The sequence below is a fragment of the Colias croceus genome, chromosome 12 (assembly GCF_905220415.1).
Source record: "Colias croceus chromosome 12, ilColCroc2.1".
Classification (NCBI taxonomy): Eukaryota; Metazoa; Arthropoda; class Insecta; order Lepidoptera; family Pieridae; genus Colias; species Colias croceus.
In genome coordinates this window covers 5,929,311-6,073,489 of record NC_059548.1, presented here as the reverse complement: position 1 = coordinate 6,073,489, position 144,179 = coordinate 5,929,311, and the positions used below count along the sequence as shown (strand labels likewise).

The window sequence follows — 144,179 nt, the reverse complement described above, 5'->3', positions numbered from 1 at the left end:
TGAGGTTATGTATTGCTTAAAGTAGAATCCAATGGCATTAAAAACGAAAAATCGCATTTTTGCATATACGCCCCTATGGTTTGAGACCCGCGAAATACATTAACTATCTACCTTTTTTTATCGATCTTTGTAATTTTTTACAAAATTACCCTAGACTTAGCACATTGCTTAATTAGGTCAAAGTTAATCCTTTTTTTGTTTCACCTATGTGAAAGAGTATTGTCGTTAATTTTATCTAATGTAGAGTGTTATCCACAAAAATTGAGTATTAGGTAACCATAAGACTATAACGAATTATTAAGTTAAAGAGTTACCTATGTTTATATTTTGGTAGCATTCAAATTTATGCATAGTTCTCACCATATCTATTAGCCATAATATACGCCCTTTGGTCCCAAATACCCCGACTGGCGATCAAAAGCGTATCGTCAGGGCCAAGGAGATTACAGATGACAGTCTCCATGCCACTGTGACCGGACCCACTTATTGAGAGGACCAGATCCGATTTAGTTTGAAATGCGTATTTGAGCCCCGCACGAATGTCTGCCATTGCCTGGAGTTATTATGATAAATATTACATTAAAGGGACAATGAAATTAATTGTTTTAAATTATTTTATTGGAATACCTTCCTATATAGGTACATATATGTAAAAGGGATGTAAAGATAAAATATGCGTATCAGAAATGTATTTTTGGATCGTATTGATAGAATTATTAAGTAAGGGTCAGCTTGAAAGTGACATTTGAGTTAGCACAAAGGATGATCGATTTTGTGAAAAAGTCTAAATATTATATATTTCTATATTTTGATTACATGCTAGAGATTTCACTATCAAATTATATAAAATAAAAAATCTATGTACGATTCTACTTTCTAATCTTTACTCTGTAATCCTTCAAACTATGTTCTCACTGTAAAATTTGTCAAACTTTGAAAAGGTATAGAGCTACGTCGAGACCATAGTTATTATATTAATTGAACATATACATCCTTTTATAAATACAATTATCATTTTAATAATGATCATACTTACCTCAAAATAAGCATCGCACATTGGTGACATAACGGGCTTAGTTAGAGCCTGTCTAACGGAAGGTAATAAGTTGCATGGTCCAGGCCCGCAAAACAATGGCTCATGAATTTCTCTCTCTTCTATTATAGGCGGCGAAACCAACATCTTTACCAATTAAATAATGGAATCTGTTGAAAAAATATTTCTTACAATTATTTCCTTATAGGACGTTCAGAGCGTTCGAAGTTAGGACACCTATTAAATTGTTTGTCAGTTTATCGTGACAATTGATAATTAGTAAGCTCTTCTACTTCGAGTTAAAAATAGAATCTATATCAAGCAATCAGGCATTTTCGAGGAAAGTCAATTGAAAAAAATAACGCATAATAATTAAGGAAGTGTTTTTACAATAATCCGTTTTTTCACGGAAGTTTGTATTAGCCTTATCTATTATTTTTATAGTGTTCTATAGCTAGGAAAGGTCAAACGTTGTGTAAGTTCACATCGTGTATCTTATGAGATTGAGACGTGAGGATAGGAAAAATCCGATGTTGCTTGCGTAAATTGATTCCGATCCCGTCGTGACTATGTGTATGATCCCCAGTCCCTATGGACAAACTACAAAATCGATGGCTCCGTCGTTAGATACAAGATCGTAGACGGCTGGCGACAAATGACATTTTAAATTCACAAGCGCTTCTACTCACTACTGTAATGTGTTTACCATGTGGAAAGCGATATTGGAACGTGTATTTTATGTTTGAAATGTACATTATTGCCTTAAATGATGCACGTGTTATGTTTATTTGTTATCAGTTGATGCATATGGATATGGTTGAAAAATAGGCTTCATGACCGCGAAATGCTTCACAATAAACACACAATATGAAATGTAATGTAGATCGAATGATCTTAAATAGTCGCAATACACGATTGAAACTTGAAAGTCTATTGAAGAAAACTTGTCTTTATTTTATTAACGATGAAAAATTAAAAACTGGCTATAAAGTATTGACGTAGTTTTTAATATAGCAATGCCTTGAAGGGCACAGAAAAGCTTTAAAAAATGTACATACTCGACACTAAGTCGAGTACCTCACACACATCCTCGCATAATATAAAATCACACAATAAGAAAGTAAGCAGATTGTTATGTTTAAATTAAAATATATCATTTTATTAATGGAAAGAGGGCAATGCTCCTGAAATAGATGGCTACAGTCTACTAGATTACGAGTTACTCATCATTATTAGGTACGCCAATGGTTATTGGTGAACACGTATTTTCTGTATAAACGTTGATGGAAAATTGTTTGATTTATTCTGAATAACGTAAACTATAAGTAGTGTTCTTGTAAATTACATTTAACAACTGGTAAATCTACATAAAGAGAATACTTTAAACTGACTCTATTAACAAGAAGAATATCACTTACATCAATAAACAAAAATATTCCAGTTTCACAAAAATGCGTTAGCTAATACTTGAATTAAAACACGTTGAAATATATCGATATCTACTTTAGCACTGCGGATTATATTCAATGCCATTGATAACCTTTACATAAAAGTTCAAAGTCATCTTAAATTATATAATAATAGGAAACAATATGTACAACTATTACATTTTTAGATTTGTTTTTGGAGATGAATATAACATTATTTCTCTATCATTCTATCAATGCCCGTATAAAATTTCATGAAGGATATTTTGTATGTCCTCGAAAGCAGGTTCTGTTAAGATAATATTTCATAGAAATTTAATGGACTGTTTAGTAGATAATAAATAACAGATATTGTTACCATTAATTAAATACACCCAAATAACTTGAAATTTACTGTCTTTCACAAGCTGGCGTTCGCTCATCTTTCAGGTTTCGTCGATATGCCAAAGGTCTCTTTATGTTTATCAGTTGCATTAACGCTAAAAACTATGACAAATTCTGATAAGAATATAACGTACTATATGGGCTTCTTTTTGTTGAAATCAAAATATTGTATGGGTCGGAACAGCAAACACGTTATAGCAGTGACTATTTAATAAAAATCTGTGTCTATCGTATGAAGTCTACGTGTGTGGAGCCGCGGGCAAGAATAAGGGTTTTTATAAAACAAGATTATATATTACTAGCTTCCGCCCGCGACTCCGTCCGCGCGGATGTCGGTCTTCGCGTGGATGGTTTATTTCTCCATTTTGAGTAGGTACCTCTGACAATAAAATCTTATAAATATCTATTGGACCCAATTCCCAAATACGGCTAGGCCTATAATAATACGCAACGTGTGTTCGCGGTTCTACGGAACAACGTCTATGGATAAAACTGAAAAATTAAGATTAATTTTTTTCTACGTATTTTTCCAGGATAAAAAGTATCCTATTTTACGCCCAGGATAATAAGGTATAATTATACTAAGTTTCATCGAAATCTAACCGCTAGTTTTCACGTGATGCCTTCACATACAGACAGACAGACAGACAGACAGACAGACAGACAGACAAAAATTTTTTTAATCACATATTTGGGTTTGGTATCGATCCAGTAACACCCCCTGCTATTTATTTTTTCAATATTTTCAATGTACAGAATTGACCCTTCTACAGATTTATTATATGTATAGATGAGTCATATGATAAGGGGATATGTTCGTGGTATGTGCTAATCTAAAGATGTCTGTTTAAAGGGTTAAATCCAAGTGAACTTTAAATTATAATAATTAATACATAAAATTAATAACATTGTATACACGTGGAATACAAGTTTATTATAAGCTGCAAGCGCATCGTAAAGATAATTTAACATGTCGTACACATTTAATAAATTACATTAGGTGTAATAATTATACGTATTTCAAAAATGTGACAATGAAAATGAGTATTTTATTTCAGTTTATCGTAATATTTTTGTACAAGTAAAAAGGTTTACATTACAAGGCTTTACAGAATGGAAACAAATGTCTATAAATTGTGGTCCTCGAAACTATTTCCGAGGGAAAATAAACGGAAATTTAAATTTTAGAATGCTACGAAACATTAATTTTCATACATTCTCACTCCATAAATGTGACTCCGAATAAACATAATGATTTCAGAAATAAGTATTACAACAAAAAAAAAACCGTAAAAATTCCAATTATTACGATGATTTAGCTTGTATCGACCTGCCACTTATGAGAAATATAAGGCATAATCAGCAATGAAATTAACGACAAAAAAAAAATTGTAAGAAGTAAAAAAAAGTATCATTAATTAAAAATTACAGCGTCGCTGCACGACGCCTATTAGCTAAGCTCAGTCAATTTTCAGGTCCGATTTTCCCTGCAAAATATCGCGTGCTAAAATATGGTTGAAATGACTAAGCTGTAAGTGCATTAGTCGATTTAAGACGCATGGTACTGTGACCATTATTTTTACAGTTCGTTTAATATAGAAGTTCGTCTACTGCAATTTCAGAACGTCTGGAGCGTATTTTTCTTGCGGTGTTAATGTACTTACTACATAGCGTAGAAAAAATCAAGTAACGAGACTTGCAATCATTATCGGTAAGTAGGCTCTACAGTAATGAGATTAACATGAACTAGCTTTTATACCTTCTATTGAATGAGAGTACTTATATGTTTTATCAAAATAAATAGAAATTTTAAAGAAGCGTTTTAATAGTTTATATTTAAATTAAAATATGAAGGTACTCGATCTGGAGTGTTAAAATATTCCTGAAACTAAATAAAAAAATAAAATTAGTCGTACAATTTTAAAAGACGTTATAATTTTCAAGTAGGTACATACTTAGTTAATCATTAAATTATACCTATTATTAATCTTAAACCTTCGGCACCAATAACGTGGCATTCCTTCATAACGTTATTAATTACTAAGGGCTTTGTTTGAAAGACGTGAATCGTGATTACGTTATGTTTTAATCTTTTTAATTTTCAAACAACAACACACTTACAACTCTTACAACTCTTTACTAAATACGTTTATTTAATTATATATTCATTATTTACTAAAAAGCTAAAAATTACAAGTTAATTTTTATTTTCTTCCCTTATATTTGTTAAATACCTATGATGTGGTAAATACAACGTCCACTGACCATTGACTGCATGACTACTTAATATACATAAATAATACACAGATAAAATACAAAAAGTACGTACAAATTGTTTAGACTACAGCTTCCACTTTCCTAAAGTGTTTTTAGTTACCTCAATGCCGTATGTCACACGTGATAATATAAACGTATAATGTAGCACTGGCTTTCCGTGTGCTTTATATTATGGTGCGACCGACAGATAACAATTTTCAGATAACCTCTCAACTGGACCCCCTAGTTCTATTTTCACTAAAAAAATAACCTTTAAACTCTATATTTTGCAATCAATTCATGGTTTTTAAACCAACATTCCCTTGGGCAATAAATAATATACATTGCGTAAATATAGTCGTATTCCGAGATCACAAAATATTTACTTACAAATCACAAACCAAAAACACAAACGATAATTACAGCATATTTATGACAAACAAAAAGTAATGTATTATTCCCCGCAGATTCTGATTCCGCAATTTCTTTTGAACATTAACGAGATCTCAAGTCATTAGAGCATCATCCAATTAGATACGGTTCTCTTGCAAATAATTTGCATTTAAAATACGGTGCTTAAGGATAACAAGGACTTGATTCATACGCAAACTACACTTGTATGCTTTTGTGGAATGAAGAGGGCTTGGCTGACTTCGCTGACAATTACTTTGTAAGGTACACGCTGGTTTATGGAAGTTACAATAACTTCACATTAGTTTATCACTAATTAAAAAACTCCGTAGGCTTTGCTTAGAATTAAGATAATTTATAGTTGACTAGCTTTCTGCCAGCGGCTTCAACCGTAGTCAAATGCAAATTCCCATGGGAATGATATTATGTTTCGTTCATTTTACAATGAACAATATATAAACAATATAATAACAATACAATGATAATACCTATTTAAATTAATGTAAATGTAAACTGTATAAAAACAATGTAAACTAACATAGTAATTAAGAAATTATACTCACAAGTGGACCTCTGTTGTTCTATTAATAAATAAAATAATAATAATTTATAACTATCTTTAGGCACAAAATGGTACTATCTGTTACTACACATATTAATAATATTATGATAATTGTAACCTGGATCAATCAAAGAAATAACACTGTACCTAATCTAATCTGAAACGCAATATTTCCAATAAAATATACTGCATAATTCCTACATTAATATTGTGACATATTTTGAAATAGCACTTTTTACCAGGAAAATCTATTTTATACAAACATTAGATGTTTCTCTTTCTTATATTCTCAATGGACATGCTACCTGGAATTAACGATGTACTTTTCTTTTGAGTCACATGTTTATAACTGCTGGCGTACCTCAAGGCGGCGTGTTGTCACCACTCCTTTTTAGCGTATTTATTAATTCAATAACTTGTAAATTATCTTCTCTCTACCATCTATACGCAGACGATTTACAAATTTACACCTATGCAAGTCTTGAGCATCTTGAACAAGCTGTTGAGTGTATCAATAAAGATCTGCGTGCTATTGTGACATGGGCTCATCAGTATGGACTTAAAATTAACCCAACGAAAACGCAAGTAATAGTAATAGGCAGTCCTCACTTCATATCTAGAGTTTCTTTTGAAGACCTGCCTGCAATTACTATCGATGGTGTTGATGTTGACTACAGTCCGACGGTTAAAAATCTCGGCATATGGTTTGACCAAACTCTATCGTGGACAGAACACGTACAACAGGTAAGCCGTAAGATCTTTGGGGTTGGTTCGATGTTAAGACGACTGCGCAATTTTCTACCAAAACCCACGAAAATTTTGCTCGCGCAGTCTTTGCTTCTTTCTATCCTTGACTACGCTGATGCAAGCTATTTAGACCTTACTGAGGAGCACCTTAACAAGTTGGAACGTCTTCAAAATTTTGCAATTAGATTTATCTTTGGTTTACGTAAATTTGACCATATCTCCGATTTCCGCTCACAGCTCAGATGGCTTCCTATCCGTCTTCGCCGGAATATGCATATCCTTTCCTTATTATACTCCATCCTTTTTGATCCTAGAACTCCTTCCTACTTGATAAAAAGATTTGTGTTTATGGGGTCTTCTCATGAACTCAATCTCCGTTCCTCCAACAATCTAACGCTTCGTATGCCTGTTCACACTTCCAAATTCTACGATTGCTCTTTTACCGTACAAGCCGTAAGATTGTGGAACTCTCTCCCGACAACGATCAGGCAAGCCCAATCTTTATATAGTTTTAAAACTCTTGTTAAGAACTACTATCTATCTCTTTAATGCTGTTTGTCTATGTTCTTTGCTGATTTAGTTATATTCTATTTATGTAAATTTATTTTCCTCTCTTCTAATATTTGTATTCCTATACTGCTCATTTCTCCTTTGTTTTTGTATAATATTATTTGATTCTTAAGTTATCTATCTATGTATAATTACAGTTTCTTGTATATGTATGTATTTATGCACTATCTACCTTTTTACTGATTTATTTTTCCTATATCCCAAGGTTGCCTGGAAGAAATCGCTTTTAAGCGATAAGGCCGCCAAATTGTACATTTATTATAATAATATCGTTTCTGTAAATTTTGTTTTTGTGTGCAATAAAGTGTTTTCTATCTATCTATCTATCTAACTTCGGAAAAAGGTCCTTTGTATTGTGTTCCCCGAATCTGGATTAAAACTTGGAAATTTTCTCATTAAGTCTCAAACTTAGAGCAGGATTTCGTTTTCGACTGGGCGTACGTTAAGATGAATTAAATGTTTAATTTATTTGGAAGGAAATCTGCAATTCTTTTCCGAATACCGACAACGTTGGCCGGGATCGTGGAATGTTAGACAATATACTGGCGATTGGCCCCCAGGGCTCTTCGGTACAAATCCAATTATTACTCGAAGCGCCGCCTGCCGGTGTGTAATTGATTTATTTGCTCATTTCTTTCACATACAACCTTTCTTTGAAGTACACGCTTTCAGTAATATAGACCTTTGCTATTTGACATATTATAGTGAGTTCGGCGTAAGTCGACCGTAAACACCTCTATTTGTCTCTATTGTATTTTAGCATTTTCATTTGGAAAATGGATTAATGAAACTGGACTAAAATTGTTTATATTTTGTATTATCAACGAAACCATGAAGGATTAAAAAATCGTTAAAGTAAAATTAGTATATTCTTTATTTTAGTAACAAAATATGTGACAGTGATAACTCCTTATCCTAATTCTAAGTATATTAGTTAACTGTGGATTTATTTATTCTTTGAAACTCTATTTGAGCTTGTAAATTTGGGACAACTATCGAGTTGGACCAAACTAGCTTACCTCTAATTCTGATACCTACGGAACATAGGTTTTCTCTATCGCCTCGGCCTGTCAAGTTTTATAAAATTTAAAATATATTTTATATTAGGGACACAAATATGTATATTTTTAAACAAATACAATCCTAAAGCCGTGATATTTATTCACAAACTCTCTAGATACCCATAGCAAATAATATAAAAAATATGTATTATATTATATGTAGAATAATAGTGATGTCATACATAAAATTAAACATGTGACGACGATATTTTTAAAGCATCCATGTGAGAGAGTCTGCTATATTGGGAATACAACATTGTCATCAAAAATTTAAATTGTCTGTGCTTTCAATTGAAACACATTGGAATATTCATTATTTGCTTGCATCCCGTTCGCATTTGTAAGAGTTTTATAAAATGTAAAACATACGATACAGTTCACTCAGATTTTAACAGTAACCTGCAAAATTTTAATGCTGCATATTTTATTGAAGTGAATCTTTCCGGTATATATTTTACGACTCCGCTTTATCATAAGAGATTTAAAACTATAGTTTAGTTTATATATAACTCTAATAAATCGTTTCGTGTTGATTTCATCGGCCTTGACGCAGACTTATCTAATTTTAATTTCAATTATATTTCTGAATTTAATGATCCTAACCTAGCTACTGATAAATTAATAAACAGTTTATCTAGCTTCATAATTAAAAACACTCGTATTTTTATAACTCCATTACGGCAAAAAATACGTAAACCTTGGATAACTAAGTCACTTTTGCGCGTGATGCGAAATCGTGATAATTTACATAAAAAATTAAAGAGAAATCCTAATAATGAAACGCTAAAAATTACTTATCATCGCTATAGGAATTTTTGTAACGCTCTATTAAGAAAGGCAAAGCGGAACTTTGAAAAGCAAGAAGTCCAGAAATGTAAAGGAAATAATAAAAAAATATGGGATTCTATAAAATCTATTTGTAACTGTAAAAAAACATCACCTAGTAATATTAGCTTAGGGTCTACAAATCCTGTCCAAAGTGCTAATGATTTTAATAATTTCTTCGCTAACGTTGGTGCTAAATTAGCGGATAAGATAATCAGCTCGAATCAAAATTCAAATCCAGTAATTGACTCATATTTATATCCAAATTGTTCATCCTCTCTTGATTCACTTGTCTTACTTCCCACTGATAAAGAAGAAGTTCAAAATCTTATTAATGGCTTAAATAATGATTCTCTCTCCGGCGTTGACTTTATTTCAGGAAAAATTGTTAAGAGGTATGCTAACTTGTTGATTCCACCAATACTACATATCTGCAACTTGAGCTTGTCATTAGGTATATTCCCTAACGCTTTTAAAATAGCTTTGATAAATCCAATACATAAGGGAGGTGATAGAGACTGTGTGAATAATTACAGGCCTATATCAATATTGCCAACACTATCCAAAATTTTAGAACGTCTAGTAAATAAAAGATTAATTGGCTTCTTAGAGTCCAATAGTAAGCTTTCTTTAAATCAATATGGGTTTAGACGTGGCAAATCCACTAGTGATGCTGTCCATGAACTAGTCAACTCTATCATCAATAATTTAGATAAACACAAAAATAGTTTAACAATCTTTCTTGATTTGGCAAAAGCATTCGACACGGTCTCTATCCCTCACCTATTAGATAAACTAGAAAGTATCGGTGTACGTGATATCCCATTAAAACTAATCAGTGACTATTTGACTGATAGAAGACAACTTGTCAGGCTAAATAGTGATGCAACTAGTGATGAATTATCAGTTAAATATGGAATTCCTCAAGGAAGTATACTCGGACCAACGCTCTTCTTGATATATATCAATGGCTTGTGCAACCTCAATCTCCCACATGGTAAAGTCATCACTTTTGCCGATGACACTGCCCTTTTCTTTGTTGGTAATTCATGGGAGGAGGTATTCAATTACGCTCAACAGGGATTTAATACTGTCTGTAACTGGCTCCAACGCAACATCCTAACGTTAAACGTAATGAAAACAAAATATATGGTTTTTGCACATAGAAAAAAAATGCTTCCATCTTCATCTTTTGCTATTGCAGCTCACTCTTGTTCATCCATTCTTCCGAATTGCCAATGTCCAATACTCGAGAGGACTGAAACTATTAAATATCTGGGCATAACCATTGATCAGCTCCTATCTTTCAAACCACATATACATGTACTTGTAACAAGACTGCGTAAATTAATTTACATATTTAAGGGCTTAAGACATATAGGTGATCACCAAGTCATTAAAATGGTTTACTTTGCCCTAGGTAGCTCTTTGATAAATTATTGTATAACATCTTGGGGCGGTAGTGCAAAGAGTTACCTCATAGAAGTTGAGCGAGCCCAGCGCTCGATCCTCAAAGTTGGTGCTGGTCTCCCTTACCGTTTCCCTACCACCGAACTATACAAAAAGTGGGACTTGCTGACGGTTAGACAATCGTTTATACTACAAACAATCTTAAAACAGCATTCTCAACTAGTTTTTGACAAAAACCTACAATTTAGCCAACGTCGCAAAGATAAGATATGCCCGACCTTACAATTCAAAAGCTTTCATTCACACAATTTTTTCTGCTTCATGGGACCTTTTCTTTATAACCTAATAAATAAAACGTTAAACATATATCCTAAAAATAAATATAATTGTAAATCAGCCGTAAGTAATTATTTGAAAACCCTAGACTACCAACAAACTGAAAATCTTTTAAACATAAAAACTTAATGTTTATTCCGCACTGTTTATACATCTTTCTATATATGACACACACACGCACAAACGCAAAAACGCACGCATAGACGCACTCACACATACACGCAGACGCACACACAAACTAACACATTCACACACCCACACATACAAACATACATATTACACGCGCACACATACATGCAGACAAACACTCACTACACATACACTGGTCACGTATTAATAGGTCTATATTATTTTAAGTAGAAGTAGATATTAAGTTCAGTCTATTGTTTTGTTTTTTCTCTTCTTGCCATTTGTTTATTATGTTAAGTTATAAATGTATTTAAGTAGTATCATCCGCGAGGGGGGCTAGTGATCTGTACTACAGGTCTTTCACAGACCTATTTCAGACACTAGTCCTTCACAACGTAAATGCTACACGTTTACATATTTTGTTCTATTGTAATAGTATAAGTTGTGAAGGCAAATAAATAAAGTTTTTATTTTTTATTTATTTTATTAGTTTTAACTTATTCTTTGTAACCGTTCTAGCGTGACGCTGTTTTCAAGTTTTTAATAAATTATTCAAAGCGTCATTCTATGCAAATACTTAAGAAGTAACACAAATCATATCTAAATACAAGACAAAATTACAGTCGTGCGAACTTTAGCCATTCAAAATTTTGGATAAAAATGAATTTTCGTCTTATGGGAGAAGAATTTTGTTAGTATAGTTGTTCGGAACTTTACGTATTTAGATTAGAGTAATGCTGAAAGTTTTTTTTACTAAAAGAGGTTTTGAGCAATTCGGATATATAATATGATAAGCAACGTCTGGTTGGATTGATTTCATGAATATTTAAAGAAGTATATTTTATAAGTGAACATCTTGTCATAGTTCACGCCGCCGGGAAGGCACGGTGCTACGCTCCATTTAACTTTGCTTTGATTTCTAATATCCTCATTTTAATTGCGTGGCTTTGTTTCTTAGAATATAAATCATGGTATAATTTGCTTAGAATATTACTCATTGTTTCGTAACTCTTGTCTTGGAAAGAAAAATAAAATTTTAAATTTCTGTGAAAAATTTTACCACACTTTTCTTTCATTTACTTAAATTAATCTTAAAACTAAGCCTTTATTATTTTATAATTATTTTATTATTTCTAAATTTCTAGTCAAATATATACGTAGACCTAGAGGTATTTTATGTTATCTAAATAATAAACGAACAAATAATATTTTATAACAATTTAGCCTAACTCATAAATATGTTTGGAACCCTTTAATTTTCTGGATGATTACCCGCCAACCAGTATTCGGTACTCTTCAATATTCCAGTAGCAAATAAAAGATTTTGGATTTATTCGGGACGCGTGCTTAACCTGCGGTTTGTTATCAGAGCATCTCAAACGGCGCATAACGAGGAAGCAGAGAAATTGCGGGGGACACTGTCTCCAAGTACTTCTATCCCTCTCAATGCGTATTCGAAATAACAAGGGCGCTATTTTCAAACCCAACGTCACATTCGCAGAATCTTTAAAGCATACAGTGATATAAATTTTCCTCTCCAAATCCATAAATAGTTTCACCGTACACAAGGATTTCGCTTTTTACGCCTGCTTCCAGACTTCGTTTCAGCGAAATGATTTTGTAATTGAACACCGATACGGCGATATGATTTCAATCCCTTTTCGATATCGTGTTTTCAGTTGAAGCCCCACAGATTTTACTATTTTCGACGGGAATCAAACGAGAAATTGAGATGGAAAAATCTGATAACAAAATCATCATAATATCGACATTGTAAAACTTCTCTTTCGGCGGCGGCATTGCTAGCTATTATTTTCTTGCTCATCTGATCTCGTTATACCTGAGCGTCGTTTTATGAACAGATAATGGATAAACGTTTAGTTGAATCTTTTGACAAATAGCTGCAGCCATAGCACTCGTAAAACAAAGCTTCATTGAATCGCTAGCGCTTACAACGATCGTCAATTTAACGAGCGAGGTATAATGCCAACTCCTCACCGACGACGTTCCAGCGCCGACGAATTCATTATAAATTCTACTATAGGGTAACAACGTTAAAGTGGCCAGACATGGGAAACTGACATTTATCATTGGGACAAACGGTGTTTTCTGTGTCGTCGTGTCTTGTGTACTGAGAAAATATGCAAAGGGGCGGCTTACAATGCGTCGTTAAGTGAGTATAAATTACTTGATGACTCTATGAAATCGTAACCTCCAGAATTATGTTTTTGATAGGCTTTAATTTATCGAGATTATTATCATCGTCACATTTACAAAGTTCTCGTCCGACTTCTAGTTCCGAAAGTTGCGAACAGATTAAGTGCCGATGAACGACGAAAATTGGTAAAATTTTCCAAATCTTAACGATCTTTTCTACAATTGGGGCTATTGTACGTCTGTATTTTCACGGACCTCCTCGCATTCACGAGAAACTTGAAAGTAATAAAGTTGTTCTTTCAATAAATTGCTTTATTACGAAGTTAATCAAGAGAGTGAGGCGAAGGCAGGCGGCAGCACACTGGGCAAGGCCGGGTTTGAAGAATGAGCTAAGTTGCTCCAATTAATTTTCCTTCGATGCGCTGCGCTCTCCGAGTCGAGCCTTGACTGACGGCCCTCTTATTTTGTGTCGAACCCGTGATGAATGGGAGATGAGTCGACAGTCGCTTATAAAACAAATAAACTTCATTATTATCGTCTCCCAATTATTTTTATAGCTAAGTGGCAATTACAAAGGGTCCCGTTGATTTGTACGGCCGTTTAGTTAATGCATTGTCAAAATAGAGTTATTTTTATTCAATCTCTTGCGAAAACGTTTGTTTTATTCATAAACAAGTAATTCTTTTACTTTATTACATTATTTATAAACGAACATATTAAAAAATATTTACTTTGACAAAAATTTTGAAGAGAAAAGAACATGAAAGATTAAAAAATAAATTAGTGAATTGAATATTTTTGTTCGTATAGCATTTTGTGTTCGAAACTGAATAAAAGCGGAATCATTTTTGATGCAATAAACAAACGCTTTTAGAGAACATAATAATTGAAAAAACAAAAACAAAGTATTTTAAGATAAGAACATCGTACAGCCGTTAAATCGTGATAATACAAAATAATAAATTTATAAATAAATTTATATAATTATACAATAACCTTTGACCTTCCAGCCTAATAGAGTTATCGTATGAAATATTTTTTCCGTTAGTGTCTATCTGGCTTGTTATCATGATTTGTAGGCTACTCGAGGTCTTTCGTATAAAAATAACAACTATCCCTCATAATATAAGTTTTCTCGAGCTTCAAATGGTTTGTACGTTTGTTTATAACGACATATATGAATATAAGACGGATATTTTGTGGATTTATATGTTAGAGGCACCTAATTATTGTTATTGCTACGTTTTCTGAAATACGTTCCTAGTTTTATTAATCAATTTGTGCAATATAAAGTGGTAGCTATAGTCTTTCTTCAGCTATTAAATATTGTACGAATCTAATCAGGATTATAGAGATTTACACAACTGGGAGCTTATCACCATTGTAACTGGAACATTTTACATAATGCAACTTAATATGATAGCCCCAGAACTGTCCTCCATCTCGCATCCAACTATTATCATCAAGGTGTATTCTATGAACATGATATAGTTTTGCATATCTGTTACATAACTGTGCGGCTTGCAAGTGTCTGTAGGTAACTGGGTAATTTATTGCTTCACTTGAATAAGTAATCAGAGTAGGTAACGTTTGCACCGACGTCGGGTGTTTCTCTGCGGAATATGCAAAGCTTAATTCTGTAATGCGTGTCAGGATATAACGAACAGCGTAGTTTCACTAGTAAATGGGCTCGGGAAACTTACCGTGTTACTGCAACATGCCTTTGTATATCAATGATCAAAGAATGTAACGTAATCTGGAACAGACTACGTGACATCAACTTTCAGGAACTAAGTGGTTGAACTAGATGAGCAATCTTATTTACGTTAGTATTTTGATATAATTTTTACCTGAACTATAAATAAGACGAATAGATTGTTGCCAACATGCCAATTTAAAAGGCCTTTTGAGCATTACCTATTAGTTTTACTTGCCCTACAAATGTTGGAGTCCGTTGCAGTAGAAGCGTTCTAAATAGGTGCTCTTTAAATGCCATAATCATGAAAATAATATTCATTATTTCTAACTGTAGTATTCTGCAGTAGCAATACTTTAAATTCTGTAGTAATACTGTTTTCCAAATAAATATGCCATGAATAAAATTGAAACATTTATTACGAACAAAAAATAATTTTATAAAAAATAATGTATGCAAAGGCTGTCCACTCGCATTTGGGAAATTACTATAACATTAATCCATTTCAAGTTGACCCTCTTTTTTAGCAGTGACCCGTATCAAGTGAACGAGTATTTAAAAGATTAGGCTCTGTTGGAACAAAAGAGCACTATTATTTGTTGGAAATGGTCGATAAAAGGAGACATTAAATTCCTGAGGTCACCCTATATAGCGACATTGTCGTTTTTATAACCGCACTCAACATGCTTTTCATAGTAATAATTTTGTTTCACCAAGCAGTTATATTACGCATAAAGTTCTTAGTTGCAGATTTGTAACGCTAAAAATATTATTCTTGCTTTATATACAGAGATTTTTGTGTCAGTAATTTAGTGGTGATAAATCAGTTCTTATTCTCCGGAAGAATCCTCAATACCCGTACTCGAGGATTCTTCTTTGAAATTACGTCATTATCGCAAAAGGGAAGAAGATGGTGTTCTATTTCGTTTTTACAAAATGAATGAACGTTCAGTGTATTTACATGTTTGTTAAATGTATAATATTCTTCAGCTAATGTTCATTATTCACTTTTCTCTCTTCCTTTGGTTTAGCTCTAGGTTTTGGATAAAGTTTGGTTATAGTTTTATGATAGTTTTAGAGATTAAAATCCGTACTAATATTATAAATACGAAAGTAACTCTGTCTGTATGTCTGTTACTCAATCACGCCTAAACTACTGAACCAATTTGCATGAAATTTGGTATGGAGATATTTTGATACCCGAGAAAGGACATAGGCTACCTTTTATTGCGAAATATGTACCACGGGCGAAGCCGGGGCGGACCTCTAGTAATTAATAAATGCAACTGTATATCGTAGAGGTAATTCACACTCGCGTATATCAAAGTTTCATGAATCTTAAAGTACAGCTTGGCTTTTCTTAAAGTACAATTTCACAACAAATTCAAATGTAGATCATTTCTTGGCAGTAAATGCAAAGATACATCATCAGGTATTATTTGATTTCGTTATCAAGATTATCGCAAGAACACTTGAACCACGGTAGCTCGATTTAATTAAAAGTATTTCCTAGAAGATCCCCACTCTAAAATCTGTTTTCTATACCGCAATTGAAACTGGAAAAACAATGGTTTGTTTGCGTACAATTTATTATTTCAACAGTGAAAATGTAGAGTTCTCGTAGTAAATGTAAATTAGCATGCACTAGTTTTGTTTTAGTGTGGATACAAAATGTATTTTTTGTATAATCTAGCCTTATCATGTAGATGTATTCTACATTCATAGAATCCGTAGTCATGTTATGAGGATCACTTTTAGAAGGAAAATATATGAAGATCTTTTTTCTTAGTATTTATAGTATTACTAGTTTTCCACCCGCGGCTTCGCCCGCGCAGTCAAAGAAAAACCGGCATAGTTCCAGTTCCCGTGGGATTTCCGGGATACAACCTATCCTATGTCCCGGGGTAAAAAGTAGCCTATGTCCTTTCTCGGGTATCAAAATATCGCTATACCAAATTTCATGCAAATTGGTTCAGTAGTTAAGGCGTGATTGAGTAACAGACAGACAGACAGAGTTACTTTCGCATTTATAATATTAGTATGGATAATTAATTATCTGTGGTATTATCGTCATTTCATCGCTTTCGTTACAGTCACATTTTAGATTAAATCTCCTTTATTATTAACACCCACTTTCATAAAGGAATTTCTCATAAAATGAGCTCATTAATTTTTATTCTGATGACGACATTAACCTAATGCTTTTAACGAATTTAAGCATTTCTTCTAAAAAAGAAGGAAATTAAGATATTTAATTTTGTTTAGGTATTATAGTATAACTATATATAATTTTTGTGAGTTTTTTAATGTTAAAATTATTCATTGTGCGATAAATAAACTACATAATAATAATTGCAGTGGAATGGAATAAAACATAAAATTGTGGTCAATCTCTTTATTATTCATTACGCTTGCACTTATAACAACAAACAGTTACACAATTATTATTTATCCATCCAAAAACACAAGAATTGACTCAGTTAGCCAAGTTTACATATCGGTATAGTTCACGTATCGGCTGTATTTGCTAAATCGACCTCCAGGGGCTGTGCTATAGTACGAATGTCGGAACTACACAGCAGTAACGTTGCAGTTCAAATAACTGAAGTGGCACGAATAACAGTTTCGGGGAACTTAACAAAGGAAACAGTCTTATTGTGCTAATCTCATATGCAGGGATAGCGCACATTTGCAATTGTAAATGATTTTGAATGGACTTGATATGCTCTTTAATATTTTCGGCGCATTTTCACTCTGTTCTGTGTTAATGGAGTATCAGAGCTTGATATTTAATAAAGATAATTTTGTAACAGCTTATTTCTATTCCTCTGTCGAAATGATGTCATGTTCTTAACCGATGCATTATCATTTACCTAAGTTGAATAAAAGTCACGTTGGCTATAATTATAACCAAATTATATACCACTATTGCAGCTAACAATGTGGAGCATCAACGAAAAACAAAAGCAAAAAGCAGGAGTAAACCACGATAATACATTAAAGTGCACACGATTAAAATTATGAATATACATTGAGGCAATAATGACAGAATTCGGTGCGGTGTTTAATTAGCCGTAAGCCTGTTGCATGAGCTTCAGCTTTAGCTCTGTAAGCAAGCCGATGTGCACGTAATATTGCCACAAACCTTAATTAAATGCCGAAAATGCTTTAAGGCATCATGATTAGTACATTATCGTGTTGCTACGCGGATATTTAATAGCGAATATTATTATTTTTTGTTGATGAACAAAAATATAGAGTGGTAGTAAAATGTTATATATTTATAATAGACAGAGAGACATCATATATTTTGTATACAATATCATCGTTAACATCTATTCTAAGTTATATGACAGTATTAGATAAGTGAGGTGAAGTGACAAGCCGAAAATATACGTCATCTATTTAGTTACCCACATGGTCTAAGTGTGTCCTAAGTATCCACGTTTAAAGTTAATTTCAAACAAGACAAATCAAACAACACGATTTTACAAAGCCAATATTTTCAAAGGCAGTACAGGAAAACGAACGCAAACTGTTCACTTCACACGTCAATCTTAACTCAATAAAAAAACTATTGGCGAGGTAATGCTGGCACCGGAGGACATGAAGAGAACGTATGCGCCGGAAATCAATCACAAACCATGTTTCGCTTTACTCGTAGGGAACGCAAATTTGTTACCTGTCAATATTTCTAACGTCTTCCACTGTAATTTTGTTGAACGTGGATTGCATTTCCCTAACGGTGGCAATGATTATTTTATGGAAAACAGAAAGGCTGCGTGAAGGGTTGTATTTTGTTATCATTTATTTATTTTACTGAGGATGGGTTTGGTAAAACAAAAGCTTCTTGTGCAGTTACGGCGTAGACGTTGAGAAAACAGACTGAAACTAAAGTGGATATATTGGCTTTATTAAAAAGTCTGAAGAACTTTACTGAAGATATCAAGTACCAACTATCTAAGGGTAGTGCTGCTTTGTCTGTTCTTGCTTGCCAGTGCCTGAAAAGAAATAATATCAAGGAATATTAAAATTTGTTTGGACTGTTTTCATAGCACTGCATTCTAAACAGAATAGTTCTATAACACAATCTATAAACAACTTATCATGACGGTTTAGGTAAGTATAAAAAGTTAAATATTATGTTACTCAACGTAAAAAAATTGAAATATGTCGTGAAATTATGTCACGTGTATATACGCTTGGCCCAAAAATTAGCAAGTGCAGTCATATCGTCGACCCTAATGAGGTTACTAGGTTCACTTTAATATTCACCACGAAAAGATACATAAATTAAAGACTTTTTTTTAGCGCTTCGTGAAAAAATTTCAGTGAAGTAATGTTTTTGATACACACACAATTACTTTCATTTGTATGTTAAATTATATGACGAGAAAATAAACAGGTTATACACCAATTGTCTTAATAAAGTTATACAACTAAACAATACGCAATAATTTTTTATTATACATACTGGTAGAAAATTAATTTACAATCCGGAACACTATAGAACCTCAAAATTGGTAATCCGCCGCTGATGGAATATAAAGTTATATGAAAAATATAAAGTAATAATGAATGACTAAAATTAAAATATCAACGGCATGGTTGATGCCGCGGCTTACCTGATGAAAGCGTTTCAAAATTTGCAAGGGACAGTTGACTGTTGACATCATTTATCATTCTATTAATCGTGTCAACCTGCCGAGGTAATCCATTGACTCCCCACGGTGGCTCGTCAAATGTTTACAGCTATGGAGACCGCTGATCTGAAAAATATCGTTAATTACAGGTGTATAAGTATTCAAAAACAAGATTGGTTTTTTCACGTTAGTAATAGGAAACAATATATTTAGTCAACTTCGTACATCCTGGTAGTGTATGTCAGGTTGTTAAAATTATCAATGAGAAAGGTGATTGTAGGTTATATAAATATCAGACAATCACAAATAAGTATTTATATTTGTTAACGTATTTCTCATCAATTATTTTGTTTACGGATGCTTTCTTTATCACTTTTATTTTTACGTCTAATTTAGATTACAATGCATGTTTCAAGGAAATCAGCTTATTTAGTTGAAACGAGGGGTCAAAATTTTGTTTTTATAGCACTTGTTATACAAAAGCGTGATATTAAAAATCTCATAACCTAATAGTTTTAAACATTAATTTTGTTGGTAATGCGGAAGGAGATCTTTCATTGTTGTAAATGAAATGTTTCATATTAATCAATGTTTAGATGAAATTTTATTGATTAAGTCAGTGTTTAAGACTCCTGTAATCACCCTTTAAACAGATTGAGTTTCCCGTACTCAGTAACATTAGATTACCAATAACATGAAAAGTAATAAAGAACCGTATGACAAGCGTCACAAACTAGGCTGGCTTCGAATGGGTGATAAAACGGCATTAAACGCCTTACGACGAACGCTTTATTGCTTGCAGGACAATGTTGTCTGCAACTGCAACTTCCTATTACTTGCCACATGTAAGGAAAAATTATGGCCAAGAATAAAAGTTACCTTTTATGTAGCAAAATAAACATTTTGCGATGGAAGCTTTATTGCGTAGTGAAAAGATTTTTTTGTACTTCAACTGTTTTATATTAATATCACAAGGAAATAATATAACCCTCTGTAGATGTGATATGCTTTTGTTACTATCTCGAAGAATGTCTTATATTATTGTATAAGGTATAGGTACATTGTCCAAAGAGTCTCGTCCAAATTGTATTGAGATCAATTCATTTATCTTACTACTTTTAGAGACTCTTAAGGTGACTAGTAGAGCAAAACGCGAGTTTGCTGCTAAATTATAATGCTTTAAAGTATATGATTAACTGCAGTAAAAAATCTCAGATAAATATATGATATTCTTCAGGAGATAAACTAGTTCGATAGTGTGTTGAAAACACAATACAACTTATTTTACTCGATAGAAAAAAATCTCAAAGGTACCTCTAAAAAAATCTTTTGATGCTTAAAAACCATACTAAACTACATGCAATCATTCTGTTTTTTCGGCAAATAATTCTACAAGCAACATACTAATATAATACTGTGTTATTTTTTTAGTCCAATCAATAGATTTCGTGTAAATCGCAAATTCTTATTCCCAAACCAAAAACGTACGCATGTGTGCGTGAACTCCTGTGTACCGACACTACCGGCCGAGGCCCGTTCGTAATGATTCGCGTATGGCGTCGGGCTGCAGCTGTGGCGCGGCGTGTATGTGTGAGTGGAATGAAATGCTTGCTCAGGGCAGCGCCTTAAAGCCGCCTTTCGTTCTCACAATTAACAAGACTTCGCTCTCATCTCGCATATTTGACAGGGTTGTTTATTTTTTGTTGACAAAAACTTGTTAAAAACAAAAGCACCGCCAACAGATTAAAAGAAAGGTCTCATCGGCCAGCCTCATCTTGCTTAGTGTTCATAAAATGGGTCAAGAGTCACTCTCTTAATGATATCGTTCTGTAGGATTGGCAATTTCTGTGCCACTTGTGATACGGCTATAAAATACGCGAACATTCTACAGTAAACTTGAGTAGATTTAGGTACCTATGATTTCAATTGAGTAATAGAATAGATAAAGTAGAGGAGCTTCTATTATTGTATGAAGTGGAAGAGATCAGTAGCTCTAGGAAAAGTTTAGTACTTATGACTGGACAGTAATAAAAAATAAATACTAGTTCCAATTTGCACAGGTTGCCCAGTAACCTAGCTAGGGAAACATTGGCTTGTATAAATAATTGTTTTGGTAGCCTTTTTATTTATATACTTTTACATGAATATTAATTGTATAACTATTGTAATAAATTGTAATTGTAATTATTGTATGTATGTATGTTTAATAATAATAATAAATAAATTTGAATAATAATTTGTACCTTGATGAAAACTGAATATTGTGTAGTAAAGTAGAGTCAAAGATATATGAACTTATCAAGTAAAATAACCCATGTAATAGATCATAAATACCATATTAATTTTCGTTGCCTCACATGATACATCCATGGGAAAGAGGTAGCGGAAATATGATTTTTAAAAATGGTTTTGAATGAGCTCTACATTTATGAATAAACATTTGATTATGAGTTTAGGATTTCTCTGCACACATTTCTTGTGGGTAAATGGCCACATGAAATGAATACGGTGCATGTATCAACGAATAACACGTTAGGGTTTCAAAAATCGCTATCGCCCATTTAACGGCTGCACACTCAAGGCAGTTTTGTTTACGACGCTAATGCCAGCGGTAGATTTCCGTCGCCGGCTGCACCGGATTTCTGACGGAGCGCCTCGTATCCGGCGTGTCAGCTTGTTTGTTATGTCCTTATCTCGTGTGCCACGTGTTATTTACTTTTCGGTTCGTATTTAATGTTTTATTGCGGGCTTGGCAAGCACAGCGTATGTGCTTACGTTCGCGTTAATGTATGTAGTTCACTGCTAACTGCTGGTTTGTAGTTGTTTGCGCTTTTTTGTTGTGCTGTTCGTTATTGTGTTCTAAGAGGATTTTTTGGTTGTAATTTGGTGAACTTATTTATTTATTTATTTATTTATTTACACTTTATTGTGCTGGCATACAAATAAATCCTTAAAATTAAAACTTATAACTAGTCCAGCACAGAAGGCGGCCTTATCACTTAAGAGTGATCTTAAGTGATAAGGCCTCATACTTATCATAGTGTCCGTGTAATTTCTGGGCTATATTCCAATAGTTAACACCAAGAGTCGTGAGATAATTCATCACGTAAATGATGTGAGGCTATGTGTGCTTCTTTTACAGATACATCTAAAAGCAACGCTCGGTGTAATTTATTATATCTAGAAAAAAAAAATCATTAAATCAACCAAATTTCAAAAACATTTCAAATAAGCCATGTTTCTACTTAGCAAAATCGTGGCATATAGCTTGCTATGTTTGAAGTACAGCAAAAGCTTATTAACGGTATAAATAAATAAAAAAACTACTTAATTATATGTTTAACCTACTATATTATTATTAAAAAAGTTAAAGCAGTTGCAAGTTTAACTCGGAAAATTAGGATTAAAATTGCATGCGAACGTTATTTAAAATTTACATGAGTTACGTTAAAATAATTTAGTTTAAAATATCCTAAAGGAACGAGGTGAAGCTTGGTCTTTATTTTATGTCAAGTCAAAGATATAATATTATTTTAACTAGGTCGTCGGTATACGAGAGAAGTGTGGATACGCGTAAAGTGAACGAAGATCACGTTTGTACAATAAATTGATTTTGTACCAGATGTGCTCTTACACAACCACATATTTTGATATCGTTTTACGTTATTATTTTTGGAAATTATTGACAAAATTGTGTAGGCGCGCTGCGTTCACTTTACGGACCGAATACCGCTGAAAGCCTGAATAGATTTATCGGTGGAGTATTAAAATTAAAATTTTCTTTTAAAAACCGTAAACAATAATAATAATAAGCTACATTACAACTGCTCTGGAAAACCCAAAATACCGCAATTACGTTAACACTTTTACAACTACCTCTAATGGTCAATTTTTACTTCCGAGCCTGCAATGAACGTATATAAATGGATGGTTTTAGTGGAGCGATGCTCTTAAAAACAGCTGGATAAAGCCTGGGGTCGCGGCTACTCGGTTGATGGATGACGCGACATCCCCGCAGGCTGGCTTAGAACTCATTGAGAGTAGGGGATTAGGGGGGACGTTGACGAATTGCTACTCATAGATAACTATTGAATCGCTTTAAACTCCACCCACTGACCAGTTGAGGTATGGAAAATGAAGCTCGATCATTGTATGATTGTGTTAAATGATGGATATTAAGTTATTAAGTTCAGTCTTCAATTAACAGTGATGGTTTGGAATTAACACACAAAAGCATTAAGCATGATGACATGAAAGTGAAAAGAAACGAACGTAAAGAAACTCTTTATAAATAATTGGCATAAAATCTCTACCTACCCGTTCAATACATAATTCGTAGCATATTATCACTGTACAAATTTGTAATTATATCTGTATTTAATTAAGGTATAGCAATAGACAACATAAATAACAAAAAAAAAAGTTTGTTCGTAAAAAATCCCGGTGAAAGTACCACGATTTGTGAGTTTGCACAATCAGTCCTTATAACGTAATCGCAACTTTTCACGCGGTCGTTACACCCATGTCATCTATTTTACAATACGACAAATGTTAAAACTTTGACCTACTTCCCGCGGCGCGCGAAGTTTTCGACAAAACTAAATTAGGTACAATACAAAGCAGTTTATTGCCGGCAATCCCGTGGGAGTGTTCGAGAACGCGCAACCATCAAAATATAAATGGGATTTTCACTTTACGTTAACCTAAATCTGGGAAGTCGAACAAATCCCAAGTTTTATTAATAATTTATTGCAGATTCGACCTTTAAGGAACCCTACACTGGAATGGAAAATAAGTATGCGAGAGATATAAAAAAGGAAATGTTATGTTGCCGTTTGATTTCTCAAGTGTGAGAGATAAGTGTTATTAATGTCATAAATTATAACCTGCTTGGTACATTAAACGTTTTTCATCATAAAACGAATATGGCAGTAAAGTCAGTTGGAAACGCTAAACGTGCTTAAGGATATAACTTAATATTCCAGAATAAGCTTATTAGAAAAACGTATGAAAATAATGTTATCTAGGCAACTACGAGTAGCAGCATTAAAGTTGTTTTTATGCCTCAATATCGTTTAATATGTGAATGATTCTACTATTGAAACTTTCTATTAAATCAACTGTTACTTTATAGGTTTATTATTTATTACTTTGGAAATTATTTTTCATATAAAGGAAAACTAAGCCAAAGCTTAGCCATTACTTTGTGGAAGATACAATTTCATCCTGCGGAACATCCATATTTAATGATTTTAAAATTACACCAAAATATAGATAATTCCATAGTATAATCGTGAACACGTGAAATGGAATATTCAGGTCACAGGTATGTATTTCGTTTTATGTCTTAGTGGGCGTCATAACGCCTTATTGCTAACAGTTTACGATGCAATACGCACCGCGCCGCACTTGCCTGTAATTGAATCGCAGGCGCTTGCCGTAAATACGGATTTGCCGGATCCCGACCAGAAGAACAACAGTTTTGCTTTTATTGTGATTTATTTAACAATATTGGGATTTAATTTTTTGTATGAATAATGTTTTAATCTGTTTTTTTGACGATTTTGACAGCGATTTAAAATATATTTATGTGAAAAAAGTTTGTATCCTACGCTACTATATACGCATGCTTATTAGACATCTACATCATATTTTAAAAAGTGTAGTACTTAGCTGTATTTAATATGTAATAAATATCTAGTACTTGAGTACAATATCGTCGATTTCTCTATATTGGCAGCATACGGCGAGTTATAATCCCTGCGTCCTATATGCACTGAACTTTAAAAAGCAATATAATATGACCTAGCTATACTCTCAATGAAGTTATCTCATATCGGCATTTAATTTTAAAAGTCATTCGATCGATAAGTTTCATAGAACTTTTAATTTTAACTATTACCCACTATAATACATTTAATAGTAAGTACATGAATCGACTTATCTAATTTTATACGCAATAGGTATTGGAAGCTTAAACCGAAACAAAATTGGTATTATTGCAATGAAAAATTCATTAAAATATGCATTTTCCAGAACGCATTCTCAGAAACGAATACAGAAATGCATTCCCTGTAAAATATACAAAGCAATCACCATCCGAATCGTGCAGTACTCAGAAATGCAAAGGGAATTTGAAAGTACACTCACGACAAAGCTTATCGGGAAACGCCTCATCCCTTACTTTTAATCTAGGGACGTCAAATGGGGGAGTATCATAGGTACAAAACACCCAATAGTGTTTCTTGCTCACAGAAGAAGCTAATTTTACGTAAGTGGGCTACTGAGCGCGATGCACGCCGTGTACTCTAGGGGCTCTTCTCTGTTTGATATCAACAGCGGCTAAAATGTTTTGTGGAATATTTTGGAGCGTCTGTGCTAGATAATAAGAGACTTGAGTAATGAAGCATTTAAGCTCCCTTGAGAAAGCTTACAAGCCCTTTAAATGATTTATAATTTGAACGCTATTAATTAGTTCTTCAAATGAAATGTTTGATTGCTATTAAGACTTCATAATACTTGGTAAGAAATTTGAATAAAAAACATAAATTTAACGCAAATATAGATTTAAAAACTCTGAAATGAAATCGGCTATGGAAGTTGTTGTTTCTCTGTCATTATTATCACATCTTTATGCCTTGAATCTTTTTTTATGTAAAACTCATTAAAGACTAAGACATGCTTTAAACATACCTGAATCGCTGGTATGAACAGAAAAAGTTATCAAATACACATAAGTATAAAGGGAGCTATTTAATTATTCCCGCAATTGCATGCTGCAAGCGTTGAACATGTTTTATTTGGGTGGTACCTGCGAAAATTGTAACTTACTTTAATTGTATGTATTTATAAGTTTTCTTAAGCTACACAGCAAATAGAATATTAAATATAATCTATAATATAAAAATGAATCCCAAAATGTGTTGGTATGCGCATAACTTGAGAACGGCTGAACCGATTTCGTTAATTCTTTTTTTATTATATTCCTTGAAGTACGAGGATGGTTCTTATGTAGAGAAAACGTAAATATGTACCACGGGCGAAGCCGGGGCGGACTGCTAGTAAATAAAATAATAGGGCCTCTTTAATTCATTCTGTCGCTATTATTTATCATCGACTACAGCGACTACAGCTGTAGTCGATGAATAAGTGTATATGCATATGCATATACACTTATTTTCACATAGTTTTTTTTATTCTAGTCATAAAACAATGCGGCATTTTAAGGCCACCGTTAACACTTGAAGTAGTTGTGATGACGTGCATTGTTTAAATGTAAGCACGCATGTTCTCTTTGTTCGTTGTGCAATACTTATGAATTTTTCACCGGAGTTTATTGTGATCTACAACCCGTGTACCAATCACAGCGTGGTGATAAAATGTACATAATAATTATTATTTTTTTTATTTAAATAGTCTATATTGTTGAATTAAGTCAGACTAAAAGAAAAAATAATTGAATTGAGTCGTAATTTGAACAGCCAAATTAAACGTACCTACAGGCTACAGGCTAGGTACAGATCGGAATATTATAATTATAGTAGAAAAGGATAATTCATCATAAAAAAGTCTTTTCAACTCGGGATTTGAATAGTAAATGAAAAACTGGAGATTATTTTTCTAATATTATGAAAATTAAAATCTAAACCATCTAAACGAAACCAGAATTACCCCGTGAAACATAAAAAATATCAACTGTTTTCACGGAAATATATTTTAAATTGTACCTACCTATTAATTATTATTTTTGTATGTTAAATATTATAACGATATAATTGGAAAAATTTGATAAAATTAGCCTTTTTCCCATGGTCCATAATTGATACTGTTTTTACATACATATTCTATTGTCTACCTCTATAGAGCCAGGAGAAATATTGGTAAGTTGATAACTACATTAAGAGCTTTATGGAGGTCTATAAATATAAATAAATGTATTCAGAGTATGTAGAGCAGAAAAATCTTTTATTATGTAAGAACTCAACTAAGTATTAAAAGATACACGCTCTAGGTAAAATTTATTGCCACGCTATGGTGGTAAGTGAAACGGGATTCTGTTTCTCGTTAAGGTTAGTGTATTTGAAGTTGTACGATTTTCTGATATTTGCACGTAGTTTACCTATATTTATAAAATATAGAGTCATTTTTATATTTGTGAATGTAATGATTTTTCTATTCATCGTTTCTATTATCTTATATTCTTCAAATATCAAGATATTTCAGATTACTATAGTAATTTACACGAAAAATTGCATACAATAATTTGCAGTGCGCATTTTACAACAAGCTAAGCAGGATTTAGGGACCGACAAATTGTAGATTTTTTATATGGAATAAGTTACGTGATTCTTACATTTATTTCCTCCACACATATACATACATATTGGAACACGTCTTTCAAATATAAAATATCATTTTTATTGTACCGACATAAGAATCTCCGATCGGCTGATAACTTGGATAACTTGGAAAATAAAATACATTGATGTACAGTTCAATAGTTATCCTGTAAAATTCATATATAAATAGGCTTAAATATTATAACATTAACAGGAAGGCGCAGTGCTGTCGAGCTGAGAAGAGCTACCGAAGAAGGCTGACGCAAAATTGATTCAGTGCGAGACGTGGGCCGACTTTAGAATAGCGCGATTAAAATGTTGCTAAGGGTGATAACACACTTTATTTAACATAACTATGAAGTAATATGATAAACCTGGGAATTATTTCTTCACAAAGAATACTGTTTTGTATGTCTGATTCTGTTAACATAATTATGGAAAAAATGGAACTGAAAACCAGGTTCAGTTTATTTAGATTTATACTGTACTTAACCTAGGTTTAAACAATATGGTAAAGCCACAGGGCACAGCTAGTTTAAATTATAATCCTATTGATTGGTAAGTCGATATCCAAAATAGTACAACCTCAGCCTTGCCACAGCATTCGATTTCAGGTGACAGGATAGACACAACAAAATATTGTTACAACAATAGTATAAAAGATACCATTTACTAATAACAGGGTCGTATTTCGACAAAATATGCAGATACTTAACTTTATTTAAGACTAGTTGTGTTATGTTCCACGGGTTCACTTGTGCGACGAATGACACTTATATCAAAGTTATTTTCTATTGTTTAATCAAAATATATTCCAATAAATTCATCGGAGTAGGCTTGAAAATTTAATAATATAAGCTGCGTAGTATTTATCGTTATTTTATACTTAAAACCGTTTTCAAAGTAACGTCGGCAGTGAAGTTTACATTGATACTAACGAAATTAATTTGAAAGTTTTATGGTAGTTATTAATTTGCAAAACTTTCGTCGTAAAATAATCTTAGGAAATTAACAATAACCTCCATTTTGTATAGTTATTTAATTCGATATTACAATTCAACACAATATTATTTAAACTCTCATGTACTCCCTAGGTGGTAATGCAAGCATTTCAAGTGTAATTTATAAATTTATATTTAAAATAGAAAGGTTTATCAATAAGCTATCAGCACGTAGTATGCATGTCATTCATTTCAATCATTATATTAAACGATCATTCATGCATGACACATACCGCAAGCCATGCTGCAATACCGTCTAGCAAAGGACTTTTAAAAATATTTTGAACATTGAATACAGCTAACACATATCAATAAAACTACATAATTCCTGCCATGAAATATGATATCACAGAACACCAATAAATTACGAGAAGTTTCAAAAGAAATATTATCTTCCGGATACTCCCGTCCAAATCGGAAGCTATAGTGATGATAGCTTCCGGGTGCAGCGCTTGTTTTGTTTCTACGTTTCTTTGGTATCTTTTTTATTGTCTCAATAGCTGTTACAAAGGAAGTTGAATCTATTTACGGTTTATTTGGTCATTGTTCACCTCCTGTAGTTTGGAGCTTTTGAAAGGAAATTAGCGGGATCGATTTAAAATACTGACTTTTTAGATGATTGAGATTTACTTAGATTAATTATTTTATACAAAAGATTTCTGGCTGATGAATGGGTCTTTAGAAAAGCTTTGTAACCTTTTTTGCTAACAGATTAGTTCTAGATAATGAAAATCTCGCTATAATAGTAATCTATCACCACCGCGCATTAGCTTATTTGTAGAGTAGAGTGAGTTTAAAAGTAATTAAACAAGTAGTTATTTTCACCGTACTGAATCAATATTTTTACAATCTAAGTTCCTGTAAGTATAAATATTTGCGTGACATTATTCTTCATTCACATTTCACATCCGGCCGTTAATGACTTGCCAAAATTCTGGCAATGTTATTTGTGTCCTGTGCGTCTCATAAAGAACCGTAAACCACTTCTGACTTATGATTATTTAACAGCATGTTAACCATTAAAAGCTGTACAACATTAAGTACATATATATGAAAAGCATACTTAACGTCAAAACGAATTCGCTCCCATTAACCTTAAGGTGATTGAGAGTTAAGACGAAAAAGTAAATGTATAAAGGCCTAGCAACCAACGACCTTGCCAAGACAAGGTCGTAATATTTTGTTGTGCGAACATTTCGCGGCGGTCCTCCGGTCGTGGGTGGTCGTTTCCTTTATTTAATAACCTCACAGTTAATTATAAACGGTTAGCTCGTAAAGTAAGTATTATCAATTTGCTTAACATTGAATTTTAATTTAAACCAGCCGGTGTTTGTTAACTTTGTAACTTAATGTAGTATTTACAACAATTATCATATACATTTATTACATGTTTAATTGTTTATGCTTATTGAAGAAATTAAATAAGCTACAGAATATGCTAATCCATAGACAGTTAATAATAAGAATATTTTAAGCAGAATTACGAGATTTTAAATAAACTGACAGATTTATAATATTCGACATCATAATATTAGTAATTTTTTTATTAATACAATAAATATCTTTAACTGTCGCATTCTATGGCTAGGTATAGTTGGACTATATATAGTATAGTTGGAAGCCGTTAGATAAAGCCGGTGCACCTGCTCTAGGTGTCTTTATTGGAATCTCTCGGATTCAATTTAGCTAATCCTTGATAGTTTCTATGAAAAAATGAGTTATCAAACTCCTAGAGCTAAATCAATAAAGCTTATCTCAGCAGTTTTGATCCATATAACAACTATCCATGCGTTCGTTGAGTTGTGGAAGTATTAAAACATTAGGGATTTGTTTTATGTTTTAGTTGAATGCCTTTAAAAAAAATATAGCGTTGAAATTATTCAAAAATCATGTAACCAGTTACATGGAGTTTCCATTCAAGACATACCTACTATGTTACCAGTCTATTATGTCTCATACTTACAGGCGTATTTACCATCTTACCTGGTGCGCTCACAGTTTGAGTGGCCCACTTCAGTGACATTGCATCCACCTGTATCGGTTATGCGTCACATGAGTGAACCCGTTGACGCGAAATAAGTTCGTTCCTCCATCGAGTTCAAATGACTCTTCTAATATTCATCATGCTGCATTCATACTGTTTACTTGCAAGAGATCAAAGTCGTTAAATGTATGCGTATACCTTCGACGAGATCCGTCACGCTGGAACCCGCTTTAAAAAAAACCTTACTTTTTTTCAGCCTATTTTACCTACAAACGATGCTAATAAATGTAGTATAGGTCAATTTTTTGTAGTCTTATTAGTTACTTAGAAAACATCATTGATATCGTTCGAAGTAAAAAATATAAATAATAGCGTGTTGATTAGTTTTGGAATGGGTTCCAAATTGATTGTAGTTTATTGTAGTGGCAAGAAAATTTTTTATTTGCGTTGTTTTATCTCAAATTATTGCAAGAAGGTCACAATAACAAGATTTTAAAAAATAAATAACACTTGTTCAAAAACTACAAACGATGCCAATAAATGTAGTATAGGTCAATTTTTTGTAGTCTTATTAGTTACTTAGAAAACATCATTGATATCGTTCGAAGTAAAAAATATAAATAATAGCGTGTTGATTAGTTTTGGAATGGGTTCCAAATTGATTGTAGTTTATTGTAGTGGCAAGAAAATTCTTTATTTGCGTTGTTTTATCTCAAATTATTGCAAGAAGGTCACAATAACAATATTTTAAAAAATAAATAACACTTGTTCAAAAACTACAAACGATGCCAATAAATGTAGTATAGGTCAATTTTTTGTAGTCTTATTAGTTACTTAGAAAACATCATTGATATCGTTCGAAGTAAAAAATATAAATAATAGCGTGTTGATTAGTTTTGGAATGGGTTCCAAATTGATTGTAGTTTATTGTAGTGGCAAGAAAATTCTTTATTTGCGTTGTTTTATCTCAAATTATTGCAAGAAGGTCACAATAACAAGATTTTAAAAAATAAATAACACTTGTTCAAAAACTACAAACGATGCCAATAAATGTAGTATAGGTCAATTTTTTGTAGTCTTATTAGTTGAATTTATATTTTTTGGTTTTTATGGCATTCAAATGCTTTATAAATATAAATTTATAAAGAATAGAAAAAATTCGATCACGAGGCGGGACTTGAACCCGCATCCTTCGCGCCATTCCGGGGCTTTATAAATTTATGTCTTATTAGTTACTTAGAAAACATCATTGATATCGTTCGAAGTAAAAAATATAAATAATAGCGTGTTGATTAGTTTTGGAATGGGTTCCAAATTGATTGTAGTTTATTGTAGTGGCAAGAAATTTTTTTATTTGCGTTGTTTCATCTCAAATTATTGCTAGAAGGTCACAATAACGAGATTTTAAAAAATAAATAACACTTGTTCAAAAACTACAAACAATGTAGTTGATTTTTTATATTGCACTATTTTGAGTTTTTTTTCGTTTCGGATGGAATTTATCCATTATTTCATTTTAATTACTTTTGTCGTCTCAGCAGTTTCGGATTATTAAGTGACTTTGTAACATTGAACAGCAAACTACTGAACATTAAAGATATCTAACTCTTTTTTTTAACATATATCATGTGCAATTTAATGTACACTAAATTACGAAACTCCCACACGCATACACAAACACGCACGTGTGCGAAGATGTATGTATGAGCATGAATTTTTTTTTTCTAAAACTACAAACGACACGAAATCCAAGGCTCATAATTGTTTTGAATATATTAACTTATTGAACACTATTCTTTTGTTTTTTATTGCTTACAGGGGTTCAGCAGCCACTACAAACATATGAGTTTAGCTACAATCAACTACATTGTTTGTAGTTTTTGAACAAGTGTTATTTATTTTTTAAAATCTCGTTATTGTGACCTTCTTGCAATAATTTGAGATGAAACAACACAAATAAAAAATTTTCTTGCCACTACAATAAACTACAATCAATTTGGAAGCCATTCCAAAACTAATCAACACGCTATTATTTATATTTTTTACTTCGAACGATATCAATGATGTTTTCTAAGTAACTAATAAGACTACAAAAAATTGACCTATACTACATTTATTGGCATCGTTTGTAGTTTTTGAACAAGTGTTATTTATTTTTTAAAATCTTGTTATTGTGACCTTCTTGCAATAATTTGAGATAAAACAACGCAAATAAAGAATTTTCTTGCCACTACAATAAACTACAATCAATTTGGAACCCATTCCAAAACTAATCAACACGCTATTATTTTTTTTTTTTTTTTACTTCGAACGATATCAATGATGTTTTCTAAGTAACTAATAAGACTACAAAAAATTGACCTATACTACATTTATTTATTGGCATCGTTTGTAGTTTTTGAAGAAGTGTTATTTATTTTTTTAAATCTTGTTATTGTGACCTTCTTGCAATAATTTGAGATAAAACAACGCAAATAAAGAATTTTCTTGCCACTACAATAAACTACAATCAATTTGGAACCCATTCCAAAACTAATCAACACGCTATTATTTATATTTTTTACTTCGAACGATATCAATGATGTTTTCTAAGTAACTAATAAGACTACAAAAAATTGACCTATACTACATTTATTGGCAACGTTTGTAGTTTTTGAACAAGTGTTATTTATTTTTTAAAATCTTGTTATTGTGACCTTCTTGCAATAATTTGAGATAAAACAACGCAAATAAAGAATTTTCTTGCCACTACAATAAACTACAATCAATTTGGAACCCATTCCAAAACTAATCAACACGCTATTATTTATATTTTTTACTTCGAACGATATCAATGATGTTTTCTAAGTAACTAATAAGACTACAAAAAATTGACCTATACTACATTTATTAGCATCGTTTGTAGGTAAAATAGGCTGAAAAAAAGTAAGGTTTTTTTTAAAGCGGGTTCCAGCGTGACGGATCTCCTTCGACGGGTATGTTTTTGAGTTTTGAATGATGCGTTCGAAACATTGCTGTTAGACGCAGGAGTGGGTAAGGTAAATTTCACATTCCTAAATAGGTGATCGTTTTTTTATCTTCTAGCCTTTCGTAAACAGAGAGTTTTTATTTGTTTGTTTGTGTTTCGACGTTCACAATTATATTATAGTCGGCAATAAGTCTTATATTACGTAGTAGCATAGGAGAGTATAATATAGGTACCAAACTCAAATACTTAGTATCATTTTTAAGATAGAAATAGACCACGGGAATGTTATTTGAATGATGTATAGCCGAATGATTTAAACAACATTCAAAGTGTCTATAAAACAATTTTTAAACGTTATCAACTTATTATATTTCGATATTCCTATAATCATACTAGCTTACCGCCTGCCGCCGCCGCTTTCTCTAAAACGATTTGAGATTTAAACTATCCTATCTCTCAAGTTGGATCTAACTGCACATGGTGTGCGAATTTTATTGTAATCGGTTAAGTGATTTAGGAGTCCATTGAGGACAAACATTGTGACACGAGATTTATATATATTAAGATAAGTAATAATTTTCAAAGACAAGTACGTAGTCGAATTTACGCTATTATTGTACCATCCATACTAATATTATAAATGCGAAAGTAACTCTGTCTGTCTGTCTGTCTGTTACTCAATCATGCCTAAACTACTGAAGCAATTTGCATGAAATTTGGTATGGAGATATTTTTATACCCGAGAAAGGACATAGGCTACCTTTTATTGCGAAATATGTACCACGGGCGAAGCCGGGGCGGACCGCTAGTAGACAATAATCGAAATAACATTACTCCCCTGTTACAAACTCAATTTTAATTAATATAATATTAATCTATGTTAATAAACCGTTAGGCGTCGTGTGATAATGAAATAGTATTTTGGTAAAAGCAAATATCATACAGACGGCGATGAAATTTAATTTCGTAATTTCGTAATTTCAAATTATAGGATTGTGGCTGTTGTTATTGGAAGCTAATTTACTCTATTCGATATAAAATGAAGACGTATTTTAGTATTCATTAAATATTAATTGTATTATTTACTATTAGTATACCAATGATATTTATTTTGTATTATAGATTATTATAGCTATAAATAATTTAAAAATATCACGATTAACGTGTTGCTCTAGATATTATTTTCAATTTTATTAAAAACGCTGTGTGTTTTATTTTCTTATTAAGGTACATGATTATAAATATAGAAGGTCTAGAAATGACTTTGTCACGGCTGTGGATCTTAAACAATTAAGTCCCGGTTACAAAACAAAAATTATATATTTTTTTCGTGGCAAGCATCGAACTCAAATCACGATCAATCAATGCGATGCCTTGCAAATGCTTCTATAATGTACGTCGTCAAAATTGATAACAATAAATATTAAATATATATAATATAGTATATTGTATCCTTACCATAGATAAACATCAATCGTAGGTACTATACGTACATAGAAAATAACATTCGCAGGCCTCCAACCTACGCCTCAGATTTATGTCAGCTATTCACCTTGCCTGGCATTTTTATGATTTTTAGAAAGGCTACAATAATTTACCTCATTCATTATTTCTATAAACAGGTTAGAACTGTACGCATGCAACTTGCATGTGCAGGTCGAATAAAATTGAATCTAGTCGAGTTAAAGGTAAAAATGTGGATGATTGCATGAGCCAAGCTGTTTCACACCCCTGGGCGATACAGAAATATTTTTCCATTAAACTAACCATGTTTGTCGCACGCGAACTAACGCAGTTTAAAATTTAGTTACAACGCGATTTGCGAGCGTAGCAGCCTTGCATATTATGTGTAGATAAAGTACTTTTGTTAGATATTTCAGAAAAAATCCACGTTATTTGTAAAGCTAGTTGAAAAGCTAAAATTCTACATACTTACTGCTTTTTTAGTTGAGTTGCATGTTTCAACACAAATTAGGTCACGTTAACGCCTTCATAATATAGTTAGTACACTTTCGTAGAATATTGGTAGCTTGTTTTCAGTATGTTGTCATATTTTGTATGATGAATAAGGTAGGTAGAAAAGGTTTTTATTAGTAAAGGTATCCAAAATTGTCTTAACATCGACCTAAATGCCATTTGATCCGTTAGATTATATTTTACTCTTGTCTTTTATTAATTTGAAAGAATGAAACAATTTATTTTTTAAACTTGAAGCAAAATCTAAGAAAGAATTTAAATAAATAGGTACGCTACGATTATGGGAACTTGGGAACGTCGATTAATAAAACAAGATTAATTATTGGGTGCTAATTGCTCACACCTCACACACAAAATAATCTAAGCCTTTATGTTTGAACTTATATTAATAATTTTCTCGATAATTTTCTTATAAAGTAATTACTTTCAAATCAACGCCGTTAATATAAATTGTCACGAAGTAACTCCAATAAACACTTACCCGTTCTCGATTGAGTTCAAAATGACGCTACTAACTTTGACTTAACGCGAGTTTTATGTGAATTATTCGAAACAACTGCGATAATTACTTTCTAACATTACCACGGATAATTACAAATATAAATTAAGGTTATTGTCATTTTCGGCGAACAATATTCGTTAATTCTCGCCCATTTCCCGGGATTACTAAGGGTATTGGAATTTTTGTCTAGTTTCCCTTTTTTAGGATATTTTGTGGAACAAACTGGAATAACGTCGGATTACTGGTGTAATATTCTTTACTTGGGACAAAATAGTACGAAGAGATATTTCACAGTTACAAGATGCAGCTATTTTCCTGTAGGCTGTACTTTTACTAGATACAAGAACCAATAGTCCCATTGTTATTATATTTAGTGAAAAATACCTTGTGTTTGTGAATAATATTACAAGAAATATGTTGATGTTTATTATATTTTTAATGATAAAATATACAATACAAAGGGAATGATAATAACACTGATCTCTCCCTGAAAAACTTGCTATTATGAGGAGAATCTGAATCAGGTTAAGCTATCCTATCAGGCTATACAAACTTCAAGCAGTTAATTGGATTGACAAACAGTACCGTTTATTGCGGGTTTCTTCGTGATTGATAACAACATAATACTAAAAATGTTTACCTAATTGATTTCCTTTTTATCAACACAACAAATCAAGAATTCGTTCAAATATTTCCAGAAAAATTTGTAACTACTTTAATAAGACGCAATTAAACGTTGTATATCAAACAATCACATGAGAAGCTAGACTATAATTTCAGCTATGGCGAAAATAAACATAACGTTCCCCGTACAATTAATAGGCAATTTAAAAGGTAAGTTATTGGCGGCGAGCTCTTTAGTGCATTATCGTGTCATTTGAAGTTTGCTTCATGTGCATTATCGCACACATTGAACTTCAAAAGCAAATTGCACAAGTATGCCACATTTATCCTGCTGGTTGAACGGTGAAAGCTTCCATTACGGCCCGAAATGGGGCCTTAGCCAAACGGCAAAACGCCAAGGAATAGAATACGCTATCGATAGAAATTGACATAAGCGTATGATGTTTTGCATAAGGATTCGGTCACCCTACCAACGACAACGACGACCACGAACAAAGGACCAAGGACAAAGGACCACGAGGAAATGCGATCGCAGACAAAGTGGGAAGATTCCATGATATTCTCTTCTTTAAAAGAAATTGGAAACTATTTTAATGAAGTAAATCACAAAAATGAAATCATTATTCTCGCAAATAAATCTGTGTACTTTAATTACATATAGCTACAATGTTATATTTATTCCATAAAATCTTACGCTTGTTATAAATCATTATATTATATTAACGTACTTGAAAGCATATCGAAATATTACAAAGACCCCGAATTTAAAAGAAAATTCGAGCACAAAATTCTCTGAGAGGCCTCTAGTAACTCATCAGCTTTAGGAAATATTCACAAAAGTATTTTTCATATAACAAAAATTAATTAAGAGGAATATCGAAATATTACATTGTGAGGCGTAATGAATACGAGATTTCTACAGGGAAATTACTTTCAGTTATCATGTTACCAGTTACCGTCTTAAGCATGAAGATATTTCTATTTTTATAAATAAGAAACTGTGTCTACGCGGGTTTACTCGTGAAAATATAATTTGATGAAAATATAAAAATATGAATAACAATTCAGTGAATAGGAATAAATACATTAATAAACGTAACAACTACAACGTAACATTTACTCATTCTATCTCATACTATCTTCTAAGTCTATTGATATAATTAAAGAACTTAATGTTTCTTGCGATATTTTTTCGCAATTTTTTATCTCTCCCATACGTTCAGTAATTAGTATATTCAATATTGTAGTGATTATAGTTTATTTTACTATAAATGTTTGTATTTTCATTGTTATTTCGTATACTTTAGACTTCTAATATAACTTTATTAAACGTCAGCTTTTCATGAGAAGCCTTCTTATTTTTGAATTACATATTTTTCTAAGAACCACGTAAAATATGTAAATAAAATCGTTCCAACAAATGAAACACTCGAGCTCAAACAAAATAAACTGAATACACGTTTATTCATAACTCAATTTTATATTTTTCAGTTGAAGTACTCAAAGTAAAATAATTTGTTAACAAAGCAACGTGAACTCTAACTAAGAAGTCTTGGCTTTTACTTACAAATGAATTTTGCAAAACATTTATCCCAAATACGGGGGAACTTTAGCGAGGCACCGTTTCTTGTTTCACGGTGAATGGAATAGCTCCAGCATTTCGTCTAGTATCATACTTTGACAATGTACTTTACGAAGTGTTTCGTAAACCATGGGCGAAGTCACTCTATTTAATTAAAAATCCCAAATTATTTTTGCTGAAGGTTTTGTTGGAAAAAAACTTAGCTGTAGTGTCTTTATTTAAGGATTCCATAAATGGAGACACTATCAATTCGCTCTTTTATGTGACATCGATCACTCTGCGATCTCTCGACTGATTGCCAGAATTGTATTGTTTGAGAGTATTTTTCTGTAGTGTTCTCATTAAGGTTGTAGGTGGTTGTAGCAATTATTTAGGTTGAATATCAAGGTATCACTTGAGTTAATTGTAATACGGCTATGCGTTTATTATTAATATGCTTTACACACAGCATATTAATAGTACCTACATATTATGTATGATTATTTATTTTTAGTAAATATTTGTACAATTTGGTTTATTTTTTTATGTTAAATATATTGTATTATTTTATTTAAATAATTCTTCAATGTGATTTGGCGTAGTTTAAAAAAACTTATTTATATTTTATGACAGTAGCTATAATTAAAATAAATATCACAAAACATACAATTCGAAAATTGGGATCGCGAAAATTGTTTGCGTATGTTTTTGCGTGTAAACAAAAATATGTATAAACCGAATAAAAGTAAACGGTTCCCACTATTTACCAAAGTAATATACTAAAAATGTATTGGTGTAATAAAAAATAGGTCATCGCTTACTTTCCTCCGGCCGTAATCTTGATAGTGAGTTGCGGGTTGGCGATAGATTAATTGGACTCAGATACGATTCGAAGGTTTTTCAAATTGATGTACAAGCATTTATCATTCCCAAAGAGCTTTATAGGATTGCGAATCCCGATACAGTGCAATTTTGTTTATGTATCGTGGCGTTTGTGGTTTGATTGAATGGTAAAAATTGCATTACGTTATAATAACAATTAACGCGCTAGTGATTTTGCTTTATGAATAATGAAATGCCTAAAAATGTGTTAATTAACAAGCCAACGCTCTTGTTTTATGTGTAAATTTTTGATTCTTTTATATTTTAGAAAATGATTAAAAAATGATGTCTTTCGAATCATCAAATTATGTACTTATAATAATTTGCATAAATTATAGATATTTTGCATTTCAGTACATACTATAACAAATTTAATTAAATTGTTTAATGTAAAGCTGATGAAAATAGAAGCAATGATTACATCTTACTTGTTTCTATTACAAAGAATAAAAAGAAACCCCACAAAAATATAACGTCATCCAATTTCCAGAGTAATTCAAATTTTCCCATTTTCGCAACGAAGGACACCTTATAAGAAACGAAAGAGTTCACAAGAAGTCGTATTTACGTCAACGAAATTAAAATAGCCTACAGCCAAGATCCGCACATTATTCGTGAAAGTGAAAAAAGAGACATTTAAGAAAATTATTTGCCTGACGCGAGCATTTCTGGTGGCTCGCCGCAATTTATTCCACTCACAAACACGAGCCGCGCTGATTCAATATTGACACAGTCTGAAGACCGTACCTAGGCTATTCCCTGGTGCTCTAGATAAAATCTAACTTCTACGATGCGAGTTTGTAGCAACTTTTTAAGTTGCCAACCGCAAAGTGCTCTTACAATTGTTTGTTCGGATCCATCTGTAATTTAGCGACGAGTTATCGACGCTACATCAGTATTAATCGAGGGCAATCGAGGCAAGTGTACGAATTCGACAAATTGATTAGTCCCGTCGCCGTATCTGATCGTCGCCGGTACCCGAATGGATCCTATCTGTCAAAGTCAATGTTAATCCGCTCTTAATGAGTTCAAAAGCTGCAATTGTAAGTCGGCTTACGGTGACCCTCGGCTCAGCAATGAAACGCTGTCCTAATTTTTTTGATTGAACGTGTTTGCTTTCATCATCAGCAGTCATCAAACATTATATTATTATGTACTTAGTGGTGGAAATAGGTAAGTGGTATAGAGTGGTGAAACGGTAATAGATGGTAAATAAGACACAATTGTCAGTAATCTCGCAACGTTATGTGTCTCGACTTACTATGAGCTCTTTTGTACTATTTGCGTATAATATATTGGTCGACTTGGTGGGACACGGCCGTGCCTCCAGGTTTAAGCTAAAAAAAATCCTTACTTTTGAAGTAGTGAATGCCTAAGATTTAGTAAGCACTAGGTATATTGTTTTTATCTTAAAGGTAAAAATATCAATGAAAGTTCTGTCTGATTTTTTTAAGTTTAGATTCGCTCCTTCGGTCTAGGAATGTAATGAAAAAACGTTGAATTTCATTGCATGGTAATAGGAAACCATATTAAAATAGTTCACAAAGAAAGCGGATTAAACAAGGAATCAGGGGTGCTCATATTAAAATTTTAATTTAATTCCGTCGTGGCCCCTCTCCCATATCTTATTGATAGCTGAAATGCTCGAAACACGACAGTGGTAATGAATTTCTTACCAACGAAATAGGAATGTGTCTGTAACAAGCGGAAAGTGCATTAATCATAAGCAAGGGAGGACAAAGGACGTTTTTTACTCAGAATACCCTTCAACGAGGGTTCCGTGCTCTTTTCCACATTTGTCACCTTTTGTTGGCGGGAAATTCTTCCGCGGACGCATTATCCATTCGAATTGTGAAAACATGTTGATGAATTAAGGGAACTGAATACTGATTGTTTTAGAAAAAATTGGTTCTTTTGATTAAGTACAATTATTTATGTATTTCGATCGTTTTTCCTACAATAATCCTCCAAGCGGCCAAATAGCTAAGTTTTAAATTCAAAATATTAAAGAAGGTCATAAATTATAACTATGATCTATAAAGACAACGATAAAGACGATTTTTGGGAACCCATAATTATTAACATAATGTTGCATTAATTAAATTACTTTGCTGTCTCGTCTATATTATTTAGTATCGATTTCTACAATATTTATGCTCCTAATCTGTATTCCACTGCGTAATGAAGCTAAAATATTAATTATTTAATCAAAGACGTGTTTAAGCCTAATTGATTACCATGTTAATTAAGACGACTACTATAGTATTCAGTATATATATATATATTCTATAGTATATAATATATATAGCTGGTTTAAAGCCGGCTACTCACGTACCTGCCGCAAGGGCAATATTGTCAATCGCGGATGCACAGCGGTCGAAGCCATTTCAGCTGTTCTCTAAATTGCCCCTGCTTGCCTATGCGCAATTATGGGTGCAATTCCTATATTGCCCCTGCTGCAGGTAAGTGAGTAGCCGGTTTAATTAATTCAATGACTGAAGCAAAGAATATGAGATCTTGCCAACAGAGTAAATGAAAAGAAAACCTGACCTTGTCATATTATGTTAATTGCACTTCGAGAAATTGTAGAGTTGCACTTGCACTTATTATTATTTTCTCTGCATATAAAATGTCTAATCAAAATTAACAACTAGTGGTAACATTTGGGATTAGAATTTTCAATGATATTATTTTAATTAAGGTAAAGCATAGTGGCAGAATAGTTCTACTAATAGTAAACTTATTTTTTATTATATCTACATCAAATAAAAGGCGATATACATCGATTAAATGTTAAAAGTTAGATGAACTTTAACATATAATTACATACATGTTAAAGTTCATCAAACTTTTTTAACAAATGTTTAGATTGTGAAGTACTGTTAGATTTTTGCCTTAATTTTGAGTCACAGCAATAAAAAATACCATGCTGCTGTATAACAAAAAACATTAGTATAATTTTTAGTGCTACTTCGTCTTTTTTTTTAATTCTTTCTAGCTTTATATGAAAACGGAATACTGTATTTTTGTTAATTCTATAATAATTGAATGTTGATGAAATTATTAATGTACACATGTGTTAAGTGTTTTGATCCTAAACACCTTCTACCAATAAAACACAACTTTCTCAAACAAGTGTAATAGTGTTTTCCAAATATTTCGCCGGTCTAAATAAAACAAATGCAACCTTTTCGCATTAAACTTGTAAGGAGAGACAAAATAAGTCGCTGCGTATCGGAAAGATGGCTTTACGGATTTTGTACATTGTTTATCTCTTGTCTTGACGGTTGAACAGAATCGTGGTAGGTGTGATTTAGAGGAACCCTTTCACCTTGAACGTTTCACTAGGAATTGTTTACATAAATTATTCGCGCGCTTTTTTTGTTTTGCTAAAGTTGTAAATGATAGATATACGTGTCAGTGTATTGAACTGTGAATATCAGCAATGGAGATAATAAGGTTTAAGTATATTATAGAATTTTGAATCATATAAACAGGTGAAACTTAAGAATAAAATGAATTCTGTAAACAAATAGTTTATTTCATTCTAGAAGTATTGATAAAAATACAAATCATTACTTGTTTAATTGTTTATGTGTATGTTGGATGCTTCGTATTAAATGTGTATTTATAATTTTGGTTCATGGTTCATCTTTCATGCTTAGAAAACTTTTCTTATAAGTATTTGTATTATTTAATTATTTATTAAAGTTAATTAACGTCAATACTGCGAATGATTGACATATAAATAGACGAAGAGACAGATATGAGTAGGTGGACAGTTGGATAGACAGCGGATCATATAAAATTAAATAGGTCGCAATTTAAATATCTATCTTACCTTAAAAATATTGTGTTAGTTTTTACCTTAAAGAAGAATTGTGATTTACGATTGGACAAAGTATTTTAGGCCATGAGTTCCAACTCTCTATTTAACTGCTCTATTCTTACTATACGAGCCAATACAAACTAGATATACTTCAAGCGCGCCAATGTCATCAAACTTTGAAGGGAATAAAAAGAAAGTCAATGATTGCACTACTTGAAAATTCAAAAGCAATAGTTATTCGTTTGCTTTCAGTACGTAATAAATTTTTAAGAGTTTCGAAAGATATAGTTTGCGGGAAATCGAGAGAATATTGAAAACGGAAAAGTAATGGAACAAGCAGTCGCCAATTCGTCGAATTTTCAACGTATTTTACTGCGAAACTTCGTCTACTATAAATTCATGTTTGCATACATAAATATTATATTATGTCGTCGATCATAATAGATTTTAACATTATGTAATAAGTAGCTTTATGCAATATTCGAATTTATGGCCCTGAATTTAATACATTTTCATTTCTACGAATACTAGAATATGTTTGTATCATTTCGGAGTACAGATATTGTGTTATGCGGTGTATTTATTGAATTTGATATTTATATGGAATTATATGTTCGATAAACATTAGGATAAATATTGGTATAGCTTTTATCAAACGAATCATCCGTCCATAAACATTGTAATCTAGTTGTGCTACAAATACATTGATCTTACAAAGTTTGTTATTGGTAACATTACCGCTAACCGGTGTAACAAATTAAACATTAATTAATGACAAGGTGTTGTCCGATAATTTTGAAGCATTCTTCATTTAACAGCCAATCAGAATGATTTTAAGGCAGTGTCAATACTGTGAAATCCAGTTTAATAATGAGACAGTGACAAAATACAAAGAGGTCTCAAAAGCCACTCCGGGTATGCGACAGGCGAAGTTTTTACCAGAAAATTTTGCACATAAATTACGTCACATACGCTCTCATCCGCCATTATTTGGTCTCACTGAAGTTTTCGCTTGCGTATACTTTTTACAACGTTTGCAAGTGGCCTATAATTTTTCTTTAGCTATCTAGATGTCGTTTTGTAAATCTTAATAAATTAGCTAAATGTTATAAGACGTAGAAGTATATATTTTTATTTTGCTTTCGTTAATCTTGAGTGGATTAGGTTGTCGTATTTCATTAATGTATAATGAAACGCAAATAAAGATTCATTATGAAGATACTAAAGTTCATTATAATATTTGTCGTTTCAACCAAATTTCGTATAAGTTAGTGCTTTTGCTGACATTATGATGATATCAAACTCAAACTCAAACTCAAACTCAAACTCAAACATTCATTTATTCAATTAGACTACTATTTAGTAGCACTTTCGAATCGTCATTACATAATTATTTTAACATTTACCACCGATTCGGAAAGCAGTGATCTATGGAGAAGAATCGGCAAGAAACTCCATAGTTGCTCTTTTAAAATCATGTAAATATTACAATATATGAAACTTATATCTAACTACATAATATGCCAATGAACTGTCTTGTGGTTTTTACGCGACAACCCTCCATGGGTTTTTATCGTCCATATATTCCTGAATATTGTAGTACGCTCTCTGAACTAATACATTTTTTTATATAAGTTTTAAATTTAGAACTACTAAACTCTTTAATATTGTGAGGAATTCTATTGTAAAAGCGTATACCTTGACCCATAAATGAATTTTTAACTTTAGCTAATCGGAAAAATGGCATTTCAATTCTATTCCTGTTCCTTGTGCCATAATCGTGTCTATCTCCTACTCTTGTGTGTAAGTCGGAGCTTTTGTGTACATGCAAAATATTATTAAATATATACTGTGATGGTACAGTAAGGATACCAGTATTCTTAAAATGATCTCTTAGTGAATCCCGAGCACGTAAATTATATATAGAGCGAATGGCTCTTTTCTGTAAGATAAATATAGTTTCTATATCTGCAGCCCTGCCCCACAGTAGAATTCCATAGGACATAATGCTATGAAAGTAGCTGAAATAAACCAGTCTAGCCGTATCTTCATCGGTGAGTTGCCTTATTTTTCGGACTGCATATGCAGCTGAACTGAGCTTACCTGCAGCGGTGTTGACATGGGCTCCCCACTGTAGTTTCTCGTCCAATGTTAACCCTAGAAATACAGTAGACTCAGTAGGATGCAATACCTCCCCGTTCAAGGTAATATCTCTGTTCAACTTTTTTACGTTAGGAAGTAAAAATTCAACACAAGTGGTTTTTTTGGCATTTAATAATAAATTATTGGCATTAAACCATTCAGATATGTGTAAAAGAGCACTGTTCACTTCGTCAACATTTGGGTCATGCCTATCCACATTAAAAATTAATGAGGTATCATCTGCAAACAGAACTATTTCACACCTATCCTGCAAATAATAGGGAAGATCATTGATATATACCAAGAACAAGAAGGGACCTAAAATTGACCCCTGTGGAACACCAATGTTAATTGACGCACCGCTAGAACGTTCTCCATTAACAACTACAGTCTGTATCCTATCATGCAGGTATGACGCTATGAGGTTCTGTGCTTTTCCTTTAATTCCATAGTGATTAAGTTTACGTAACAAAGTACAATGTTCAACGCAGTCAAATGCCTTGGAGAGGTCACAAAATATCCCCAGAGCATTTTTTGAGTTTTCCCATGCTTTATATATATGTGTTAGAAGTGCAACCCCAGCATCTGTGGTTGAGCGCCCCTTTGTGAAACCAAACTGTTTGGTGTGCAGTAAATCATTAGATGCAAAATGACTACTCAGTTGGTTTAATATTAACTTCTCGAATACCTTACTTAATGTTGGTAAAATAGAGATAGGTCTATAATTGTTACAGTCTTCTTGATCGCCCTTCTTAAATAGAGGTATAACTTTACTAAGCTTTAGTAAATTAGGAAATGTACCATAGTCACAACACTTATTAAATATAAAAGCTAAATTTTTCGCAATATTTTCTATGATATTATTAACTAAATTTACGGACATTCCCCAAAGATCACAAGTATTTTTTAGATTAAGCGTCTTAAAGGCAGTAACAATATCACTAGCAGTTACGTGTCGTAATTCAAATAATGTACTGCACCCCGCAACATGGTCCCTCAAAAAGGTTTCTGCAAGTGCTGAAGACGAATTTAAACTATTAGTAATAGTAACAGGGACACTACTGAAGAATTCTTCAAAAGCAAGCGCAACATCAGCACTTTTGTCAATAACCCTGTCATTATTTACAAGTTTTATAGTATTACTTAATTTGCTTTTACCCATTTCACCATTAATAATAGACCAAACTGTTTTAACTTTATTATCCGATTCGCGTATTTTATCTCTGATATACAATCGCTTCGCAGTAAAACAAACAATTTTAAAAGTTTTTGAGTAATTTCTAACATAACTAAGAAAAGATGGGTCTTTATTATATTGCTTCATACCATATAACTCATAAAGAACGATCCTACACCTATGTATGCTAGGTGTCGCCCATTTACTAAATGGTAAATCCTTGGTAATATTTAAAGATTTAACTTTAAATATTTTTTCAAATTCATTATGAACTAAATTGAAAAGATTTTTAAACATTTCACAAGGATTATTATTACAGGATTGATCATTCAGTACGGGCAGGTTTTTATTAATATTATCTCTAAATTTATTAATGCCTTTTTTACTTATAGGCCTAACATTAATTCTTTTAAATTCAGGTAAGCAATCCCATTCAAAAACTACTTTCTGGCCACAGTGATCCGAAGTGAGTGTATTGAGAATATTTTTCTCTAAACAGAAACAGTCGCAGTATATATTATCAATAGATACAGGTTGCAGAAGTAGGTGTAATTCGTGTGGGTTCATTAAAAAGTTTATACAGATTAAATGACTGAAACAAATTAACAATTCGTGTAGCCGTTTGTGTTTGTAAAAGTATATCAATATTAAAATCACCACATACTATAACTTTTTTTTTACTCCTACTTAAACGCTTTAATATTTCTTCCATGACTGTCTCAAACATATTATAGTCACTGGAAGGGGGTCTATAAACGCAAACAATAATGTAACGCTCCAGTTCAACACAGGACAGTTCAATGGTCCGTTCTACAGAAAGACTAACAATGTCAGTTCGTTCTTTACATTTTACACTATTGTGTACAAAAATAAGAGAACCTCCATGAATAGCATATGTCCTGAAGTATATACTTTTTAATGTATAATTATCAATATTTATTACCAACTGACATTGTTTAAGCCAATGTTCTGTTACACAAAAAACCTTAATTCTATTATGATTTAAAAATAATTCTATTTCTAATAATTTGCTAGCCAAGCCTTGAATGTTTTGATGTACAATAGAAAAAGTCTGCTTAGCTGTTGTCTTATATACTAGTTTAAATCTAGCTTAGGGCTAGATTTTCTGTCAACACAAGGTTGGTGTATATAATTATTATTACTACTACATAAAATTATAGTAGATCCAGGGTCTGATAACAAACATGTACCAGACTGGTTAATATTATATGCTATTAACATAGCAAGTTCTCGCTTATATCTAGATGGCAGATACACTGTATTCTTTGTCAAAGTAAAAGATTTAATACACAAATTAATGTCAAAGTAAAGAAATGCATCACGATGATGATTTGTTACATTATACAATTTTAAATTCATATTATGAATTAATCTATTTTGTTCTTGTGTCAAACCAGGTAGGTACGGCAATGTACACAACATAAATTTACATTTAGTCTGACTACTAATTTCCAACATTTTTTGAAATCCTACATCAATATCCTTATTTTTTATATTTAAACTATCTCCATATAGTATAATTACAATATTATTCTTATTAAAGCTAAAATGATCAAGTGATTTGATTATATAATTAAATGAACTGTTAGGAGTGCAAATATTAGTGACTTTAAGCCCTAAATTGTTGAGCATAGCGCCAAAACCCTGACCAATACTATCTGACAACACAATAATTTCCTGCTCGGAAAGGTGTTTAGTTTTACTAGTTGAAATTGTTGTCACGGGTTTAACACTATGTATGTCTGTGCAGTCAAGCTTATGGGGCGACGTTTGCTCATTGTCACTTTTTGAACACTGACATACATATTTATTGGTCAGCGACTCAAAGCGATCCATATTTTCATTACTCAACTTAATTAAGTCATCTGCCTGTTGTATATGCTCGTTTATTTGCATTTGGGCAGCAGAATACTTCTGGTTGACATCATTTAACATTTGACTTAAAGAGTCTATCTTCTCCTTTAATTCATTTGTTTCTACATCATACAAGATTTTATAATATTCTAGATCCCTATGATATTTGTCTAACTCTTGAACCAGATTTTTATTGACTTTCTCTAATTGAACTACATTTTTAAAAGAACTCTTTCTAACAATTGATTGGGTACGCTTGATAAACTTACTTAATCTAAGGTATTTTTTAAGAGAAATTGATTTTTTTAAAGTTTACAGAGCCACTTAACTGTCCACATTCAACTAATTCATCATGAAGACTACTTGGTGTGTTGCATTGCCGCTTGGGATTGTCCTCTTGCACTTCCATTAGGCTACATTCCAACTTAGCGATACGGCTAAGAGCCATCTCATGGTCACTAGAGCACTGCTGGAAGCTGTCCACAATGTCTTGGAGGGCTTTGCACTTGTCTTCACTATAAATGTATTTCATGTGTAGTTCTGCCAGCTCGGCCTTTAGAAGAGAGTTCTTTTTAATTATTTCTTGAATCTCTAATTCACTTTCATCCCGCTCTTGTATGAGTTTTTCACATAAAGATTGTGAAGTTTTCAAATCATGGAGTGTAGCTTTTAATTTATTCTCCATGTCCTTAGCTACTGCCTTGCGGGTCAGCATATTGTATTTTGTAGTTGCTGAAACAGATGAAAGAAAATGTATGAGATAATTATATTTGAATACTATTATGGTAGTACTGAATGTTGATAAGTGATTAACGGTATGATGTAGTAAAGAGTAAAGAATAATATTGTCTGGGGCGATAAGTTTTTGTCTTCTAAATTGCTTCCAACTTGTCAAGCAAAGTGAGACGGTAACTTTTGTGCCAATGTATTTATTGTGACGTAGCTCATTAAATATGAGCGGTGTTGGTAATACAAATGAATATAGGTGTTGTTTATAATTAAATATGAAATTATAAAACTAGTACTCCCCTGGTTTATCGAAGATATTTGAATTGGGATAACCGTTGACACGTTGACCTCCGCGTTAAAAAGTTAAACGTTGCGTAGATCCCATAGAAGGTGTGTTTCACAATAATTTTCACTTGTACATCAATGTAATGGTTAATAATTAATAATATTTTCTATTTAAGCACTATATACAATTAGTTTTAAATAATTTTATATTTTAAAATCTAACAGCTGATGTTAACTTTGCTGTTGACACCTGTCATTCCCGCCAAAAAAAAAGTATCCCGCCAAAAATAAAGTATCGTTTTAACTCACAGATTCAAGCTCTACCTAGAGAGTACAAGTGATGTTCTAAATCCTAAATATCTTCATTGTGACATTGTTCATGTTGGGAATATTAAATTAATATATTTTTGTAATTACTGGTAATTTACTTAATTTATACACGGAAGTATATTTCAGATTGATATTTACATATTATGTACATAATATAATAATAAACATCGATTATGTAAGTTTGCGTAATGTGATACTTATATACTAAATAGATATTTTTGACATGAAACTTCTTTTGGGGCGTTGAGAGTAAAATTTCAAGGTCGCGTCCGCGTCATGGCAATACCGTCACAAGCTCTTTTTTTTTACTTTAGGTTTCAGTTTTTAATGGTAAATGTAGGATAATAAGTCATGTTGTTTTTCAAACATTCAAATTGGGATTATTGCCTGATAGAGATAAATGCAAAAGCTGTTAGCTGTTACGAAAATTCTCGAGTCACGCGGTCACAAAAAATAAACTACGTAAAGTAAGTTGTGTTTACAATAAAATCTCGCGCAAAACGGACACACCTCGAGGGTCTGCGAAGTCTTAACGAGGAAATAGTGGTTGTAAATCACGGGAAATTCGTTCTTATTGAATTTTCCTTTTGCCGGTGTACGGAGCCGCGCACGCTTTTTGTTCCAAATGGTCGCCTTCAGATACGTTAACTTTTTTATTCACTTAACTGTGTATGGACATTGAAAAACGATTCGTGCCCCAATACAACATGACGCGTATGTTCAACTCATTACATATGAGAAATATAACGGGGAGTGATTAAAATGTCTCAAATGTTTTAAGAGATTAAAAGCGAGACGTACGTATTCGATTTACGCATAAATTACAAAGCGCACACGCTGTACGTAGTTTAAAAGTATTACTCTTTTAATAACATTTTAAGGAGGCAGACTGGCGGAATAGAAGCGAAATAATGAGGTGAGAATTTAGCATAGCAGTTTGAGTTGGTGGTAGGTGCGCCATGCGGCACGTTGGTTGCTTTTGAGGAGCGGTCGACCGTATTCCAGCTAGAGTCGGGCGGAAAATATTATGATAACGTCACCTCCAGTGCGCTCGCTGCGAGTAACGAGCGAACAAATTATAAAAAAATAGCATTTTGCTTAAAAACCAGAAAGTTAAAATTCCTGAAACACTTTAAAGCGTGCAATAATGTCGGCTCTTTCATTCGCTGCGATAGCGTCGTTAAAATTTGTTAATGGTTTGAATTATTTGTGCATTATGTTAAGGTTTTTGTGAAGAATATATTATATATGTTACCTTTTATGATAATCTTGTATACTTTCAGCAATTATGAAGTATTTCATGTACCTACTTACCACTTATCTCCGTACAAATTTTATTTATTTTTAGTGCAAATTGCGTATGTATGTATATTGTATAAGTTTGTGTGTACTATCTAATGAAATTCAAACCTTTGTATTTTAGAAATGATTGTAAACTTTCGAACTATATAAACTTATAAAATTCTGCTTCACCGCTATTCAAGTTGTTCACGTTGTGAAAATTCTAAGTTGAATTTGGTTTACGTTGATATTTTTATTTCCATACAAGTAAATAACATTTTAAATAAAATACTGTCTCATAAATTTAATATATGATTTTCATAAGGATAAAAGTCGAGTAGACGTTTCATGAGCACTTGTAAATCTGAAATATATCTCTAGACGATTCGCTACTTGGCATGAGCCCTTAAGAATACTTATTTAAGTTTTTCAGTACTTGGGAAAAGCAAGCGGGTCTATTAGACTGTATCCACAAATGAGCGTTGTCTAGCTCTCTAGAGGCAATACTTGACTATTTTTATTAACGGTAAAATTATATGAGTTTCATGGTTTCTTATTTCTGACGTAAACACACTTAAATTTAAAAGAAATAACGAATTTATATTTTTATTTCACGCATGATAAAACGTGTGTAATATTTTAATGATACGCTTTTCACGTCGCCGATTTGTATGTGACTGGTAGTTTTATGAGTTTATGTTCTTTTCAGCATTTACATATTATATTGGAATATATTATATACCTACTAACATTACCCTTCGGTGTGAACTATTCGATACCTACTAATTTATTCAATATTTAAGCAGTCACGTGTAAACACACGTAATAAACATTAACCCTTGTGTCTGTGATTCCGGGGGCTGAAGGGTTAGGTACTAATAAAAATTTCATAATGAAAAAAAAAAACAGATAAATTATAAATGAAATGGTACAGAATAAAACCAAAACGACATTATAATCTGGGAAGAGGTATTTCATTATTAAGTATTGTCCAACAATATCCTAGGTTGCCAGAGTTTACCACGATATATTGTCTTGCCATAAATAAAACAAAGCCGAGATCATAACTCAAATTCTCGCTGTGACAGCTGAAAAATAAAATGTATTTATTATAACGCGATCGGAAACGAAAAACGCTGAATGTTCCATACATTGAGTCTGATCTGTATACAAGTGGATATAGCCGTATAAATCTTAGCGGGAAAGTACGACAGTTCAGTATCTGTTGCGACATATTTGGCAAGGCTGAAGCAGTCGGACTAGCAGCCAACTGTGACAATGCTTTCCACGTATGTTGTATACGTTCGGATAACTTAAAAGCTTAGTACTTTACAAGATTTATACTCGACATCTGTATTAGCTGACGTATGAACGGATTTAGTTCGCAAAAGGTTCATATACAATGCTGCGGTTATCGCATTTGATACTTTCGACCTCTCGGCCTATTCTGTCGCGTATATTGTAACCGATGTATTGCGGTTATGGTACTGATGCTATTCTTGGGTTACATGCACTTTCGGCATATTTAGTTTTCTTTTAGTTACAAACTAAGGTTACAAATATAATATTCAGTTCGCTATTTTGTTTATTCAAAAATATCAGGATATCCGATCTCTGAAGACTCTAAAGTAGGATCGAAGCCAATTATAAAAATATTGGCTTAAATCCAAATGAAATCAACATTCTTAGTACTCCATTAGAAGTCTCAGTGACATAAACATTACACTAACTAGGTGAAAAGCATTCGAAAAGAAGTCACGAACAATGATAGCCATTTGCGATGATCGCTCAAAAGCCTGTACAGATAGCCGGGAATCGTTTTTACCAGACACAAAACAATCAGAAAGCACACGCGAACCAGCAATCATGGCTATTCATGATCCTGTCTCAATGCAAACATAATTGTTCACTCGAAAAATGTTACTTAATGTGAAAAACCCGGTACCGACGAGCGTTTTTTGATTACTTTTAGTAATTGCTGTCAATGCGGGAGCTATCGTAAATACGTATTAGTTTTTGTATCGTTTTAATTTGTTACCTGATAATGTTGTCATCATTTAATTAATAAACGAATTAAAAGACAGCAAATGAAAAAAACACGTCATGTACTAACCTAATATTAATTTGAGAAATTCGAGACTTCTAGAAGTTTTGAAGTAGCGTCAAGTACGTATATTTTATCATCATATCAACAAAGTATAAGCTATCACATACCAAAGTATAGGTATATTTACATTTATGTTTGCCCATTATGAGTGAGCTTTTAACAGTAATTCTTAAAGCTCTTATAAAAACAAATGCCCGAGGCAACGGAATATGAATTGACATTCGAGGCCTCAGTATTGCTCAGTCTATTTACTGAATATGTTCACCGTATGTCAACTATGGGTCAATGATTGAATGGCTCCGTTTACTTAACGGAGTACGCACTTAATTCAATGACCGATTACACAAATGGCAGCGACATTATATTAACCGTGTTTAAAGAAAGTATTTAGTAAGTTAGCCACATGATAGGGTCGGGAAAATAAGCACGTCCCAAACTTTACCTATTTCTTTGTTTTGTTTAATAAAACTGCGCGTAAAACACAAAAGTTTTAGCAAGACGATACTTTCGTTATTTGCAATTTTGTTATGTTGATTCTGTTTACACTTCATATCGCGTAGCGGAAAAATATTATCGTAGCTGAAATGACACTAAAGATTCGAATGACTACTAAAAAGGAAGTCGAAATTCGTTTGCTTTCGTTTTCTTTATAACGTTTTTAAGATGTTTTTATTAGCTTCTATCTCATCAAATATTTCCGTTTTAATATCCGTTATGTTCCAATGTTATACAATATGAGCAGTTTTATATACCTGAGTAAATGAAGGTACTTGAAATTTATATTCAGACCATTTCAAACAAAGCAATGAAACTCTTCTTCAAACTAATACAAACATCAGAAACCTTTACGTAACTGAGATACGTAATCCAGAACAATCTGTAAATATTAACCTCTACATATTGTGTACTATAAATAATAATTTTATTTGGAAGTTTTGCAAGTCACATAGGTACGTTGCTACCTAGTAGATAAGGGTAATAAAGCAATTTATTTGACGTGGCTCCGAGCAGCGGCCCGGCACCGTCATGAATATCAACGAGACTGACATCGGTTCCTTTATGCAAAACTTTAGCGACAAACTTACAACTTGGCTGAAGATACAGCGAATTAAAAACGCGATCGAGCGGCAAGTGGGCTTGTTCCGTATAATTCCACCGTATTGTTTTAGTTGCCAGTTTTGTTCTGTTCGATGTCGCTTTTCTTAATTTTCTAGAAAAGTTATTTGCTATTTATATTTTTGTAATTTTATTTACTTACTATGTTTAGAATTTAAACATTAAACATATCAATGTTGTTGTTTGTAGAAGTGAAAATTTTGATAAGAATATAAAACTAATAAAATAGGTAAGTAACTCAAATGTAATAAAATAACTTAAAATAAATATTTGATGTATTATGCTTAGGATCTACAGTTTTTAACTTTTTGATACATAGGGCATATTTTTGAAGAGAGCAGTGGTGGCTCAGTGATGAGACCTCGGACTTCGAATCGATAAGTCTGGGTTTCGAGACCAGGCGAGCGCACAGGAAATAAATTGATTTTTCAATTTATCTGCGCATGTTGTAATATCACCACTACTCGAACGGTGAAGGAAAACATCGTGAGGAAACCGACATGTCGAAGAATTAAAAAGCTCGACGACATGTGTCATCCGCCAACACGCACCTGGCCAGCGTGGTGGATTATGGCCTGTACCCTCATAGGAGGCCCGTGTCCCAGCAGTGGTAACGTATATGGGCTGATGATGATGATGATGATTTTTGAAGATTGTAAGTTTTAGGAACATGTGTTTTTAAAAACTGAACGTCAGAAATTTTCCTGATAAATCTAATTTTCTTGAACATTCTCAAGGATCTCTAAAAAGTTCAATGTTATTGATAAGAGTTGTGCGTGACCGTCATTTTAATCTGGACGATAAAACACATTATAAATTATAATTGAAAATCTTATAATGAAAACTTAAAAGCTTTAAGTCTTATTTGTGTGCTTCATTTTTATTTAACCAAACTAAGTACCTTTACCCTTTTAGTATGGACATTTTGTTAGATAGTTATAGTTTAATTTTAAAGTAACTAACATGTTTAATAATAAGTTTATTACTAAAATATAATATTTATATTCTACAAGAGCATAAACTATCCACTTTATCCACATATTATTTATGTAGAAATGTAGATTGTAGGTAGGTATATTGTACCATACTATTCGTCCATAAGTCCAAAATTTAATGACTTAATATTCTAATAATGTATATTTTCTAAGGTATATTTATAACTTAATGAAGATATTTATAGGGAGGGACGAATAAATTACACAACAATATATTGTTCATTTTCACGTGATACTGACCGATTTAATTATATGATAATAAAGGAAAGAATTAATAGGATTTGATTTTCATAAATATCCAAAAACATTCTTAGCATTAAAACATTTATAAAGATAAAGGTAAGTTTTTATTTCGGACCTACATTGTACATCTAAACATCAATTATCTATTTAGAGTTTTTAAAATAAGCTTCCGTTATTAATGGACTTAGTGGAGTTGGATTCTATCAATTTATATGAATGAAATATCATTACAATTAATACAATAAAATTAGTCAAATACGTAGGTTCTATGTTAAATTAATGGGTGTATACTATATGTACATACTTATATTATGTATTTAATATTTAAGTTTATATCAATTTAGATTTTATAGCTTCATATTTCACTTACTCTACCTATGATTATCTGATGAATAAAACTTTCATTAGTACCTAGTAGGTAATTAATTAAAATCCACATAATATTTTATAAACACTGGACGTAAAAAATGATATTGGGGAAGCATATCGCAAACTTATATTAATACGTGGAAGCTTACGTTTAATATAAGGAAGATGAATTGAATACACATTAGACCCTGTCAGGCGATGAACAGGCGTATCCACAAATAGCTTCGGATTTTGCTTTTAGCTTCGTTATCAAATCGAAACACGCAAACCGACAATCACGGCGGGTCCGATGAATGCACATCAAAATGTTTTAGCACTTCAAAATACAACTTCCGTGCTTCCCGAAACTAAAAAGTCGTTTACCGTCGATATTTTCGTAGAAGTGAACAATTGCGATCGTAATTGAGATTGCTTTTGTCTAATGAGTGTGTTACGATTTAAGTTTGCAAATGACTTTATTTGTTGGTAACTTTCAAAGCGCATTTGATGAGGTAAATTTTGCATCAAACGATGTGTAGTGTAAGGAATTAGGAATGTAAAAACTCTTGGAGATAAATATTTGCAATCTTTTTTTCAAAACGCAATTATTATATTGCTTCATTGCAAACTATTTGAACTCCTTCTATAGTTTCTTTATATCCTATACTAGCTGTGCTCCGCGGTTTTACCCGCAGTGCTCTGCTCCTGTTGGTCACAACGAGATGATATATAGGTAGCCTTCCTCGATAAATGGACTATCTAACACCTAAATAATTTTTCAAATCTGACCAGTAGTTCCCGAGATTAGCGCGTTCAAACTAACTCTTTAGCTTTATTCAGCTATATAATATTAGTGATGATATATAGGAACGTACAGTTATGAAATATCATATTTTGTAAAATTAAATTGTAATACTGAAATGATTTAAAAGAGCAACTATGGCGTTTCTTGCCGATTCTTCTCCATAGATACTGCTTTCCAAATCGGTGGTAAATGTTAAAAATATGTATTGACGTTTCAAAAGTGCTTCTCGAAGAAGTCTAATTGAATAAATAAATGTTTGAGTTTGAGTTTGAGTTTAGTATATAGATTCTATAAGCATAATATTATTATGTAGTTAGGTATCACATACATAATATAATATATAGTTTGTATACATTATACAATACAAAGTACAAACATATACAGCTGCTAAGTCCCACCGGTAAGTTAAACATGTTGGGTCTTCTCTAGAGTATTCCGTTTTAATATACCCAATTCAACACTATCTCAATAGTGCCGCAAAGGACGATATTGTTTTATCTTTGTTGTTCGATATCGTCTCCGATTAGTAGTGCTGAGAGGTAAATAAATATCACATAGTATCACCGGTGGGAAAATGCAGTACGAGGAATGTCGATTACTCATTACAATGTTATACGTTTTATAAAATATTCAAAAGAGTATAAACGTACCAATTAAATTGCAAAAAAAAATGACAATAGAGCACTATATCGCTCCGAAGTGTGCAAAAATGCATACTTGTTGTAAATAAGAATTATGTGCTAGAGAAACTTTTAAAGTTGAAATAAAAAATAAAAAAAAAACAAATATCCACCTATGCCGATTTATAACTGGAACATTATTTTACTTTGGTCCTGGTACCATTACCTGTTCCTATACCGTAACTTCAAGTTTCCTTAAAACATAGCCCGAGAGCCAGCTTCCGACTTCATCAAAGATAATTGGTAAATAAATTAAAATTAATGGCATGGAATCGGTTTCACGTGGATTAAAGTATTCGGAGCGTTGATTAATATTCTAACCCGGTATGAATAAGAACATCAAGGAAGCTATGCACAAAGGCGACATGGAAAGGGTATTAAACAGTGGCTTCGATAAACGGCCCAATAAGTTATGTAAAGCGCGGGTGCATCGCGTTACAACCCTAGGGGTTGGGGCGCATGCGTGTGCACGGCATATGCGGAATATTCAAGGAGGAAAGAGAAAAAAATTAACTTGTGAAGCCATTTTCGTCTATCAGCGCCCCTCACCCGCTCCGGCTTCTCGATGCAGAAAGCCTCGCGCGCTCGCGACGGGCTAACGTCGACTCTACCGCGCGCCCTATCCCTACGACAAACCTGTTTTCGGTACATGTGATTATGTTATTTCTAAAGTATTATTATCGTGCAGTGCTTTTATAGGAACTATAACGTGAACTAGTGATATTTGAACTTGATTACAACTGGGTTTTTGTACTTTCGTGAAGTGTTTGAAAAGTTTTTAAAGTTACTATAGAACTCGAAACTTTTCAAGATTGTTTCAAGTGGTTTTGTGTCGCGACTCATACTGGATTTGTTGGCAGATTAAGTAGAAATTAATTAAAAATTAAGTTTATTTTGTTGGTGAACTTATATCAGTGATAAGCTTATTGCTTGTGGTCATAAACAAAAAGGTGAGTAGAAAAAACAATTCTTGTCTAGGTATTTTTTTATTATAAATATTTGAAAAAATCTCTAGGTTTTACTTTATTCAGGCTGTGACTGCAAATTAAAATATTTACCCAACTTTTAATCATAGATGTAATTTATGTGTACATCATATAAAATAAACATATTCATGCGAAAGTCGTTTTTTACGAGGAATTAAAGCCAAGCGGTTTTAATTAAATTGATGATTATCAAATCATTCAACCATATAAGTTACTCTACGTACTCTACGCTTCAATAACAAATTGAATTCGTACGTTCCTTTTTCGTGTGTATACCTAATAAGTTTAAAAAGCTCTTAAAATAGTTAAAGAAGGGTTTCATTGTTTCGTTTTGTTATTGATGTTACAATAAATTTCGATGTAGAGACGCGGAGTTAAACATTGGAGTCCTAGTCGGATATTTTCAACATTTTATTTATAACTTACACATGGCCGTTACAACATAATATCTAAATGTTTTAAAGTTTTCAACTCGTAAATCATAGTTTAATATCTGTGGAGAAGCGCATTTTGACAATGTAATAAAAATTCCATATCGCTCCCAATAAATTATCGCAAGACATTCTTTTTATTGAAGTAACGAATGGTGAGATGAGTAATGGTGGAAGTTTTACCAATAAATCATGTTTTTCCTCGCGCATCCAACGTTGGGGTTGTATTTGGCATACGATGCTCTTAGTTTCTAGTTTGATATTCTTATCTAATGTCTGCAATCAATGGTGCGGAAAATTCAAAGTAATAGGTAGCTGCATACGGTGGAGACTGTTTCTTTTAATCCGACAGGCGGCTCTTTTGTAGCGGTATCGTGACTTCAATATTTGAAGGTTGTGATTAATTTTAATTTATTATTGCTAGATCCGTTGCGGTTTTTATAGATATTTCGACACTAATTTATTTCTATTGTTTATGTAATTTATGAGTTAATGATACCTTATTAGTGGATTTGATTTTAATAATTCATTGACTGTTTTGTAATTTATTACATTAAATAAGCTAGATTAGTTACCTATTAACTATTCTTGTCTTGCGTAGGTATTAATTTTTTTTCAATTCTTATTCTAATTAAAACTACCTAATTGATTATCAATATAATTATTATTAAAGAATTGTAGAGTACATTTCTTAATTAACGAAAAATACACTGACATTATTTTGATTAACGCGAGTAATCAGCCAATGAGATACCGATCTAACGTCCCAATATCCGATACATTAAAAAATTAGATCGGAAATTTCAATGTAATAAAAGCCAGAGGACCGTAAAGGCATTCGGGCCCGGTACTGGCAAAGAAATGGGAAGTGCTAAATGGACCAGTACTCGATGGGCCGTGAAATGACATGTCGGGGCTCACACTTGATGAAGTATTGTTTAGGACGCGTGGCTGCCGAGTACGCACTCCGAGCTCTGTTGATATTGGATTCCGGATTAAGCATAGCTTTGATTAAATGGACGAACGGCCCAGCCTTTTATCGATTCCAAATTTAAATTCAATTAATGAACAAAATCGGGATGGTTTACAACGGCTAAGTTTACCTTTGAGCGGAAGTGACACGGGATGTCCGTGAGGTTGATTAAATTGTAGTGTTTTATTTAGACGCCTCATCCCTGTTTAATTACTGTGTTTTTTATTTATTTATCGAATCGCTCTTGCCATAATATATAGAATAAATGACATGGGTTTTAAATACCCATGTGAATTAATTTAAATAAGGTGTAGTTGATCGATTATTCATACAAATGCGTGAGATACATGCGATAATATGAGAGTCGATATCAAGTTTTTCCAGGTTTGTGTGAATAAAAAGCGTCACAGGAATTATTGATGAATTGGTTTTTCCCACGTTACGGAAATAGGCGCTAGATCGCCACGCTCCACTACTTTGCTCTTTCACAATTGTCCTTTTGTTCATACTCGGCCTCGTCAGGATCTCAAAAGAGCGTATCTCCATTAAATTAATCTAGTTTGCCGCACTTCATTCAATTTCTGCTATTTGTTTCGGATCCAACTTTAGTTGAAACTTTATGTATTAATTCGTGCTAAACTTTTAATTACCTAAATTATAAAGTTAGATCTGAATATAACTTGTTTATGGGAATTAAAATTAATTCTGTCATTCTAATTAGGAGTTATAATTAAATGAATTAAACTAAATTATTGGTTTACTAAGTTCATATTGCATTAGGTAGGTATCTACTATTTACCTATACTATGTACCTATATGTTAACTAATTACGATCCAAATTCTAACTTTATGTTTTGGTCTTATTCGCATGATTCATGTATTATAATTATAACATTTAACATAGTAATTTAACAATGGGCAATCAAAGGCTTATAGATAATTCATACCCTTATGCGATCGGAAAAACAAAAACAAAATCTTTAATCCAGTCGTACCGGAGCAGGTTCGAGAGGGCATTGTGAGGAAGATTTTCAGTTTTTTCCCGAGGGCTATTAAACAATCTAGTTCCACTAAGTGATTAGAAACAGTGAAATTAGCAATTCTGTTCCTTTTCTCAAGTCAACGCTATCGAAGACCACCCGCGAAGGTTATTCTCAGCATAACAATATAGACTTTGTTGCAACGCGACAGAATTCACTTTATCTAGAGCTTTATAGCCCACTTATTCTACTGCAAAATTCTCTATAATCATCTTAACGTAAATACTTGCGTAAATAATTTCATAAATGACCAGCCGCATTGATGCTTTGAGCAGACCGGCCAAGATTGTAGCAATCTTTTACTATTATATAGTAATCAGAAATCCATAGTAAGGAATCTTTACGAGGTTCGTAGCTATGTTTTTAAAACGTCAAAAATAAAATTAAATGAATTCAAAATGTAATTGATTGCTATTTTCAATTTAATTTATTTAAAAGTAGAGCTGCAGCATTCGAATCTCATTAGCGACAGGAACAAAGAGTAAAAACTCAGAGTAATAAATTTAGCGAGGCTCAAGCCGAACGCTTACACTCCTTTTTAATTTGGTTGCTATTGTCGTGGTGTCCCGCTGGGCGCCGCCCGTCGGATTTCTTGCTAGGATTCCAGCTGCTTTAAACATTACATATTAGTCGATTACAAATGGAAATTAAATTTCAACTCCCACGGCCTTCAACAAAAATATTTGAAATTTTAATGTAAACAAGTGACATTATTCGATTTTGATAGCCGCTCGGAATGCCTCTTCAAATTATAGTACGCAATCAAAGAACAACGGCCCGCCGCCGATCCAACAGATGTGTTAAGTCACAGGTATCCATAAATCAAACAGTTTCTTGTGGGACTATTAAGAAAGGAGCAGCCACTGCAAAGATTTCGTAGAACCGATGTTTATTTTGACCGATCGAGGAGTTCGAAGGGTTTAGCCGCCCGGGGCCGTATGAGCAACGTGAATGACTTTGCATTATTATATCGCCGCGCTGAGCCTACATTTCGATAAAATTAATAGTTGTCGAGCTATCGATGGCAGCGATAAATTTGTCGGTGTGTGGAAAGGCACTAGATACATCAATCATCTGTTCGGTAATTGAAAACATGCAGCTGCGTTCCGACGATAAAATAATAAGCGGCGGAGGAGTTCGTTCATAACCATAAAGTGAAAATAATTTTTATTGTTTTCCGAAACGCGTTTCCAAATTTTATTATTATACGCAACACATGTTTCGCGACTAAGCCACAACTGTTTACAGAACGTGCCATTCGAGCCTGCTTTTAAATTCTCACATTAAAATAGATTTGAAAGAATCACTCGGCCCCTTTTTTACTTACGACAAATAAGCAGGTACTAATTTTTTATAACCGTAAGTTTTTACAAGAGCATGTGCTCTTGCATTTTATTATTATTAGTCCTATAACAATGTACCACTACTTTGGTTGGGAACAAAAAAGGCCGAATTGTTTCACAAAAATATTATTCCTACGATAAATTGAATTTACTTTTTAGTTAGGTAGGTAATAGGTATACCCTTGACGTTGAATTTAAAATCATGAATTTTGATATAGACTACCTAATTCATATTTTGATTAGGGCACAAAATTAAGTGGACATTATTTATTATCATTAATGACTTACTGACTTACTTGACTTAAGGTCCTATGGCCCCTATGTGGGGCAGAGGGCGTCCACAGTGCGCCGCCATCGCGTTCGGTCTTGGGCTACGCTCTTCAGCTCCGGCCACGTCAAACCAATCGCCCTAGCCTCCGCTGCCACGGAACGACGCCAGGATTGTCTTGGACGGCCACGCTTTCTTTTTCCTTGCGGAGTCCACTCCAGGGCTTGCCTGGGTATATGTAAGGTGTCCCTTCTAAGAGTGTGGCCAATCCATGTCCATTTACGGCGTAAGATTTGGAGGAAAATCGGTGTCTCGTGGCAGCGTTCCAATAGTTGGTCATTGGAGATCTTTTCAGGCCAGTAAATTCTTAGAATTTGTCGGAGGCAGCGGTTGACAAAGACCTGAATTTTCTGCGAGATATCTTTGGTGACTCTCCACGTTTCACTCCCATATAAGAGGACACTCTTAACGTTGGAGCGAAATATTTTTAATTTCACTCCACGTGTTAGCACTTCCGACTTCCATATGGGTCGTAGCTGCGCGAAGGTTGCCCTAGCTTTGGCGATTCTCGAAGCGATGTCCTCTTCGGTACCTCCAGTATTGGACACAACACTGCCAAGATACGTGAATTGCTGGACACGCTTTATTTGCTCTGGTCCCAGCGTCAGCGGTTGCTGATTTGTTCCCTCAGTGCGCATTTCCTGGGTCTTCAGGATATTAATTTTGAGTCCACACAGGGCAGCTTCACGTTGGAGGTCGTTTAGTTTGGATTGCATGTCAACGCGCTTATGGCTAAGCAGACACAGGTCGTCAGCGTAGTCCAGGTCATCCAATTGGTCGGTCAACCCCCACTCTATCCCACGTCGCTTTCCATCGTTGACTTTGCGCATAATGCCGTCCAGTACCACCAGAAACAGGAGAGGGGATAACAAGCAGCCCTGTCTTACACCCGCGCGTACATCATCTTGGGGGTGGGAAGCTGAGATATGGTCTTGGTGGGAACCTGGATGGGTGATCATTAATAGTTTAATTAATTTGTCTGAATTTAATGATTCGGTTCAATAGATGAATGTATGAATGTATATTAACTATGGGCTATGTATAAGGTGATTAGGGTGTTGGACTTTAATATAAAACTAATAATAATTTATGCATCATTATTACTCATAAAAGCTTAACGACGTTTTACAATCTGGACATGTTTATATGTTAATTTTATGTGATATATTTGGTTGGAAATTAATTTTTAATACGCTGATATCTATGCTCTTTGCCATTCAATATTCACTGCTTAAATTTAAATATTAAAATCAATTATATTAAATTTTATATTGGCAGAAGATATATTTCAAACTATAGAATATAGATATATATCGTAAATACCTATATTAACTTCCCAAGTTTATGTAACTTGATAATCAAATTTTCTCGGTAACAACTCCAGTATATCTTATGTAAATATACATTTTATTATGGGCTGTTTAAAAATACTGTTTACCATTCCAATAGTCTATTAGTCAATAAGGCAGGCGGCAAACGCTCAAAGTGTGAGAAAGAGTCGGGTCGCCTGCGCCCGCGCCGTGACAAATATAATTTTGACAGCCAGTGTGATATTTCGTGACCAAGTGTAAACGGCCTGTTTTTAAATTGAAAATGATTAGTGTCATTGTGACGATTTATTGTGTTTCTCTTATGCATACGGATATTATGAATAAGATGAATAAATATTGACAATAGTATTTAAGAGTTCCTGTAAAGTCGATATCATTCCATGCCTTATTCTATTCGTAATGTGAAACATAAACCGTTGTTGAAAGCAATTAACCAAGAAAACTGTAACACAACCCCGTATTATTACAAGAAAACTTCTCGAACTAAGATTACTAGATTATTCCATCTGTAAAATATTGTTAGAGCGTAGAGTTTACTCAGCTACGGTTACCCACGGTCGGACAATCATAACAACGATGTTATGATAGGAGGCGACCACAGACCTTTGTTTATTTTCAACATTCGACAGCTGGTTGAAGGAAGTGTTCATAGGGCAGGTGCATGTTATGATATCGGAAGAAATAACGCTTGCGTTGTTCTAATGGTAAGAAAAATGTTCTGTTTGGATATCTGTTGATTTATATTTATTGCGGTAGAAAAGATTTGGAATTGATAAATTTTGTTTGATAACGTATTCGATTATTGTTTGATAACATATTCAGTTATAAGCTTTGATTGTTTAGGGAACATAACAAAAAAAAATGCGAACTTTGTAATAAAATATTGATTTAACCGTTTAAGTATCCGTTAGAGCCCATGTTAAAAAAGCTGATTACATTACCTATTCGATAAATAATTCTGGAATAATATCAACTTGAAATTAACCACTTATAACAGTTTATTTAAATTAATATGATCCCAGTATAACTATATCTATAGCATACGCATATTAAAGCCATTACTATTCTATTCCAAGTGATCAAAATTCAAAACAGAACTTAATAAGTAAAGTGACTTCCTATTAAGCAACTGGATTGTTTTAAATGCATTTTGTACCATTTATGTGCATGAATTGTTAACTATTTTAAATAAACGGCAGTCGGCAATTAGAGGTGCCTTATTAGGAGGTTACTACTATTTGTGTATCCGATTGTCTATTCCTCCTTTTGGTTATTGTAAATAACAATTTGTGGGCTAGTTCTATATGAAATATTAATTTTATTGAAGAAGAAAGAAAGTATTATTATTAATATACCTTGACCGATGTCTGTAGCGCTTTTTTATGCAATGGTATTATTTCCTGAAATATAATTGAGAAATATGAAATTGAAATAGAATAAAATAACAAAAACAAAATTAGAGACATTTAAGTAATGAGATTTACAAATTATAGAGTTATAACCATAACCATAATATCATATACCTAATACGAGAATAAACAATTTTCTATTAACTAATATAATGCAGGATTAAGGGATTTCTGCTTAGCATTGTGGTCGATCAATCAAACAGTAATATTTCGATAAGCATTGATCTTAACGTTAATGCGTGTAAACTCTGTCAATCAGTCTCCATTATGTACAGCATGAAATTGAGTTCAAACATAATGTACTTAGGTACCTACATCAAATAATAATGTGTTCGTCATATTTGAAGAATACGAATCAAATTAATCTACATATGAGATTATACAGGGCATATAAACATGAGTGCTCTCTGCATCGCATCACTCACAAAGTCAAAATGAATATCTGACACAATCTGGAAAAGATCAGACTCAGGACTGAAAAATTACATTTTCCTTAAGGCACAAAGGTGCTTTAACATTATCAAAGTTCTAACGCTAGACTGTTACTATTTTAGTACAGTAGTTTTTAAAGACGAATTTCAATACAATTCTGTTATTTAATTTCACATAATACATTAAGCTGTTGAACGAAAATATAAATAACGAGTAGATTCGTTCTTATTAAATTTGTTTTTGTCACATCAAATTCTGAGAAATGCTTCCATCGAGCGCAGCAATAAATATGAAATATGAATGTTACTACTGTTATAATTGTACCAAATTCTCACACGTAGGACGTAGAACAATAATATTATTCTATTTGTTTAATTTATTACTTGACAATATTTCTTTTGATTATGTATTTTTTTATTTACAGGTTTTACTTGTGCCCGTTTTTTAAGAAATGAAGGAAAGGAATGTCTGTACATATTTTCTAAAATTAAAATGTAAAATTGACATGATTTTAAAAGAGCAACTATGGAGTTTCTTGCCGTTCCTTCTCCTTATAGGTGCTTTCTTTGCATGTTAAAAATAATATGTTATTACGAATAAATGCTTCTAGAAGAAGTCTATTATTTATTACTAGCTTCCGCCCGCGACTCCGTCCGCGGGGATGTCGGTCTTCGCGTGGATGCTTTATTTATCCATTTTGAGTACCTCTGACAATAACATCTTATAAATATCTATTGGACCCAATTCCCAAATACGGCTAGGCCTATAATAATACGCAACGTGTGTTCGCGGTTCTACGGAACAACGTCTATGGATAAAACTGAAAAATTAAGATTATTTTTTTTCTACGTATTTTTCCAGGATAAAAAGTATCCTATTTTACGCCCAGGATAATAAGGTATAATTATACCAAGTTTCATCGAAATCAAACCGCTAGTTTGCACGTGATGCCTTCACATACAGACAGACAGACAGACAGACAGACAGACAAAAATTTTTTTGATCACATATTTGGGTTTGGTATCGATCCAGTAACACCCCCTGCTATTTATTTTTTCAATATTTTCAATGTACAGAATTGACCCTTCTACAGATTTATTATATGTATATAGATTTGATCCAACTTTATGTAAAGGTAAATAGTTTAAGGAACTAATATAATCGTACCCAATTAAAAATGAAGGGGGGTAACACTTGCGCAAGGGCAATGCAGGTGCTTTTAAACAAGAATCATTACGTGACATCAAGTGTCGGGACTGCCTTTATTGCGTAGAAGTAACAGGATGTCATATATTCTACGTATTTGTCGGCTACGTACAAAGCTTCGTTAACACCTGTATGATAGTTACACGCTATATTACATTTACATATTTTTAATCAATAGTTTTCTTGTATGAAGGTTAACATGGGACTAAATATAGAAAAGCAATTTTAGCACCCTTGGGTTTTGTTTTTATTATAGCAATGAACTAATAACCAAACAAGTCTCAGTAAGTATTATCAATAGTTGAAGTACGACTTTGACAGTAATAATTTCCCATTTGCGGAAGGATGGAAGGATACTAAAATCCTGGCTTTACTATCAGCCAAAATTCAAGGTTGGTGTGACTCCCAGGATGCGGACGTGCGGGTGGATCGAAGTTTACTGCCTATAAAATCTTTATAGCCCATTGTCGACGATTATTATTTAACCCTCATGACTTATGAAGCAATAAATTCGATCTTTTCATAACCGTTGCGCGTTTTGGCTCTATCAGTGAAGATTGGATGTGAAAGTGAAAAATAATACGAAAAGTCAAGCTTCACGTATTTTTTTTTACACGCCGTTTATGTAATAAATAATTCGATAAATATACTCACACGTCTTTATTTGGTGGTGTCAAATTAGACACTAACGAAGTGGGCCCCTGCTGTAAAACACAATGATAGGCATCTATGGAATGAATCGGAGATAGCCGGTTGCCAAGGTAATCTGATTACTACACAATAAAGGGCTGATTATTATTACCTATACCTATAAATTGTGATATATTTGTAAACAAATGATACTCGAATTGTACATTAGTAAACATGTTTTGACTTTTGAACGCAGGGTTCAACGGTAAGAAGCTTTAGAACGTTTAATAAAGTACAATAAACTGGAACTCGAGTTCCATACGACGCTTTCTATTCACCATCCTTATAATGTATTCGTAATCAATGGCTCGGGGAGCAAAATAGCTATTCTGGAAATATCTACAGTCGGCGCGATTGTGTTAACTTATTTGTAATATCGAAGTACTGATTTTATAAGCGATGAAGCTGTCAGATAGTTATCGCGTCGTGTCAGCTGCGAGTTTCATGCCGTTTGCCATTTCTTTATCGTCGCTTTCTTAAGATTAAATGAAATACACTATTAACACCAAGCGGTTTATAAATTGCTTACACATATTTACACTTATGTGGCATTAAAATGTTGCCTCATTTAGAATTCGAATGGAACTTTTTATTTGTCCATTAATTATACCAGCGAAAAATTAGAATTATAAATTGAAAAAAATAGGTAAATTTTTAAACACCTACGTAGGTACAATTGTTCACAAGATCTAGTTAAATAACGGTCAACGAATTGCCCTCAAAATAACAAATATCTACGTTTTTATTTATCACACAGGTCAAAGTGAGTGACCGCTCCACGATTGTTTTTATAAAGTGGATCGAGTGTCATGACGTACCTACTGGCTACTATCATATTTAAAAACCCGTGTAAATCTAATACACAGTAATAATTTACTCCTAATTATATTAGTTTATACGATAAATTTTATTATGCTCCGGGCGCCTAATAAATCAAAACTTTATTGAGTGGTTACACTGAAATTATTTTGCGTGTGGTCGTTATAAGGCAAAAGCCGGTTAAACCTCATTGCACCCTTCCGCAAACTAATTTCTAATATGAAAGCTTAAAACTAGGTTACATACGTTATTTATTATGACACTAGGATCACTTAAAATTTACATAATGTTATAAAAGTATGTATCTAACTAACATTTTTTAAATGTTTAATTTTACAGGATTTTGTGATTTTATTTTATTTATTTGGTGATATATAAAAATGGATGGTAATAACTAAATAAGTACCTACCATCTCCAAACCGTTCAAAACAGAATGTTGTTTCAAATAATAGCAAAAATAAATGTTGCATGAGCGTTTATCAGAATTATTTCGCAACAAAAGAACATCAAAGGTTTTAATAGAAATACTTTATTTGCACAATAGACGTATACGACAAAAGTGTAAAATCCGCATGGGCCGATAGCTTATTGAATCCCATGCTCATAGGGTATACAATGTTCGAGACATTCGAGGCATAAAGTTATTTTCACAACAAAGCGTAGGGGTCTCCGAGCGCCTTATATTGGTCCTCTCTTGAGTCGGCCCATTGTAATCTTAATGCCATATTATATTAATGCGATAAACATCTCTTAGACGGGGATCAGTGCTCATTTTTTGTGAATTGTCTGACTCCAATATTGGCGTAGATAGCTTAACAGAGCCGATAACGACTCTGGTTACTAACTTCTTATCTCCTCCGCTCATCAAAGGGAAGTATCCAATTCTGTTGGAATCTTTTCATATTACGTATATTATTGATAGAAATAATCTGTGGTTTTATCTCGATTTTTATTAAATAGATTTATTTATATCCAGTAAGAATGGAAATATATATTACTTTCTAATAGTTATTATTTACAATAATATCGTTATTCGTTAACTAATTTTAGTACTTCTCTTTAATTAACTATAAATAATGTACTCTAGGTACTTACCGTTTTCAGTTCATTTGAAGATTGACGCGACCTGTAATGAATTTACGAGTCATAATAAGACATTGCCCGTTGGATGACACGGCATGAATCTTCAAATTTAGTGAACGTTTATAAATCGTGGCTACATTGTGGAGTCACGTACAATGAAACTTGTGCCTTCTCTGAATAATTGCCGTATTTAACTCAGGCGATTTACTGCCCTTATCTCACAATAGAGTGGGACGTGAACGATATTACAAGGCATTTTAATACTTTGTTTTACAAAGTTAAACATTCAGTCGCTGATAGGATGTCCAACAAGTTGACAATTTGTACTAAATATTCTACAGTTTTATTTAAGTTATCGATAATCTCCATTAACGAGTTATTACAAGATTATTTGTAAAATACTGTTCTACTACTGTTCTACTCTATTAAAAGAACAAGTCAAATTTTTAAGCCAAAGGTTTAATTAATTGAGTGGGTTTGAAAATGTTTTTATAATTTAATCTTTGTTAAACCTTTCAGCTTTAATGGAACTTTTAAATTATGACAAAAATTATCATTTAAAGTTCAGATAAGCAAGGACGGGACATGACTTAGATATAACCATTAAACGATGGGTATTAGATAAGCATTACGATAAGAATTCAATGTGAAGTTCTTCCTATTTCGTTTGGGACTTGTAGCATCTTTATGGCCAACAATTATTAACACTATTGAGAGTTAAGTGTTGATATTATAATACAGTTTATGTACTTTTTTATCAACGGTTATAAAAACTTTATGCGTCATAACCACAATCTACGAAGGTGAAACACTTATTTCTTGCACCTGTATTCATAACAATTCATAATCGTACAATCATTAAAAAAGCTGAAAGGAAAGGTGTATTCACATGGATCTTCCGTCGAAAAGCTCGCGCCTATAATTTAAAAGCAGAATTAATCAAAGCGAGAACTGGCCGTATTGTAGAGTCATAAACGTCAGAATGCTTTACACGTTGTTCGGCCTACTGTAACATTTACCGTATGTTTGTGTACCGCGGCTTTGTGCCGCTGAGTAATCGCCGCTCGACTTACCTTACCGGATTTATGTGTGTGCCTTTCCAGCTTCAACTACAATGGAATATTTAGGGCGAAATAAAATTTCGCACCGACGTCTCATATTTTATTTCGAGTGACATGTGAATAGGTTACTTTAAGGGCCCGAAGTTAAACGCGAGCTTATTCAGAACTTTAAGGTATCATTGAGACGTGAAAGTAGAAATATTTACCTACGTATTTCCTTTGAATGAGGCTTAATTATTTCTTGAGTTTGTATGGTGCTTGCCTTCACGGCGGTATGGTTTAATGCATATATAACCGATCCTCTCCTGTAATTGCTTTGAAATTGTCTTCTTATTCATTTTCCGTGTGTTTTCTATTCGCTTTCAATGATATCTATCTAATTCTAATTTAATAATGATCTTCCCAGAAAATAGTTTGAAGTGTGTTTTATCAATCCCTTCACAGGAACTTACGATAAATAAATAAATATTTTTAATGATTGAAAGTATTTTTGGGACATCCCTAATGGCATAGAGGCCTAACCAACGTATAAAGCGTGTCCCAGACAGACGCGGCCTGCGGTGGCGGTGGCGGTGGCGGTCAGTTGGATGACTTGAAAGTTCTAGGAACGACATAGACAGACGCGGCCTGGACGCGGTCACAGCGCGGCTTACCGCGGCCGCAAGCCCCGCCCTCTCCGCCACCGCTTCTGTGTGAATGAGCGCGCGGACATGAGGCGGTCATTACGCGATCAGTTGTAAATTTTTGCAACAGGCCGCGTGTACCGCGTGAAATTATGCCTATAAACACTGAGTTGTTTATTCAAACAGTGCAAAATTACCCAGTTTTGTATGATACATCACATAAAGACTAAAAAAACAAAAGAATTAAAGACAAAATATGGGCAATAAAAGCAATAAAACTTCATACGATTGGCCATTACTAACGTCCACTTGCAGGTGAGACTCGAGAGCTAATGTGCCGCTGTAGGTTAGAATGACCGCCACCGCGGCCGCGGCAGTATATTGTTATCACGGTCAAGCAAGAAGGCAACAGCAGATCGCCACCGCAGGCCGCGTCTGTCTGGGACAGGCTTAAAATGAAAACATAATTTGCACATGTAAGGCTCTTAGTAAGATAATGCATATGCCACCAAAAACATAAATGTAAAAATTGGAGCCGAGTTCAATCGTTGACTTAATTTGCCAAAAAAGAAATGAGATCTAATTAATGTGTGCCAAGTTCTGCAGACAGTCCAGAAATTTATTTATAAAGATGTATTAAGTTCTTAGGTTGACTGAAAACTCAATTGTTTTATTTTCCCTTAGAGAACAATGTTTATTCCAAAATATAACTTTTTTAATTTGAATAATATAATTATTTTCACAAAGCAAACAACTAATGACCTATTGAACCCCATAATTTGATGAGGCTAGTTTTTAGAACCTCACAAAATATAAACAGTATGTAAAACTAGCCTCATCAAATTATGGGGTTCAATAGGTCATTAGTTGTTTGCTTTGTGAAAATAATTATATTATTCAAATTAAAAAAGTTATATTTTGGAATAAACATTGTTCTCTAAGGGAAAATAAAACAATTGAGTTTTCAGTCAACCTAAGAACTTAATACATCTTTGTAAATAAAATTCTGGACTGTCTGCAGAACTTGGTACACATTAATTAGATCTCATTTCTTTTTTGGCAAATTAAGTCAACGATTGAACTCGGCTCCAAATTTTACATTTATGTTTTTGGTGGCATATCATTACTTTTTGTACAGAAAATTACTCTGCAAATTTGATTTACTTTATGAATATAATACTTTTTATACACGATTTTTTTTATATATTTTTTCTTGCGGTTTCTTTGTATTATTTTCTATATTTTCTTGTATGTTATGAATGTCAGCGCACATTGCCCCGTCATTATCTGCAATTTTTTAAACTCGTTTTTTGTTTAAAAATGATTTTCTAAACATCCAGCGTGAATTTGTACACATACTATTACAATTACAAAGATGCAAAGATCGTTGTAGAAGAATCGTCGCCTTACTCCATGACGTTACGGTATTGCCATGACGCGATTTTGAAATTTTACTCTAAACGCGCCTAAAGATGCTTCACTTATATTAATATTACGCAAATAAAATCATTCCGACCTTCGACGAAGCCTTCTTCCATTACACTGAAATTAAAACTAAACTAAACAGTAAACACTCATAAATAAAGAATAAATAAATGTGAATTTGTAAAATTATATACTATTTTTAACTGTATGAGCAATATTTTTATTACAATTTTCTTTTATTTTACGTTTAATAACAGTTTTGAATAAAGAAATCATGCAATCGAAGTAATCCGCCCTAGCGATACTAGCGCGAGTGAGTGTGATGTCAGAAGTGCTTCGAATCTACAGATGTTTCGTCCTAAAATATGTAAACTTCAATAATCTATATCTCAGTCATTTATTGATGGATTTCAAAATTTTTTTCGGCCACTGACTAGTTTTGATCTATTTTTTAAGACTAGTAAGGTGAATATAATATTTTCTATTTTTATAAACTTTTCCATTTTTCCATACAAACAAAATTAATGTCATTGAAAAAAAAATTAAATACAGATAAATTCAGTATTTTCTGATTTTTTCCTTTGTATACTCACTATTACCTAGTTGATTACAAAATTTGAACTTTCTAGGTCATCTGGAAGTGGGTTAGGTTTTGTATATGTCTATAAGTCAGTCAGTCTTAAAAATTGCGATTTTTGGATATTAATATCTACGCTGCTGTTTAATCTGTATTTATGAAATTTAAGGTTCTTGTTTATCTTTTGGTCCTCTTGATATGTACCAAATTTGGTTTATTTAACTTAAATAGTTTTCGAGTTATAAGGGGGTGAAAAGTGGCTCGAAATGGTTCGTGTAAATATACACACGGCTGCTGCTCGCCAGTTCTCTTCGCTTGAACTCGGCTTGACACGCTGCCGCGTGTCTAGATGCATTCTTGATTGAACTGGAACGTGAAATTATGAAACACGTACCGCAAATTACCATAATAAATTCAAAAGCTCTCGATGAGATGATGAAAGGAGCATATTTTGTTACATTATAAGTATTTGCGAGCGCTTGCCGGCTAAGACGACTGAAGCACGTCCTCGGAACTCGATGTTTATTCAAGCTTATTAGATTATAGTGCAACTCTCTCAATTAAGGCACCGAGCAACAATGCTCTTAAATTTGTTTGTGAATAAGCAATGAGATATGAATTTACTTCAAACCATTGCTTTATCAATATTAAACAAAACTTGCTTCGTCTGCGAGCGAAATAGAATAGGTTAGCATTGATAGAATACATAAATTCGTGAATAATATTGACTGACATACATATTACGAAATAATCCCTAATTATAAAGAACCTCTTGTAACTTTTTTGGTCACACAAAAAATAACGAATGCAACAACGTTAGCTAAATTCTTAAGTTTCTAAAGAGCATTCTCTGTAGCAATATGTGAGTTTATATAAGGGGTGAATTTAGCAGTGGTGTGTCGTGTGCTTATCGGAACATGCTTGGCACGTCGTGCAGTACCGAGCCAATTAAACGGCATTTCACACTTCTATTTACAATAATACTGAGATGCGATACGAACAACAAAATTTCTTCGCTTAGGTTGGAGTTCAAACGTAATTACTTACATTTTAACGGCTATTAGCGTTTATTGGTTGGGAAACGGTGTGTTTACTTTAGATTTCCATTTTGAGAGCTTTTATAACATTTATAGATAATTGTTAATATTAAAGTTTACGTTATTATTGAATTTGGAACGCTCTAAGACTGAAAACGATCATTGAGCAAAAAAAATTTTCATAGATTGCCTTAAAATTTGATGAATTAATTTGTTTAAAATTTGCATGAAAATACTTTCATAGATACGTATACACACCGTACTACCGTAGTATATTATTATTAGTCTGTGGTACTACTTTACTTTACTTTATACTACCGTAGTACTTTCTTTAATAATCCTGCTACAACAAAATAGCAACGGCTTAACGTGAACATTAAATATACTTTGTTTATTACAACATGCGTTTGAAATAAAAAATAGTTACCTAATTGAAATTTTTACGGTAGGTATATTCTCATAATATGTAAAATTATTTTAATTTTTCTCTATAGTCATAAAGCTCGCTATGCCAATTAAGAGTATATTTTCTCACAAAATCCGCCTACTTATACAGAATTCATACATCGTAAAAATCTTAATTTGACTAAAGAATGTGGTTGTATTATATTCATTACTACGCTAATTTGTGTAGCATTAGTTTTCTTTCAATATTCATTTTGTTTGATGATGAAAATAATATGGAAAAGAAAAAATAGATCAGCTAGAATCTATTTACATATTTCCTTGTTATCGGGTCTACCATAAGATTTACAAAGTAGTATTGAATGCGTTTTATCATTTCCGTTCTATCGACTGTTGTTTCTGAACGTTAGATCGCATTCAAATGTAAGCTAGACCTCTCTAGTATTATTACAAGTGGAATTGAAGATAGTTGTGGTTTGTTTATCTCTGACACAGGTTAGATTCAGTCGATTGCACACTGACTCGAACATTTCGAAACTTAACTCGTTACACGAAGTGGTCTACGGTATAACTATTATTGTTTTTCATTAAACTTCGCTCTTGCTCTACTACAATTATAAGATATTCAACAACTTAATGAATGTTCATTCTCTTCACTAATTAAAGATTCTTCTATCTCAACTCAAAGTTAGCACCGGGTGAAAAACCTTTTCGTCACGGCTAGAAAGCCTTCACCCTGTACCTGATGAAAAAAAAGTTCCAGAGCCCTTTGTCAAACTTTAATCTTAGAACTCTTGAGTAACTGTGAATTCTTTTGTACAGGACCCAATAATTAATGGATCAGTCTAGACGTCTGTGGTATCGGAGCTTGTTAACAAATCGAGTGTACGAGGCGAATCGCCATTTTCTTTTTAAGAAAGACGTTCAAAGATTAAGCGTTTCAGGAGTGGCGTGTTTCGCGTGTGCGCCGTGCATCCATTAATGTAGCCAGCCGTGGTGCCGTGGTGCTGCCAGCAAACAAATTACCGATGCAAACACATCGCAACACGCGACTCTTGAAAGCCTTTTGCTTGCTTTGTCAATTTCTCTCCTAATACCTTTCGAGTAATTTGATAAATGTTATTGTTATTGGCAACACAAACAGGGGTAATTGTTTAAGTGACTCACGCTATGCTACAATATTGCCCGATTCACTTTTACTTTGAATTGATAAATACAGGTCAGGCGGTCGGGTCGAGCGATAAGGACTCTGTGTCACGAAATCGAGCTGCACTTGTGCAAGAGAACATATCAGATAATGCTCCGCTGTTTGGATTTAACAGTCGACTAAGTTCTGCGAACAAGTTAAAATTGGAATATTGGCTTTTAGCAGTAGAAGATAAAATAAAATTATCAGACGAAGTTTCATGCCGTCCCACAGGACATGTGATATGTTCCTAAGTGTATGAAATTGATCGGTATCCGCTTTCGATAAAATGTTCAACGATTTGACAGTTTGTTTGTTGATTTATTAGGAAAGTCAGTTGCTATCAACATTCGTACTAATTTGATTATATTAAAGAATTATGAAAGAAAATAATTTATTTCTGAATAACTAATTCCCTGTCTCAAGATACTTTATAAAATAGAATTTAATAAAAAATCTAATATAATCTCAATAAGTATGTGAATAATAAATAACGATCATTGTCACATTTAGTTCGATCTCTAATTTATCCAACAATAAAACATTTAAACGGTGGATAAACTTAAAGTATGGATTTCAATTAATATTCCCCATGAGAAACGGGTGATCTTGCGGGTAAAGTCCCCGCGAGAGCACGTACGCTTACATAACATCAAGGGGGACGGGGATCCAACATCGCTATACTAATTTCGAATCCTCATGAGCCCATCCGCCACCCAGCATTTGCCTGTTGTAAAATCCCGTCTTACTGAACGGATTACATACTTTAAGGGCGCAACAAAGAAATCAATTTATAAAAGCGTTCGGATTTCATTTCGATTCCGTGCTACTCCAGTGAGGCCATTGTTTGTGTAAAAGCGGTTATAAACATTGAGGAGCGGGGATTTAGATAAAGAAATTTTGTTTCGATGCGTTGACATACTTACTATTATATTATTTATATTGAATTGTGAGAAAATTTTTCAGTGTGTACTGTAATGACTGTAATATTCTTAAATTATTTCTGGTAAAACTGCGTAATGATAAAAAAAAAAATTCCATCGAAAGCTACATTTTAAGAATGCTTCAATCAACCTAATTTTTTAATTGCTCCATATTCAAAAGCACCATAAAATAATACAAATGAAGACGAACGAAAAAACAATCTCGACAAGCCGAACAATTTGGATATGTAGAGATATTGTAACTTTCGCTATCCTAAAAAACTTGTTATTTTATCAGACATGTCACAGAACTGTCAATTAGTATCTGGTGTCCACTGCAGTCATAGGCAAAATGGTGTGTATGACAGTTGTACAATACGGAATAACATTGTGTCCTATATATACTGATTATGAGTATAGCTATACGAGTATCTATTGTTATGTTCTGCGAACTGCTGAATGGCCTTTTGTATAATTTCGTAGTTCAGCAATATTATCTATTTGATTGTATATTAATTGGAAATGAGGCTGTAATCCTAGTCATTGTATAGGGTAATTTAATAAGCATATTCTTATTATAGCTTTCCATAGCATACCCATCACGATGAATCATTAAATATGTAATTATGTTTTGTAAAAATAATAAACTAAATAAATTACAATACGCAGATCCTTTCAAAATGCTAATACGTAATTGTATTAATAGATTAATATGTATTATATAAACAAAAAGGATTAATTAGTACATTATATTCTGTAACCTAATTTTCAATTAGAGTACGAAATATTTAGGACTAAGTAAATTACTATAATACTATGAAGATAGAGTCTATTTGAACGTACTTATGCGATATTTTCCAGTAAACTCAAACAAGATAATTCATAAATACGAATATATTTAATTAAAACAACTAAGTACGTAATGAATAATCTAACTATTCTTGTCTTTATAACTTTTGGTTAGTCGACAAAGTTCCTTCTAAACTGGGAACACAATAGCACGTAGACTGAACGTTTCATGCATAGCTCTTACTTCATACCTTCTGGAGTTTCTGAAACTCCATATAGATTTGATGCTACATTTGTACTTCCCTTGTGTGTATTATTTAGCTAATTAAACAACAGGTTGCAATGAGCAAGAGGTCAGATGCATAGATCTAATCATAACTCTGATATGTTAACAGTGTATCGTTTAGAAGTAAAAAATAAGTTTTTGTAAATATTTTTATGCCTACTTATTAATGACTCATTAAAAAAGAAATCTTTCCGTTAGTCGGCGTAGATATTGATCAAAGTCGCTGTTAAACGGCTTTTGGTACATATATGTCGTATTAGTCATTTATATTATCCTTATTATTTACTTATTAAGTGACAATATACTCGTGATTCAAGTGTAACAACATTCTAAAATCTCATGATCTTTAAACACTTTGACAGAACAGCTCTGTACGTTTATAAGCATCAATATCTTCAAATACAACAATAGAGAGATATAAAACCTCTCGTTTCCTAGAAACGCTACGTTTACGGTTTTGAATATCATCCGCGGAAGGTTCATAAACTTCAAGCGGGTTTCTTATCATAGGTGCTTCACATGTTTCACCCTCTTACACATTCTAACGTACTTTTGTGTGCACCACCGTGTACTCCACTTGATGCTTAGATAACCGTGTCTCCTTGAGTGTTTAAAAGAAATATAGAAAGAGGTCGGTACGTCTCGGCTAATATTTATTTACATGTTTTGGTTTTGTGTTTGTGGCGACAAGTTTTTGGCTGTGTTATACTTTCTACTTCAACAACTACTAGAAAAGTAGTGCTTTGTCTATATCCAGCACAGATTTTTCAGTTTAGTTAATAGTTACAAATAATTGAGTTCGATTTAGAGTTTTCACACGTTTCTAAAATAAAAAGCTCAACACGTCCAGATTTTATATGCTCCTTATATGGCACTATAATTTACACTCCCATTCTTTTCAATGTTGCGTATGGAATAAGAATGGCCATAACTTCCTCGATATCAATAAGATATCCGCAAACCGCAGAGATGACGAAATCAGTGACTAACAAACCGCACTCGGAATATCGATCATGGAACGAAGCAGTTTTCAAAAACGCATACAGACCGAAGAAGTCCACTTTAATCCAATCACGTAGCTTACAAACGGACAGACGGACTGATGCGTCACGTGCACTCTTCACCAAGCAACTTCAATTTAGTTAAAAGTGGAAGCTGAGTGCTTCGTACACGCTGATCTAACTTCCCTACACTGAATTCGGTTTAGCTTTTTGAGACCCTGAGGAACTTTGCGCCAGGGAATTGCAGACTCAAATTGGAGCGACGATGAATGCGGGAATCGGGCTGCAGTTTATTATACAATTTAAGCGAATGCTTTTTGCATGGAAAACTCGAGATATGAGTCATCAATGTAAAACTTGATTTATCGTATTTTCTGTGAAAAGAGAATAGAACAAGTTTTAATGCAATATGACTCATCAGTTAATTGGACTTTAGTATAAAGTTAGAGCTCGGTATAAAGTTGCATATTTTTACATTAATAATAAATTTGAGTTAAATATAAAGTATTTGCGAATATACAGTATACGGTAATTTGCGGAGAATTAAGACTTAAAACCTGAATTAATACGTAAGCTTGAAGCTAATGCTGGCGCTGCGAGTGGGAGAACTTACGTTTGAAGTTTTGCATAAAATGCACAACCCACGTCTATAGATAAAGAAGATTAAACTTGAACCGCCGCTTGGAAATTAATTTAAACAAATACTTTTTAATGTTGTTTCTGATACTTTAATATCTCAGATCTGGGATTTTTAAGTTATAATTGGTTTTAAAGCATGTGTCATTATGGAAGAATGCAATATCTACGATCGAAAAGGCGAATGATTATTTTTCTATCTTTGTTCTGTATTCTAATGAGATGCAATAGACATGTATCTATAGTCTTAAAAGATAGATATTTCCGATAACGTACATCGTGATAAAATAAACAGAAACAAATGATCAGTCACGTCCCAAATAGGATATAGCGTTCAATTTAAAGTGATATTTGTTCTACGATCCATTCGATATTATTCATAGGTTTTTTATATTAAAATCAAGTTCCTTTTAACAATAGCCGCCGACATGTGTTTCGACACCGTTACCGCCCAACGTGATTAACATATAGTTACCGGTACACGTTCTTACATGACATGATGCGCTAACGTAGTGACAATGCTTTTCGGGCCATTGCTTAGAATAGTCACAATTGGTATTGTTTATCTGTGTGGTCTTTAAACAGGGGTCTTTAATATTATACATAATTGAAATATTTGTTTGTAATTTTAGTCATAAATACTTATAAACTTGGACGAAAAGAATGAAAAGGACTACCGTAAATCTGTCATAATTTTACTAAAATTATAAGTGAATTAAAAAATAAAGTACGCTAATTAAAAGATATTCCGATTTTCCTAATGCGCTAGGTACGTGTTTCACTATAATTTCTCCTTACACCAATTTATATGTATCTTATTCATATTAAATGCAAGCCTGCAGTTCTAAATGAGGAGCAGTGAAAGCTTTTTGTAAGTGTACAAGAAAATTAATTATCTTTTCAAGTGTCGTACGCCCACGCACCGTCGCACAAAACTATTTATGGTGTAGTGTGCAAGATATAATTTATTTAATATGCAGTCAGCCCATTAAAAGGTATTCAGTCTCAGTGTAATAACGTGCCCAAACTATAGAAATTTCTAGTTTTTCATGCAAGCTGTTTGCACGTTTACCTTTTTGAAATATCATATTTTGTTATAATAATTATGTGTACCTACCTAATATTTAAAAAAATAATTCATATACGGTATTACATAGAACATGTGCATTAATTATTATTAGGTATATTTTTGTCATATGATGTTTTGTTTTTAACGAACAATATTATCTAACAAACCGAGAATAAATTTATTCAGCAGCAAAATAAACTTGAATGTTTAAATATAACATTAGTCTATGCTTTCGTATGTTATTCAATCCTAAATAACCACTTCACAATGTTATACTATAATTTCTGTACATCAAATACCAATATAAGCAATAAAAAAACCAATGTTAAAGGTATTTTAAGTTGAAGATGAATGTTATGACAGCATTAACCTATCGTTAAAATTCAATTCACCTCCAACGAATGAGTTTTCTCGCATGTACCACCTGTTGTCGTATGAGAGTAATTTAATAATCGTTAAAGTTTGTTCGTACACGTCACTTATGTTTTGTATGCTTGCAAAGGGCTCGAGAGGACATTTTTTCAACGTCACAAAAATATTAAAATGTCTACTTAAGCTACATTTTTGTTGGTAGGAATTTTGTGAATATGTATTGAAATAATATATCTATAAACATTATCAGGAAAGGATTGTGAAAATGATTAAAACACCATTTATGACATGCAGTTTTACCACAACAATATGGTATTAATATTACAATACATTGCGTCCTAACAAGATTCACGTCTCATTTTACTGCCAAGATGTATGAGATAACACAAAAACAAGGAACTAATCGAGGTCTAATTGCCGCTAGCGCCCGTCATTATCTACTAATATAATATTAACTTATAATAGCGACGTCCATCGGTTCACTGCACTGGGAAATTAATTTAAAGTGCATGGGTGTGGTAATTATACAGCAAGCAGCTATTAAGATTACAAGCGGACGCATTGTAGGTTTTGCATTTAATATTATTGGTCACTTACATGTTCTCATTTTATAACGATTCTTAATCGTTTTCTAATCAACTTTATAGCGCATCATAGATTGGATTTATGCTCGAGTAGCTAGTAAATTGATATCAAATACATCCCGTACGACTTAAAGGCCCATTCAAAAACCGGATTCTTTGAATAGCTGAGAGCTAACGCGATAAGAAATTTATAAAAAATGTGCGTTAATTATTCTTTATACTAGAATTGTATAGGTTTTTGTTTCGGGCAACTTTGATGCTAAGGATTACGCCACGCCCAGCTCAGAAACCAAATTTTGATTGGTTGGGAACACTCTTTGTTTATACCGCATTGCTTTTATTTAAACCACCATTCAAATTAGCGCTTACTGGTTTTATAAAGCTTATAAAATCGACCATTATAAAGAAATAAAATGATGCTTACCGCACTAACTAATGTGGTTTATTGCGGCGGATGTGGATCGGGTAAAAGGTAACTAAATAATTAGGTAGGTTTTAATATTTTATTACAATATTTTATTATTTATAAGTTGAGCATACAGTTATAAGTAACTGCTACTTGAAATAACTCTTCTGTTTTTTTTATTCTTTAATTGCTTTTTGGTCAGTATTTAAACGCGTGCTTGTAACTTTTCATTCTCTGAATAATTACATTACTTTCTTATTGAAACTTTAAATATGAACGTTTAAAAAAAATTTGACAAGAATATTTCATGTAGAAGTAAAAAACTGTTAGTTAGTTTATATATCTTCAAAAATTCAGACATAAACTTGATCATTGCTCTTGAATCTTTTACACGTGTGTTATCATATACCTACAGTATAATATCATACGCACGCATCCTCGATATTTCGGTAAGTGAAATACGCCGTGGGCATGAGTGCACTGGCGTATGCATGGCAAGTGTGTTTACCTTCAACATGCTGGTCCACTCTTGTTTGCTTGGATTAGCCATCCATTGCTGTATATCGTCAGTCTATCTAATAAAGCATCCTACTCACAGGATGACTCTCCTTGACTACAATCCCTACTAACATTAGTGATATATTAAACAAAATTATCCGTTGCGTCTGTCTGTCTGTTCGCGATAAACTCAAAAACTACTGCATCGATTTTCATTCTGTTTTCAGTAATGGATAGCGTAGTTCTAATATGTACTGCGGGCGGAAAGCTAATGATTAAAGATAATTCTCCTAATTACTTCAACCTTGTCTATATTTTGCAACAAATAAATACTCCCCTATTTTACGATTCCTTATTGTTCTCATGTATTAAATGAAAACTTCGATACCATTTTCACAATAGAGCACCGTTCGAAACTTACAATGCACAAGTTTTAATTACAAATATGACTAAAGTATCGGATGAAAAGTTGTATATTATCAAATGGATGTTGTAAAGTAGGTCAAGTGGAAACGCTATGTTGCTACCCTCAAATGATTGCTGGAGTTTTCAAGTGCGTGTGTCACGCGTGCGGCTTGAATTTTGAATACGTATTATGCTATAATGGGATACTGAAAATTATAGAGACGGATAGATATGATCATCACATTATGAGTACCGTGGTTTCTACACGTTGTCGTTCATAATTATTATAGCTGAATTAGTAAAATTAATCAGTCCCTCATCTATTTGCTTTGTAAAATTTTAATCCGCTCATTTATTCTTCCACTAACACTCATTAAAAAGTATTGTTAACACAAGCTACAAAAGCTAAGAAATAGTTTTACCAACTAATATCCAGCACTGAGCACATTTCTTCATTAGCGTGGCGTTCTTCTGTGTATTGTGTTAGTACTTAGAGTTAGTTAAGTTTAATAGCATGTAGCTGCAATTGGTGCAAATAAGATTTGAGCCGGACACCGCTTGTGTTGCAAGCAACAAGTAATCCGATTGCTTAGTTCGAACTCTAGATAATTAAGATGGCACTTGTATGGGATGAGTCTGACTTGCATGAAATAATTACAATTGTAAACAAATTTTGTGTGCATAACATTATTCAAATTATGGTCCCATATGTCGCAATTAGCAACATATTTTTTACATACGGTCAATGACGCGAGTTTTTGGTGCATGTTCAGCGAGGCGAACGGATTAAAACGCGCTCTCACGGCATTAGAACGTTTGGTAATGTAGCATAATGAGTGTCAGCACGCATGCTTTCGTCTACAATACACCGTGACTGCTCCTAACATAAATTACACTGGATTTTTTGAAAATGCCGCTTCAAGTGCACGGAAGCCACTAGTTTTCTCACTATTTGCTACCGCGACACTGATTGCTTCAAAATGATACGTGCGTGGAAAGGGTACGTGCAAAGGCGTGTCCTTTGTATTAGAGCTTTGTTTAAGACTTTGTTCTCTAGATCAAAGAATACTCGGCTAGGGGTTCACGGTAAGTAGTTTGTTGAGATACGGAGTGCATACGCTGTTTCCTTGTTCAAATGTTACACAAAGGCTATCAAAATTGCTCGTATAATTAATTCAAACGACCAGCATGCGCCTGATAATAATTGACATAATTGCTGCTGCATTTTTGTACTCTACTAAATGTAAGTATTTAAACGTCATATAAAGTTTCTATTATTATCCACTTTAAGTTTACACAAGCTATTATACAATCGATTTACCAACTCGTTACAATTCAAATAGTCTGAATATATCCGTCTGCTTATACCATATAAAAATTCGATATGAAAAGAATATTTACGGAAAGGAGTATTTAAATAATTCATACGTTGGTATCGTCTATTCAGTGCGACACAGACCGGCGCCTAATACATATTTAATAATCCTTTACCACAAGTAATAAAGACAATCAAAGAGTATCCACGATGGATAAAATAAATTCCGCTTTCTCGGAAGGGAATCATTGCAATTATGGGGTGTAATAGCAATCAATACATTGATAACTAGCGACCTTACCCGAAATCGAATTCTAGTTTCTCAGCTTTGTATGGAAAAAAACTAAGCCGGTAATGGGATCCGGCCGTCACGAAAATAATAGCTAATTTGTTACAAATAAAAAACCTGCAAATGGGCCTTGGAGCTATAATAAAAACAGAGATATGGTGCGGTGGGTCGATCGGGAAATGAATTTAGATTACAGGTTACTGTCGGCTAAAGTGTGGGTTGCCTCTTCACCTGTAGTTAAAAAAACATAGGATGAAAACAGTTCTCGTTGCGCTCTCGTCATGTTCAAGCCAGCCGTTGGAGTCGACTGTCATAGCAGCTTATTATAAATGTATTTGTTTCACAAAAAATGCCGTATGTTCCGGTTAATTGTGTAATGTGTATCCATGGATGCCTTTTTGGTCTTTATTTATAATGTTCAAAAGTTGTATTTTGTTTTGAGCCTGACAAATTGTAAGTTACATAAAAAAATTGAATTTAAGTTAATAATTTATAGAAGAATACATAATATTTATTGCAATTAAAGCCTGGAATGCTTTTTCTTCCATTATTTATAAATAGTGGTCAACGATTTACCGCATATTGGCGTGCAACTCTAGTGCTCAATTTATTATTTTAATATCCGTAATCCTGCAAGTGTTATAAAATATTTTACAAAGCAGTTATAATGCTGGCCATATGTTCATTACTGATATAATATTATGACAGCCTTAATTCACTCAACAAAAACGGTAACCGTTATCAAAGTCAGGGTAATTTAATGTTTTTTGTTTTCCTTTTTATAATTCGCCGCTACATAGCCTCTAATTGACTGTCATGTTTCGTAAACATTTTTGACCTGTGACATTAGATATGAAATCTTTATAGAACGTATCTCAAGGTATGTCCACACTAGAGTAATGACCGTCGGGTTGGAACCGGTTACCGGAGAAATAGTTTCAACGATGAACTATACGTTTATTAAGGGACTGTAGTTACGATGGGAAGGGCCAGACCCGTGACTAAATGCCCACGCGCATTAAAATAACGATTCCGGAATTATTTCTTGTCTGCGCCATAAAATGGGTTCGAGATTCGGTAGCCGTGTTGTGATTAATTTACTAGATTTTTTACCTTGATGTATTTTATAGTTGAAACTCGTAAGATAGGAAAGTTTTCTTGTTTTTATAGTGGAAGAAATTGTTCTTTTGTATTTTGTATATCTAGTCACTAGGTATGTTCATAATTATATTATTAATATTTTTTATATAAAAGAAAGAACTGACCGAACATTATTATACATATAATCCACACCATAGACAATATACACTAGTAGGTACTTATAATAAAATCCACGTCTGTCCATCGCTTGCTGGATACTTCAAACAAAGTGTGTAACATAAAAAAGGAGTCAAGAGATCTCATCAAAAGATTGTAGTGCAAAATAAAAACTTCCGATACGATACACGAAAATAGCTGTAAATCATTCATTGTCTTTGACATTAATTAGTTTCATAAAACACCTCCGAATCTCGAACTACACAATGAACGAAACCTCGTTAAATTCACTCGCTTTTGGAACGTGGAAAAAACTCGAGCTTTTTCCCGCTTCGTAAAAAGGGAAGCATATTTAAAAATTACGTTCATCATTTTTCATTTTGGAATTAATTTCAATTTTGTTTCTATTAGCATAAATCAGTGGGACCCTCGAAGTTATCTCTAAGATCAAAGTTCAATGTAGATTAAAGATCAGTAGTTCATTAGAACGATTTAATGTGAAATTATTCCGTGGAGGAAGTTGGAGTTATTAATTTTTTTATTGCTCAGTTGATCGTTCATTTTATGTGGATCCAGAATATATTATGTTATACTAAACCTCCACGTTTTAAGGTAGATATACTTTTCATCAACATTATCATTAATGAAAAAAATAAAATAAAATTAAAAACGAAATTACCAATGTTTCAAACAATAATAAGTGTTATTATCATTGACGTAGTCAAGTAGGTACAATATAAATTATTACAATGAATACCTACCTACCTTCGAAACACATTTCGCCTAAAGCTCGAGCGATACTCATACTTAGCTACTCGGAATCCTGCGTCTTAAAATTAACAACGCGCCACGAATTTTAGATGTTCCCCTTACACATATAAAATTAATTCAGTGAGATAAGGCGATAGCTATTTAAGTCGGTTGTTCGACAATTATGCGATGTTTCTCACTTACTCGGCAATAAGAGCAAAGAATTCCGCCAACCCGCAGGACGGCGGGATGGCACCGTTCCAATGTAACCGCTTGGCCTAGTGCCGCCGCCAATAGTTGCAAAGGAGAATGCCCATTTTTGGTACTGGTTTTTCTCATGCATCAAGACAACAATATATTAAAAATAATCTCGGCAATTTAGAGGCCTTCTTACCATCGGAAAATATATTTTGAACAGGGAATGTTTTGTAAAATCTAATAAGACATGTAATTGTTTAGATCCGTTATTATAGATTTAGTGTCCAATTACCGTTTACATTTTTGGTACAGGTTTTTTCTCATGCATCAAGATAAAAATACTATTAAAAAAAATCTCGGCAATTTAGAGGCCTTCTTACTATCGGAAAATATATTTTGACCAGGGAATGTTTTGTAAAATCTAATAAGACATGTAATTGTTTAGATCCGTTATCATAGATTTAGTATCCATTACTGGTTACCACGGTAACCAAGCGGTAACTATTATGACATTTACTATGGTAAATTGCTAATATTGTTTTCATTGAATTACAAAAAAATCAATTAACATAAAATCACTCTGTAATGTATTGTTTATACACTGTAGGTTGTTTTAACATATATAGTGAAGTAAAATAATATAAATATATATAAAAAAATATTATTATGACATAGCTTGTAAGATAGCTTGGAAGGTAACCAGTTATTTCTTATTTGTTTCTTTCTTCGAATATGTAGTGAAAAAATGATTCAAACAACAACAACAATATGTAAACCGAATAAAAACTCTATTGGCATTTTTTAAATATATATTTAGGTTTTCTTGAAATCCGTCCCGGAAGATTTCTGGTGCCTACCTACAGAAGCCGATGAACACATAGACTTTGTCTGAAAGCATAAGCTCTACGCATAGATATATTATGTTAAACGAAAAATAGCCTTCAGACGATAAAATACTACCTAAATCACACATAAACCTAACTAAATCGGGTTTATTTAAGTTTTGAGGTTAATTCACATTTTTCTCAATATCTTGAAAACCCCTGTTTTTATCACAAAAAAATGTATTGGTAAAAATCTTTTGAATATCGAAGAACCCTCCAAAACCACTCTGGCATTGACGCAACACTATACTGTGGTCCATACTTTCATGGGCATTCTCCTTTGATTCAGCAAAAGAGAAAACAATGTGAAAAGCGAATTAAATGTTATTTTATTAACATCCAACACGTTAGTCTAAAATATGAATGCTCTGGTTAACATAATTCCGTTGTTTATGTGTATTAACACTATTACACCCACGCTTCAAATTTTAATGTTCGTTATTATAAGTAATGTATGTTTTAATCTCACTCCTTTGGCATTAATTTGAGAGGAATCCAAAATTATAATAAAGTAAATAATGGACTAAAGTCTTTATTGTTTTTTTAGTTTTATTTGATATTTGATCATATGATAACTATCATTTTTATTTGTTCCATGGAACTTCTTAAGTAACAATTAACAAAATTATAGATATCAAATATGTAAGCATTTTGTGACGGTATAGCGACATTAATATATATACATAGAAATAGCTTAAAGATAAGCGCAATTTCACGTTAGCGTACTATTGGTTAGGCAAGAGTACTTGACATCAAAAAAAATCCTTTGACGTCGTGCGTATTAAACTAACTACCGCGCCTAGTTTCCTGAAAAGCTAGGTATTCTTGCTTTGTGAAAACTTAAATATTCTTTTTTTTGTCACTTAAAGTAAAATGTTCCACCAAAATTATATATAGTTTTACTCTTTTGACGTTTTACCTTAAATGTCTTTAAAATAGCATCACATAAAAAATGTTTTAAAATTAAATTGTACTCACTTGTATATTATAGTCGTGCCGTAGTGTGTGGAAATCACTCAAACTAACAAGCTGAATTGTTGTTATGCCACTTTTTAATCGTACTCTTGTCATATCTTACTATTTTAGTCCCCATAAAAACTGTTCTTGATGGACGGACAATGGTTGTGTTGATGAAGCTACGACAAGACCTCATACATCCATCGCTGTCATCTGGTAGAATAATCACCATAAATTCACTTAATACCGTTTTTGCTCTCTTCATACTTTTTATGGGTAAAAAGAACGATTTGTATCTACGTTGTTCCAAATTATGTGCGACAGAATTGTTTTGTTTACGAAATTGCCCGCTTTCTATTTTGAAAATCGAACAGTTGTTCTCGATAATAGATTCTCATTGTTGCATCACATTCTTATTGTTCCTAATTTGAACTGTGTCGGTGGCCAGCACCGAAGAAAACACAAAAGGTTTTATTACAAGCTTTTTTGTCGTTTAAAATTAATTTTAAATAAACGAGTTTCATTTTTAAATTAAACTTTCAAGGTAAATATTAGATTCATCATAAATAATATCAACACAATCTAGGAAGGCAGTGTTCAAGCTATAAATATCGCCTTAATGGCCAAGCTCGTAATATTTCTTTCCTCATCTGCATTACTTCTGCAAAAATAACAAAATAGTATTCACAGAGATCGCCATGGCGTGATAAAACGCGACTGAATAGAGTGAGGTATTTTAACTAAGCCGTGTGCTTCTTAAGCATATAAAAATTCTGAATTTATTGGAGAGGAATGTAACGTAACCTGTGGCAAGTGCAGCAAGTCACGCTTTTAAATATTTTGAATATAAATTTATGCGCAATTTTATAGTGAAGAATTTTCTTATTTCCAACCTCTATACAATATTATAATGAGGAACTAAATAACAAATCATATTTTACGAAATACGTGACACGGAACGTCGGCTTATGTTTTTTTTTTCTTTATCTGTGTAACAATTCTGATTTGTAGTTTTGATAGTGATTATGTTAGTGTCGGACTTACAAACAAAAAAGCGGTAGGTATATATTTTATGTGTCTGCTTAATGTGTTGTGATTCTTTGATAAATATGTTAGTATCGCAAGATTGTATGTGCTTTGGTATTTTTATCTTGATAGTGAGATTAAAATTGATAAGTATAAAACCATTTAATTTAATGTTGTGTGTTTTTTAGGCTAATACCTGTTGTTTATCCAATAGATTGGATGTAAATAAGAAGTTATAACGTGGGAAAGATTTTCTTTCAAATAACGTGTTTACAAAATGTCATAACAAAGGTGTCAGGCGTAATGTTTTGTTCATTTATAGTAAACATACTGAGAAATATGTGTATCGAGAAAATAAATGAGGGTAAGCATGAACGCATTAATAATTTACTAGAAGAATCTTTTTTATTTCGTAATTTTATTACGTTAAAATTAACTGGCGTGATCCCTCTGAGGCATTATTGTACAAGTCGAGTTAACATTATCAATGCAATAAAAGCTGCATTTTGCAAATTTCAAAAGAAAGCACGTCGTCCCAGAAACTACTAGTCTTGAAGAGTTTGATCCCATTGTATAGAGGCGCTCGAATAAAGGGAACCTAGAAATCCTTTGAATATACTGATAAAAAGCCGTAAGCATCGTATCTTATGCACAAAGCAGTGTGGAATGTCAACGGGTGCGACATAAAAATGAAATATCGTGTTTATTTAAAATGATTACGAACTTAACAAGAGTTGTTGGTTAGTTTTTGACTAACTACCATATTAAATGTTAATTCATACACATAAGATGAAATGTAGATATATCATGTCCAGCTGTGTTCGTTTTTAGAAAAAAAAAATTATGTCAATGCCTTAATATTTATATGACTAAAAATGTAATTAAAATTTATGTTTTTGAGGGTTTTATTTCATTACCTATACACTTTTTTAGATTCATCGATTACACACTAGACGTCGAAGTTTTCTAATATGTGAAAATGGCGGGTATGTCATGTAACCCCATCTACAAGTCTGAGGAGATTTTCGTATTCCACCGAAGCGACGCGCAAGTAATCGCCTCACGTACTACCATATTAGACAAGTTTTCAATGAATTTTAATGTATTGAAGCGAGACATTCTCGATTCAGAATCACGCCTATTGAATACGGCCGTGGGCGAAGTGATTGACTGAATGCACTTGCAATTGAGCAAGAATTAATTCTATTTGTCATATTATACGCATTGTGCTTTATTATTGGAAGATCTCATTAATTTATCGTTTGTTAAGTGCTTTGACTTCTTGTGTGGTATTAATGTATTAGTATGCAGCGCGTGAAACAAAGTAGGTGGATAATTATTATTTATTTCTCCTAATGATCGTTTAGAATAGGTACTATTTGAATGATAATTGTTATTGAGAGTATGTATTTATTGGAGTGAAAATTTATAACTGTGACAGTAACTCTGTAAGATCATTCTGAACAGATAAAATACGTACATCTTTAGTGGAATGTACTTTTAGATGTATTTCTTTTAATTTCGTTTTTATTTAATTTTTGCATAAAATGTAGCTTAACCTACCAATGAAATGATTCAATTAAAAAAAGCATAGCTAGAACGGCCTATCAAAACAATGTAAGTTTAATTAGCGTCACTAGCTTCCAACAACTGGCATTGTTAAGAACTTATTATATGTATCATAAATCATAAAACACAACAATCGTTTTGTTATACGTCAGAATAATTACAGCCGATATAATATAGTGTCCTCTCTGAACAGTTTGTCATAAAATAAATTTATTGTCACGCAAGTGTTGGAACAAAGATCATTGTTTGAAGAATCTCGGCGGATGTTCAACATGTGAACGATATTAATTTTAGAGTTCCGTACGTTCTTTTTTTACGTGTAATAAAAATTTGATTAATTGTAGTGTTATAAGTTAACTTATTATTATGTTATAAGTTAACTTATTATATGTTATAAGTTAACTTATTATTAACCGGGTAGGGCATAGAAAGGTTGTACAATTGTTCCATGGCGGTTTAAGAATACTTCAAGAGCAAAAGTATTTTGACACAAAAAGCTCATTTGTATTAATAAAAGGGCTAATTTCGACAATATTTTTCAAATCCATTCATTTAATCAGCCTACCACACAAAAATATTTCGAACATTATGATTTAAAGACCACAAACACATAAATAGTGTTTTGTCACATTATAACGAATTACGTTTCTAAGAAGCATTTTAAATCAGATTACGCAAATAATGCACGACACCTTCGAGATTTAAAACTCGTGGGACAGCCCTATTATTTATATGTGTACAATCTACATGTAAATGTGTTGATTAGTGTGTGTATTTGTATATATGTGTATTGTGTATGTGTGAGAGCATAGTACGTGTGTGTATGTATGTGTGTGCGCGGCCCGCGAATGGACGCAGACACTAATTTTGCTTTCGGCGACGGCGTTCGTTTTAAACGAGTCGAGTTTTAATTTGTGATCAATTATGCGTGATCACTGTTATTTATCGTTGTTTTATTTTATTTGCCTTCTCACAGCGCCGGTGGGTGGTCCGATCACGATTTACGGGATGATGTTCACCAATACGTTCCACTGATTGTACCATAGAACTATGTAAGCGATAAACGGTTTCTTGTAACAAAAATTACTGTTATTTGATAGTTTGGGTATCTACTGATGTTCGTTTTGTAATGTAAGATTTATTTAATGTTAGATTTTGTTAAATGCAACATTTAATGTTTAAAGTAAAAAAAGGAGGAGGTTATCAATTCGGCCGGTATGTTTTTTTTTTATGTATGTACACCGATTACTCCGAGGTTTCTGAACCGATTTACGTGATTCTCTTTGTTCGATGCGGGATGGTGTCGAATTGGTCCCATAAAAATTTTATTCGGATAGGCCCAGTAGTTTTTATTTTATGGGCATTTTTGCAAGTGCAAGTTTGAAGTCGGTTGTTTTTAACGCAGTTATCCTTAATGTAAAAATTTTGCCTATATTTATTCAATAAGTAACTAAAGAACACAAAAATAAGTAAAACTCAGAAGTCAGAAATATTTTTATTATGTTATCTTACAAAGAAAATAAGCAGAAATTAACTAATGAAAGTAAAAGTAAAGCATTTTAATTTTATTATATTTTTACACGAATCCAAATTTTTCGTACCATATCCGAATAGTGAACAAACCATCGTGCTCTAAATGTGCTCATATCTGCAAATTTGGAAGTTCAGCCATTTTGTTACTCCGAACGTATCGGGCGCCTCTCGACCGGTTAGCGGTAAATTGTTCCAAGTAATGCGATTCTAATTGAGCGGCTAATTCCTACGGAGCATACACTTACTTAATTAGCAATTACACGGCTAAACGGATTGCTCACTGCCCACTGCATTTATAAGAAGAACTAGGTAGGTAGTAGCACAGTTGATAGTAGTTTGTTCTTACGTTTGACAAACTTTATGAAATGGTTGGGTTGCTATCGCTTTTTAGAGCACAATTATTTCAGTTGAGACTAGCGGTCCGCCCCGGCTTCGCCCGTGTTACATATTTCGCAATAAAAGGTAAGGTTCTTTCTCAGGGTCTAAAGATTGTCTGTGGCAAATTTCATCAAAATCAGTCCTGTAATTTATGCGTGAAAACCATACATACATACATATAAACTTTTCCTCTTTATAATATTAGTATATTATATAAATGCCTAAAACTGATCTTGAATAAAGCTGCTTCTTACTTACATTGTAAAGGTAGATACGTTTTTACACGCTTTATATTAGCTTCACCTGTATGTTTGTATGTTTGTAACCGACTTCTTTGGGCGCGATTTTGACCCACTTTAAACGGTCAGATTTCGTTCAAACTTTGTAGATTTATTGAGGACCGATGACAATACACTAATTTGATAAAATTTTCTATTTTTTAGTTCGGTTTTCTATAAAAAGCGTGTTTTTTAGTTTTTTTAAACTATTATTATTTATAAGTATTTTGTGAGTAATATTTATATTATGTTAGCAAATAAAAATAAACACAAAACTTCCACTACCTACGTACTTCATAAGTAATACGAAAACTTTTGCGCTCAAATATAATTAATGAAATATTAACTGAAGCTAAAACACTTGACTGGAGGTCAATGGGGATAGAAACCAATCTAGATACTTTGATGCCTACTTCTAACCTAATATTATAAGCTGGGAAAATTCCAAAAGTCAAGAAAACTTTTGTAAGACCACTCGAGTGTTTGACCTCGATGCTTAGGCACGGGATGATGGTTACATGATTAGAAAATAAAGTGGATTGTATTACTCTATTAGATTTGTTCGTAATATTCGTATAAATAACGGCTAGACCGTACTTCAGGAAGCTGAGACGATTAATATAAAATAATGTACAAATATTGGGTTATTATTATAATCTGGAAACAAATGATTTAAATCAATTTTCCCAATGCAGAAAGAATATATAAAAAGTTGGGTAGCTCAGGAAATATTTTGTTATTATTAGATACGTATCTATTAAATATTTATATTTTCTAAGATGTTGTAAGTGGGCATATTAAAAAGAAGAAGTGGTTAAAAAATAATTTATCTGAACCAAATAAACTCCGTCTATTTATAGAAATCAACACTATATTGTTCAGCAAATACTCTCCGTAACACCATAAGGTGCGAACTAAATGTACAAATAAACCGCTTTCCAAATTTCACTTTCAGTTAAAATCACATCGTTAGATAACTCCGTATTACACAATTTATCCCCGAATAGCCGTAAACGATACAGTCAAATATTAATTTCCGAGAGCCGCTCATATTTTCGCGATACCGAGAAAAATGTTTAATATTACATAATCAATTTGTCGAATTCCCGTATATTGAAGACCGTAAACGCTCCAGACTTTTGATTACACACAATAATAGCTTTTTAATTATCGCCGGTAAAATTCATTTTGCCATGGGATATTTTCACAATAAATTTGATATGAGCCCGGGACGTTCAATTATTGTCTGGTAGATAATTATCTGAGCTATGCTTTCGTTAATACGGAGTTTAATAGCCGTCTAATAAGCTCCCTGTTGCTATTATGGGTGTACTGAAACAGAGCACAGTCTTGATTATAAGTACTGTAATCCTTTTGATTAAATCTATTATTAGATACCTATTCGTAGGAATCGTCTTAACAATTTTTTTATTAATATTGGAAATGTTCTGAAAAAATATATCTATCAATAAATGTTAGAATATAAGAAATATCGTTTGATTATCTTAATAGACAAAAGCTTATTTCAAGTTTCTCTTAATTAACTTGTTACTTTACTTTAAAAATACTTCACTATAAAGTATTTTTTATGTAGATAAATAGCCATGATAATAACAAGTTATCAGAATACAAATACTAGGTACTCAAAGTTTGAATGCAAAAGACTGACATATAAATATAACAAATATAGAATCATTGCCTTCAGCCGGTCATTCGTACCGCGTAGATATCATAAACATAAATCCATCCGTGTATCCGAAACAGAGTAATAAATTTTAGGGCAATATTAGCATTTTCTTTACATTTGAATACTTTGTTTTAAAAACATTTAATTACGTATGCAAACCCCTATCGTCTCGGTTAAGCGAAGGAGATGTAAATTTATTTACCTGTACACGTTTAACATTTAATATTATTCATTCTAAAGAAAACACGACTTGAGATTGTGTACACAAAATCCCCCTATTGTTTTATTTATAAACGGTAATTTTAATGAATAATATAGTATGGTTTTGGTTACAATGATTTATACCAAAAAAGCAGCGTGACGTCATTTTGTTTTGCTTGCAGTCCATCATAAAGCAGTAAATAAAAATATTGTAATTAATAATCCTTGAGGCAACGATCGATCTAAGTAGGTATTATACAAATAACTAGGATGTAACAATTTAATTAAATACATATTATTATCAGTTGAGATACTTGGATTTATTAGGTTTTTACGTCAAGTATCAAAAAGCAAACAGCTACTTTCACGCATTTTACTTTTAATGACAATAAAAAATGAAAATTAAATTTAAAAACAACGCGAGTGCTTAACTGTAAATTAGTTTGGAAAAAGCACATTGAAACATCCACAATATTACGTGTACACCGCTAAGGAACAAAATTGTATAATGCATATTGCTATCACTATGTTATTTATCCGGTATGCATGTGCCTTACTATATACGTCTAGTATTAAATCCAATTAAGGGCGCGTTCTCATTAGACGCAACAGAGTCCGTAATCAGATATCCTTATAATCTCTTTAAGGATTACGGGAATGTATGAAAGTAGATGCGTTAAGCTGAATTGATGGAAGCATGGATAGCTTGTTATGCTATTTTTAAAAATGGAAAATTTTATTTTATTTTTAATTTGGAATGTTTTCTTTTTTAATTGCGTATTTGTCGGTGTGCTTGTGTACATTCATCTATTGTGAAAATAAGCTTATAATTAATTGAATTTTTCTTTTTGTTACAGGTAAAGCGGCAAAACTCAAAAGCTGTTGGTGAAATGTTTACTCCATAATATGAAGACACGGATAAATGAAAAAGGTCTATAATATTAAAATACTAATTATCCGTTATTTATTTATAAATAAATCAGAGATTTATGGTCATTAAAAATATCATAATAACATATAGACCGTACTTACATATAATTTATATATGATACATGGCCATTTTATAACCTTTTATAGTATTTTTATTTAAATTAAATTCATGAGAATTTTTGTGTGTTGTCAAATTAGTTTCATCTCTTTCTGATGCTAATTTAATCAAAAGCGAGGTCAAAGACTAAGCCCAACGTAATTGCGAATATAACGGGACATACACATAAACCAGAATAATTAATTCTTTAACTCAATGTATATTAATAAAAGTCTAAAAAGAATTTGATTGTAATCATCAATATAAAGAAAGACATTGTAATTACTTTATTATAGCGATTGCCTTTATATGAACTCATCCTTATTAATGTAAGGTTTTTATTTATTTTATGAAAATATAATGATATAACATGAACATCAATCTATTCTAATCTATAAAAATATTTAATCTATACATAATATAATTTATGATCTACTCTGTAATTGAATATTGCTGGATAGTTTTTCTTGGTTTTTAGTTTTTACCAAGAAGCTTATATCTAATACACTGGAGATTTCGGTATGAACATTTGACGTGTAACAAGAAAATTGTTGTGTTTTATCACTTTCACACCTAACTTGGTATTGCCACTGTTAATACGAAGTTTTCCCAAGGCTACTATGTATGCTGTAATATTCTGTGCAAAAGGTTAGTTTTTGTACATGAGTGTGTTGATAAATTGCCAACAACGTCATTCAGAAGCATTGTTGGATGAGACTATTATTATTTATGCTAAATAAAATAAGTATCTGAACCAATTATTAAAAAGCGATACTCCCTGATTATGGGTAGTTACCATAATAAAATTAACTGCGTTAAAAACAACCGACTTCAAAAACGGAAAAGTAAAAAATAAAAAAGATTTGATATTATAAATTACTACATATTATTTAGATGTGCTATTTATTAAATAGGTTTGATGTCGGTGCACGGGCTTAATACTAAGTGCTTAGTGTTTGGCACCGACTTCAAACCTATTTAATAAATAGCACATCTAAATAATATGTAGTAATTAATAATATCAAATCTTTTTTATTTTTTACTTTTCCGTTTTTGAAGTCGGTTGTTTTTAACGCAGTTAATTTTATTTAATACTTTTTAGTGTAATTTTCAACACGAATCAAACGAGCCCAAACTCGATAAAGTTGAGTCAATATATTACTGAGTTCCTATGGCCACCTTCCGATTCCATCATCAAATCAGCTCTATGTCATGATAATGTTTCATCGCTATCCAATTTACATACGTATACAAAATTTCAGCTCAATCGGTTACCGGGAAATGAATCAAAGTTACTTGCTACATTCCAATTAAGTCATCGAGTACAGACAAAAATGCTCATAAAATAAAAACTACTGGGCCTAGCCGAATAAAATTTTTATGGGACCAATTCGACACCATCCCGCATCGAACAAAAAAAGAATCACATAAATCGGTTCAGAAACCTCGGAGTAATCGGTGTACATACATAAAAAAAAAAAAAAAAATATACCGGCCGAATTGATAACCTCCTCCTTTTTTTTGAAGTCGGTTAATAAAATTGTAGCAACTCTCACTTTGACAATATGGCATAAGTGTCAAAAAAATTGCGTCGCTTCGAATATTTGTTAATATTGTTGCGTATTTAATAAATATTTTCCGAATATAAATAATGTATTGCATTGTGAAAAATTGCAGAAGTTTTTGGACACCAAATTCTGGCATAAAATTTCACAGGCAAGTGTATATTTACGCTATTTACAATATTCCTCAATACTCATGCATTTACCTGTTTAGAATCATTTTCATGGCAAAAATCGTCAATTTTATCATCATTTTAGTAATCAATCATGCTAAATATCTTCTATCTATCTTCTTTTCCTAATAATTTCGTCATTTTTCAATAAACCAATTTAAAAAGTAAGGTAACCATGATGACGAGTTTTTACGGATAGCGAAGAGAAAATATTGTAATAGTTAACAAAATTATGATGAACATTTAGAACACCATATCAAAGATTTTTATACTAGTAATGAAACAACGCACGACATCGATATTGCACTCACATGTGGTTTTATGTTTGTTCTTCTTTAACATAGAAATTAATAGTTCTTTTAACTTACCAATTTTTTTTTGTTTTACTGATTTCAGCTTTCCAAAAATGAAATAAAAAGAAATAAATGGCTGTCCATAGTGCCTATCAAGGGTAAAATTTATCAACATGCCAGAATATGCAGTTTGCATTTTAAGCCTGAGGATTACGGTCCAGAAAAAAAATACCTTTTGAAAAGTGCTATACCTTTTTATTTACCACATTCTTGTTACTGCGTCTCAACTGTGGATAAAGTAATTTTAATTATATTATAATTAACCACCATGAAACCATTAGTAACCGTAAGTACAGCTCCTAAAAGACATACGAATTTCTGAGAACTGTAATATCGTTACCACACATCAACACTAGCGATGCAACTCTCCCTTTGGAATATTGAAAAGTTTTAGACTGAAGCTTGAGTAACCAAAACGATGTTTTAATGTATGTAGCACTCATTTTAATTAAAAAATCCTAGTATGAGATCAAAAGTTATCAAGCGTTATTTAAAACTATCATTCTCTACCAATTAAAATGGTATGTACCTATAAAGATGATAATTATTCATGTAAGTTGACCAGTAATATTATAATATAAATACTGTTAAAAATATATGTCGTTATTATTTATAGACCATGATTTTTAGTTTTTTTTATTTCGAAAAATCCTGAATATACAAACCAGTGTGGTCACCCACAGAAAGAGATAAAAAACAACACTGACGTCATTCAAGGTTATATTTTCTTGTGACAAGTTAATGGTCATAGTGCAATCTCCAGTGTATTAGATATAAGCTTCTTGGTTTTTACAATATTGTACAGTTGACATTAGATTCTATGCTACTGATAAAGGGGAAACTACAGGGACTAAACTACAGGGAAAAATTGCTGAATATTATGTATTTAAAAATATATTCAAAGGAATTCTTTAAAAAATAATGATTTGTAAGTGGGAATATATTTTTATTCAGCAAGAACTTTACATTAACTCCAGTCCTCGTACAGTATTAATAAAACACCCGATTTGAATTCAAGTGTAACTTCAAATACACATGTAAGTACAAAAGATTGACACTCATATAATTGTCACATTCAACGTTGTCTCACGTCACTATAAGCTTCTTGCACGTCACCCTCGAGCGGATCTCAATATGTTCTGTCACTTCCGATAACGGTTTATTTTTCGGGCGCATTCCAATATCACGCAAGGTATTCCAAACATTCCACAATAGATTTATCTGAACCGCCTCTCGATGTCTCCCGAGTGTCAGACGACACCCACGTTTGCTTCTAATTAGTACAGAAATAACGCAAAAGATTTGTCAACTTCCGAGCCTTTGCTGCGTCCCTTTGAAATTATTCCCCATCTCCCATGTAAATGCGTCGTTAAGCATCTGTGAAATATCGTTCAGAAACTAGGGTGGTCTTTGTTAATATCATTTTTTCTTTAACGATATTAATCTGCGTTTAAATTAAAATGTATCATGACATATTTTATTCAGCAAGCGTTGATAGTTTTATAACTCTCTCGGTTTATGCCCTCGATATATTTTATGTTGAGTTTCACACATAGATTGATGTTTTGAACACGCCACTCAATAAAATTGTTATTTCTCAATCATAATAACCTGGTTTCAAAAATACTTTATCTTCTTTATTTTTATAGTTACCTATTAAGTTATTTATAATTTTGTTGCTAAAGAAATTTTAGTGTAATGTAACAAAATATGCATTGCGGAATTCCTTCTTATATTATCATGCGATAAACTTACTTTATAGTGCTTAAACGTTCTGAATGCCAGCGTTTTCAAGAGAAATTAATTTTGAGCTGAAAGAGGTGGTTCTCAAAAGTTATCTCCAGCCAAAGTACGGCGAGCTCACAATCAAATGTCAAACGAAGTTTTATCTGAGCAAAGTTGACAAATAAATCCCTCGAACCACCACAACTTTCCTTATAGCCCGCTAAATGTGCTTTGAATCATTTCGCTTTACATTGTCAATTCTCATGTTTGTTTTTCATTCATCAAGTATTGTATGGCAACTAGAAACAAATAAATATATAGAACTACTTTTTATTCCGTTTACGCTTAAACTTTAAACCTATTCAAAATGTTGATAAAATAGGATTAAGTTATATAAATCTTTAACTTGTTTTACTTTGTTTCATTGAAGCATTTTTGTTGTACAAAATGTTGATTTTAACGTTAACGTTACCAACGGGGACGTTGACCTTATAAAAACACGTAATACTTTAACCTATACCTACCCTAGACTCTAGAGAGATTAATTATTGTAATTGACAAATGAATTGCTTACGAGAAATTTCGGAAAAGCACTCAAATCATAAGTTCAAATAATTGGAATGTTTAAACTTGAACTTTTGACACGTCAAAGTGTTCATGACTAAATTACCAAAACTCTGGCACGTACTCAAAATTAAATTCTACGCTAGATGTTTTAAGGTCGGCATTCGTGCATCGTGTGTGTAATTGATAGCTTTGGTTTCCGTTTGAGTTTTAAAAACCAACTCAATAATGGTGCTGTATTGTTATTTCAGTCGTCGGAAACGTAACGAATGGGAAAGGTTCAAAGTGACGGCGCACGTATATTTTATAAACGGCCATTTGTCTCAAGCGCATGTGTCCGCTAGCGCTGAAATATTTACGAGCTATTAGCGCAACAAGAACAAATATTAGCTTGCATTTCCCCCTAAAATCGTATCGCGAGATCACTCACTGATTGATTTAACACCACGCTCCAATCGTTGCCGCAATCAATTAAAGTCAAGCTTTGATGTAAATGTGAAACACATTTAAGACGGTTAGTATTATAAGATTTAACGCTGTTAGTTATTTTGATTTTTGTTACAAATAGATTAAAAACAGGTCATAAGTTGTCTCTGTTAGTCGTTCCACAATAACAAACGCTTACGGAGCTTTCGGTTGATTAGAAAAAGATAAATGTTTATTATAAAGAAGCAGAAGGTGGATGAAAATGAAACATTTTTTCAAGACGATTTACTCCCCCTCCTTGTATCAATAAGGGCGCAGTGCACTTGACGAATTACTTAATTTTATTAAGTGGCCATACGCACGAGTTTCGTGTTTATGAAGTGTTTCATGACAGCACGTCCGTCCCCTCACTCAAAGCGTAATGCGTAAACTCACTGAACTGCTATATTTGCCGACCTCGACAAAGAAACGGTAATGGACCCTCATATATATGTAAATAAACTTTCAAAATGCATTTTAAATTAAAATAATACTAAATTTATATGTTAATTTGTGACCGCACTTTGTCCTTCGCGGCTTCTCGTTTCTAAATCGATTACGTTACACGGATTTCGGCTTAGATCCGACTCGGATAACTTTAATGAAGGGTTTTAAATGGTGATCCTTTTGTGGAAGTACCTTGATTGGTGATCCTATTGGTCTGCGTTTACGTGATTTTATTATAATGGCCACTGCTTCGGAGTAACCATTAAAATTCATGTTTTATGTTCCTGACGACAGGCTCTAATTCGTTTTAATCTATAAATTCTTGTCGTATCTACATTTTTATGTATGGCGCCTTTCGCGTGCGTTATTATCTAACTAAAAGGCAAGTTTTGGTGTATGAGACCACCCGGATGCTTTTAAACTAAAGCCGATATGTGTGTACCCTTTGTGCTACTTCAATTAGTCATGATTAAGTTAAATTTATAGGTTCGTTTAACGGTCCATTAAATTGCTCCCTAGAGTCTAATGACTTCTTATTGTGGACGCAACTATTACATAAAACACTTCTAGACGATTAAACGATACATCGATATTTGATTTCAAATCTATTGACATGTCACTTGCTTTGGGGTGTGAAAATTGTTCTTCCTTAAATTACTTTTTTCAGATTGGTTTGGTAATATGATTTGAATTAAATCGTGCAGTTTACCTACTGTATTTAACTATATACGTTTTATTTCACAATATTTATTTCGTACGAACGTACATTACCTTCTTTAAAGCAAACTATTGTGTTATAAGCAAACGTTCCTTCAAAAATGTTGTGCACATTCAAGTGTTCACAAAAACACAATTGTGAATTTAAAGACGTTCCATTTAACTAAATCACGGTGTACAAGAGAAGAAAGGGAAAAGTATGTTTGATATTTTTCTTGGAGAGAAATACTTAAGCTTAATTTCAACAGACATTCAGTGGAGTTTCATTTTGTAGGAAGCAACATAAAGTGCGGTATTTCGTTTGAGATATTGCGAGTTTACAGCACAAGGATTTTTTGATGATATCTGTATGAGCGTGTTCCCGGACAGGTACTGTTTCTACAATAACATTGTTAGCTGTAATAATACATTGTTATTTTCGACGTCTTCACAACTTTATAATATCATGATATGCTACAATTGAGTTCTTAAGTAGGTAAACATCTTTTGTGAGTATAATGGAAACTTTTGAAATTTCGTTACATACAATCTACTTACAACATTAAAAGTTTGGATTTAAAGTACAATAAGTGTATTAATGTACGAAAATATTTATTGGAATATGTTTCTGGATGCTCTTTCATTTGTAGCGGAACATCTTTATATATAAAACTCAAAGGTGACTGATATATTGATCTATCAACGCACAGTCCAAACCACTGGACGTATCGGGCTGAAATTTGGCATGCAGGTGGATGTCATAACGTAGGCATCCCCTAAGAAAGGAATTTAGAAAATTCATTCCCTAAAGGGGTAAAATAAGGGATGAAAGTTTGTATCATCTTTATTTATCTTTTCCACGCAGGCGAAGCTGCGGGCAATAGCTAGTTGTAAGTATAAGAATATAATATATAGGTACTTACTTATTTATTGAATTTTATCTCACTTGTAAGCGAAATTGCATATAATATATTATCTGTATCGTACAAATAAAGTTCTTGCATACTCATTCATTAATTTATCTTTCCTTTCTATTTTTATTATGAGCATACAATCCCCATATTACGTCCATAATATATTTGAATCCTCAACCATTCATCACGTTACAATACGCCCAACGAAAAATGGGCATGATTATAAAGGATAAGGTAAACTATATTATTTTGTGAAAAATATATAAAATATATCAGAACATTGAACCCTCTGCGTATCGCATGATAAATCGTATTCAATTTGCCAACTGACAACCGCCGAGGAAAGCATTTGGGTAACAAATGCTTACGAATATGCTTACAATGCACGCGATGCTGAATTATGTAAGCAACATTAGAGTTAAGTCTGTGATATGCAAAATACTATATATTTTTATTTGTTGCCACAATAGAGGATCAAAATATTTTATATCTATGTGCAGGATAGATACGTTTATATGTTGGTAGGTACGTTAAGAATTTTCCGTAAGTGTAGGTAGCAAATAACAACATAATATTGTTTACTTTACCGCCCCAACTCACAAGTCCTTGAAAGAAAGATAGGAAATAAACAAACGCAATAGCACAGAGTTTTTTCAAAATTGACTATATTATGATTAAATCAATATACAAGAATTAGTTACAATTATAAAGTCCTTTTACGAAACGTAATTTAAACGTAGTTTCCTTGCCAACCAGTTATTCCATGCCAACGGTTTGAAGAGTAAATTATTTCTATTGTTATTTCTATTATTTACGTGCGCATGAAAGGGCTGACCTGCCGTGTTGACAATAATTAGCAGTCGCCGTAGCCGAAATCGGCAAGGAGTGATTATTATTTCCATTGTGTTCTTAAAACATATTATTATATGTTTTTTAAACAAACCGATATTCTCGAAAATGAAAGTTTTCTGAATCCAATTCGAAATAGAAAGCAAGCAACAAATCTCATCTCTTACGACGACGTACCAGGCTCCCATAAAAACAAAAGAGGTATCACACTTGGTCCCCATCGATCTCGGATCGTTCAGCCCTAATAAGGCACAGCAGATAAACGCGGTTGTATACCCATATTTTAAACTGGTCAATTGCGATTTCGCCATTTATATTTATGTTAGTTTTTAACGTAAACGATATCGACGAAGCGATAGCGGAGTGTTATTTTAATTAAATGTAAGAATTTCACTTTTTGCAGCAATTAACGTTTTTATACTTAAATGTAGGTATTATAAACGTATTTCATTACTTCAATTAAAATAGTAAGTAGATTATTATAGTTATGCACTTTTAAAATGACAATTCCGCTTTACAGCTTACAAACATGCTACTCTCTAATAATAATTGTAGTACAAATATTAAAAGTTAAAACAATAAAAACCTACCAAGTACCATTAATATCTATTTAAATGTGTATCCAATATAGTCGATCCGTATATCATCAGTCTTCCTTATAAAAAGGGGAATATTTTCTTACCGACGTGCCCATAATCCAGTTATAATTTTAAATCTTGTTTATTTATGCACGAATCAGGGGCAGACGCCATCAGGCAGCTAAGAAACGCTTCATTAATCATTTCCCCTAATGCCAGGGGCTAAACGAATATATTTAAGTAAAATACGGTAGAGAAGCCAAGGTTTTTTATTTACCTAGTCCGTGTTTGGACAGACATGCGCTTGTATAGAAGAAATGTTTAAAGTACATTTTAAAATACTTAGGAAAGTAGCTGATACCTAGCCCAAATTAACAAAGAAACTATTTTGTTAATAAGAATTTGCTTGAGAGTAACAATAATATTATGTGAATTTCATTTTGTCTAAAATACCACAAAATCGAACTTTTTACGAAATAAAAGAAACATAATTTAACGCTCAAATACAAACAGAATATATTCAAACAAATATATTCCAAAAATATGTGATCAAATCAACAATAAGACGAGTGTATGAAATGACTTTTTTCCTGTTAACATCGCCTACCTTAATAACGGCTTATCGTTTTCATCAAAATATAGTTAAGACGTGTAGATCATTATTTTGAGGGGCACTGAAACACAGCGCCAGGAAATATTTTGTTCGTATCGGTGTGTTCATCGCTCGTAACAGCTACGCACACCTTAAATTTGTGTAATGTATTGTGGGTACAATTTAAATACTTACATTTTGTAGGTTGATCGCCGCGTATTGGAATACAATTCAATGGTGATTTTGGGCGGTTTTTGGATTCTTCGCATGTAGCTTATTAAAAAAAATTAATTGCTTCGCGGGTACATTCAAATAATGTTATATGTATATTCTCTGCGTGTATACAAATTCTCTGAACAACAGCTTGGGAAAGCAATAATAACTATGGTATGTATTCGGTTTCGGAGAATTTAAGACATGATTATTATGCATGCGTCGAAGTTCGAGACAAATGTAATTGATAAATTAATTTCAATTCAATTTAACAGTTTTTATTTATATATTCAACAATCTAATATGTTGAGTAATAGAATTAAGTTGACTGAAACTTTTATTTACAGGTCGGCTGCACTAAACTTATAAAAGCTTTTTTGCCCACAAAATTCAAATTGTTTGTAACGTAGTTTATACTTCAATCGAAAAATACAACCGTATTTTCAAATCAAATAAAAATGTACCGCTTAAATTGTTTGCGATAGCTTTGAGCGGTTTTGTCTTTTTGTTTCTGACATAAAATGTCCGGTATCCCGAATTAAATGTGAAACATAAACTTGCTCTAGGCTTTCGAAAAAGTACCAATTGTCTTAAATTGAATATTGCGGAGCGACCTTGGAAACGAGGGATTCGATTATGGATTTTGAGATCATAGCTGAAGGGTTGATTTTTGGGGAGCGTTAATAGATGGAGGGATAGTTATTTTTCCATCAATGCGAGTTAAACTTAGTGCGAAACAAGAATAATACGCTTTTTCGTCATCACAGACGCAACTCAGCCGTTGAAGAGCCATCGAAGGTGGAGTGGTTCAGACTTTATTATTGGCTCGGAGCAGCTCTACCTTATTTGAAGGGGAACTCAAATGAGGTCTCCGTATATTAGGTTCCACGAATTCAGAATTGAATTTGCTATAAGTTTGCAGTGGTGAGGATTTCATTTACGACTTGTTTGCTTGATTTTCTGCGTTCCATAATGTGCGCTTGTAAAACCTTTTTTTGATTCTTCGCATTGCAGAAAAGAGTGTAATACATACTAGAGTTCATAATTTACATAGAATATAAATTATTAGAAAGTCATATTATGGCTTGATGATACTTTTTATGATGATGATAAATAGTTATTAGACGAAGAATCACACCTGCAATTATTTCTGCAACGCTGCAAATTCCACGTATCGCAAGTCGTTTGCTCTCCTACGGTATTAAAATAATCTATATACTTAACTAAATTTTCGTATAATTCTTACAAAAACTATAGCAACTTGACAAAATATAAATTGCGTATAAATAAATCATTCCGATAAAGCCAAAGTATCAAGATACACATCGTTATACAAGCAAACGAGCGCTTTATTTTCACGAGGAATTTCGACGTAAATTACCAAATGAAATATCGTTACGAATATAATAACTTCCATTTTTTTGTGTAAATGTGGACCGAGATAATTGAAATAAAACGTGTGACATTTGCTTTCATGTCACGCGATATTCTCGGATTACTAGCACTGTTTCGTTGCGTTCTCGAAAACATTTCCACGAATAATGATAAAATATTACACGCGTTTTCGTTCCTTAACGAGTGCTGAACATTGTAATGAAGACATTGGATTGTATTTTTTCAATGTTTACTACTGGATCAGGAAGTATACCTGTAGTATGCAACCGTTGTAATGTGCACCTGTGTATCATGTGGATTTACCTTAATGTGAAAGTTATTTTAATTGAGTACTACGTAAAGATATCATCATATTATCATGAGGTGTGATAAAATATGCATTTTGCTAACTGAGACGTCAGAGGGTAAGTCAAAATTGGTAAGCTATCTTAAAATGTAAAGGCCTAAATATAACGTATACGTTTTCAATTCACATTCTCTTCAAATACAATGCTTGCCTTCTAACATATTATTTATAACAAAAAAAAGCTGCAGCTTGAACTAAATGTTAGTTTAACTCGAGGTCTAATATGGCCGTCGTCTTCTTTCTTTGTCAAACATATCATCTTACAACCAATATCTAGTTACGGGTTAACCACATCCATAAATACTTGTTAAGAAGCCCTTTGTATATTATAAAGGGATTATTTTAATTGTTAAATCCACAAAAGAATAAGAATACGTCAAGTTATAAAGATACCTATACATAGCATTGGATAAATCCATGAATATCAGCTATTCTGAGACTAAACAATTAGCGAAAGATAACGAACGATGAAACAAAATAATTAATTTTATATTCAATAATATTACTGCAACTGGGAAGTTATATTCTGCGAATGCTTCCTATTAAAACATCTAGATATTCTATTCAAAAAATACTATGAAATAATTTAAGTTTTCATAATAATTCCCGTGGTGCTTATTAAAATTGCTGAAATGTAGAAATGTTTATAGCTTTTCTCGGTAAAGTCGAGTCGTAAAGGTTATGGAGTAACGTTACGCCTTGAGCAGATTTCTGTCTTAACTATCCTTCAACATTATAAATTACAGAAGCCTCTCGTTAACTGTTTCATTTAACTATAATAGAACATCTTACTTTATTTTAATGAAGCGTCCTGTACATAATGGCCATTGTACCATAGAATATTGTTTTCGTTTTGTGAACAGCGGAATATGAATTAATTTCGATTTTAATTGGAAATCAACAACGTTTGTTTAATATGGAGTGTTAATTAATATTATTTTCGAAGCCTTTACCGTAATTATAATTTATAACCTGTCACTGATAGTGAAACAATTCATTATGATTTTCTTTTTCACGTAATAATTAATAATATCATTCGAAAGTAAAAAACAAACATGGAAAATGAAACACAATTATGGATGAAAGTTAGATACATAAAATTAAATGCACGATATTTTTTCTTTGTATAAAACTTATTTCAAAGTGCGTGACTCTATCAGAGATTTATGGAATTTCCCTTTTCATAATTTAATTAAGATATTCATTCCCATTTCTTCAGAATACTTTTAATTATGCCGTTGTGATAGACTTTTTAAATTATATTGTTACAGAATATCTAATTCAAAATCACTTGGGTATTTGATGGACACAATTGTTCTAAATTGTGCATTATCAATTTTCATCTATTGGTATATATTGGTTATGCTAATATGCAATATGTATTTAGAATATATTTAGTCCAGTTACAATAATTTTACTAATTTGAAAGTCATTACTGACATTTTTGATGAATGTTTGGGATGTATTATTTCGACCAATGCTGCATTTTCGATTATTGAGACAAAACAAAAAAAAAATATATATTAAAAACACGTAATTATAACATGAGAACGAGAAGTTTATTAACATTTGTAAAAATAATAAAAACAGCGGTACCCTTCAATACTCAAATTAGCTGTCGTGCGTCTTATCTACACTTTTAACGTAATGGAGATAGCCGATCACTCGAACCTTCGTTAAAATTTGTTACAACATTTTAATAAATCAACCTTTTTACGATACAAAACACGGGAAAGTGCACTCAGCACTTAAGTGAAAGCTTGTTTTTCGATACACATCGTATGAATAAAATTATCACGACCCATTCGCACGTGATAACAGCGAATGTAAACAGTTCTTGGTGTCGGCTGGTCGGTGGTCACGTTTGGTTCCATGTTAATTAATATGGGCGAAGGAAATTAGGTGAAGGGGTATTGAATAATTTCAACAGAGGTTGCTTTTGTATGTACGGTAAGTATAGCTGTAAGGTTGTACACATCTTGTATTCAAATTGGCATGTAATGTGTATTTTGAAAATGAAGTTTTACAGTATTTTGTAATTATAATTTTATTATACTTTACTTTTTGATGAAATGATTCAATTGAAAGGTTGTGTAGATATTTTGAAGTTTAAAAATAGAGTTTGGAGAATTAAAAAAAAAAAATACTTACATCACGTCTAGTAAATTCAAATTGTCTTAAGAAGTAACAAATTAAACCAACAAATTCTAAAATTAATTTACAAATATTTAATGTTAAACTGCTCAAATATTTGCAAGCGTTCTCCAAATATTTTGTTGTGCTACGCGAAAATTGTATCCAACCAACGCATACTTTAATTACATAGCGCAAAAACGCAATAACAACGATGAATAAAATACAAATATTTACATGGGTACTTAAATAGAACAAAGAGGATTGTTTTCTTTGGCACTAAAATCAATAAAGTAGCAGTTGTTTGTACGTTGCATAGAATATAAATTATCTGGCCTCAAGCCTGTCTCAGCGGTGTCAGTCGCCCTTAAACCGCAACAATGGACATTTATTTAAATATCGACTTGTGGTTTCCTTTCGACAATACAATTAATTACTTATAAACTATTGTTATCGATCTCTTTAAGTGGTAAGTCGTTATATGTAAGGAACTAGCAAAGCACTTTTCGTCCATTTACAATTCCGCAAAACGCTTCAGAAATTCAAATAACATATTTTTTTGTTATTGCACGAACAACCGCAAATTATTCAATCAACCCACGTACTTGTATAATTAACCCAAAAACAAAAAGGAAATTAACCTTCACTAAAAGCGATACGCTTTGACATAAGCTCACGAAATATCACAAGTCTAATCGCTTGACGCATGGAACAAAAGCGTACATCGTAAATTTCTTTCAACGGCTAATTCCATTTAGAGGCAATAGCATGATAACATTGACCATCATATATATTCGTCTACATAATCGTAATCCAAATGAGCGATTAGCGTCTCGTGCGCAGCGTAGGCGCGGCTTAACATCGAAATTTAAAAGGGTCGCTTATCACTGCCGCTTAAATGGAAAAAGGGCTTTATCTAGCACCGGCTTATTGTAATGCCATCGGTCAGCGAACAGGATATATCGTCACGCGCTTCGTTGATTTTAACTGCTTTTATAGGGAACATTAATTTTTAGGTACGTACCTAAATTTGATGAAAGACTTTTATGTAAGATAGTGTTATGATATATCATACAGGCTTGAATCTTTAATCCTCAGCTTCATATATTCATGAACTAATCCGATAGGACTACAATAGCTCCGTGAGCGCTAGAATAAGACAGGTTTGAATTAATGCACAGTACGAGTTCATTAGTTATTTAGTGTAGCGGGTCCTAATACCAGACAACTATTAGGAATATTAGCTAGGGTGTGTGCGAACGAATCTATTCCCCCCAATCATACGAGAAGTTCGTTTCATTATTCATTCGTTCCTTCTTCGTAGACGACAGGCTATTAGCATTTTAAATTACATAATGAATTTACAACTTTAAGCGGTTAGCGGAAGACACGCGAACTCAAATTTAACGTAAAATCAATTATAATTTTAAGCCTCACATAGTTCATTTAAGTTTCTAATTTCCTTTAACTAGTTACTACTTAATTGCTATGCTATTTAAATTACTGCTGCAATTAGTTCGTCGGGGTTTTATGTCTTGGCATTATATTATGATCACGGATTTAATATTAAACTAATTTTGATTGAAATAAGTCTTCTTTGTCTTCATTTATCGCGGTTATTTAGTAGAGACATTTTCAATTATTAGACGATTTAAACATGAAATGTTTTACATTTATATAACTTTAATAAATTCATTTTCTTAGCTCTTACAAGTCTTGCAATAAAAGGCACAACAAAGAAGAATAAACAAATCTTTTCCAAAAAAATAATCATACAGAATATTCCTTCCGTGTCCACAGTCCACATATATTTTTACGCAGCCAACCCATTCAAGCATTTGTGAACATTTCTCATTATGGAGCGGAAATGAGTGTACTCTTACTTAAATAATGACAACTCCTGCGTCTCTATTATCTTTTATTAAATTCCACTGTATAGAAAATACAGTTTCTTTTTATAATATTGTGAAGCGCTTGTTAACTTGGAGATTGGAGATGGAAAATTGCAAATCCTGTTGTAATGCTCTGCAACTTATAATATTGTATGTAAATCTGAGATCATATCATGTTAAAGTTGCAGTTAGCCTGCGCTGCGGTAAATGAGATTTAGAAGATAAAATATTCTTAATAAAAACCTTAATGCGCTTAACTGTTTGAATAAAACGTTCTTTAAAAATCAATGGAGAGAATTTTGCTTATATTTGTTATCTTTGGAAATGTAGGGACACATTTTATGTATTTAAAATTTAATATAATCGAATACGGAGCTAGTTTAGTGAAATTACGTTTAATATTTTGATTTATTTACAGTTTAGGTATACATATATACATTTCAATCGATTATTGAAGTGAAACTTCTATAACGGTGTTGGAAAACAGAATTAAGTGTTACATTTTTCCGTTACGCCATCTTTTTCTTATCCCTGCCACGCGTGATTCGACGTATTTCTGTAAAGTTGCATATAGAAATTATTTTTTGAAAAATAAGGTCATAAAGAAGTTTCACTTCTTACGTACGTACACTAGTACACGACATTTTTTTATTGTTTAAAAGATGAAGCGTATTAATAAATGATAGTTTAATCGAGTTTTATTGAATCGTGTTATTCTTAGAACAGATATCGTGGGGATTAGAGCGGTCCTTTTGATAACTTAACGCCCGACTCAATTGAAACACTTCGCCTCTATTAAGACTTATGTGACATTTATTGTCAATCAATACTCCCGCATGTATTAATGGGGTATACCCTATTATTAGTCAATTGGTTCATACTGACCATTGGTCAGTTTAAACTTCTCTATAGATATTCTGTATAGATCTTCTTATTGTGTGGCTTCCTAATGGGTAAGAGGATAATAATTTGCTTTACATTGAAAGATAACATTGTTAGAGTATGAAAAGAAATAGTATTTATATTTATTTTATTACATATGGCTAATGAAGGCTCATCCTTAAGGAATGGACTGTAGTGGCTAAGGATTGTTGATTTCTTACATCTTTATAATTCAAGATGATACCATCTGTGTATATTATCTATGCTAATAATGTTGTCTAAAGTTATGATACTAACGTTATTTGTAATTTTAAAAAAGTTTCTAGTATATTTGGAGACTTAATTTTGGGAAAATACTTTTTCTATTATCATTTCTTTACCTACCTACTAAATGCAACTTAGCAGAACACTGGTTTCTGTTTTTAAATTTTATTTATTAATATTTTTATAACAACGCGAATTGGGACTTGTTTGTTTTTGTGCATCTCATAACGCTGGTTTTGTATAAGGTTTAAGCTCTAATTTTTTTTTTTTTTGTTTCAGTTGACTCACATGGCTGCAGCTTAACATGTCGTAAGGTAATTCGATTAATTTATTTGTTTTTCCTCTAAATTGTTATATAATATGAATTAGGCAAATTTTTAAAATTTGCAAGTTTTAATTGTAATAGTGTAGCTTTGAAACTTATTAAGAATTTTAGTTTTATATTTTAGCAATTTGTCAATAATATTACACGATGTCTATGATAATAAGACTACGTAGGTTATCATTATTTTCCAATGCCATATCATCGTACATATTAATTACCTATAATTCTGTTTCTAATTAAGAGGTTACTTCATTAATGGCAAAGGTACAATCTAGGGCAAGACCTAGTTTTACGTTAATTAATGGAAATAGTTGGGATTTTCTGCATATTTAGACTAAGCATTCTTCAAAACCAATAATTGTAATTACGACTTAAAATTTCCGGCTACTGTAATAGTTAAACATGTATTCTGGATATAGACTATAGAGTTGATTTTCATTTAACAATCTTATTATATAAAAATGAATCGCAAAATGTGTTGGTAAGCGCATAACTCGAGAACAACTGAACCGATTTCGTTAATTCTTTTTTTATTACATTTCTTGAAGTACGAGGATGGTTCTTATGGAGAGAAAACGTAAAAGTGTACCACGGGCGAAGCCGGGGCGGACCGCTAGTAATAAATAAATCTATTTACTTACATTATATTAATGTCTACAAAACATAAAAAAAATACAAATAACATAATCAAGATATATTTTCGTTCCATAAAATTTGTAACATTATACAAACCTAATCGCTTTTAATCACGTAAAAACTCAACATTGCCATTTCAAGAGTGTCCCATAAACGTGCCAAGAAACACGCAATATGCTTTAAAACCTCAATAAAATATGTCTCGGACCATTAAATGGGTATCAGCAAATCGCTAGTACATTGGATGTCGCATTATCACCTAATAAAAATTTATAGTAAGTGCGCAATCATGTTAAAACATTCCTATAAGTCTAGTTGCATCGTGTGTGCTAATAAACGGAATAGTTGGAGGTATATGTCAACCGCTCGGTTGAAGATTATGCCCTAATCCCCTTTCTAGTAAGCCGCTTGCCATGGCTTTGTGCTGAGACTAGCCGATGCCCGTCAAGTGTGCTCTAAATCTGTTTTCCTAAACGCTCCTTATACTTGCGTGACATTATTTGTATACTTTATAATTGAATTAACTAATAACTGTAAATACATTTAGATGCTTTCTAATACAAAACAGTCTTGGCAAGATATTTTATAAAAGTTTTTATTCTAAACCTGTTTTTTGTTAAATAGCTGGTTCCAAGTTTTTTTCGAAGTATTGAAATTTCTGTCGAATTCAAGTATCCTGTAATTGTTTTGATCTTTGAGTGTATAAAATAAGATGGTTTAAGAAGTCATAAACAACAAAGGAATCCATGATCTAGGTACTTTGAATGTTTTGTAAAATGCGAGTTTTAAAGAAAGTTCATCACAAAGAATAAATATGTAAAGAATATATATTTACGATTAGATAGTAGGTGATATCGTAGATTATGTAATGGAATAAACATGGTTTTCAATATAGCTTTAAATTAAATACTAAACGGAAAATAGGTGGAAGAAAACATGTTAACTGAGTGACGTTTTATACAGGAACAATTGAACATGTTAAACATTTCTTTTCTTTTAATATATCTTTAAACCGTGTTTATATGCACTCCATGTTCACGTTTTTGCATAAAACATTACAATAATCGATATTCGCTAATGTACATTTAATGTAGCCTTGGAGTCAGACGTGTCTCGGCATCGGCTGTCGAGATTAAGGAATAATCCACCTTTCGCATACCTAAATCGCTTTGTATCCAGCCTCTGCTGACTATCGACTTTTCCAATCCTTATTTTTTATCTTAATGACCCTTAAATTCGCTTGTTCTCCCCTAATTATACCGGTAATATCTTTTTAAATAAATTATAAGTTAAATTAAAAATGGGTCAGCGAAAAATGAGTTTACTAATGCAAATTAAATGAAGATCCATGCAAACATCACGGTTAGGTAATAATTGGCTGAGTTTCTTTTACATTTAATCAAGGTACAATTTTAATTTTAGAAATATCACAGAAGTATTTTAGTGAAAAGCTTAGGCTGCACTTTTTCATGTTTTATACATTAACAATTACAAACAACATAAAGTGACCTATTAAACAACTAGTTTAATAGGTCACTTTATGTTTAAAATTGGTTTTATGAAAGTAATTCGATAAAGGATAAAATAAGTAGGTAGCTACAGCTAGAAACTCAAGTGCGGCATTTTATAAAAACGCTGCAAGTATCGACTAAATACAGGTTGAGGCGAGAGCTAATTAAATTAGAACATTACGAGTATTTCGTTACAACGCTTTCTATTAGAACAATAAGTGATTTATGGCAACGGAATTCGGGTGGAATACTCTTTTACAATATAATTCATAAGTTTACAAAGCGAAGCGGAGCTCACCTAAGTTTAAATGGTTATTTAAATAGCTACGAAAATAATAACGTCGAAACCGCACGAGCGTGAACAACAAATTGTGTCATTATCCTAATTCCCCAAAATTAGAACAAAACGCGAAAGATTATTTCGGCTTAATATAAAGGGCATTAGTGGTTTAGTGTTGCGGGAAGTCGCGAAGACCGCCAACTGTGCCCTAAATCTGTTTTGACAAACCAACCGCTCGACTTAGTAAATGCTCCTAACTAGCGTAAGCTTAAACCTAAATTTAAATGTAAGGTTTCCACGTTTAGCTAATATGGGTCAATGGTATTTAACTTTTAGCTCAAATAAAAAAAAAAAAAACATGTGCACAAAATATGCGGAGCGAATAATTAATCAATCCTACTTAATACTTTTAATCCATGGAAGCTTTGAGAGTTATTTTGTACCTAATTAAAACTTTTTAATCTAAAGTATAAGAAATGATACGGGAACATGCTTGCATCGTTTTGATTCCATATTGCTCTGTAAAGTTATCAGTTTACATATTGACATTACAATTTTGCAATAAATGAGTTGGGAACTATAGAATGCGAAGATATGATTGAGTTTGCTCGAATGCTGCTCCAGTTCTCAAAGTTGTAGAAACATTTGGTAGCGTTATATTGATTTATACAAATACAGGGCGGTTTCAATTTTAACGTGTTAAGTCACATGTGGTGTCGCTATTTACAAAGTTTCGGTCGTTTTGAATAACAAATAAAATACCACATGGTCTTTACAAAAATTTATTTATTCTAACCCGCACAAGGTTATTGTATAGGGTGGGTATAACGGCTGTGTGTGAGAAAATACTTTTTATTGTTTTTCAAAACAGAGTTGAATTGGTGTTTTAGTAACGGGTGCTTGTTTATGTAAATAAATAAACAATTCTGAATACTGTACGCTTTATTTTGTACTGTTTCTCAGTGATGTGGTTGTACGTGGAACTTATTGCTATAACGTTTGTACAGGAAAACATTTTAATATCGAGTTCAAGCAATATGGGATCGTTATAGACGTCTAAAGAAACGACTATCTAATATCACAGGTATCAGGTAGTGCTTTTCATATCTAGTTTTAACATTAACTAATAGAGTATCTTTGTATTTAGGGTGCTATAGCGTGATAAATTCAGTATTTACGACTGAAAATTGATTGTTTGCATGTTATTCTTAAAATCTATGGTTGGATTTTATTCTCATTACGGCGACTTTCTCTTCACCTCTTAAAAAATATAACTGTCTACTCTTACTCTTGTCTTCTTTTTCTTTGGTAACTTACAGACTACCTTCAACCTTGAACCTGAAAAATAAAATGTATTTAGAATATTAATGTAGGAGGATAATTGCTATAATTGCATATACTGTTAGAGGAGGACTAAATGACGTCACTTCCGGTGTGCGCCCGCGCCCCGGGCTGCGGAACTTCAATTTCCGGCCCAAAGCTGATTTTCCCTTTATGACAGTAACACGGTATTTATTCTTCCACTAAGTCAACTCGTCTATTGTGGTAATGAAATTATATACACGAAAGGGATGTAAAATTAAATTATTTGAACTTGTAAAAGGATAACTATCAATGTATTTTATCTAATTTTAAAAAATAAACAAGTAGGTACTCGTATTAAAATTAAATTATTTAGTGATGATTTTTAGAAAATATATTTTTCTGTATATTCAAATAACTTTGTAGGGGTTTTGCTGACTTACAAAACACATAATGTAATAATAATTAATGTAATTTATTATACACAGTGTGAAACTCCACTATAAAATATGTATGCTTCGTAAGCAAGTATTTCATTTAGTGTACCCAACACTCCTAAAGCTTCATTGTGAATTTAATTCATGTAACAATTTTGGCTAAAATCCTATATTTACAAAATGTATCTTGAGAAAAGAAATAAACGTATTTCAAACTTTAATCATATTGTGTGAATGAACCTTTATAAATGCATCTTTCTTTCTAGAAAAACACATTACTGAGAACTTTGTATTAGTAAATAAGGTTTAAAGACATTTATTCCCATTAAGACATTAAGTCACTTACATGAGAAACTTAAATTTAAAACATAGGTATTTATAAAAAATATCATTCGTTAGTTAATTAAAAATTTAGAGTAAGTTACATACTAAGTAAGTTACAAACATAAGTTTAGGTTAGGTACTCATTCATTGCATTCAAAGTTTGAGCGTGTGGTCTTCCAGGATGTGTTTCGCTAATTGTTTTTTGAATACAATGAATGAGTTTACACTTTTTAATTTGCTTGGCAATCCGTTATAGAAACGTGCTCCCTCGTATGTTGCCGTTCGCCTTCCATAATTCGTTCGGATCTTCGGGTAATATCTATACATATAATAAATCTGTAGAAGGGTCAATTCTGTACATTGAAAATATTGAAAAAATAAATAGTAGGGGGTGTTACTGGATCGATACCAAACCCAAATATGTGATTAAAAAAATTTTTGTCTGTCTGTCTGTCTGTCTGTCTGTCTGTATGTTCAGGCATCACGTGAAAACTAACGGTTCGATTTCGATGAAACTTGGTATAATTATACCTTATTATCCTGGGCATAAAATAGGATACTTTTTATCCCGGAAAAATACGTAGAAAAAAGTAAATCTTAATTTTTCCGCGCGGACGGAGTCGCGGGCGGAAGCTAGTAAAAAATAATGATGATATATTGTATTGTCCTTCCAAGAATGTATATTGTACGTTCGTTATTAAAACACAAATCTACTGATATTATAAAGCTGAATAGTTGTTGTTTTTTAGCTGATTGAACGCGCTGATCTCAGGAACTACATGTCTAATTTGAAAAATTATTTCAGTGTTAGATAGCCCATTTATCGCGGAAGGCTATATAATATCACGTTTGGACCAATTGGGCTATGTACCTATCATGACATTTAGAACAATAGGATCGGAGGCCGGAGCAATTATGTAGGTAGAATCGCGGGGCACAGATAAAACATAATATAACCCGGAAAGATGTTGAGCTACTGTTAAGTCTGATAGATCTTCACAGTAGCTTTATTTAGCAAGTTCAACAATAATCCGGATTTATTATAACTATGATATTGCGATTGCGCTCCAATGGAATATCATAAAATTTTATAACTATTTTATCGGGTTGTTTAGTACGTCTATATCATTGGGTCGTTCGAGGTCATAAAGGGGGTTTCAAGGTTTTTTTCATGTATGCTTTTTCAGTCCTACATTTCTTTTGGAGTTCAATTTTTGCAAACTACATCATTTTTCAAATTTTTTTATAAATTGTTTTAAAGTTTGTTTGTTTGTTTGCAGTCTTTTATCATGAACTAAAGAATTTAAATACCTTAGTCTAAAGTAACAACTAAAGCTATACGTGTAAATAATGTACCTAAGTGCATAATAATTATAATGATAATGGTGAATATCTTCCTGAAAAATAGAGCTAGATATTTTTCATTTTGTACACTATTTCAATAAATTTCTTATTATCAATTAAGATCGTAATATTAATGATTAAAAAAAGCCTTTGAAATTCATCATTAAATATTCCACTTTACAGCTTTTTTTATATTTTTGATAAAATATTTTTTATGAATAATTTTTGTTCGTAGTGTTCACTATTTTGTAGACAAAAACGGTTTTACTGGGATTAAACTATTCACATAATAAAAACACGCGATTGTATATACAAATGTTAATGTGTAAATAAATAATTCAAGCCACACTCATAAGTAATGGATGAATCAACTTATTTTCCATATTCATGGTAAATTCTCATTACATTTGTAACGAGAACATACTCGCTCAATTCTCTTTAATATATAATAATCGAGACTATATTTGTATGTAAATGGAAATGGTAATTTCATTGGATATTTATCTTTGAATAAGCTGATATATGTATGTATTTTGTACTAACGAAAATACAAATTTAGATATATTTTTAAAGCTATAAAAACAAAGCTTTTTGTTACAATTGAGTATTAACATATATTATATGTTCATATACTGCTTTAATTTTCTTCAAAATAACAGATTGTATGTACCTACTTAAAGACGTTACCGTATACATTGTCTTTTTGAAGAACGCTATAAAAATACATTTCTTTATTATTTGTCGTTCTTATATCTCATATCCTTGGGCAGTAGGTAAAAGCAAAACACAAATGAAATAACCAAGACAACGGGAAAAATAAATAATCAGATGCGGAGACTTCAAAGTTAACCGTGAAACATGGAAACAAAGAATTAAATTTGTTTCCACAATAAAATAATTCTGGTCGTACTGCCGCAGGAAATTAGGCATTTTTATAAATACATTTGAAAGAACCCACCTGTTGATAAATGTAATACGCCGTCTAAAAGCGTGTTTAATACATAGTAATATTGTCGACCAAATTAAGTATCTAGAATTGGAATAGACTCGGTTACTAGAATTACTTATTACACAATTAAACTGGTTCTTCGAAATTTAATTTACTTTTTTGGTGACAATAGTGTAAATGCAAAGTTTCGTGAACTCTACACGACCTACTTTTAATTAGTTTTATGAACCTATCACCGGAATGACACTTGTATATCACCGGGAATTCGAGCACATAGACTAGCATAGATATCTAACCAAGGGTTAAGTGATACAGTACTAAGTAGGCAATCATAATATTATGAGCGTTTTCGTAAAATTTAACAGTGTGACTTCGTTCAAAGTATATTCACATGTAATTTGTCAAACATATACAGTAAATACGGAGCAAAATAATAAGTCTGTCCCGAGATCGAGTATTAATCGTTGTATTTGGTGAATAAATTTACTTTTGTTTGAGTTTGCTTTCGCTACAACGTTATTTATTCAGTAGGACGACCCCAGGCCAGGGTAGAGATACTTTGTTTACATAACATTTTCGTCCCAGTGTTTGCCACGTTGACTTGCCGATATTTCTTCGGACCTCGAATTATTTACCGTATCTATATTTTGTATGCTATCGTGTTACCTTTTCTTGAAATGAACAATATATGCGTTGTGATTGTGTAGCATTTTCGTGTTTTAATAATTGGATTTGGATTGCTTTTTCTATAGTTTGATTTAAATTATATCGTGTACGTTAAAGGTTCGTATGATTAGAAAGAAAATTACATATTTATAATTAGTAATTTCAGGTTCATAAAAGAAAATAAACAGTACTAAACGTAAATCTGCCCTAATATATAATTAAGCTAATACATATCGCCCCTTAATTTCCGACCAAGTAATAAGCTCTGAAGAAAATTACAGCAATTAATGGCACAATACCTCTTTTAGTGTGGTTTATATTTCCTATTATTTCGGCCACTTACTACTATGTGTTCACACTTATACGTGATTTAGGTCGAGGGATCATTCATAGAGAAAAAGAGTGGCTTGAAAGCCGCATCAGAAACATGGCCTGGCACCGCTTCAAAGCCCTTGATAACTTTTATGGGTGGTTTGTGTCCGCGGTCGTTTGGGCACAATTCGTTTAATAGTTTATCACTTTATGTGGCATGCTGAAGTTTCAAACCATACAAAATTTACAGAAAAAAGCATACGAAGTGTTTTATCTTAAAAATAATGCTTCATTTCTAATACATATTAGCAACGTTAGTAAAATTAGTTAATACGTTAGTTTCGAAGTGAAAGTGAGTGACATATTTTCTACAAAGATTCCCTTTAACAGTTATACGATGCAAAAATATAATCTCAAAACAGTTCAAGAATGCAATTTGTTCTGCAAAAACACTCGCATGTTCAATATCTACACAATTTATATGTGCAAATAATTCACAGTTTGATATGTGCGATCACGTCGGCGCCGTATTTATAGTATGACAGAATGCGCATACGCATCCTTGTGCGTAGGCGATTGATTTACATCGATAGATCGCCAGCTTACCTACGCACCACTTCTTGTTACCTACATCAACATTTATTTACTACTGCCAGTATTCACAGATATTGCTAACATAAGTTTTATGTGTGATCATAAATTTCAGCGAACAATATGCTATTGAACGTTGTTTATTGCTTGTATGTAAGTAGGCGAAGGTTTGAACTAAGGATTACCGTGAAACTTTACTCCAGATATCAGTTTTCAAATAAAATGCTTACGTTTTTTAAGATGCCAGATCAATAAAACGGGGTTTATGGGTAAACATAATCTGTCGAATTATACGATTTTTGTGAAAAAAAAAAAACTGTCTTTATTGGAATAAGTCGACTGTTGTGTGTTAAAATAAACTTTGTTATCTTACTGTTCTAGTAGTTTTTATAATAAAATATACCACAGTCAAAACAAAGACAACATAATCGACTTTTCATTATTCATGTTAATGGCAGCATAGAGTCTGAAGTGGCGCGTTTGCATATAAAATTAAGAAACACTTCTACTGTAATGAATGAACGAAGACGCTATTAAAATAGTGCCACATAAATAATTCAGACGTAGGTTTGGCTTCGTTTCAAGGCATTTCCACATTAAATTTCATGAGAAGTTCATTTTTCCGGAAAGGCGTGACCGTTCACGCGCGTCGCTGTGGTCGACTGTCTCGTGGTAATTGACCATTTTATACTTTGGATGTATTGGCTACATACCAGGGATATCGATTTGATATGTGCTTTTAAATAATAAACGTTTGTTGGCCAACATTTAAATGTGGTGGGTACCTGCATGTTGGTAAATGTGAATTAAATATGCAGAATACAGTATCATTTCTTCATTCGTGTAATTTTGCATTATAATGATTTGATGCTCTAATATTTAGAAAGCTATTCAAGAAACCGATCTATTCTAGATTTGAAGTGTTGTTACTAACTTCTTCAAAACCATTTCCACTAAACTTATCCAGTAACGTGCTATAGCTCTTCCTAATTAGTTTATAGAGACCTCGTTACGTGGAAACATGTTGTAATAAGCATATAATAACTGTTTACGGCGAATAAAATTGAATTTTCCAATCCAATGGATGGACGCTATCAAAATTAATCGCAACTAAAGCTAAAAGTAAGTCGAATGGAACAAATTGTGAAATCGAATTTGACAGTTTCGAATTATCCGCTTAGTTTGCGATAATAATCGTATCGATTATATGATAATGTGTACCGTTAATTTTTTTCTAAACAGCGTGCTTTGACCTCGGGTCTGTAGTGTTTCTTGTAGAGCGATATTATTTCTTCCTTTTAGAGTAGTCACCCAACCGACGGAAACTGACGGCGGTCCACTCTACTTTTGTTTTTACATCGTAAAGCAAAGTCTGCGACTTATGAACGTTGATTTATATGTTAATGGCCGAAAGCGGTGCTGTAAATTGTGTTACTTTTGCAAATCGCAAATTTCTTGAGGATAGTTGAAGTTGATGATCAAATTCATGAAGCCAAGGGTTACTCCTCGACGTGAAATGGGCAATCAATCACGTCCCTATCAAAATTTGATGTTGACATAAAGTGGATGAGAAAATGATTGATGCAGTAACTTCTGTGTCCCATAAATAGCAAAATAGCAAGGGTAATTGAATAAAATGAGTTAAATGCTCACTGCATTGTAGACTGTAGTGTACACTGAGGAGCTCGAGTGCATGATCATTGATCATTGTTCAATGGTGTTAATTTTAATCGAGATGTAAAAGTATGGTGCACAATGTAATTTACTGTTGGTTTAAAGTTAATTAATATAATACAAATATCATCATGGCAATGAAATGATAAAATTGAATTTATTTAGGTACCTACCTGTATTGCTTTATTCAAATCGGCCGAATAATTTACAGAAATCATTATTTTGTAAATAACGGTTAGTTAATCTAATTTTTTGATTCACATAAATTTAATAATCCATCCTTTAAATGTTTTTATGAATACTTATACTAATAGAATAAAAAGATTGAATACTTGTTACTTTATTACGAAGATTATAAAGAAAGAACCGAAAATAACAACACAGCAATAAAAGCTGAACGAATAAACAAAAAGTAAATGTAAATATTCCTTTAATCAATGAACTGACAAAGAAAATAGACCAAGGTGCCCATCAGGAAAAACCGCCTTCATTAGTTTAGTGACTTGCATTCGACCGAGTTGACGGTGTGGCATGTAGCCCTAATGGATAAGCTCGACGTGATTTAGTCTTGCTGTAAACAAAGAGGCAGTACATTGCTTTTTAAATTAGAAAGTCCGTTAGCATATACCGTGAAACTCGTATGAAAAAAAGCAATGTACTACGTTAAGTCATATTAACTTGTATTATCGCAGATTGTGATGAATGTAGTAAAATTGATTTACTAAGCGTAGGTAGACTATAATTATACAGTTCATTTGCGCTCATTACCTTATACTGTATTAACCTTTCGTGATCGTAATGTTTGCTATGTATAGCAAAGTGTAAACTGGGGTAATAAATTGAAGCAAAGGTTATAAAATGAAAGTTGGAGGAATTTATTACGCGCATTTGGGTAGTGTGGCTTAATGATACGGCAATTGAAATGTTTTGATTAAGTAGTTTTCCACAGCACGTATTTATAACATTCTTGTATAATTATTTAAAATAACATTTAGACTTATATCATTACTAGTTGCTGCCCACAGTGGTCGTTTCGTGGTACAAACTTTCATCTGCTATTTTATCCCAATGGTGCTAGAATAATTTATCATAATCCTTTCTTAGCGGATGCCTACATCATAGATTATCTGCATGCAAAATTTCAGTCAGTCAGTCATTTTTTTATATGAATAAATAAACAAAATAATTCGTTAAACTCGTTAAACAATACTTGAATAACATTTCCTCATAAATGTGTGAAGTCGGAACTAATATTCTGTCCTTTTATTAAGACAGCAATTCGAAAGGTAAGAGCCTACTTACACCCACTTGTCATAAAATCTCCGTGTTACACCTTACCAAGAAATGACAAAGTTGACCTGAATTCAGTGCAACTTTGTGTAGCCCTTTTGGTAAGAGCCCTTGGGAGCCATAATTATATTACTTCATGTCTTCGCGAATTTGGCATCGGTTTTGATACATTATTGTTTTTGTGAATAGCTTATTAAAAAGGTCTGTAACCTGTTTCTAAAATACTGTCCGTGAAAGGGCGTTTCATACATTAACATGTTTCAATTACCTATAGGTACGTCTGAATTAAAAATATATAGATAAATGTAGAGAAATAGTCTTTTATTAAATACTTAGAGTAGGTATTTATTGTTAAGTTAAATACTTTAAGTGTAATGTAATAAAATTATCAAGCTTTAAAAGTACCTGAAGATAGATGGTGTTTTATTTGTCTAAATAAACTTAATTTATAAACATCCACAAAAAACTACCAATTTCCGAAACGAACGGGTCATTAAACGAAAAAGTAAATATTGACTCACGTAATCAGACTAATGCATTTAGGTCCAAAGGTTGTAAACAAGGGTGCTCACCTGTACGGGGTGTGTCCAATGACACACGGTCTTACTGCAAGTCACCTGGCTAATGGTTCCACTCGACCCTAAGTACTTGTTACGTGATTAAATCTCACTATTTGTTTAAAAAAAGAAATTAAATGTCACGTGGTACATATTGCTTTGACATGACAACTGTAATTTGTTGTAGAATTGTTTGGCAGAATCCGTCCTCACTAGGATCGGGAGTTGCCATTTGAAAAAAAGAAGAAGTAGAATTGTTACCATATCATCCTATCTTTAATCATTGAAGAGGAATAATAAAAAAATGTGTGCGTGTCGTGGTAGTGTACACACATAAGAAGTGAAACTTCTTTATGACCTTATTTTTCAAAAAATAATTTACTATATGCAACTTTACAGAAATACTTTGAATCACGCGTGGCAGGGATAAGAAAAAGATGGCGCGTAACGGAAAAATGTCACGCGTAACGAAAAAATGTTACACTAAATTTTTTTCCAACCCCGATAAAGAAGTTTTACTTCAAAAGTTTTACTTCAATAAGAGCGACATAATACTTCTCAAATAATACATCTATTAAATACAAAAAATATAATATATTAAGTACACTGGAATATACTTAAAGACAAAGTTCATCTTCTGTCGCTAAATAATTTAGAATCAATACATTTCTGTATTATTCATTCCTCATTTATTTTTATCGAACAATCTTGCAAATGACGCAGCCTAAATCTAGTATTGCTTAATTATTGTATCCTATGACGTCAATCTACTGAGTAGGTGTGGTCGCGGCAATGCTAACCAATTCGCAATGGAACATGCTCGGTTGATGCTAAATTTGTATTAGTTAATAATAAAATATAGGTTAATATTCCCTATTCTATAGAAATCTATTGAAATGTATGGATGAGAACGAACTTTGCACAAATATCAGAAAAGACCATTCGACCATTCGTATACGTTAGCTATTATCACATCTCACTCTCTCTAGTGATAAATTAGTCAGTCATAAATAGAATATCTATTTTCTGTAAATAAGAAAAGAATAATCTTTGTTAACAAAATTACTTTAATTTAATGTAAAATAACAGCCAAATAATCAAGTGCCACTCATCTTTGACGTTGTAAGGCTTAATGCTGTCTGTGCCGATTTGAACACCAACGCGAAAACGTATAATTAAATTCGTGAATAGATTATTAATTTAATATTATAATTTATGATAACAATCCATTAAAATTTAAATTACAAAAACGACGTTCTTTTCGTGACTAGTTTAATTAGGTACACTATAATTAAATCTATGAATAAAAAAATATATTATTTGTATAGATATAATGATGATAGTATCTATTTGTCTTATTTTTAGGATCATAGCTAATATTATAGATATGTTAAATCAACAGCCAAAATACCTACTTATGGCTATTTAACAGTTCATTGTTAAAAAGTGAAGCTCGAATTTCTATTGAAATACATTGGAATTTTGAATTATTCTAGCGCATATGTGTGCCACAATTCATAATATGTTTTGATTTAGTATGAACTAGATAACGCATAATAGAAATCATGTAAAGCTCAGTTTATATCTGCCAGTTTATTTTGACATACAATTTAAAACGAAATTGTATGGTAATTTAAGCTTCAGCTTTCAATCTGTAATATCAGTTTAAATGAAATGAAAAATAAAGTGAATTATAAATATTTTAGTTTAATATATTATGTCCAGTTCGAATTCTTAGTGTAAGACCGGTTTAAAAAATAATTTAGCCTCAGTAAATGAAACGTAAAACTTACTACTCAAGACAAAATAATACGTACCTTATTATTTTATACGTGTAACAAGCCTATTTGCTTTTACAAGAAATGCATATATCAATATGGTCATGTCAAAGGCGTTTGAATCACAGTATTATCGTATAGCAGACTGATTAGAGTCAAAGGTCACAGCTGATGCGCACTGCTTTATCAATAGCTCTTAGCTTATCATTACGATGATTGGTTGTTGGTGAATCATTTTCAATAACACTGTTCGGTCACTGTTTATTTTTAGTTACAATTATGTGCAATTCGATCTCTCTTCGCTTTGGTTTAAGAGATAAATTACTATCGATTAGTTTAACAATTAACTCATCAGAGTTATAGATAGAGTGATAGAGTTATAGAGATATTAGTTACCTTTACTTTACTTTTAAATAGGTACGTCGTTATACAATATTACGTAAATATAAAACAATTTTATACCCAATTTTCGTTAAACGGTTACAATAAAGGCACAAAATGAATGATATTCAGATAATCTCGACCCGTGATGCTTGAGTACCTTGTTATATCGTTGTTTAATTTAAATATGTTAATTTTATTAGGCATAATACAGAGTGAGGACTGTTGAATTGCAAATGAATGTGACATTACATTTTATGGCTCGGACTATTTGTTGGTCCGTTTCCTTGGAACTGCCGTCAAATTTTCACTTTGAATATATGTTTATAGTGGAAAAGGTAATTATTTTCTAAACAATGGTATTATGGATACGTTTTATAACTATACATTGTTCTCTTACAATATTATAATTATATACTTTTAAAGGTGGGTACTGGGTAGGTATATGGTAAAAATGTGATGAGTTGTTGTCACGTGTGAGTTTTCACGTGGAATGTGTATAGTTTTGATGTATTCGTTAATGTAGAAAATAAGTATAAACGGTCAGAAAATATTGTGAAATTAAGAAAAACTTTACATAAACAAAAACCTCTACTCAAATTCACTTTCGGGATAGCTACAAATAGGTCATACATGAAGATAGCTTTGGAAAGGATAAAAGTAGAATGTAGAATGCAGGTCTTAAAATAAAGTTACTCCACATAACCTAGATTTATAGACCACTTGATAAAATTAGCATGATACAATTGGAGAGATGTCGCTCTAAGTGTAAAGTCATTTTACTGTAGGGTATTTTTAATACCAATTTGGGCACATTAGTTGTATGTGATTAACTAAAAATGCCAAGAGGTATTGTTGATTTCATTTTTAATTAAATAGTACCTACATAGAAATCACGACTCTAGAGCATAGAGCCGAGGTCTAGAGCTATAATATTTATAATGGTATTTTTAATTTACGTGCAAATGATTTACAAAATTGTACCTGTATGACAAACAAAAATAAGAATTAAATATTTTACCATCACGTTTCACGTCATCATTATCTACCATATTTAAGATTTTATAAAGGAAAATTTATCCAAATTAATATGTTATAAAGCCCGAGCATTCTTCCAATATGTGATTTAAAACTCCAAACTATAAATAAAATTGCCAGTATAAAAAATCGCATCAATGTTCAAGCCAAGTGATATAAATTTTCTATTTGTGACCTAAGCCGGGCTTACCAAGATAGACGGATATTTAGACTCGACGGAGACCTAAGCCGTAAAACGAACGAATGATTTTATAATATGTACCCATTTTATGTGTGCCTTTTCAATTTGGACCGATTTTCTTGTGAATTTGACTCGAAATTTAAATACTAGGGTGACTGAATTACGACATGTCCGAATCAATATGTTAATAATAGTTATCTAACGATAACTAAACTTCATAAAATATTGATTATTCTATAAAATATTATGATTTAGTATTTTTGCGCGCCCTCAGTTAGGTAATTAATTCGTTAATAAAATATAGAGATTGGTAAATTGGTAATGTAGGTAAATAATAATACATGAAAATCATAATTATTGTTTGTATAATTAGAATAAAGTAAGTTGATTGATTGTCATTTTAATATTACCGATATAACTAATTTTACGTTTAATTTAACAATAAATCGGTAATATTAAAATGACAATCTATATATAAGTCTTCGATTACGGATTAATTTGTTTAACATAAACAACCATTTCATTATTCATATGTCCTCATATTTGAGACAAATATTTGCATTTTATTAACAACCCTCAAAGTAGTAAAACATTATATTATATCTACATAAGTACCTCTAAACCATTTCTACTGCGTTCCTCAAATAGCAGTTTTTCAGTTAACTGGTTCCCTGTAACCCTTGTCGGAAATAGTTTATTAGGCTTTTAACTAACCGCATTTGTATTTTGTTTTATCTCGTATTTATGGTTTCTATACATCAATAAAGTAACTGTTAACAGTAGAGAATGTGGTGTTAGGAATTCGGAAATGTCTTTTGTATCGTTTACATTTAAATGCTTTTTAAATACAATATCGATCGGAAGTTCGATCACAAACAAACTTAAAAAATATATATTATATCCCAGTATTTAAGTAGGAAAGTATCTAGTAACTGCCCTACATGTAGGTACTTATTAACTACTAGCTTCCGCCCACGACTTTGTACGTGCATCCCCGTTTTTCCCCGTTCCCGCAAGAATATCGGGAAATCCTTTCTTAGTGGATACCTACGTTCTAACATCTACCTGCATGCCAAATTTCAGCCGGATACGTCCAGTGGTTTGGGCTGTGCGTTGATAGATCACTATATCAGTCACCTTTGAGTTTTATATATATAGATTACGGATTGACCCTTGTCGATTTCTTATGAACTTCAACGATATAATATGAGCTAAGTACATAATTAATTAATTTACAAAATATGCAAACAGTCGTTTGATTTTTATAATATATCTAATATTCATAAATATATACCCTATATGGCCAATACAACTTTAATAATAATATTTAATTACCCCATTCCCTTACCACTCGATACCAAATGCCGACGATATTCTATAATAATGGCTATTAAATATAGACCAATGAACAACAAAAGCTGTCACGTATAAAGAATCACGATCATTGAATGACTCAGCAAGCGCTTAACTTGGAATTCGTCACGCACGCTCTCATTATGGAGCTATTGTAAAAAATACAATTCTTGACCGTGTCATGTAATTTACCACCTAATAGTAAGATTTTTTATTGATCTGGCGTTAATATTGGCATGAATTATTTGTGTTCATGCTGCTAAATCTGTGAAATTAACAGAAAATACGCTTGGTAACGGATTAAAGGTATACTACAATATATTTGCACCTAGTTGAAGACATACTGTGTTAGTACAGTACAATATAGTGAAATCGTTTGGTCTTTATAAATAAAATCCACATCTAATAAAATATATGAGAGACGTCCAGCAGTATGAACATAGTAATTTTCAAACTGTTCAACGTCCCTGTTCATTACTTCTATGTATTTTGAAACTCGTAGAAGGACGTTACTTATACATCTTGTTAATTCCAGCCTAAGATTCCAGCTAATTATTATTGACAAAAATTTCACTCGTTCCGTGTAGGTACAACATATAAATAAAATGTTTCACATTTATTCCACGCGAACTTTAAATAACTAAAATAGTGAAAAGCCGTCAATGTCACCATGGCACCATGCCACAAACTCATTATTCCTGAAGAATAAACGGAGGGTGCATACAAATATAAAACACTTATTATCTTATCATACAATGATGGATGATTCTTTTATTATAATAAAGAGTAATTGCTTCCTTTCACATGGATAAAGCTTAAGTAATTACAGAATTATATCTGTACGATTTATGGATTGTTATTAATTTGTGTTTATTATTTTATTTGTAAGAATTATTCGCTAGTAAAATGATGAAATTAATGTCTATTAATTGTTTAAGTTTAAAATAAATTGTATAATTTATATTTTGTATCTTAGCACATAGGTGATACCTAATTAAAATATATAGGTATCCCAATTATAAATAGACACAATTTTATGAATATAATTGTAAAATAAAAAACAAACATTACATCAAAAACGTATTTATACAAATAAAATTTATTAAAAAGAGAAAGTAAAAGACTAATTCAAAATAATATATTTGGTAGCGAATGTGACTCTAAAAGCAATATTGCATATTTTTATTCCAGACCCCACTCATAACTTGTCTATATGGCAAGGGTGGATAGGGGAGCCAAATGTGCTGATATCGCAATTTAAATAATGTATTTTGTGTTTTTTAGATACACAAAATATTAGCTATACTGAATTATTCATTTTATACCACGATTGCGCTTTTAAAAATTTGCAAACATCGTCTCATAAAGTCCGCATAAAAACAAGCTATAAATTACAATTTTATGCCATCGTGATCAAAGCAATAAAAGTAGATTAATAGAATTGGCTCAGGTTTCATGCCTACATAGACACAAAAACAAACAAGGAGCTATTGAGACGGACGTTAACAATTTCCCCCAAACTGCAGAAAGAATCGTGAAGAGTGTTGATAGGACATCTTTATACCCCATTGGGGCCGAGAAATCTCAGGACGATGCAATAGGACAACAAATTATAGTCATTGCCGGACGGTCAACGGGCCCTTTACGAGCGATTCCCAGCGTTGATGATGATTTAGATGCAAGGAATATCGGGCGGAAGCGCAACGATAAACCGCGGGAACAGATCGGTTGTCATAGCAACGGGACACGAGCTAGAGGGTAAACCTCGCTCCCTCGGCGTCTAGTTCACGGACACTTATTATCGTTATCGTAATAAATTGGTCTGGAATGCGTGCAATAACTTTAAGCGAGATCGCAATAAAATTGCGATGTGGAATTTCGCTATGATAAAATATGATTTATTGTAATTATTGTGCTTCTCTTGAATGTTTCATACGCTCCCATAGCTATTAAAGAGCAATACGAGAAACAATTGAAACGTTTTTTTAATTACACAAATAGTCTGTTAAAGATTGCTACTTTTAATTGGGTACCTACAGGTAGAATTGCAGCGATCTGTATATTCTTACTTTTCATTTTTATTGACCTATTCTTTAAGTATTCGCATATTTGTTGAAATATTTTAAATAATAAAATTATTGGTACAAGTATAAAATGCAACAATAAACACGACGTGAAGCCCCAATTTATTACGCGGCGACTGATGATGATATATCGACGTCGGCTGCTGTGTTGATCGTCACTTACCCTACCCTTATCACGGGCATGTAATTTCGGATTCAATGCCCTCGGGCTTTCGTCTTTTATATTACATTTTTTATGTAAAAATAAAGTACTTTTGTTCTTCTGTAAATTAAATTAATTTCGTTGTTTGTTTATTTTCAGGTACTTACGTGGTTATGAGACGATGAGCCATGGAATCACGCAGTGCGCCGCCGAGCCCCGACGAAACAGGGGAGGCGGTGTTCGATTCTCGTTGTGGTCGATATCCTCACCAACCATCTCTTCAGAGGGCCTTTGCGAGCTGCAGGGAAACCACCAGGCCCCGACCTCACCATCGTCATGCGGTATCAGAGCCTGCCCGACCGGACGAAAGAGTTTTCACCACGGCCGAAGTACATGATTATCCTTCTTCAGAATCTGGTATTGCAGCAGACTGTCCACATGCTCACAGCAGTAACCCAGATGATAGCCCATGCTATGACCGCTCTGATTATGAGGGAAACTCAAGTTATAGTTTAAGACACAATTTTCATCACACGGTGGACTGCAATAAACATCGTTCAGAATTTCACCGTAGCCACACTCCAGACTATCATGAGCATGGATCAGATAGTGATAGGGGACACCCTCGAAGTCAAACCAGCCGTCGACCTTATAGGAAACATAGACGGGAAGAAGATGATGGTGCTCAATCCCTTGATGAGCGATGTGCTCGAGATCTCGACGAAATTTTACCGGCACGGCTAGCTGGCATGAATTTATCACGTGATCAACCATCTCAATCATGGAACCGAAGTAATATCGCCGCTACTATGGAGCGATTTGAGCCCGTCGATTATTCATACGCATATTATGACCATCATTTATCCATGCCTTCATCGTCGAGAAAGGCTAATCGACAACGCGGACGGGGATTACCACGAGATCGATCAGCTCGACATAATTACGTAACCAGATATGGAACAGAGGAAAATATTTATGAGGAAATAACTGATGGTTCGAGGACGTGTCCCAAACATCGTCATGCTCCGAGACAATCTCTTATTTCACTCGACAGAAGTGGCGTTGAAGAAGAAGTACGTCGAGTAGAATCAAGACATAAACGGATATTAGGAGAGTTAAATCTAAGCGTTGAAGCAATGCTCATGCCCGAATGTGAATCGCCAGATTCAGAACGAGCGGAGGATCGGGATAACATTGAAGAACTATTAAGGGTGGGTCCAACTGATGAATTATTATCCCCTGCAAGTTGTAATCCTCCAGATTTAGACAGCGGTTTTAGTGGAAGTAGTAGCGGTGCTAGTTACGTAGGCAGTTTGAGGAGAAAACCGACGGGGTCAGTTCCACATTTGCCAGCAGTTGCGTATGGGACGCGCGGCGCTGGAGTGCGTATTTTGGGTGCTGATGAATGTAATTTACGTTGCCCTAGAGATGTTCCGTCACCTCGAAGTTCCAGTTGTGGCGATGCAAAGTCAAGCGGTTTCTGGAATAAGAAAGCTTGGAAAAAAATATCTGGTTTTTCAAGTTCCAATAGCATCAACAAAGCTGGCTTAACCGGTGAGTTACCAACAATGTGCTATTGTTTTATTTTTCTTTTCTTTATCTTTTTAACAATCATAAGCCACAGTAACTATCAAAAAACTCCCATCTCATCTCGCTTACGTTCACATTCTGAATTTAGCTCAAATTTTAATTTTATACTTTTCTAGACATTAAAACACTCCTATTTACTTTAAAAATACATTACATTCCCACATGAACGCAAATGAATCCGAGCGGTATCGAGTCATGAAATCTTGTTTTCTTTTTTGCCCGCTTTCGTCTGCCCAAGGGCGTATTTCAGATGGACGCGCTAGCAATGTTATTTTTGTTTATTTTGTTAACTGCCTCCTTTATCCAGTAGAAGTAGAGCAATTGATTAACGAATAGCATCTCGGGTTCGAGCCCCGTAGATGGATTAGGAGAAAGCCAGTCATATACGTCCCATTCATTCCTAGATTGAATAGGGTCTTGGGGAAATATTAACGGTGCGCCGTTTCATTGCAGGTCTACTCGTTAGGTACACTTTCCGGCGTAAGTCCGGCTCGCAGGGCTCTCAAGGCAAGCGAAGACCTGAGCCCGTCAAATGCGATGCGTGCCTCTCCCAACGATGTTAGCCGATCTATGGTAAGGCTCACTTTCATACAAATATACATCACATGAGAATAAAATTATCAAAGCCATATGCCTTTTAAATGCGCCCTAAGACAGTCTTAAAACACACCTTCATAAAATGAGATTGATATCTAGGGACAGTAGTTTTCCTATCTCAAAAATAAATTATATCTAGACATTTAATTGCGTTGTTATTTTTAGTTTTAATGTAGTTAAAAGCGCGTCCATTACTTTTTTCTTTCCTTCAACGAGAAAATTCATTTTCTCGTCCATTCTATTTCATTTCCACAACCTTTCCAATATATTACATTAAAGTATATGTATGTAAGCCCAAGTTCTGAAATCAAGTGAATCTCTAACAAACAAGGATGCGGTGAGAAGATCCGTTAACAAAGTCCATACAAAGTTATCTCATTAAGGTATCGTAGATATTACTTTCGAACTTTGCTTTAAGTATTGTTCTGCAACACTCGACAACAGCATGCACTTCCACTTAATTAATCCTCATCGATACGCATTTACTAGGAACAGGCAAAACTTTACACAAGGTTAAATAGATACGAACTTTTGAACATGTCGAAAGTAAACTTCACTTCCAAGCAACACTATTTTATTATTTTTGAATCTCTTTAGTTGATTATTTTTTGAGTGTTATTTTTGTAAACGCGAAGCTCGATCACTCAAATAGAATTATCTATTGGTTACAGATGAAGCCTGTAGGCCAAGCAGAGCTAAATCCAGAACTGCTACTATACCATACAGGTTAATATTTTCTTAATTCACCTGAGGTTAGCACAAAATATTTTATTTATGCACAAATTGTTTTAGAACCAATGTAGAAGTAGGCCTTTTAGTATGTCTGTATGTGTAGAGTTTAATTCGTGTTGTTGCTTTAATTTTTTGTTTGTTTTAGCTACTCCAACGGAAAATTGGTGGTGCCGCTGGATTCCCTAGCACAAAGCTAAGGGAGTGAGGAAACAACTCGTCACGCCCGCCTCCATCTCTACCATGGATCTTATCAATCTCAGAGACATCGACTGTCCAGAATACATTACGTCTTTAATGTAAATTTGTTTGTGTTAGATGTATTATATGTGTTTGCTTAGAAATAACATTCCAAACGATACATAATGAGAAACAATACGAATGTTATGTGCACCTCAATGGGTCTTAAAGACGCATAGTGAAGGCTAGGACGACCATCGTGTAAAAATTGTAAATAAAACTAAATAAAGGCGAGTATACGTTGAAATGATAGCCTAAATGATATTTTGCATTGTTACATCGAGTTTCATAGAAACATAGAGAGGATGTTGTTGTTACAATTATCAATTTATAGATGATATTAGGGTACAAGAAAAGGCTGAACAATGACGTTTTGTACTTCATCTTTTTTAGTTAAATTAGCACAGAAAGCGTATAACTAAATTGCTATTTATTTAAAAGTAAAATGGCTTTTTACTCACAAATTTACTTAATTACATAGTAATATTTTCTATAAATGTAAATAAACATGTAAACAGGCAAATCACTTCACTATTTTTTGGCGCTAATTTTTGTACAACAGTCGACCTATGTTTTGGTGCTTAGTACTATCAAAATATAGATAAATCTTAGTCGAAATATTATACTCTTGCACATGTAATGAATCTCATGGTCCAACCTATTATTTATAAAACTTGTAATAAAGCCCTAAGAGGAGTGCTAAGTTATTCTTTCACGTATTGAGCATTGTTAATATTTGTTACATTATTTGTATATTTTGTAAATATAAATAGAAATGGTGCACACATTTATTACGTTAAATGTTTTTGTAAATAACAAATAATCACGTGTAGTGTAAATGTAATCAATTATTTGGATAATAAATGCATTTTAATACAGACCATCACAAGCTGGCTAACTGCCTTAAATATTATTCGTGTGGATTAGAAAAGAGCACTTAACAATGAAATGTTTTTAATAAAAAGTAATCTAGGAGATTTGTATATATTATACATTCATTTATACTCCCAACACGCTTTTCGTAAATTATTGTAAATATTAATATTTATATTTGTTTTAATCAGCGAGTTATTAATTTTGTACGTAACGTAAGTAACTCGACTGATATAACATAAATAATAATCAATGTTACACGAAAATTTTTGTCTGTAATTAGTGATCGTGTTCAAGTCAAAAGAGATTTTTATTAAATAAACATTAAAAATCAATTTGTTTTGTTTTAATTGTTACCTTTATTCACGTACCCTTATACGTATCATTTTCAAGTAGAAAATGTTTAAAAACTAAAAATCATTAATTTTTACTAGTAACTGCTTTTAATCCTGTGCAAATTCTTGTTAAAAAAAAAATTAAATAACCCATATCATACAGCTTCCAAAGCTTTGTTTAGAACTATAAAGGTACAAGTCCGAGACGGGCCGCAGACCGCAAACTACAACAGCAAACTGCAAGCGACAACACTTGTTTCTATGAACATCTATGAATCGCTGCGCGTTGCGTCTGCAGGCAGCAGTGTTGCCGCGCTTAGAATCAATTTCATAGATGTTCATAGAAACAAGTGTTGTCGCTTGCAGTTTGCTGTTGCAGTTTGCGGTCTGCGGCCCGTCTCGGACTTGTACCTGAGTTAAATTACAAAAAATATTTAACGAATAAATAACGTAATATAAAACCTTCATCAAAACTTCGTATAATGAGAATTTCCAAATTAAAATCGGATGTATTAAAGTATTAATTTAACTTGATATCTGAAGTCGATTCACAGAAAAGAGGCCGGCTAACAAGCTGAAACCATTTTTCAAACGGACCTTTAGATGTCCGATTTTAATAGACTTTGACTTTATTAATAATTAGAATAAATTTTATTCGAATTTTTTGTTAAGTATATATTCATCAGAAATTTTTGTTATATATTCGGAGCCACGCGGGTGAAACCGCGCGGCACAGCTAGTGTTGAATAAATAAAAAAACATCAATATCGGTTCACCGAGTAAAAAGTCTGAGGTGACAAACACAAAAAATACAGTCGAATTTTAAACCTCTTCCTTTTTTTTGTAGTCGTTTGAAAATTTCATGAATCAAGCATTAATTTATCACAAAATACAGGCTGAATGTTCATGACGTAAGAGTCAAAGAGGTTGAATATCATCAAAGGAAAAAGCATCAAAATGAATTGCTTTGTGAATGAAGTGTCTCAGAATAAAAATATACAAAATGTTTTATTAATCATACAAAATTTTCCCGCTCTAAGAAAAATACATGTATTCTAGGTAAATGGCATTTCTTTATATTATAATTTTTATGTGACAAGTAAAAGATTTAGTGGTTTTAATTTGGTTAATTATAATTAAGAGGACTTACGCTTCTGAAAATTAAGCAGGTATATATTTCTATATACTAATTTTATTTTTTATTTTAGAGATTATTCGCTACAGTCTATTTTTAAACTAGATTAATTGCTGTATAGTATTATAATGAAGGCTAATTTTAGCCTAAAGCTATAGCAAGCGATCGAGCTCAATACTTTGATAAAAGTAGTTTATATTTTAATCATCGTCGTAATATCATACAAAATTAGAAAAAACCTTTTATTGATTTTACAAAGGAAAGCAGCCAATTTCTATCCATTTGGTAAACTTTCTTGTCTGTAATATAACTTATTTTATATTTTATATTATTAGCCTACGTAGAAATATATTCTTAAAGTGGATTGATGGAAACATGTCTAAAACAGGCAAAAGGAAAAGCCACCTTAGATAAATAAGTAATAATAATATTATGCTTGCGAATAACGAAAACTTTTGTCAAATCATTTACCAATTGACGGAGAAATCAGTAAACATACATAAAAATTAATCGAACATAGAATAGTCCGTGTATGATATCGATTGAACACCATTTATCATATCTATCATAGCTTATATCAAAATGGATAACTTAGCCTAAAATGATAATTGCCTATACAAGTATTTAGTTGACCGACCTATCCATACTAATATTATCTATAAATGCGAAAGTAACTCTGTCTGTCTGTTACTCAATCACGCCTTAACTACTGAACCAATTTGCATGAAATTTGGTATAGAGATATTTTGATACCCGAGAAAGGACATAGGCTACTTTTTACCCCGGGACATAGGATAGGTTTTATCCCGGAAATCCCACGGGAACTGGAACTATGCCGTATTTTCTTTGACTGCGCGGGCGAAGCCGCGGGTGGAAAACTAGTGCTCTATAAAGCTAAATAAAGGTCACATTTTTATACTATACTAGCTTCCGCCCGCGACTCCGTCCGCGCGGTAAAATTAAGAAAAATTAAGATTTATTTTCTTTCTACGTATTTTTCCGGGATAAAAAGTATCCTATTTTATGCCCAGGATAATAAGGTAAAATTATACCAAGTTTCATCGAAATCCGTTCCGATTTATTCCGATTTATTATCCGAACCGTTAGTTTTCACGTGATGCCTTCACATACAGACAGACAGACAGACAGACAAAAATTTTTTTAATCACATATTTGGGTTTGGTATCGATCCAGTAACACCCCCTGCTATTTATTTTTTCAATATTTTCAATGTACAGAATTGACCCTTCTACAGATTTATTATATGTATAGATTCTCCATATCATGCAATATGCAAGCTGTATGCTTTGGAAATAAATTGAAAACAAGTCAACTATACATATTTGTTGTAGTTAGTATAGATAACCAATATAGCCAAGTATATTAACCATTAGGTATATATTATATAATCAGTTGATAAACACCGTAGACAGATCTTAAGCGATATACATAACGTTGCCGGTTAAACTAGTCGTCGATAATATAAATTAATATCAATCAATCTTATCTAACGATTAACCTGTTACTAACGATGATGGCTATTTGCATATCTATCACAGGATAGACCGCATTCCAGCAATATTGCTTTCAATTTGTTATAGTTTGTTTGTGTTTAATGAACAAGTTTATAATTAGCTGCTGCAAATGTGTGGAACACTAAAATAATAAATCCTAATGGAGTCAAGTTACTCGCAAGTTTTGGCTACATGAATATATGGCCCTAAAGAAAATAAACTCAAGATTATAACAGTCAATAATAACTCTGGATCTTTCAAATTATAGAAAACTGGAATATAAAAAAATTAATTTCCATTCTTTGATATAGGTACTTCTTTGGTGGGAATTCAAATAGTTTCAAATTCTTTTGTATTGTCTTTGTCTGACGAATATACTAGTTATCAGAAACTTATAAGTATTAATATTAATTGTATACAACATACCTAACATTATTTCGTTAAAATATAGTATTTTCGTTTTATAATAAATATTGAAATCTAGTGATACCTAATCCATATTCAGACAAGCAAATAGAAGTAATAGATACGACTGCTGGTCACTTGAATAGCTCAGTTTTGGACAAGGATATTCCAAAACCTTAATAAATACTACCATTATTATAAACCTATTTAACTAATAAAATAATGTGTGTTTGATTTAACTTCTCGTGTTTTCTCTTTGTAATATGAAATTTAATGTTATTAGCAAACAAAATTACTTTACGGTTTCAGGGTAATAACTATAATTTTCTGAGGAGATTCTAGTAATTAAAAACTTATCAATTAACATCTCCGAAATTAACTTTATTTTAACCAAAACTCCCAATTATGTAATAATTTTCCAGGCGTTCGTATTTTGTAGATCGACTCATCCTCGAGTTGATTTAGATTAGACACTCAAATGAAATTACGATAATTTCGCAAACTAAACTTTGTGAACAAGACTTTACAAATTAATTAAACGTATATTTATTATTTTATCGAAGGAATTATGTTTATTTCATACACATTCCATTTTTTATGTGTGACCGTTTATACTCGGATTCGATTGAATACTTAGTAATCATTTATGAATATTAAATAAATAATATTTTGTTTGAAACTCTGTACCTACTACTTTTATAACACGGCAATAAAATTTATGATAATTTTTACCCAAAATCATTTATGTCAATACTACCGAACAGGAAAACTTTACACGCTTACAAACTGCGAGCATTGACCTTAATTCAATTAAGTATATTAAAAAAGTGTCCCTATACATTCGACCATCTAATAATCATTTGGCTTTATAACCATTCAATCACTGAAAAAGACAAGTACATCACGCTTCGTCATCAACGGAAGACACTTTAGCGCTGGCCGCGTTTTATTTTCTGGCAAATAAAGGTGCAGCTCGATTTATAGTGCCAAAGCTTTCATGTTTGTGCTGATGAATAGACGACCTAAAATACACCACAATGCCTACAATGGGGATAAAATTTCTCCCTCTGAAAGGGGATCGGAAAGAGGCCCTTTGTACCTTCGACTGGCTTAATTGTTTAATTACCAATAAAAATAAAAATCGAAGCTATTCAGCCGAGAATTCGATGAATGTACAGCTGCTTTATGTACAAAGGAATATTTGCAAGCTTAAAAGTAGCCTATCAAGGTTAAATTGGCTGTGTTTTAGATTTGAACGTGCATACCAAATACGGGCTTCGGAAAATGCGACTTTCATTTTTATTATTGAATGTAATTTAATTTATAATACGTTGTAAGACTTGCATTTATTACTGTAACTTTAAATGATAGAAAGAACAAAGGTAATTGGTTTGGGTCAATACTAGTACTAGAGACATGTTTCGATTTAACTCTTTGAATCGTAATACATTGTAATTAGTCCTCTCTAATACTCCAAGCGATATAGACAAGCGCCTGCAAATAAAAATACGAAACAGGAGTAAACAAAATGTCCCCAATTATTCATCGTAAGCCCGTACGACACAAACAATTCATATTACTTTTTCATCTTCCGACCTGTGCTCATCGTTGGGATTTATTTGACACGCGCATACCTCACTTCACAAAGGAAATTCCTACAATTGTGATCGGCTTTAATCTGTTATTCGTTCCCATCCGAGCGGTCTCTGTGTCGTCCAATTATTGTCAATATAGCGCGCACGGATTGTAGCATAACGTGGTGGGATAGGGCGTGTTGGTATATGATGCTAGGCGATAGCTAGTTGTATTATGGAATGTACTGTTTGGTATTTTACCTTCTATGTTCTCTTCTTCAATTATCAATTTTATATTCTGAAACAATATGCTCTAATAGCTACTGAAAAAAATATTGTTATGTGGTGTACGCCGTGGTAAACAAAGGTTAAAATTAACATCTTATGATAGGCAGTAGATTTAAACTTGTTATGCACGGGTGGTACATGGGTAATCCGTAAAACTGTGACAGATGGTTAAATTTTTGTTTTTATACATAAACAGAAATACACCTACTTTTGATGATTTTTCACTAGATCACAAAGACGATGTATGTAGCAGGAACAAAGATAAATTGTAAATGTTGTATTTTTTTGGGAGCACGTAAGAAATATTATTGCTTTTTCCATGTGATACTTGCCTTATACCTTGGATCGCATTGTTTGAACTATTCAAACGAATAGCGAATGTTCAATAAATTAGAGTCAAATATGTGGCGGTCTCTGTGGATTGACGTACAGACAGTGCATCATATTGTATGTATATTAACCGATATTGAATAACTAGAACTGTTTGATTAAGCTTTATGCAGACGCCCTGTTATTGGAAATTTTGCTAATTAATTATTTCATTTATTTTATATTGTAATTAACACTTTGACCGCTGAATTTGTGTTTGGTTTCATATAACATTATTAATTGTAACTAAATCTATGATTTGTATAATTAATATTAAAACTGCGCCTTGAGTACAAAAGTCAATTTGATTGAAGCCCATTTTACGTTTTACTCGCGTACTATGAATTAATGTGAATACATAATATCGAAAATGATTCTAAATCTTTCTTCTAAATCTTTCAAAAAAAGCATATAAGTTACAATCATAATGACAAAAATACCTTCTTATACTAGTGGATGTAATAAATAATTAACAATAATTTTATTTTCCAAAATAACCTACAATAATACCTTATAATTTGACTAATAGTACAAGGTGTAGTTCATAAAAAAATGATTTACAGATAAAAAAATAAAGATCATTTTCTTCCAAAAAAATATCAGTATGTTTCACAAACTCTTCAAAAAAATGAAACACATTCAAGTAAAATGTTAATTGCGCTAAACAAAAGTTTATTCAAGCATAATTCGTTGCTCGAGGAAAAATACCGTATAAAATTAAGACAAGGAAGGAAGGCTTGTTCGGAACGAGGTAAATATAAACACAAGAGATTAATAAACAGACAACAGCTTCTGGGCATTAGCATAAGCCGACGGGGGCTGTCCGAAAACCACGAAACAAAATTAATACAACCACCATCTATGGCTATGTATTATATAATTATAATAATAATGAACGGGCTTGTAACAATAAACGCTACAGGCATTTGTTCTTGTTATTGAATTTTCCTTCTATTAGTTAGCTTGGGCGTGTTTTAATAGGATGTGTTGGAACTTAAATTAGATTTTGTTCATCTTCTCCATCAGAGCTCGGTCAGCATATTAAATTTATTCAAAAGTAACTCACGCCCGCGACTTGGTAACACAAAAATATACACTTGTTGTTTTATGGGATTAATTAAATTTTGCGACGACCGTTTTTAAATTTTTTGACAAAATAAGTTTATTTAAAAAAGTAGCTACTTTTTTCAATTATGTTATGTTCAATCCGTTGAGATTTTTAGAGGTTAGTTACAGACACATTAGTCAAAGGACAGCTTCTATAAACCCCTAGAAAGCTAATTATCAAAATAATATGAAATTTGAACATTCTTCCTGATAAAAATATTACTATAATAGTGGTGGTGGAGTAAGTTTGAACCCTTGTTCGTACCTCGAGTGGCAAACGAGTTGATGATGATCATTGAGTGGGAACAACCCTTAGGGCTCTGCCAGGAGGTAAAGAGTACTTTAGAACTGAGTATTCCAAGCACATCTTATTAGCCCTGTAAAATATCCAGTTAACTAATAAATAAAAATCTTCTGTTTCCAGATTCAGAATCAAACCTATTGAATTGTTTAGCAAAATTCCATTATTTTTATTTGAAAAATAAATCGGTTCAGTTTATTTTCTTTTAGTAAAATTTAGTCAGGTTTTATTAGGGACAAGTTTGAGCCGAGTTTAGATGTGCCTTGATTATAGCGGGCTTCAATTCAAGACGTAATCTGATATTTCAAATTAAGGTACCTTGATGTTTTGTTCTTTACATCATATATGTAGGATTTAAACGGATTAATAAACACAATAGACTATGATTAGGTTTTCTACAATGTTAACCATAAATTTTTAGTTTACTTTATAGAACTTTATAGAACAGTGACTGTATATTATAGATATTATAGTCGTTTACCCTTGATTTTCTTGAAATCAAACCAAAATATACAAACATTTTCGCGAAGTTTCATGGATTTAATAATATTAAGATACAATTTAGAAGTAGGACAACAAACTTGAATAAAAGTCAGTGTTGTAGTTTGTAAAGAAACAGAAAGACAATGCTATGTTTAATTTTAATTATACAGAATACTTCACTCTACTGTTAACTATGTTTGTAATATTTTTGTAATCTGAATATTTTCTTTCTTTTATTTCTATATTTACATTTAAAAGAACTGGATTTAATATTTTATTTTAATGTAATATCTACTATTCTTTACGATTATTTTTAATCTGTTTAAAATTTTTAAAATAAAACAAACCGAAACGGTATTTACCTACTCATTTTAATGCACAGCTTTTCTTGATAATGGATGCGTTTCTAAAACTTCACCCATTTGTTTCTAAATGAATGAAAAATATCCGAGTTTAAAGGTTCTACCACAGACTAATAATAATATACTAGGTTCTACTCTCGTATTAGGTTACGGTAATGCCTGAAAATTCTTTGCAAATACATTTCCAGTCTGAATTTTTCACTAAAGCAGAAGCCTCTTGAAATTTTCGGATAAAATACTAAGCCTTTGTTAATTGTTGCTCGTTATTTAGCCGCTTTATTTTGTTTCGTTTGTTTAACTTTTAACAATGTTTTGCACGTACAATTCAAAATTCATAAGCTTTTATTGGTTACATTTCAGTAAATATTAAAATACATTCAATGTGTTCAAAAATCATTCATTACTAGCCAAGTAAATACTCCAATAAAGGATTGACGTAGAAATATGTTTTATGAGGTCATCAAGGTACAATGTCAATGATAAAAATTATTATTAGACTTTTTTATTTTGTGGTGTGACCATTGTGATATGTTATTCAAAAATAATTGTTTAATTTACGCCACAATTTACGCGGATTTTATCGGGACGCGGTTATTTTCTTTATATTTTTTTATACTTGAGTATAGATATTTGTCACTATTTCAAGGGATTTAAACTTAATAAATTAAGAAATAAGATTTCGCGGAATAGATAGGTAAGGCGTTAAGTAATACTTCTGAAACATGAATAAACAGTAAATAAAACGATCTAGTGACCTACTATCTTTTAAAAATTAACATGCTCTTCTCTTCAAAAAGTGCACTTATCGACAGACGAGTCCAATTCTGTCCATTTGCTGATACTTATTTTACCATTAGTAAACTTTACCAGAAACAAAACGCTCATTTTCTTGCACAAACGTTCTAGTAATGTAAAGAAAATACTTTAATTTCACAGTCATAACATAAC

At 32.5% G+C, this 144,179-nt stretch overlaps 2 protein-coding genes across 6 annotated transcripts in view; one reads left to right on the top strand and one right to left on the bottom strand.

Annotated features, from left to right (window-relative positions):
* LOC123696440 (serine--pyruvate aminotransferase) overlaps positions 1 to 2,524 on the bottom strand; it is a 9,038-nt gene extending 6,514 nt beyond the window's left edge. Inside the window, exons 1-3 of the mRNA XM_045642596.1 lie at positions 2,452 to 2,524; positions 1,037 to 1,203; positions 361 to 553 (exon numbers count right to left, since the gene is read on the bottom strand). Of these exons, the coding sequence (XP_045498552.1) occupies positions 361 to 553; positions 1,037 to 1,180 (337 nt within the window). The 5' untranslated portion in view covers positions 1,181 to 1,203; positions 2,452 to 2,524. The remainder of the gene's footprint in view (positions 1 to 360; positions 554 to 1,036; positions 1,204 to 2,451) is intronic.
* A 55,483-nt stretch (positions 2,525 to 58,007) lies between these two features.
* On the top strand, positions 58,008 to 135,693 carry LOC123696152. Of its 5 annotated transcripts, XR_006752045.1 has the most exons (7): positions 58,008 to 58,377; positions 95,962 to 96,035; positions 112,454 to 112,488; positions 131,489 to 132,883; positions 133,373 to 133,492; positions 134,188 to 134,242; positions 134,394 to 135,693. XR_006752045.1 is itself a non-coding variant. In XM_045642200.1 (5 exons), exons 3-5 carry the CDS (start codon positions 131,518 to 131,520, stop codon positions 134,443 to 134,445), a joined length of 1,473 nt encoding a protein of 490 aa, XP_045498156.1. In that variant the 5' UTR covers positions 58,008 to 58,377; positions 112,454 to 112,488; positions 131,489 to 131,517; the 3' UTR covers positions 134,446 to 135,693. The 5 variants fall into 5 exon arrangements, 3 of the variants coding, with proteins under 3 accessions (XP_045498156.1, XP_045498155.1, XP_045498157.1); XR_006752044.1 differs by lacking the exon at positions 95,962 to 96,035; XM_045642200.1 differs by lacking the exons at positions 95,962 to 96,035; positions 133,373 to 133,492.
* The last annotated feature ends 8,486 nt before the right edge of the window (positions 135,694 to 144,179 follow it).

Bases quoted from the DNA above. Each gene is read 5' to 3' on its own strand.
- LOC123696152 (XM_045642199.1), top strand. From the start codon at position 131,518: ATGGAATCACGCAGTGCGCCGCCGAGCCCCGACGAAACAGGGGAGGCG. The intron at 132,884-133,372 runs GTGAGTTACCAA...GTTTCATTGCAG, and splicing joins CAACAAAGCTGGCTTAACCG to GTCTACTCGTTAGGTACACT.